The sequence below is a fragment of the Camellia sinensis genome, chromosome 7, assembly GCF_055761805.1.
Source record: "Camellia sinensis isolate YWXY chromosome 7, ASM5576180v1, whole genome shotgun sequence".
NCBI classification, from domain to species: domain Eukaryota; kingdom Viridiplantae; phylum Streptophyta; class Magnoliopsida; order Ericales; family Theaceae; genus Camellia; species Camellia sinensis.
This window is the reverse complement of record NC_138967.1, coordinates 102,009,120-102,153,298: the sequence shown is the minus strand read 5'-3', so window position 1 is coordinate 102,153,298 and position 144,179 is coordinate 102,009,120. Positions and strand designations below refer to the sequence as shown.

The following is a 144,179-nucleotide window of genomic DNA, read 5'->3' as shown; positions in this document are numbered from 1 at the left end:
TTTAAGAATCGCCGCTATATCTATCAAAAACGCCGCTAATTCCTTTTGCGATGTTTAGTACCAAACGTCGAAGATGCGGCCGTCGTTGTATCTTTGCAACGTTTTAAAAACGTAGCCATATTAGAATATACGGCGTTTTTAGAAATGCCGCGAAATGTCCCTACCATGGCGTCACTATGATTTTAGCGACGTTTTCAAAACGCCATCATATCTTTTTTTTAAAAATTGACCGTTAACTTTTTGGAGTTTAGATGGCGGTTTAAAAACGCCATGAAATCCTCTTTTTTAAAAAAAAAAAATTGTGCTAATTTTATGTGATTGAACTAAAAAATACCTATAATAATATTGAATAGCCTTAATATGAAATAATAACTCTCATTCAAATAATAAATGCAGCATTAATTCACTTTCCCATTCAATTTAATATCCAATCATTATTACCCACAAAATAACATATTAAAAATTAAATTCACAATTCTCAACCAAAAAATCAGCCTTGTTCTTATCAACTCTAGCAGTCCTATGGCAGCAAAAATCAACACCAGTCAAAAGTCACACACAGCCTTGTTCTTATCAACTAGACCAACTTGTATTACAAAAGCTTTTGTAAGATAATTTGCTCCCAAAAAAATGTAACTTAGAAGCACAGATGACAGCTGCAAACACACAAACCATTTAAGCATGTGTATTCCATAAGCAATGTTCTAAAAATAGTATTTCATTTTCAATATAACACCACAAAATAAAGCCTCCCAAAAAACTTGTTCAGGTCTCAAACAAGCAAGAGAAGACATCTGGTAGAATGTAATAAACTGTGAGGCATCAGTAATAACTGTGAGGCATCTAGTAGAATGAGCAAGAACTTGTAATAAACTGTTAGGCATCAGCAATAATCCAAAATCCGAATATCATGCACCAACAAGCCCTCCAAGCAAGGAAAAAAGAGGAACGATCAAAATCTATAAAATAAAGCCAACAAGCAAAGCAGTGATGAAAAAAAAAACAGAGAAAAATAACAGCCAAAGACTTGGACCAGAAAATGTAATTATTACAATATACTTGATATAACTGAAGTGATTCAACCAACTAGAATATTGGAAACTTATTTCCCACTTGTTGATCACATCAATGATTAAAATTAATACTGCTTTTGCCTAGGAGAAAAAACAATTATAACTAATTAATAGTGCATTTTGCCAATCATATGAGTATCAACAACCAAGTTACATCAAGAACAAATTAATCATGTGGAAAGGATACAGAAATTATGTCCAGACAACATCCATAATAAGATAAAGAAGGTTTAATGCACTCCTAAGAGGTAAAATGCTAATCTCACTCTATAATCAATTGCCGAGGTTTTCTAAAAACAGCTATCAAATATTTTGTCCTAACCTTTATCATCAAGAAAATTACGCTTTATAGGCCAAACATTTATGAGATCAAAGATTATAAAATCAGCAAGTAAAAATATGATAATATCCCAAAGATTAGGCATAAATTAACAGCATAGAAAATATACAAATGGACAATAAATGATATGTGAAGGAACCGGTGATGTCCATAAATGTAACGCCCTCTAAATTAACCCATTATATATCATTGACATGCATTATTTAAAGAAGACAATTTATTAATTCATTCATCAGAGTATTACTAAATAAGTATTTCATGTAACATCGAATAAAATGCCCTACAGGCTTACATCTTTCCAAGCCAACACTTGGATTCAAAAATATGAGTTCTAATCTCAATACAAGGAAAGCCCTAGGCTTGAATGTTTACATGTACTAATAAATAACAACTATTAACTAAAGGTAGTCTTCTTCAATCCAGATGCCAAACCCTCCCAAGCTAAGTCCTTGGAGGTAGTTTATCGCCTGAACCTGAAAATGATGTTCCCATAAAGGGTGAGCCACAGCCCAGTAGAAATATACTAAACCACATATAAGCAATGAATAAAGCAATAGCATTCAACAGATGGTCAACCAAAATAATCAATTACTTCATTTTACAGTCTCATGACACTATTGCCAAAGATACGTTTTACTTTCCAATTTTATCAACATGGCTCAGAACCTGGCCAAACTTACAACAGTGAATCACATATATCATATTCACATCCTTCCAATATCAACAACAAATGAGACTCAAGCTCAAATCAAACACTTCATACTTCCAGATTGATACACATTTTAGTGCTGTATCAATAAAACACTTCTATATAAATAAGCACACATAAAAGTGATGCTAATGGAGTCCATCCCCTATCTCCTCCCAAACAAAATCCGGTTTAGAGGTCCATCCCCTATCTTCCCCTAAACCGTGGAGTACATCCCCTATCTCCTCCCACACACAAAACAATGTATGCAAATGCAATGCTCAATCAATACACGTATTTTCTGTATCAATGCAATAGTAAAATTTAATGACTTAACCAATGTGATTAGTTTCAGTTATTCCTAGTCCACATGCAATGTCTACAACAATCACGACTATCCTCCACCGATAGCCCAAAACAGTTATTTCTAGAGTGGAAATAAATATTTCAACATTTCAATAGGCGAGTGGTTTAAATTATCCAACTACACCATTTAATCAATAATTTCCCCAATTTCATGAATTTAACCAAATTCCCCAATACCTTAAATTAATTATACAAATTAATTAATCAACACAACTAGGGTTTTTTTTCCAAAATTATCAAAGTAACCCCAACTTATCAAAATACCAAAACTTAGAACAAAACTTATAAAGCGGAGTAGGAAATCCCTACCTCAAAGACAACAACTCAAATGGTGAAGACAGAGATGAGTGCCCAAATACCAATGTGCTCCAAATCGCCAAATGTTCAGATTAAATGAAAGCCCTCAACTCACTCTATCTTTTTAATGAAGGATCTAGGGTAGAAACACACCCTAAGTGGATCAAATCTAAGAGAGAAGGTGAATAGGGAGAGAGAAAAGTCGGACCTAGGGTTTGGAATCAAAAGGAATATGAAAAAGACTGATCAAAACCCGCTGTTGCGTATATAAACTGGACAGGCTCGCTCGAGCGAAGACTTGGTCGCTCGAGCTACCAGACACAGAGAAACTACGCTCGAGCCAAGGAAGCCTTGCTCGAGCCAACAACTCAAAAGCTCGCTCGAGCGAAAGAAAGCTCGATCGAGCGAAGAACTCAAACCCACAGGTCTGTAACCAGACACACGCTCGAGCGAAGGAACTATTGCTCGAGCGAAGAACGAACTAACTCGCTCGAGCGAAGAAAATCTCGCTCGAGCCAAGAATGCAAAGCTACAGGTCCAAACCAGACGCAAACTCTCGCTCGAGCTACCAAACCCCGGCTCGAGCGAAGAACCAAAAACAACAGCTCGCTCGAGCGACAAACTCCTCGCTCGAGCGAAGATCCAAAATACTGGACAGCAACACTTGATTTCTAAACCCAACCAACCTGAAACAAACCTGCCCAACACATCCTATAATTCCAAATGAGAAAATAAGGGACAACAACAACCATTATACAATGACAGAATCTACGGAACCTATGTCCGGACACAATAGTCAAATGGGAAAAGACCGGGGTCGCTATAATAAAAGTCTAAGAATGACACCAATACCAACTTAACAAATAATTACACAGAAATGAACTAGAAAGTAACCATAAGTTGACCAACATTTAGCACCCTAAAATAATAGCTTCACACATAAAATGAGAAATGATTCATTGTATGCATAGAACTCAAATAGAAAATGAAGTGTAAAGAATCTAAGATGTTCTTCTACTTTAAGTTATAGATCAGCTCTCTCTCTCTCACAGTGTCCTGGAGAACAGTATTCGGTTTCAGCTTTAGGTACAAAGAAATGAGAAGGCACAAAGAGATGAGAAAGCAAGAAGGTCTAATTGTCATAATAAAATTTATAATTTAAGGCATAAAACTCTTATATTGACCCCATACCTCTTCACAACCTGATTCCATCATCATTTTAATAGATCTGGTCATAAGTTAGACAGACAAAATAACATTCAGAAAAAAAGGGAACATTGAATTATTTAAGTCATGTGCAGCAATTGGAATAAATAGGTATGGAATGAGTATGAAAATCATCACAAGTCCAGTTGTTCATGTTCAAGGCAATAATGACAACATTGCATGTTTTGAGGATGTTATTTAATGTCTTTTCTTCAATAAATTTTATATCATTGTCACAGCACAACTCACATGGGTTATATAGTTATATCAGGTCACTCTAATTCTATGTTTGGATGAAGAAGAATTTGTAACAAGAAAATAGAAAGCCTTATACTGCACCTTCTGCTCTCTTTCTTCTCTTCTCCTCCTTTCCATCGAGCATGTCTTCCCCTTCAACATTCACCTCTTCTTGCACAGGCCACATGCCAAACCTTACCACCAAAATCAGTGAATTCAGGCACCAAACAACCCTTGTTTGGTGACAAAATTGAAGCTTTTGTTGGCAGCATCACCACCAGCACACAAAATACACTGCACTACCACCAGCACAACCATCATAATACACCAGTATCTAACTCTAAGGAAACAAAAACATCAGACACCTAACTCAAATAATGGTTTCAACAGCAGATTCAACATAGCTGTCCAAAAAGAGCATCACTCAGCATGAAGATCATCAAAATTCATAACCCACCCAGGATAAGGCAAAAACATTAGCAAAATTCAACACTCAACTTGCCAAAACCAAAAGCAAAACCTTTCAGGACAGCAAAACATCAGCAAAATTCAGCAGCGGCAAAAAATCAGTAAGCAAACCTTTGCAATGCCAAAGCAATAAGAATATCCCAACAACATCAGAAAGGCATCTGGGGGTCAAACAAACAGTAAGTATGATTGGCTATGGAGGTGTCACCACATGACAAAACCCAATTCACCAAGAAACATGAAGACAAAGTTCCAGTGTCACATAATCAGCATCTAGCAGAACTCCACACTAGGCGTCTAACCAAACCATGAGCAACAGTCCCCAACATACAAATTCCGACCTTACACTTAATCCATTTCAGCGAAAATTACTTTTCGCATTTTCTTGTTCAGAACATTTTTCACATTTTTTAAAGCTTGGCATGATGAATAACAAAATTCAACAAAGAGACCAATATGCTTTCTATATTTTAAAGGCATAATTTTTTTTCCAAACCTAACCAGATATATCAAAATTTGTCTTACCAATATCACACTATCACCACCACCACTGACATAGGGTAGCAATCACACAGGAAAATATTTTTCAATAAAAGCTTTTCTCAAAAAACTATTTTTCCACTATAAAAAATGGGGGAACTTAAGCTTGTTCCATTGTCATATATACGGAAAGAACATTACGGTCAGGATTTCAAAGGCCATCCATTATTATTATCAGCTTAAATAGGCGGCATGTTTAGATTTAGTTGGTGTGAATGTTAGAATTGGTGAACACTTTGCAGGTTGAGGAGTTGCCATTAAATTGTTACACCTACGGCTACGTCAATGTCACAATTGAGTTAATTATTTGTAGATTATTAGAAAACTAGTGATGTTAGTACTTTTATCTTGTTAGTTCTTCTTCTTCTTCTTCTTCTTCTCTTTCTTTGAAAGGTGAACCTATATTTAATCAAAACAAGTATTTTAATTATTAAGATATTGTATTGTCAAAAAAAACTTTGATTAAATGATTGCTCACCTCTTGGGATGAAAATGCATGAGATTGTTGTTGATGTGACATTGGCCAAACAGTGGGATGACTACTAAGTGAATCAACAACCTATCATTCAATAAAAGGCTTAAGTTGTATAGTAGCTCTGGGCAATTTAAAGTAATAACTAGTAAAAATAATGAAAATACCTGCTGCCTAAGTAATGGGTTCGAGGGTGCAACAGCTGGTGCAACGGGCATGCCCGCAGCTTGCAATTGAGATTCCAAAATCTCAATTTGTGACTGAAAATCTGCGCGTATAGCTTGAATTTGTTTCTCCATTACGTCATTCTTCTTCGACTCTAACTGCATTTGATATCGTTGAAGTTGCTCTTTAACTTGTTCTTGAACTCGAGTTCGGAAGATATGATTCTGCTCTTGTGACTACCTATATCTACCTCCAAAAACATCGGTGGGTGATAGTCCCAATCCAAACGTCCAAACACGACCAGATCGCTCCGGCCCCATAACTTGTGTGAAAATCTGTTCATTTAATGCAGCAGGGTCCGAAAAAGATCCCTCCATATGCTTTGTTAGCTCATTCATTTGAGTCTGCAATTTTGAATTCAATAATTAGCATCCAATATAAATCATATTAAAAGTCCAATAAAGTAGTATCACATTCCATAACTTCATTAACTGAATCACTATTGGAAGTACCATCTTTCATGTATGTGGCCATCCACACCTGTGGCCGACTAGTAGGAACCCCATTGTTCTTTTTTGTCTCCTGTAAATAAAAGATAGATAAAACAAAACATGTAAGACAAAGATGAGAAGATGAATTTTAAAGATAATAAATTTCAATTTTCAATCTCATACATATTAAACTTGATTTAGTTTAGTTATAAGTTGAGCTAGCTAAGTTATAAGTTGTTTAACTTAAAAACTTAACAAATTTCAAAATATGTCCAAGATGTAATGTCTAATTATACCTCCACTCGAACTACCGAGAAAGGCTTTCGGCCTGTTCTATGATGCAGTGTCTTCTTCTTCCGAATTTTTCTATGCTTCTTACTTGATTTCTGTTAAATATGAAATTCATTTGAGATATTATCAAAAATTATCATATATAAACATTTTTTCACATAAATAAAATTGTACCAATGCACTCTGAGTGCCCTAATAGTAGACCAAAGCCCGCCACTGATCCTCATGTACTCTATCCGGTCGATGAGACAACCTTTCTGCATCATTCTTGAAGGGTGTGTGTCCCATATTTTTCACGCGACTTTTCCAATCTCTCCATTTCTTCCCAAATGAAGTCATTATTGTTCTCTTCATGGAATCATCTGCATTTGTATGAGCCTGCATTACAATTATACACACTTGTAATATGCAATGTCAACTACACTTGTAATATGCATCTCATATGGAATCCAATTGTAATATGCATTTCAACTTATTTCATATTAAATATCTGTATTACCTTTATCTCTCTCCATATGTTATCTTTATTTTGCTGTGGGACATAATGCCAAGTCATAAAAATGAGTGGTGCAAGACTCCCATCTCGTGCCAAAACGCCCAAATGTGAAGCAAGGGGTGTGTATCCTTCAACTACTTGATTCAACTCATTTGAAACAAATTTTAAAACGCCATCGTCTGAAGTACCCCATTGACCATGCACATATGTGGGACCCGTTGTCTGCTTTTGTGTGGCTTGACTTGAGCTAGGACCTATAAAAAAACAAAAACGGGGCCAAAGTATTGATTAGATATAAATATATATATATATATATACACTACTGCAACAGCAAAAAAAATGTAAATGTGCATGTGCATGTGTTACATATAATTGTTGCATAATTAAATTGCAATAATGTCATTGGTAACGGTACCAACTCCCCCTGAAACAATACCAGTAGCAATGTCAAACAATTATATTCACAAAAACACTATTTTAGAGTATACATTTGGTTCTGAAAAGTAAATAACAATACATAAATTTAATTCTAAAGCTCCGTTGAACAACAAAGAGAATTATGTTTAAAAACAAATGGTAAAGAAATGGATAGCGGTGGAAGACCTCCATGCATACTATGCATAAAAAAAAAAAATGCCATCTGCAGTGATCTTCATTGGCTCATTTTTAAATGTTTATATCAGGTATTGATAACAAGCATTGTATAGGAACATTGAAGGCAAACTAGACTCACTAGAATCATACTATTCATAGAGGAAACTGCATGAGATTCCACAACATCACGACTGAACCACTAATGAGCAATCAATTAAAGGGAAGAATCATACTATTCATAGAGGAATAAATCCCAATCAATTTGATAAAATAAAAAAATAAAATAGTTCAGTAAAATCTAAAAATAGTTATACATACCAGCTGAAACTGAGCTATGAGATGTACTACTGCTACGTGATGTGGTAGGAAGACTGCCTGGTGGATGCCATGATGCCGGTGGATCGGGTATGACTCTCATCTTAAGTGTGGCATGAGTCTCATCTGAACTAGAACTATTAGAGCTTGATTGCTCACTCTCACTAGAAGAACTCTCGGAGCTAGAACTCATAGATAATCTATAAAGAAACTACAAACATAAAAGTAAGGACATGATAATCTATAAAGCAACTGCATTCAAAACAGAATAAGAGTACACGAAAGGTAAAAATGGCCATTTAAAGAAAACTACAAAGGTATAAAAGCAAAGATTTTATTAACATGAATATTCGTACAGAAAACACAAATGTAAAAATGAATATGCAACCAATTACAATATCATATCATTTCTTCGCCATCTTCAAATGGTGCCTCTGTCGATGCTTCAAGAGGTCCAATAGTTTCATCAACAGTTGTTCCATCAATACCTTGCCTAACCCAATCCATGTCCTCCTTACAAGTGAAGAAAGCTACATCTAACTCTTGATCACCAAATCCTTCCACTTCGTTGTGATGTAGTCCTTCATCAATAGTTGGTTGATCTCCACACACCTCATACAAGTCTCTAGGTTTCATCTTGAGTACAACATTCTAATCTTCATCAACAGAATCATTAACGTAAAAGACTTGTTGTGCTTGAGATGCTAGGATGAATGGCTCATCACTGTCCTGTTTCTTCGCATATAACAAGTGATTGAAATTAACAAGTGTAAAACCAAAATCATCCCGCTTGAGTCCCTTATTGTTATCAATCAAGTTGCACATGAATAACATGTATCTATGGTCATGTGAGTAATACAATTCAATAATATCTGTCACATATCCATAGTATGCTACATCACCTTCCAGTGGATTAATGTCTTTCGCACTTGCATAGCTAGAAGTCTTTGCCTTCACCATAACCCCACTATTCTGAGTTTTTCTTCTCAACTCACGACTCCTAGTATGATACCTAGTACCATTAATTATATACCCATTAAATCTGCTGGCCTTTTGGCTGGGTCCCAAAGCCAAAATTTTAATCTCATCTGACAACGCTACATTTTCAGTAGCTAACAGCTCTGCAACCTATTTTTAAAAGAAAGTTATCAATATTAAACATTAATTAACAACTTCAAAAATATAGAAACACATGTATTACAAAAATATAAAAAGACTTGTTGTGCTTGACATGCACTTACATGAGAATTGAACCATTTCGGAAACTCATCATTGTGACGACGATCTACATCATAATCTCTGAGACGACGATGTGACCGCTTAATAAATTCACGATGTTCCCTACACAATTAAACAACTTGTAAAATGCAAGATAATTATAGTTGGTATAAATACATTCGCGATGAGACAAAGGTTGCATCTACTTTACTCTTGATATGGGACAACCGCAGCGATGTTAAATAACACATACCGATGAGCCTGTACCCATGTCGTGTTATCAAGCACAAACCCTTTTCCTTTTCCTAAAGGCCGCCCCATTAATATCTCAGGATTGTCGCTAACATCACAATTCCTTAACGGTCGATGCAATTTCGACTCAACATCATGCAAGTACCTTGAGCAAAATGTCATACATTCTTCGACTAAGTATCCCTGTGCAATTGAACCTTCAGGATGACTTCGATTATGCATGTATGATTTAAGCGTCATAAGGTACCTATAAACAAAAAGATGCATACATGACTTCCAAGTATTAATAAGAAAATATATACAAAATGGACATTAGAGTAGAATTACACACCTTTCTACAAAGTACATCCATCGATATTGCACCGGACCGGCAATCTTTGCTTCCTCTGCTAGGTGAATGGGTAAGTGCTCCATTATATCGAAAAATGATGGAGGAAAAATTCTTTCAAGATAGCAAAGTGTAACAGCAATTTGGGACTGAAGACTATTTAGACCATCCACCTCTAGGGTTTTGAAACACAACTGCCTGAAGAAATTGCTTAACTCAATTAATGGTTTAACCACTTTCTTCGGTAACAAATTTCTCACTACTATTGGAAGTATTTGTTGCATGAGTATATGGTTATCATGACTTTTCAGTCCAGATATGCTACACTGTTTGAGGTTAACCCGACGAGAGATATTAGATGCGTAACCATCTAGAACTTTGATATTCATTAAAAGTGTACAGAATAGACTTTTCTCTCTATTGTTTATGGCAAAACATACAGGAGGCAAATTATACTTGTTCCCAACCCTTTTCTGAGGATGTAGTGCCTTCTGAATTCCCATATCTTGCAAATCTCGACGAGTATTTAAATTGTCCTTCCCTTTCCCATCAACATTTAATATCGTCCACAATACATTATCACACACATTCTTTTCAATGTGCATCACATCAAGATTGCGGCGAATCAAATTATGCTCCTAATATAATAGCTCAAAGAAAATACTCTTCTTTTTCCAATTATGACCCGAGTCCTCATTTTCCTCGTTTTTTTTCCCCTTTCTATTCCGTTTGCTAGATTGTTGACGCTTAGAATTCAATTTGAACTTAGGGCCTAGTTGTTGTAGCACATTAGCCCCTGATAACCGAGTTGGACATGGTTCGAATTCACAAGTGCCATCAAAAGACGCACTAACTTTCCATAATTTGTGATCCCCATTCAACCAGCGACGATGCCCCATGTAACATAATTTCCTTCCGTTCTTCAAATATCGAGAACGAGTATGTGTGTTACAACAAGGACAAGCTAAAGCGCCTTTCGTGCTCCATCCAGACAAAATTGCATAGGCAGGAAAATCATTTATAGTCCACAATAACACAGCATGCATTCGGAACATCTGATTAGTTTCTACATCATACGTGTCAACACCGTTTTCCCACAATTCTTTCAATTCATCCACTACAAGGCGTATGTAGACATCAATGTTATTTCCAGGTGAAGAAGGACCATCGATGAGCAATGTCATCATCATATGAGGCTGCTTCATGCACAACCATGGTGGCAAATTGCATGGCATCATAATAACTGGCCAACTGCTATGAGAGACATCCATTGCCTTGAATGGATTGAATCCATCTGCTGCTAAACCTAGTCTAACATTGCGACGCTCACTCACAAATTTGGGATACAAATTATCAAAAATTTTCCAAACTGGAGAGTCAGCGGGATGTCTCATTTTGCCGCCATCAATTCGGCCCTCTGCATGCCATCTCATTAAAGAAGATGTTTTGGATGACATAAACAATCTTTGAAGCCTTGGAATCAATGGAAAGTATCTAACAATCTTCTGTGGAATTCTTTGTTGCTTCTTCTTAACATCATTCTTCTCCCCCTCAAACTGTTTGTATCTAGGCATATGACACACTATGCAATCATCCATACTAGTTGTTTCCTTCCAATATAGTGAACAATCCCTTGGGCATGCATGTACCTTATGATAATTGAGGCCCAAGTCCCTAAGGAGTTTCCTAGTTGCATAAAATGACTTTGGCAAAGTTTCACCCATTGGGAACGAATCCTTCAAAAGCTCAAGCAACATCGTGAAAGACTTGTCACTCCATCCACTAAGGCACTTGATGTGCTATAACCGAACAATAAATGAGAGCGTTGAAAACTTCTGACACTCAGGATTCAACTCTCTTTCGGCCTCTTTCAATAAATTGAAGAATTTTTCGGTTTTCTCATCTGGGCCTTGTTTAATACCAAAACTTGCTGCCTCGTAAATAAAGCTTGGTGGAGGAAGTCCAAATCCTTCGTATAGCATTTCATAAGTTTTATCACCATCATTTGAATCAGTTTGCCCGACATTCACATTGTGTGGTACAGGCGATGACAAATTCTCCCCATGAAAAATCCAACTAGTGTAACTTGGAAGAAACCCATTGATCATTAAATGTTCCCCTAACAGGCCTTTCTCCATCAATTTGACATTACGACACCGTTTACATGGGCATGCGACTTCATTCAACAATGGCTTATTTTCGCATGCAAATTTAATAAATTCCTTAACCCCTTGTATGTATTCCGGGTGCAACCTATGCTGATTTATCCAACTTTTATCCATCTGACTCTATCTTACACTACAAATGTCACTGCCAAATCAACAATGTTCAAAATTACCGTTCCATTCTAATTAATCTTAACCTCAATTAAGTACCTTATAATGCATGCGATATGATATCATTCACCTCTAACTGGTCTCTAATATGTTGGTTCATCCTACTTTTCCATTCAGGAATGCACAGTCTATATTGTAAAAAGCAGCTTATACCACTCTATTCATCTCTAACGAAATTTCGGCAGCATCTCCCCATGGTTCTCCAAATACACGACATAGACTAGGTGTACTGCTACACCTTGTCTAGTATGCACTCGGAGAACACAAGGAGTTACTACACGAAATCTCTACGAGATGGACTATAAGCAATAGAACTACTAATTACAATACAGACTTGTGCTCCTGAACTGTCCAAACTGGACAATCCAAGAAGAGCTTCATCAAATATGACTAGGTATCTCTAATGAAGATTCTTGGACGGGTCTAAGGCTATTTATGCATGCATTCACCATTAATGATTGCATCCCGGTGATGCAATCTGAATTAATACTATCAAGCATACTAGAAGCATATCTAGTATGAAGCATATTAATGAAGAAACCAAAAGTTTCTACAATGCTCTTGATGGATTATGATAGATTCAAGAAATACATTGCTCTCTCAAATTAATCAATAAAGACCAAACTATTATGCCTTCAAATGAAAGCAAGCACAAACAAAGTCAAATATTAATATACACCTCTGGTGTAGTTATCACTACTTTGATCATTGTTCCCAATTGGCCTTTCTTCAATCGCAACCCTCTCAAGTGGCTTGATCCGAGTGAAACCAAAAAGCATTCAAAGATGCAGATAGTTGATTCTAGTTCGAAGAAGAAGATATCTAAGAAGTAGGTCATTTCTCTGATCACAATCATCCTATTTGCTGTTTTTGATGAATTTGGATGTACAATTGACTTAAGGATTTAAATATCTTTATTTGCATTAGAATTGATCTTATCTTTGGTTCTCATATATTTTCTTGGCTATATAATTCTTTTTTTTAGTTGTTTTTATGATGTAAATTATTGTGATATGACTAGGCAAATAGATATAAGAAGAATTTTAGTGTTGTTGAGGTTGCAATTGCTCTTCCTATTTTACATTTTGAGTTTCAGTTGTATAGTTAGTGGTGATTACCCAATCAAATTGCCTCTTCATTCAATAGATATCAAGTACATTGTTGGTAGGATGTTTTGCAAACCAGACTCTCCAAATGGTTATTAGGGATGAAGTAGCCAACCATGCTCTCCAAATTGAGGCTTGTTAGGAAATCAGACTCTCCAAATGAGGCTTGTTAGGACAACCAACCAACTATTCCTGCCTTAATTTGCATTCACTCCTAATTGAGTAATGAACTTCACTCCTAGTTAACTGATTTGTTTGTCATGTTACATTTTTTTTGTCAAGATTGGAATGGCAAATTTAAGTCTATATACGTTACACTCTTAGGAGCATTAGAGTAACACTACTGATACTCTCTTGTAGAACCACTTTCAGAGAGAGAAATCACTTGATGGTTGTACCCCCCTTCATTTTAGATTCAAAGGGTGGGAGGAGCACCCCATAGTTGAGATTTGGAGTTGAATGTACTAGTTTTTTACAAGGTATAAAAAAAGTGGGAGTTTAACATTGGACAAACAATAAAGCTGGTTAAGAATTCAACACCAGACATCTAGTATAGTCATAGATGGCCCATGAGTGTAGGAATGTCACTTGTAGCTTGACATTTTTGTTTATCCATTCACTTAAGAATGGCAGTAGTAGTCATAGACACAAGAAGGTTTGAGGTTCAAGATGACCTATTATAAAAAATGAGTTGATTACAAAGTAGTTAAGTTTGAAATTAGGTAAAAATTTAGTAAAGATATAGTGCTAAAAGAGGTTTCCCAATTCCCAGTTTTCCTTTCACTTTCTTTCACTTTCCTTCTTTTTCTCACCAACCAAACACAAAACACAAAAATAAAATAGCAAAATATAACTCTAAATTAGCAAAATAGGCACCAGATTAGCAAAATGCACATAGATACAGAGGCACATATATAGCAGAACAGAGCAGCACACAGATACAGCAGAACAGAGCAGCACACAGAAACAAAGGCATAAAATATAACTCTAAATTTTCCATCATGTTTATATTAGCTTCATGTAGATGATTTCCATGCAATCTTGAAAATGAAACTTTCTATTTATGTAGCTTCATGTAGAGAGAGAGAGAGAGTACCGATTTACGCTTAAAATACGAGTAATCGAGGGGTCAGAGTTCAGATCTGAGCTTTTGGAAATTACTGAATCTCTAAATCTTTGATGGAGCTTCGAAATCGCTTCGATCTGGAGCTTCGAAATTGCTTCGATAGAGCTTCGAATATCTGAATCTTCGATGGAGCTTAGAGAGGGTTGAGAGAGAGAGAGGGCTCAGATTCAACATGATGTATGCGTATGGGTTGAGAGGGGGCCCAGATACAAAATAAGAATAGAAAAGGCGCGTGTGGTATACCGCATTCGGAGGCGTTTTTCAACACCTCTTATTATAAAATGGTGCCGTTTTGGTTAAAAGAATACGCGGCGTTTATAAAACGCCGTTAAATATTAATAATAGTGACGTTTAAAAAAACGTCGTTAAAAAAACGCCACCGTATCCCCTTTTTCCAGCAGTGACTCTAACAAAAATGTGTATAATATAAAGGTTGTGGTCTCTTTTCTTTGGCAAGGAGTGGGGAAGGCAAGCTGAGATTAACACTTGTACTAATAACCTCCTAGATTGTCTCACTATATCATTAAGACTACATCAATTTGGTTTATAAACTACATCATGAATTGAAATCGGTGGACCTAGCCAAAATTCTTGCAAGCCTTTGCAAAATGGAATCAAACAACTTTGTTTTTTTTAAGTGAAATCTCTTATTCTAGAAATTTTCCTTTTTTCAACTTTAGATTTTTACCCTCGCTAAAGAGAAAATTTATGTTTGCAGGAAGTCATGGAGATTATGGTTGCTTGCTCTACAATGGCTTTAGCAAAAAATGAACAATCAAAAATAGGAGATAACCAATCACCAGACAACTGTTGGGACAAATGGAATCGTAGAGGTATAATAGGTGCAGCTGCATTAACCAGAAGAACCTTAATGGCAATTACTAGTGGTATGACATCTTCAACTTAGGCTTTTGAACATTTTAAATGCCATTGGCCAATAAGCTTCTAATGACATGAGTGTTTTTTCCTGATGAATTCATATTTTATTGGCAACAAGGTTAGCTGCTCTAGCTATTGCCACAAGTTTAGGTGCCTTAGCACATACATTGGTTACCCTCATCCGTGTGATAAGAGCAAGCAGATTTGTTGCAGCTGCAACTGCTACAGGAACTATTACCGATAGTTTTGGATAATCTCTTAATAGTTTTGGATATGTTAAGAAACCTAGATATAGTTTTTGGATGGTTTAAACTTTTCGAACAGTTTAGAACTTAAGAATATTATTTTAGAATGCTTGGAATGTATAGACAATTCTTGAATGTTCATAATTTATGGATTTAGTTTCTTTTTTATGCTTGAAACAATATTTTGGTGGTTGATTGATGTTTTGTGAAGTTTGTTTGTAATGCTTGTTGGATTGTACAAAACTGGTCAAATAAAACCTGCTAAATTAAAAATAAAAATAAAAATAAAAATACTACATATTCTACGGCAGGTATGATAGGTCGTTATATTACATATTTTATGACATGCAATTAGAGTTATGATTTGTCCCAAGAATTAACGGTGTGCAACTGTAGTTGTAGAAAAATCAAACACAACACACAAGATCCGTTATTAAAGGGTTTTTAACGGTGTGAAAAAGTAGTTGTAGAAAAATTAAATACGACTCACAAGATTCATTGTTAAAGGGTTTTTAACGGCGTACTACGGCATGCCGTTGAAGTGAATGACTTTCCATGACTGGTCATAACACGGCTTTACATCACACGTCATAGAATCATATCAATAGCGTGCATTTGGTGCCGTGAAAACCCAAATTTGTTGTAGTGTACAGGGGGCTCAAGTATTTTCCCATATTGATCTTAGATCTGGGTACCATCAATTGAAAGTTAAAGGTGAGGATGTTGAGAAAACTGTCTTCCGAACAAGGTATGGACATTGTGAATTTCTTGTGATGCCTTTCGGAGTGACTAATGCACCAACTACTTTTATGGATCTAATGAATAGAATTTTCAAGCCGCTTCTCAATGAATTTAGTAGTGTTTATAGATGACATTTTGATATTTTCTAAGAACAAGGAAGAACATGAACAACACTTGAGAACTATTTTACTGACACTTAGAGAAAAAAAGTTGTATGCTAAACTGAAAAAGTGTGAGTTTAGGTTTGATAGTGTTATATTTCGGGGACAAGTGATCAATAAAGATGGAATTTCTTTTGACCCGCAAAAGATTGAAGCTGTTGTGAATTGGCCCAGACCGACCAGTGTAATTGAAGTCCGAAATTTCATGGGATTGGCAGGCTATTAAAGATTTGTAAAAGACTTTTCCAAGATTGCTTTGCCACTTACTCAATTAACACAAAAAGGACTACTATTTGAATGGAATGATGAAAGGGAGTTGGCTTTTCAAGAATTAAAGACACGACTAGTAACTACATCGATTCGTACTCTACCTTCAGGTACGGATGGTTTTGTGATTTACAGTGATACTTCCCATAAAAGTTTAGGGTGTGTATTAATGCAGAATGACAAGGTGATCGCCTATGCTTGCCGACAACTTAGACTACACGAGAAGAACTATCTGACACATGATTTGGAACTCACAACGGTGATATTTGCGTTGAAAATTTGGCATCACTACTTGTATGGGGCAACATGTGAAGTCTACACCGATCATAAAAGTTTAAAGTATTTCTTCACCCAAAAAAAGTTGAACATGAGGCAAAGAAGATGGTTGGAATTGATAAAAAGACTATGACTTGCAAATCTTGTACCATCCGGGAAAGCTAATACTGTTGTCGATGCACTTAGTAGAAAATCAATTGGAAACTTGGCATGTTTACTTACCGAGCAAAGAAAATTGTTACAAGACTTGGAAAGATTTGAAGTTGAAATTGTTTTACGTGAGCAAGGTGGGACTTTGGTTGCTATTTACGCATGACCGACAATACTTTAGGCAATCAAAGAAAAAAACAAGATGATGAGTTCTTGAAGAAGGTCATTGATGAAATTAAGTCCAAACCGAGACTGGATTTTGTGATTGGAAATGGTGTGCTAAAATTTCAAGGAAGGTTTTGTGTACCAAATAACTCTGAGTTAAAGAAGCAAGTCGTGGATGAAGCCCATAACTCTAAATTTTCTATGCATCTAGGAAACACGAAGATGTACCAAGACTTGAAGCAAAATTTTTAGTGGCCGGGAATGAAGAAGGATATTGCTAAATTTGTGGTGAAATGTCTACATTGCCAACAAGTCAAAGCTGAGCATCAAAGACTTACAGGATTGCTTCAACCAATTCCAATACCAGAGTGGAAATGAGAGCATATAACCATTTCATTGTGGGATTACCTCGCTCTTCTGGAGGTATGGATTCAATATGGGTTATTGTTGATCGATTATCTAAATCTACTCATTTCTTGCCTGTCAAAACATTTTACAATGTGAATAAATTGGCTACTATCTATATAAATGAGATTGTGAGATTGCATGGAGTACATGTATCAATTGTTTCTGATTTGCAAAAAGCCTTAGGGACCGAATTGAGGCTTAGCAGTGCTTATCACCCGCAAACCGATGGACAATCAGAAAGGATGATACAAACCTTGGAAGATATACTATGTATGTGTGTCTTGGACTTTCAAAGAAATGGGGAAACCTATCTACCTTTGGATGAATTTGCGTACAATAATAGTTTCCATTCAAGCATTAACATGGCATCGTACGATGTTTTATATGGAAGGAAATGCCGATCACCGATTTGTTAGGCTGAAGTTGGAGACAAACTTTTGCTTGGACCCAAAATCGTGTAAGAGATGACTGAAAAAGTAAAGTTAATCCAACAACAGTTGAAAACTGTGCAAAGTCATCAAAAAAGTTATGTAGATGTTCGAAGAAAAGATAGGGAATATGAAGTAGGTGATCATGTGTTTGTCAAAGTGACACCAATGAAAGGGTACACACAATTTGGAAATAAAGGTAAATTAGCGCCTCAATACATTGGGCCTTATGAGTTCATAGAAAGAATTAATCGGGGGTAGCATATCAGGTAGCTCTCCCGCCAAATTATGGAGCACATGCATAATGTATTTCATGCCTCAATGTTGGGAGACTATCTTCGGGACCCTTTTCATGTCATTAAGCCTTCTCATGTTTTCTTGAATGATGATTACACCTATGAGGAGTGACCAGTTCAAATTGTCAATCGTCAAATTAAACGATTAAGAAACAAGGACATTCCGTTAGTAAAGGTTGATTGGCAACAACATGGTGGGAATTATGCAACTTGGGAAAGAGAGGATGATATGATGAAGAGGTATTCCGAGCTATTTCCATTAGATCCTGTGTTTTTCTCGAAATAAGGTAACTAAGTTTGGAGGACCAAACATCCTAAGGGCGAGAGGATGTAAAAACCACCTCCTAGCATATTTAATTAATCATGTTTAATTATTTGACTTGCATTTAATTATGTGATTAGATGATACTATGTGGGGTGTCTCTATTTACACACCATATTTGGTCTCAAGGCACATCACTTACTTAATGCACGCCAAACATAATTTTAACTTTATTATTTTTGCTCAATACACACCATCCATTTTCAAATATACCTAAAATATCCTCATCTTCTTCAACCACCCCACCAACCCTAACCCTGACCTTAGCCGCCGCCACTCGCCGCAGGCCGTCGCTTCTCCTTCCTCCTTCTTCGGCGAATCTCTCCCTCACTCCTCCATCCATCACTCTCTCTACCTTACCACTTCCAACCACACTCTCAAACCCGTTTCCACCTCCTTCTTCCCTCCACCACCAGCTCAACCACCTCCCCACCATCGCTGCCACAACCTCTCATCCCATCCCATCTCATATCCTACTTTCCACCTCCCCACCCTCACCACCGTAGCCCTCCCTCTACAGAGATCTTTCCCAACCCATCGGAGAGGAGCTTTTCGCCAAAGACAACTGCAGTGGCAAAGCTTTGAATCAGAGCTTGAAATCCTAGATCGAAGCTTTGAATCAGGTTTGCATGATTGAACTCCTTCAAGCCCTAAATCTAGATCTGAAAACCCTAGGATTCTCTCTCTCTCTCTCTCTCTCTCTCTCTCTCTCTCTGCGATGGAGAAAAATGAGCCATGGCCAAAGTGGGAGACTGGGTTGTTCATTGATGGGGAGAGGGAGAAGGGTTTGCATAGGGGAAATGGGTCGCTGGTGAGGTAAGGAGGTAGTGGGGGTTGCAATGGTGGTTGGGTTTCGATGACGGTAGCCGGAGGTAGAATCAGGTGGCGGAGAGTGGTGGTGTGTGAGGGGTGTATTGATATTCTTTTGTGGTTATTTTGGTCATTTTATGTAAGATCATTATTGCAATAAAAAATAACTAATTAATGATGTACCCTGAGAATGTGGTGTGTAAATAGAGGCACCCTACTATGTGTCATGTGTGATTTGAGCTATGGAATTTATTATGTAAAGTGTGTAAATACATATATTCAAATACGTCTGAAATCAGTAAACCATAAGGTTAGAATTAAATATTTGGATAGGAGATTAGAGCCCAATCCACATTAGGATGGTTAATTTTAATTTAACTTAAATTAGACTTTGATGGCTTAATTAAGTGTACGATTAGATTTAATTGAATTTGATTTGGTGAGATTCATTAGCCTTAACCTAGAATTTATCAAAGCCTAATAAGGATTAGTGACTAATAGAACTCCTAATTCTAGTCATCAAGTTTGTAAGTTGAAGAAATGTTAAGAGAGAGAAACTGAGTGGGTTTTGTAGAGACTTCATTCTAGAGAGAGAGAGAGAGAGAGAGAGAAGCTCCTAGGAAGAAAGAGAGCTTGATCCTCCATAATTCATCATCTTAAGGTAGAATTTCCATCCTAATTTCTTGAATTAAAGACATCTGCACTCATGTTCCTCTAAGATTTAAGTTTAATTATGAAGAACTCAAGCTTGATTAAGAGTTTTGGGATGTAATATGAATTAGAGAACATGAACATGTTAAGGAAGAATTGAAGGAATTTAGCTCATAATCTTGACATGCATGGCATCAAATCATGAAATTCATGTTCATCAGATTGTTTCCTTGCATGGCTCATAAGTTTTGAAAGAATTTTTCCATGTGAAGTTCATGTTGGAGCTCTCAATACATGTTTTATGGTTTTAACATTAAACTCAAGATTTTACTTTTTAATAGAAAATTTGGGTTTTGTTTTAAGGCTATGATTTGATTATGATGTTAAGAGTTTTTGAGTTGTAATGCATGAATTTAAAGCTTATATTTGAAAAATTTGAGCTCTCAAGTTGAAGGAAATTTTGAACTGCTTTGAACCTAGAACTGCACGTGCGATGTGAAGCCCCACACGTGCGGAACAACCTCCTTTATTTTGCATTGCTACTATTTTAATTGAACGCGCGGCCTGCATTTGCGGTGGTGGCTTCTGCACGTGCATCCATGGCCCCTGCACTCGTGGTTTTCAGGGCAACTTGCCATTTTGTTTTCTCTACATTTTTAAGATGCATGGGCCTTCATTCGCATGATTTAAACTCATATTTTAGACTCATAAGAATATCATGATTAAGAAAGGATTAGGGAACAATTAGAAACGACTTAATGAACATGTGACAAACATTCCAAATAAGTCTAAAAATCGATTAACAAATCGAATATGTTTTGAGATGTTGTGTTTGGGTATGTTGTGTAGGTTATACGCCACGTTTTGATCGATCTATCTGATGAGCTATCTTTGACTAACAACTCTGTAAAGCTATGTTTGTTTAAAAGCATTTTCTTAATTACAGGTTATGCTATATTTCTGAACTGATAGTTTATGTAAATGAATGAATGATTGTCCTTGTATGAAATCTATTCGTGGCTTAGTGTGTATTTCTGTTATCAGAGATCTCTACCTATTCCAACCCGCGGGGTTGCCTGTTCAACCTTTGTGGTTACTTGTTCTAATCGTTTATGATTATTTGTTCTGTTTCGCTATTGGATGTACCACGTATGTTGTTTACAAATATGAATGTGACTCTGATATGTTATGAAACTTTGAATCAAGAATTCATGCTTATGATGCTTTTAAAATAATTCTTTCTCGCTATTGGACATCATTCATTACCCCTTTACGTTGTTGTTATTCACTGGGCTACAGCTCACCTTTTATATATATGTATGTAGGTGATTGTGTGCAAGAGCAAGCTTAGGGTTGATTGTTTGAGACTCTGTTTTGAGTAGCTAACCTTTGTGTCTCAAGTCGAGGTTCCGAATGTGTCAAGCTCTAAGGCTTCTTGTGTTTGGTGGAGTTAACTATTTTGTTATGTAAATAAGACGTTTATAAGTTGTTAAGGAGTTGTTGATGTTTTGTAGGATTAAACCCTTATTTCATGCTAATATTGTGTTTTGAGATGTTGTGATGTTTACTTATATATATGGGAGTTTCATCTGTTTTATATAAGTCTTCACAACTCAATGGACGTTATGTTGTAATAGGTATATTTCCGCAAGCCCCTATAGTTGTACTTCTATCTAAGTAGGCTTTCGGTAATCTTAGATTACTAGCCGATCACCTCACTAATCCCTTAGGGCGGGGGTTGGGCTGTGACACACGCCATCAACACTTGAAAAGATTTCAGTCATATAGGGTGAACACATAGTCTAGTAGAGAACATTTTAGAAACCAATACAACTTTACAAGTATATGTGATCATGATGCTAAACAAGTATAACATGCTCAAAAGTTTTGTTTAAATCAAACATTTTCTATCAACAATACTATGACCAGGTAAATCCTCTCAAGTACATGTATCTACCAGTGGTCATCACTAAGTACCACATAAACCAATGCACTATATGAAGCTACATTATGCCAATGACCATCGCCAAGCGTCACCTAACCCACCAAATTTATTGATTGCTAACTAGAAGGACCTTGGCACCTACACCACGTGAGTTTTCGGTATTTCACCATGGACTATCGAGCCAAATTAACTAATCTCATCATCAACTATACATGATCCAGATTCATCCTAAATATTCAATTAAAACCATGTTGTTTTAAGAAGACATGCAACAATACATAATTTTTCAAATTATATTCTAACACAACTTTCATCAATTTCAATATTCCAAAAATAATTTCCCAATTCCCACAACCACAAGTCTAGGATTTTTCCACAATTTGGGGCTTTCTCAAAATAGAGTTTCCTCGTGAAATTTAATATAGAAAAATAGATTTGATAAGAGATAATCGGGAAAACATACCCAAATCGCCAAACCTTAACCTCTCTATCATGCTTTTCCAAAATAAACAACGTGTTTGTTTTGTATTGAAACTAACACAAATACACAAAACGTTACCTCTTGAAGAGAAGAGGAGAATATATAACCCACAATGAATGCTCGAATCAACTTTTAGTCAAGATTAAAACGAACCCCTTGCGAAGCTCTACAATACCCGTGTTTAAGTCGAAGATCAAATTCAAGTCTAAATGCTCCAAAACCTAGGTTGAAGCCTAAGAAACCAAGGAAAACTTGTAATAGTAGAGTGAGAGAAAGAGAGAGAGAAGAATGAAGGTTCAAAACATATATTTCTTGCACTGAACTGTCTATTTATAGATTAGACCATCATGGGCGCAAACTCTCCATTGCAGGCACGATAGACACAATCGCGGGCATGACTATCTCTTTCGCGGACATGACCAAGCTAGTCGCAGGCCACTCTCGTGGATACAACCACTTTCCATAGGAAAAGTACTGGGTGATGGTTTTGGTCACAGGCGCCATTGCGGGCGCAAATGTTTTCGCAAACAAAGTACTACAGAGGCTTATTAGTCGCAACCGAATTGCGGGTGCGATTCACAACCATTGCAGGGCGCGGCCATGCAAGCATAAGGTGTTGACTCTGGTTTTTTGGGACAATTCTATAGCAACAAAAGGAGTCCCAACCAAGTGAAATGACTAAAAAGAAGTAAGTAATGTTAACAATAATACAATCCATTCATTCACAAGCCAGAAAGTGTGTTGAGCATCTGTACTAGTGGGTTCAAGTAAGTTTTTAGAACCAAGACATTACATAAGCATAGCCAATGAGTTCCCCATCATTAAGGCCAAAATCAATTATCATATCATACTGGTGAGAGTCTAGATGCACAAATATGACATTGAACGGTCAAGCTATTACCAGTGTATGAAGGCTAAATAGAGAAAGAATACAATAAGCCCCGGTTTGGTTTTGATTTTGGGCTAAATAATCACAAAAAGACAAAAAGACAAAAAAAATCAAAAAAACTAAAAAGCCAAAAAGCCAACAAAAAGATTGTCATTCCAAAACCAAAAAGCTAAAAAAGCCAAACAAGAAAATCAAACAAATAAAAAAGTCCTAAGCTAAAAAAATCAAAAATAATTAAAAAAAGGGTAAATTACATTTACCTCCCCTGAGGTTTCTGACAAATATAGGGACCTCCCCTGTGGTTTGAATAATTACAGTAACCTTCCCTACTTTACCTAACAATGTCAAGATTCCCCCATTTTTTGACTGTCGTTCATGTAACTAACAGAAGTTGCTGATGTCATCAAAAATAAAATTGAAATTCCTATAATGCCCTCAAGTTTTTGATTTGGGTCTCTCTTTCTCTCCTCAATCTATTTTTGCCTATGAGTTCTTTTTGGATACTGCTCATTTTAGCACATATATATAAGTATGTATATATATATATATATATATATACATATAATAATGGGAGAAGAAGAAACCAAGAAAGTTGAATCTGCAGCTACTCCGGCGGTCGTACCATTTGAGAGGCTTCCGAGTTCTTTCAAACATGGCGGCAGAAACTCCGAGGAGGCTTCTTCTCTATCGTCGTCATTGAGGCGTTGTTGCTCAACAGGGATGTCGCAGTTCTGGGCGACAACGGACTTGAAGGATCCAGTGGTGGAGTAGAGGTTGATTTGTACCGGAACTTTAGTCGTTAGAGCATCGGATGTGGACAGTCACGTTACCACCACCACTACTACCGTCGCTTTCGGCGGTGTTGTTGTTTGATTCGGTTGCCTTCGCTACACCACCGCCCATGCTCAGAAACAGAAAATAGTTGGATCAATGGAAATTGCAAAGATCAAAAGCCCATATTCTTTAATCCAACCCTCAAGTATTATCTAATTTGTATATATGCCACATATATATATATATATATATATGTGTGTGTGTGTGTGTGTGTGTGTGTGTACGTTATATTCGATTAAAATTATTTAATTTATCTCAAATTTACATATATATATATATATATATATATAACCATGAAGGTAATATTTAATTGTTAATTTTATGGCTATTTTTTGTAAAACATGGAATCTGTAAAGATTGTTATGGGTTTGCTAATTGTTAATTTTATGGCTATTTTTTGTAAAACATGGTATCTGTAAAGATTGTTATGGGTTTGCTAATTGTTAATTTTATGGCTATTTTTGTGAAATATGGTATATGTAAAGATTGTTATGTGTTTGCTACTATTGCCTGCTGTTGTAGCAAAGGTAAAAAAAAAATGGAGTAAAAAATCCTTTGTTTCAGCCATGAGAAATGGCAGATGATGAAACCAAATAAAAAATGAGAAAGGAAAAGAAAAGAACCCCTATTCTTTATTCCTTGGTCTCACATACTTACTGAACTCTTTGTTATAGATGTATAAATCTCTACTATATAAATCTATGCATCTATGTATATATATATATATATTACTATTTGTAAAAATCTATATATATATCTATATTACTATATATAAATCCCTACATCTATATATCTAAATTAGTGATTTTTATCATCTAGGTCTTGCTTATTTTGATTAAAATAATTAATTCCATCATGGCTTTCCCAAGTGGGACATCTTCAGGGTTATCTCTCACTCTCTGTTTCAGAACTCAAGCTCTGAGGAAGATGACCCTGATGGAACAAAGGGTATTTTCATATTTTTGACCTCAAATGAAGGGGTAATATGGTCATTTAATATATGCAAGTAACGTTGTTTGTTGCAATCTGACGGAAGGGGAGAATCTTGATATTGTCAGGTAAAGTAGGAGAGGTTACTGTAATTATTCAAACCATAAGAAAGGTCTCTGTATTTGTCAGAAACCTCAGGAGAGATAAATGTAATTTATCCTTAAAAAAATCATTGCCAAACGACCTCTAACTATAAAAACCTCGAATAAGTCATTTGATGTACACGGGGCCCATTACTCGGATGCTATATTCTTCATTGAGCTATCTATTGAAAAAAGACGAAACACATCAAAATCCAAAGGAGTGAATTACGTCGATGGAATGACATAAAAGATAGTGTTGAGAATGACAAGAGTGATAAAAGATAGTGTCGAGAATGACAAGAGTGATAGTCAAGCCACCAAAGCAAAGGAATCATATCAAATATCAAACGGAAGGAATTCAAAGCTAAAATCAACATTCCGTTCTAGTGTACCAAATATATTAAAAATTTTAATCCAAAAATGTATTTTTGGTGCCACTTCATGCAAATTGAAAAATAACAATAAAAGTTCAAAATTCAAAAGAGTTATGTTAAGAATTTCAAATAAATTACTAATTTTTTTACCAAATCTCTTACATGGGTGTGAGACCCACACACGTGTGATTTGTTTGAGTCTCACACCTATGTGAGAGGTTTAGTAGAAAATTTGGTAATTTATTTAGAATCCATAGCATTTTCCAATTCACAATATGCTATTCCCAAATTTTAATAATTAATTTTTGTCAACTTATTTAAGTTATTTTTATCTCATAAACTATAAAAAATTAAAATCACATAAAATATTCTAGCACAAATTATTTTAAAAAAATCATAGGGTTGGATCTAGAAGTAGCTTTTTTAGTCGTCTTTTAACTTTTTAGATAAAATATGTGGTGATAAAAATTAAAGTGTTTGGAAATTACTTTTGACTTCTTACCACAAAAAAAAAAAAAAAAAAAAAGAGAGAAAAAAAGAAAAAGAAAAAAGAAAAAACAAAGAAAGTATCTTTGACGTTTTTTACATGATTTTATTAATTATTTGACTTCTTAATTTTTTTAATGACTTTTGAACTTTCGACTAAAATGCATTTGGCTTAAACCCTAATAAATTAAGGGGAAATAAAAATTAGTATTAATTGAAAAAAAATTCAAATCAATAGTTAAATTTATATATTTTAATAATTTAAGTGTTAAATTATTTTTTAATTTATAATTATTTTAAAAAAATATCACTGAGATATAATTTCTCAATAAATTAACAAGACCAAATGGGGACCAAAATGGTGGATGTACAAGTGTACTTGGTAGAATTCGTACGGTCTGTTTTGAAAAGTAAATTGACGATCAATGATTGAGTTTTTTTAATTAAGTTTTTTAAAAATTGGATTTTTTAGTTTTCATATTTTTTTATTTTTAGTAAATATTTTTAAAATTTTAAACATTTTTTTTATTTTTTTAGATGTAACTTACTTAGATGCATCTAAAAAGTAAATAATTTGTGAAAAAATATTTTAAAAAATTAATAAATACATAAAAATGTAAAAAAATGTACTAAATTCTCGTATTTTTTTATATTTTTGGTATTTATTGAATTTTTTAAAAAAAAAAATTCACAAATTTTTTTAGTTTTTAAGTATATTTATGTTAAGTACGTCTAAAAATTTAAAAAATTACTTAAAATATTTTTAAAAATACTAAAAATAAGAAAGTAAAATTTTTTAAAAAGTACTTTTAAAAAATTCTAACCACACAATAGTTTTTTTTTATTTTTTTAAATCACATCAATTCTTTAATTTTTTTATATTTATAAAAAAAATCAAAAAACTAATTTTTAGCCCACCTCCCAAAATAAGCTAATGGTAACGCGTTGGACCAGACACTGCCATCCAAAGTCCCCACCACTACTTCATCTCCACAGAAGGAATCGTACTCGTGTAAAGGACGGAGACCAAACTTTTCCAGAGAATTTATCGCATATCACTCACCACCATATCCCCCTTAGAGTTAATTATCTAAAAATTTTATTTACAAATATTATGATAACTCAAATTCTATCTAAAATTTTTTGAACCAATAAGTCATATTTAGTAAAATTGAGAATATTATCAAATTTTCTTAATTTTTAAAAGTAAAAACATTATCAATTTTACATAGTAATATTCAAAATAATTATTTCACTAACTGATAAAAAAACAAAGCATGAGATAAAACGTTTTTGTCCTTCTACTTATTTGTTTGATTTAACTACCCAATAAAACTAAGAATATTGTAAGTTTTAAAACTGAAAATATTATTAGTTTTTTTATTTTTAAAGTTTTTTTTTTTAAATTTTGCATATCAATGTTCCATCATCATGCTCCTTTATAGATACAAAATTTTCAGTTTTGCACAAAAAAAATAATTCAAATTTTTCAAAAAAAAAAACGTTAGTTTTGATTTTTTTTTTGCACATAATTTTTTTTTTTAATTTTTGTCAATTTGAAAGTTGATATTTTAAATTTTTAAAAATCAAAATAAATATCAAATCATGATGCTCCTTTATATATAATTATAAATGATGAACAATCATTATTTAAATGACAATTTTGGATTATTAAAAATTTAATAGGATTTGAGGATTTAAAAAATCTTAGTTAAGTAATGGAGTATAAGTTCAAAAATTAGTATTTATATATAAATGTCCCTAATAATTAAAATGTAGAAGTCAAAAATACCATTCCTTAGCTCTAAAATAATTAAAAAAAAAATCAAGTTATTTAAATTATTTATGCCTAATAATTTGTAAGCAAAAATTATATTAAACAATCTAACACAAAACTCCTAAAATAAAAGTTTAACAAAAATTATAAACAATTCACATAAATTATACCAAACAATCTCAATATCTAATACATAAATCACATCTGGCCCAATATTGTTTGGTTCCAATTTTCTAAATTCAATTTTCTAATAATTAAAATTTTTATTTGTTTTTATTTTATTGTTTTCAACGATTTTTTTTTAATATTTTAAATATTTTTTTTACTTTTTAGATACACTTAATATAAATAAAATTAGAAAGTATAGTATTTGTGAAAAAAAAAATCTTTAAAAAAATCACTAAATACCAAAAATACAAAAATTCGGTACATCTTCGTACTCCTATGTATTTATTTATTTTTTTACATATTGTTTTTTACAAATATTTACTTTTTAGGTACATCTAGGTTAGGTGTATTTAAGAAGTGCAAAATTCCTTAAAATATTAAAAATATTCATAAAAAATACATGAAAAATAAAAAACTCAATTTTCAAATAATTGAGTTTAGAAAATTGAAACCAAACAAGGTCAATGACCAATATTATTTTTTTTGCGTTTTTTACTTTCTCATATTCAAATAAGATAGTCAGGAAAATAAAATGTGAATACCAAATTCATTTTGAGTGTGACCTACAATATATTAACATTCGGTTTAAATTGAAAATTTTGGTAAAAAATTAATAGAAATGAAGAAAATGAAATAACTTACCACTTATTTGAATAATTAAAAAGTTTAAAATAAATAAATAAAAATTGTGAGAAAGGGAAAACAAATTCTTATGGAAGATGATGCGTGAGTATTTGCGGCTGCGACCGTTAGCATTAAGAGGTGTTTTGAAAAGATAGTTAAAAATTGTTTTTTAACTTTTTTGTGAGAGAGGAAAGGGTAATTCTATTTTCACACACCTGATTACCTCAGGGCACATACTTAATGAAAAATTAATTTAATGGCAATTATATCCTAAATAGAAATTACTATAATAGACCTCCATCAACACCCATAATATGATATAGAAAAATTCTCTGTACACATCTTTTAGGAACAAAAATATCTCAATATACACCTTTGGAATGAAAACAATTAAACCCTATTTTTTTCTATTGTGGTCACTTTGCTTGTTACACACTCTACTCCTGTATTGCTTGCAAAGAGCAGTACTCTGGAAACATCTCTCATATTGCTTCAATATTTAGGTTTATACTCGATTGTTTACATCATTTAATTATTAGTTCCACAATTTTTACTTGATTTTGATATGAAAGAGTTGAAAACCTATAGAAGTTCAAACTCAAGCAATGGTGACAACAAAATCAGTGATAAAAAGGTAAAACCGTGTAGTAATTTTTTGTTTTTTTTGCATTTTTTAGTTGGAGATTCAGTGCTGAATTTTATGAATATATTCGGAAATCAACTTCCGAAATAACATTTATATTTCGATACAAAAGTTCCGAATTTTTTTTATATATATTTCGACACTTCAATTGTTAGTTTTTAATTTATTTCAGTACTCAAGTGTCGAAAATTATTAATTTTTTCGGTATATAATGCCGAATTTGTTTATTATTTTCATTTTTTTAGTGTCGAATTTTTTATTTTATTTTCAACTTTATAGTGCCGAAATTTTTTATTTTTTTAAGCTCTGTAAAACCGAATGAAATTTTGTTCCCTCCCTTTTCAAATGGCATGCACTGAAGAAACTAAGGTTCGATCGGATATTATGGTGGATTGTACTAGTCATTTTACAGCTAAACAGGTAACTTTTAACATGAAATTCATAAGTTCATAATTTTTATTAGTTTGTTTGTTTAGTTTGTACTTATGAAAGTTGTGTGACATTATATATAGGTTTTTGACAACAAAGATGAATTGCTCACTTGGATATGTGGCATTAGAAGGATAAATGGCTTTGTTATTATTATAAGAACATCGGACTATAGCGATTCCGATTTTTCCCTGTCATTTATTGTATTCCGGATTCGGGTTCCGTGATTGTATGTTGTTGTCTATACCTTATTCCATCCTTTATTCTTTGTATTTGAGTTTTGAGATGTGTTGGGTAAGTTTGGAACAGGTTGGTTACGAGATGGAACAAAAGGTTGCTACCTAGGATTTGGCTTATTCGCTCGAGCAAGGCTTTTGTGCTCGAGCGAGCCTTGGGTATTTGCTTCTTCGCTCGAGCGAAGGTTCTTGCACTCGAGCGACCTTTGTGTGGTGTGTCTCTTCGCTCGAGCGAGCACTCTTGCGCTCGAGCATGCGTCTGCGTCTCTGAAAAACCTGAAGGTTAGTATTCTTCGCTCGAGCAAGCTTTCTTGCGCTCGACCAAGCTTGGTGTTATTTGTTCCTTCGATCGATCGAGAGAGCACTCTTGCGCTCGAGTGTACGTATGCGTGAGTGGCAGACCTGAAGCTTCGCATTGTTCGCTCGAGCGACACTTCTTGCTCTCGAGCGAAGTGTTTGTTGTGTCTGGTCGCTCGAGCGACAAGTCCTTCGCTCGAGGGAGCCTCGCATATATCAGATCACAGCAGCGGTCTTTTTCTTCACTTTTTCATCACTTTTTCACACTAAACCCCAGATCCGACTCTCTCTTTCTCTCTACACACTCTTTCTCTCTACATATACACTTGACCTAGAGTGTCTCTACCCTACTTCCTTTGTAAAAAAGGTAGAGCATTGCGTGGGCTATCCTTTGATCAAAAAAAGTATGGATTTGGAGCATCTTGGGTTTTTCTCTTCATCTCATTTGAGCTTCTCCATTTGAGGTAGGGATAATCTACTCCTTAATATGAGTTTTGACATAAATGTTAGTCATTTTGTATAAATTGTGGGATTTGAGAATTTTGGGTAAAGTTAGGGTTTGAGTTTGAATGTTTAAAAGAGAGGTTTTCTTATTTGGGCTTCATGTGTGTGTGTGAGATCTTAACAATGGGTTAATTGTGTATAGAGGATGAAATTTGGCCTTAAGGGCAATATTTGTGAAATGGGGGAAAATGCCCTAATTTGAAATGAATAACTATTTGTACAGATAGTGAAATAAGTGTGGAAATATGAAATTAGTTTGAGAATCATGAAATTAGAGGACATTGTGATTAGACGGTGTAGTTGGATCAATGAATCACTCACCTATGAAAAATGTGATAATTTATTTGTTTGATAAATTTAATTATCTGTTTAGAAATATCTGATTTGGGCTATCGGTAGAGGATAACCATGATTGTTGTAGAAACTGCATGATGATTAGGTGAATTGAAACTAATCAATTGGGATATGTCATTGAATATGACGGTTGGATATTAACATTGAATATGTGATTTAACTGGTCATTGTATATGACGACGTGTTAAATACATTGCATATGTATATTGTTTGGGAGGAGATAGGGGATGGACTTCATTGAGAATTAAGTTGGCCGGAGTGTCTAGGTTGAAAGTCCCGAAATCATATATATATATTTAGGTGCCGGTTCCCTCGGACGGAGTTCCGTAAAATGGCAAGGAAATGAAGTGTTGAATGATGTTTCGTTATTGAAGTGTTGATACATGAGTTGTAGTCTCATTTTTAAACTGTTTGGACAATATTGAGCTATATCAATGAATTGATTGAATCGAATATAATGTAAGTGTTGATTGGTTATGGAAATGGTATAAGTTGGTTTATAAGTGTTAACCATTTATCGAATGCTAATGTTTTAGTTACTTCTCATATTTGGAGTAGCATATCTCTACTGGGCTTTGGCTCACCCTACTTAGGACACCATTTTTCAGGTACAGGTGAGATGCCGCCTCCAAGATCTTAGCTTGGGAGGTTTAGGAGTTGAAGGCTCCATTTTGATGATTTATTTTTGATGATAAATGTAATCTCAAGCTGAGGGCTTTATATGTAAAAGAGTTAGAACTCTTCTTTTGTTGCAACCAAGTGATAGCTTGGAAAAGATGTAAGCCCTTAGGGCATTAGCTCTGCTACTTGGAGTTAGAATTACATGCCATAGTTTCAAGATAAATATCAATGAAAATGTTATGCATGTGACATCTTTTGTAAAGGAAACTCTGATAAATGAAATGTAACTTTTCTATTATGTTTATGGATCTTATGCATGGTTGTCATATGCTGTATGTTGAGGGCGTTACAACTTGGTATCAGAGCGTACCGAGTTTAAATACTTTGGGTACATGGGAAGTGGCTAGTACCACAATGGGTTTGTCTCGCTTGTTAGAGACTGATGTATGATGTTAAGTACTTATGTGATAACATGTTTATGTGACTATATGGGTATGGAATTTAGTTTCTAGGATGTTGATCGGGTCTATGGGTTCCTGGGAGTCATGTTGGAAAGGCACTTGATCACTACCGTTTCTAACTGGAACTCTAGCAACGCCACGGGACGGTCATTATCCAGAAATGAAATTCGTATGTGTTTATGTGGTTATGTGCTTATGTGGAGTGAATTGCTGTTGTCCATCGTATTAGGACGCGAGTGAAATAGCTTCGGCACATTTGTGAATGTGCTAATGTCTTTGTTACCTTTAGTAGGATGTCAGGACGAGGCCGTGGTGGTAGGCGTGGTAGGCCTAGGAGGTAGGAGATGCCCATACCGGATGAAATCCCTAAACAGGAGGAAAGAGTTGGTCAAGCCAATGTGGCCGAACTAGTAGGTCAGTAGGCCATAGGCGCCTTAGCCCGTGAAATAGCCAGAGCATTGAGGGAATCTATGGACATTCTCAGGGCTGAGAATCAAGTCCAGGCCTAGGTAGCTGAGGCAAGGCCGTCTTTTCTAAGGAGGGAATTCTTCCGGTCGAATCCAAATGAGTTTTTGGGTGATCCTAAAGAGCCATTGAAGGCTGATGAGTGGTTAAAGCAGATGATAAAGACGTTTGAGATGCTTGGCATCGAAGACGGAGGCTTGAAGGTGACCTCGGCATCCTTTTAGTTGAAGGGAGACGCAGGTCTGTGGTGGAAGTTTGTGTGGGGACGTATTGGAGGAACTTGGGAGGCTTTTGTTGACGCCTTCTAGGAGAAGTTTTTGCCTCCCACTGTTAGGCCAAAGTTAAGGGACCAGTTTTGTCAGCTCAAACAGCTGAATACACCAGTGGCCGAGTTTGAGGCTACATTCACCAGTTTATCTAGGTTTGCACCTGAGTTAGTGGCGACTGAGGAATGCCGTTGTCTGGAGTTTGAAAAGAAATTAAGGACCGGACTCATGTTTTGAGTGGCCAGGTCCATGATTAGGGAGTATGGGCGCCTTATGGAGGCTGCAGCCCATCTTGAGACTATTATGCATGCAGAGAAGGAGAGGATGAGGAGCTCCAGGAAGAGTCAAGATGGTCAGGGGGACGATAAGAGGCAGAGGGGTTCTAACCCTCAGCAGTCCTAGGGAGTGCATTCGAGGTCTACCTTTCCAGTACCGAGTTCAGGTTCTGGGAAAGGCGGTCAGGGAGACATCACCTATTTTAAATGTGGACAGTTGGGCCATAAGTCTCCAGCTTGCCCACTGAGGGGAGGAGGGCAGCGTGCAGCATCATCTTCGGCTCGTTCTCAGGGCTAGAGTCAGGGCAGAGGCCAGCCGCTCGCTTGTTATCAGTGTAGGCAGGCGGGGCACCTGAAGAGGTTTTGCCCGCAGTTGGGTGGCACACCTAATGCGTCTGGTTCGAGACAAACACAGAGTCACCAGCCAACGTAGTCAGTACAGGCCTCAAAGGCCAATCAGGGAGCCTCTTCGGCTCAGTCTGTGCAACAGTCTTATGCTCTGAGGGGTGAGCAAGTAGATTAGAGGCCTATAGGGCGTGTGTACACTGTTACAGCGCCGGATCTTATACCGGCTCCATCTATTGTGAAAGGTACCTTCTTGTTTTGTAACTCGATTACTAATGCATTAATTGATACGGGTGCATCCCATTCCTTTATATCTTCTACATTTGCATCTATTTTGAGATTGGAGTTGGCGCAATTAGCATCTCCTATTTGTGTTGTATCACTTATTGGGGGGGCGAGATGGTTTTAAAACAAGGGTGCCGGGGCTGTGATATAGAGGTCGCCGAACTCCGGCGTCCATTTTCTTTTGTAGTGATGGATATGTTTGGGTTTGATGTGATTTTGGGTATGGACTGGTTATCGTCATACCGGGCTGTGATAGATTGCTACCATCAGAGGGTTACTGTATGTACCTTGAGCGGTGACTGTTTTCATTTCTTGGGGGATCGGGTTGGTAGAGTCTTACCACCGGTGTATGATTCGCGAGGGCAGAGTGAGTTTAGTTGTCTTCTCACTAGTTTTATGAGTAGTGAGTGTGATGAGACCCGAGCTGAGTTGCCAAGGGTGGTTTGTGAGTACTCGGACGTCTTTCCTGAGGATCTTGTTAGTTTACCACCCCATCAATCGAGTTCTCTATTGACTTAATGCCTGGCACGACACCGATTTCCATGGCACCGTATCGTTTTGCCCCAGCCGAATTGAGTGAGTTGAAGATTCAACTCCAAGAGTTGCTAGATAAGGGTTTTATTCGCCCTAGTACTTTGCCTTGGGGAGCACCGACCCTCTTTGCTAAGAAGAAAGATGGGGCTTTGAGACTTTGCATTGATTATCGAAAATTGAACCGGGCTATGGTTAAGAACAAGTACCATATGTCTCGTATAGATGACCTATTTGATCAGTTAAAAGGATCCCGTTGTTTCTCTACGATAGACTTGAGATTGGGTTACGATTTGTTGAGGGTCAGAGAGGAGGATATTCCGAAGATGGCATTCCGTACGCGGTATGGCCATTATGAGTTCCTGGTGATACCTTTTGGGCTTACCAATGCACCGGCTATGTTCATAGACTTGATGAACTGGCTTTTTCGATAGTTCTTAGACCGCTTCGTAGTTGTCTTTGTGGACGACATTTTGATTTATTCACTGTAACAACCCTCATACTGTTTACTGATTAGGGACTGATTGATTACCGATAATCACCGATTACTGTTAAACGAAACGGATAATGACTGATAACTGACTGATAATTGAACTGAGTAAAATACTGAACCGACTGACTGAAGTTGAAACTGAATTGACTGAGTATATGTTAGTTAATTGCATTCTATCTGTTTGATTGTCTGATTATCTGTTCATGTTTATATGTTTAAACTGCTAATTGAAGGCCTTATCGGCGGCCGAATTAGAAACCGATTGATGTTCCGTGACCCTCATAATTAATGTGATTTTATTTTATGGTATATTTATCTGAAAACTGATTAGGTATGATTAAATTAGATTAAAATAAGCCAATTAAAGAGTTTGCCATATTTACCATTTTGCCACTATCTCATATACACACACTTGAGCCTTATGTACACACTTGAAGAACATTTTGCTCAGCCATTTTGAGCACATCACCGACCTTGAGGGAGAAAGGGAGAGAATAGAATTGTTCTTGGGGGTTTGGCTTAGTCAACTTGAAGAATTGAAGGGTAATTACTAATTTGAGCTCCCTCACTCCTAATTCTACACCCAAGGTAGGACATCCATCTTCTTGTTGCTGTTCTTGAGTTCATTCTTGCATGATTCATGTTAATTTGTAGAGCTAAGTCATGATTTGGTCCATAAATGAGGGATTGAAGATCATTTCTTGCATGCATGTTGGTATTGTTGCATTTTGAGGTTGATTACATGGACATTGGTACATGCATGCTCATATTGTTGTTATAGACCGTGTTTCCATCTGATTTGAAAAGAAATGAGCTCTTTTGAAACAGCTTTGAAGCTTTAATTTGGTTTAAAACTCATGCATGACATGTTTGAATGTTGTTCTTGAAAATGGGTTTGAATATGGTTTTATTTGACTCACCTTTGGGGCTTGAATTCATAAATTGAGCTTTGAAACTTGTTATACATTGAATTTAGTTATGTTTTCCAGAATTTGGGCCCAAGAGGTCGAGTTTGGAGTGGTAGAATGCTTGGTTTGAGCTTGGGAGGCAGATCTGGAAATTCCAGATTTGGCTTCCTCGCTCGAGCGAAGGATTCCCCGCTCGAGCGAGCACCTTTGTCCAGGGCTCCGCTCGAGCGACCATCGAGCGACCATCGCGCGTAAAATTTCAGCATCCAGTACTTTTACTGTTTTGCAGACCGCTCGAGCGAAGGATTCCTCGCTCGAGCGAAGCCTTTGATTTTGGACTTACGCTCGAGCGTAGAAAGTCTCGCTCGAGCGAGGCTCCTATTTTCAGCAAACTTTGCGAAATGTTTTCTAAGTGTATCTTTGCATCCTCATCCCATTCTAGGCATTCTTAGGCCTAGTTTAAGACATCTAGATGAGGATATCGTTGTAGAACACACCAAGGCAATTAGGGATTAAGTTATGAGATTTCCCAACTGTGTAGCTTAGTGTGTTCAACCTGTTAACTGTGTAGGGTTGGCGACTGGGGAGACACGCTCTAGCATACTGTAGCCCAGAACTCTGTGAGTAACAATTGTGTAAAGATATGTTCAACTGATTATCTTCTGAATACTGAACTGAACTGTTTACTGAACTGGTATTATTTACTGAATGAATGTATGTCCTTTATTTCTGAACTGTACTGTGGCATCCTTAGTATCTACGGTTTACTGTTACTGTCACAGAGATCTCTGTCGGTTTCCTTGTGGAACCACTACTGTTTACTGACTGATGGCCATCATTACTGTTCGGTCTTTTAAGACCTACTGTTACTGTTATGCTAATGGATGTACCACATATGACTGTTTACTGTACTGAGCAACTGAATTACTGATTGAAATGAACTGTTTTCATTACTGTAAGGACATTCATTCTAAACCCCTTTACGCTTTATGTTATTCACTGGGCTTTAGCTCACTGCTCATATATATATGTAGGTGTACAGGCACCAGACCGCAGCTAGAGGCGTCAGGGTTACTCCAGTTTTGTCAAGCCAGCCTTTGTGCCTCACTGCGAGGTTCCGAGCCTACTGTTAAGGCTTAGGGGTGTTTTAGAATTTCCCCCTTTTTGTACTGTTTCACTGTTTTGTATAGACTGACTGTTTACTGTACTGTTATACAGGGATTAGGTCCCTGTACTGTGTGACTGTTAATTTTGTATGCTGTGTTGTACAGACGGAATGTTTTCTGTACTGTTCTGTAGGGTTGAGTCCCTAGTTTGAATGGATGTGAATATTGTACATACTGTTCTGTACTGTTTATGTGTGAATGCATGGAAAGCCTTTTTGCATACAGACTGTCACAGCTCAATGGACACTATTTATTTACTGTATTGGCTTCCGCCAGGCCCTGTACTCTGTTTTACTGTATTTCTGTTCAGCAGGCCTTCGGTAATCACGGATTACTGGCCGGTTACGGTGCTAAACCCATAGGGCCGGGTTTGGGTCGTGACATTCACCTTCTGAGGAGGAGCACGAAAAATACTTGCGAGTGGTGCTTGAGTTGCTTAGAGCCTATAAGCTATATGTTAAGTTTGGGAAGTGTGAGTTCTAGCTAAGAGAGGTTAAGTTCTTAGGCCATATGATATCTGGGGAAGGGGTGACTGTAGATTCATCCAAGATAGAGGCGGTGCAGGATTGGGTACAACCTAAGAATGCCTTTGAGATCCGTAGTTTCTTGGGGTTGGCCGGGTATTACCGTCGGTTTGTGAAGGATTTCTCCAGGCTGACTAGATTGACACGAAAAGGGGTCAAGTTTGTGTGGAGTAAGACTTGTGAAAAGTCATTCCAAGAGCTTAAAATTAGACTTACCACCGCTCCAGTCTTGATTATTCCGGAGAGGGGTTTGGGTTATGCAGTGTATTGTGATGCTTCACGAGAGGGTTTGGGTTGTGTATTGATGCAAAAAGGGAAAGTAGTAGCCTATGGCTCGTGTCAATTGAAAACACACGAGAGAAATTACCCTACTCACGACCTAGAGTTGGCAGTTGTGATATTTGCCTTGAAGATCTGGAGGCACTATCTGTATGGTGAGAGATTCGAGGTGTTCTCGAATCATAAGAGTCTGAAATATCTGTTTACATAGAAGGACTTGAATTTGAGGCAGAGAAGGTAAATGGAGTTCATAGAAGATTATGACTTCGAGTTGCATTATCATCCGAAAAAGGCCAATGTTGTGGCCGATGCCCTAAGTAGGAAGTCCATTAGTGATGTAGCTTGTATTGCTATTCGAGAATGGGAGATATTGGGTGCTCTTGGTGAGTTTGACTTGTATCTGGGCGAGTTTGTTGAATCTGCAGCCTTGTTTTCTGTAGTTGCACAACCTACACTTGTGAATGGAGTGTTAGAGGCACAAAAGGGTGACTTTGAGGTAGAATCCCTCTGGGAGAAGATCTCCAGTGGGAAGGTAGAGAAGGGTTTAGCTGTGTATCCCGACCTGAGTGTGAGGTACCGAGACCGATTAATTGTGACGGAGTCTTGCCGAGAGGAAGTACTCCGAGAGTTTCACCATTCACGCCTTGCGGTACATCCGGGGGGCACAAAGATGTATCATGATCTGAGTCGCCAGTTTTGGTGGAGGGATATGAAGAAAGATGTGGCGTTGCTTGTGTCAAAATGCCTTACTTGTCAGCAAGTGAAGGCCGAGCATAAGAAGCCAGCGGGTTTGTTGCAACCCTTGCCTATAGCCGAGTGAAAATGGGAGCACGTCATGATGGATTTTGTCGTGAGTCTTCTGAGGACTCAACGAGGTAACGATGCCATATGGGTGGTGGTTGACCGGTTGACTAAGTCAGCGCACTTTATTCCTATGCGCGTGAGAGACTCGGTAGATCATCTTACCGACTTGTATATTCGGGACATAGCGAGGTTGCATGGGGTCCCAGTGTCGATTGTCTCAGATAGAGATCTGCGTTTTACTGTTAGGTTGTGGCAGAGTTTGCAAAGTGCCTTGGGCACTAGATTGACTTTTAGCACGGCTTATCATCCTCAGACTGATGGGCAGTCCAAGCGCACTATTCAAATCCTTGAAGATATGCTTCGAGGTTGTGTTCTTGACTTTAAGGGGTCGTCGGAGAGACACCTACCCTTAGTGGGATTTGCCTACAATAACAGTTTCCAATCGAGTATTGGTATGGCACCGTTTGAGGCCTTGCATGGCCGACCGTGTAGATCTCTAGTGTGTTGGGCTGAGGTGGGTGATGCACCTTTGTTAGGTCCAGAGTTGGTTCGAGAAACGACAGAGAAAGTAGCACTTATCCGTAAGAGGTTGGTTACGGCCCAGAGTCGCCAAAAGAGTTATGCCGACCGTAGGAGGAGGCCTTTGTCATTCGAGATGGGTGATCACGTCTTTCTGAAAATATCACCTAGGCGGGGTTTGATGAGATTTGGGAAGAGCGGGAAGTTGTCCCCTCGGTTTATTGGCCATTTTGAGATCCTTGAGCGGATTGGGGAGGTTGCATACCGTTTGGCATTACCGCTGTAACTTTCTGGAGTGCATGACATGTTTCATGTTAGTATGCTTCGAAAATATGAGCCGGATCCATCGCATGTGTTGAATTGGACCGACCTAGAGGTAGATGAGGATGCCTCATATTAGGAGGGACCGGTGAGGGTCTTGGATAGACGGGACCAAGTCTTGCGAGGCAAGACGATTCCCTTGGTCAAAGTATTATGGAAACATCACGGAGTTGAGGAAGCCACTTGGGAACGTGAGTTAGAGGTCTGAGAGAAATATCTGGACATGTTTGTTAATGTTTAACCATGTATTGGAGATTTTGTTTTATTTACGAACTCTAAGAACATTGTATATGTTTTGGACTATGGAAGTATTGTAATTGTTGAATATGTCTCGGGAATGCAAGTTTAATTTAACATTGTATATGTTAAATGTGTTTTAGGAATGCAAATATGTTATTAACATTGAATATGTTATGGAGTTATGGAATATGTGTATTGAGATTAATTGAATTTCAAAAGAATGTATGTTGATAATGTATATTGAGCTATATATTGCAAATTGTTCTCTTGAGAAGAAATGGAATGACCAGTGGCGGGTCATGATGGTGAAAGTTGAATTATAATAGTATTGAGAATTGAATGATCACAATTTTGAAACTTGTATAAAATTTCGGGGACGAAATTCTTTAAGGGGGGGAGGTTATAGCGATTCTGGTTTTTTTCCCGTCATTTATTGTATTCCGGATTCGGGTTCTGTGGTTGTATATTGTTGTCTATACCTTATTTCCATCATTTATTCTTTGTATTTGAGTTTTGGGATATGTTGGGTAAGTTTGAAACAGGTTGGTTATGAGATGGAACAACAGGTTGCTGCCCAGGATTTGGCTTCTTAGCTCGAGTGAGCCTTGGGTATTTGCTTCTTCGCTCAAGCGAAGTTTCTTGCGCTCGAGCATGCGTCTGCGTCTCTGAAAGACCTGAAGGTTGGTATTCTTTGCTCGAGCAAGCTTTCTTGCGCTCGACCAAGCTTGGTGATATTTGTTCCTTCGATCGAGCGAGCACTCTTGCGCTCGAGCGTGCGTCTGCGTGAGTGGCAGACCTAAAGCTTTGCATTGTTCGCTCGAGCGACACTTCTTGCGCTTGAGCGAGGTGTTTGTTGTGTCTGGTCGCTCAAGCGACAAGTCCTTCGCTCGAGCGAGCCTCGCATATATCAAATTGCAGCAGCGGTCTTCTTCTTCACTTTTTCATCTTTTTTTCACTCTAAACCCTAGATCCGACTCTCTCTCTCTCTCTCTACACACTCCTTCTCTCTACATATACACTTGACCTAGAGTGTCTCTACCCTACTTCTTTTGTAAAAAAAGGTAGAGCATTGTGTGGGCTATCCTTTGATCTGAAAAAGTGTGGATTTGGAGCATCTTAGGTTTTTCTCTTCATCTCATTTGAGCTTCTCCATTTGAGGTAGGGATAATCTACTCCTTAATATGAGTTTTGACATAAATGTTAGTCATTTTGTATAAATGGTGGGATTTGAGAATTTTGGGTAAAGTTAGGGTTTGAGTTTGAATGTTTAAAAGAGGGGTTTTCTTATTTGGGCTTCATGTGTGTGTGTGAGATCTTAACAATGGGTTAATTGTGTATAGAGGATGAAATTTGGCCTTAGGGGCAATATTTGTGAAATGGGGGAAAATGCCCTAATTTGAAATGGATAACTATTTTGTACAAATAGTGAAATAAGTGTGGAAATATGAAATTAGTTTGAGAATCATGAAATTAGAGGAAATTGTGATTAGACGGTGTAGTTGGATCAATGAATCACTCACCTATGAAAAATGTGATAATTTATTTGTTTGATAAATTTAATTATCTGTTTAGAAATATCTGATTTGGGCTATCGGTAGAGGATAACCATGATTGTTGTAGAAACTGCATGATGATTAGGTGAATTGAAACTAATCAATTGGGATATGTCATTGAATATGACGGTTGGATATTAACATTGAATATGTGATTTAACTGGTCATTGTATATGACGACGTGTTAAATACATTGCATATGTATATTGTTTGGGAAGAGATAGAGGATGGACTTCATTGAGAATTAAGTTGGCCAGAGTGCCCAGGGTGAAAGTCCCAAAATCATATATATATATATTTGGGTGCTGGTTCCCTTAGACGTAGTTCCGTAAAATGGCAAGGAAATGAAGTGTTGAATGATGTTTCGTTATTGAAGTGTTGATACATGAGTTGTAGTCTCATTTTTAAACTGTTTGGACAATATTGAGCTATATCAATGAATTGATTGAATCGAATATGATGTAAGTGTTGATTGGTTATGGAAATGGTATAAGTTGGTTTATAAGTGTTAACCATTTATCGAATGCTAATGTTTTAGTTACTTCTCATATTTGGAGTAGCATATCTCTACAGGGCTTTGGCTCACCCTACTTGGGACACCCTTATTCAGGTACAGGTGAGATGCCGCCTCCAAGATCTTAGCTTGGGAGGTTTAGGAGTTGAAGTGCGAATGTCCATTTGATTTGAGGGCATACAAGTCGAAAACAAACGATAAATGGACATTGAATGTAGTTTGCGGGCTGCATAATCATCTAGCTGCGGAGCATCTCCAAGGACATTCATATGCAGAGAGATTGTCAGCTAATGAAAAATCACTGTTAGTAGATATGTCAAAGAGCTTAGTAAGACCAAAAGAGATACTCATTACACTCAAACAGAGGGATGCCCTTAATATGAGCACAATGAAGACGGTGTACAATGTACGACATCGATGTAAGGTTCTACAGAAAGCTAGTAGATCTCAGATACAACAACTGCTGGGTGAATTAGCGACACATAAATACATTGAGCGTCATCGATGTGAGGAAGGCTCTATGACTATCACGAACTTGTTTTGGGCGCATCTAGTGAGTTTAGATTTGTTTCGTACATTCCCTCATGTGTTGATTATGGATTGCACATATAAAACGAATAGATATTGGCTTTCTCTTCTTGAAATTGTGGGAGTGACATCAACTCATATGACATTCTCTGTGGCTATTGCATACTTGCAAACTGAGCGGGTTGATAATTATGCATGGGCATTACAAACATTGCGTGGTCTTATGGATGATAATGTTTTACCTGAAGTCATTGTCACAGATAGAGAGCTTGCTTTGATGAATTAATGCCATTGACAACACCTTTCCGAATGCTTGACATATGTTATGTCGTTGGCATATTAATAAGAATGTATTGACGAAATGCAATAAAATGTTTGTGACAAAAGAAAAATGGGACAAGTTTAACACCGCATGGAACTATTTGGTATTGTCATCAACTGAAGAGGAATTTAATGAGCACCTTGCAATATTGTATAAGGATTTCAGTAACTATTCGGAGGCAATCAAGTATGTTACTCTGAGTTGGTTGAATCCGTATAAAGAAAAATTCATTGCGGTACATACAGACATGTGTATGCATTTTGGCAATGTTACAACCAATCGGTGAGATTTGTATTTGTTTTTATTAATTTATTATAAATCATATTGTTATTTTTAATTATTATGCTTGACTATTTTTGTTTACATCCATATGAACAAGGTTAAGAGTGCTCATGCTAGATTGAAGAAGCAATTAGGTTCAAGTCAAATGACATTTGAGATTTCATTTGAAAAAATACATTGTCTATTTGAATTACAGCACATTCAAGTTAAAGCATCATTTGAGAAGAGTTTGACAACTATGCAACATCAATTCAAACCTTCTCAATTTAGAGAGCTCCGGGGTAATGTGTATATTTGTGCATTGGAATACGTGTTGACAGAGAGTAAGAAAGCAAATTCAATTGGAATTGATGTTGCAACATGTGGATGTGTTCTTAGGCGAACTCATGGTTTACCTTATGCTCGCGAGATTGCAGATTACATAAGACAAGGTCGTCCTATTCCACTCAGTAGCATACATATACATTGGACGCAACTTACTATATGTGTGCATAATCTGAAGGTTGAGAAATTGGAATTGACTTGTATCCCAGAACTTGAGATGATTTTGAAGTGGTTCAATAAGTCTGATATTGCCACACAATCGAATATGTTGAAGTAGTTAAGGGAAATTGCAAATCCAACGAGCACTTTTCTTATTGAGCCTGATGTGAAACCTAATCCATGTCGAGGACATAAGAAATTGATATATCTTGTCGTCGTGACCTGTGTGCATTTGAGTTGGTTGACAATAGCCATGATAGCCAGAGCACATTAGCTTCCAGTTAGTCAAAGAAAAAGAGAGCTTCGAAAGTGCATAAGAAGAAGCGGATGTGAAGACAAAGACATATCATACAAGAACAAGTTTACCGAGTGCATATGCTGGTGACTTCTCGCGTATGTTAATACCACTCATAAAGTTGATGAAGGATGTAGATGGTGATGGGAATTGTGGTTTTAGAGCTATTGCGGGTTTACTTGATCTTGGAGAGAATGACTGGGTGCAAGTTAGGCGTGATCTGCTACTTGAATTAAATAATCATAGAGATAAATACGTACACTATACGGGTCGCATGAGAGGGTTGAGGAGCTGACACACATCATTTCATATTTTGAAGATAGCCCAGACTTTGATTGTTGGATGACTATGTCTGACGTGGGGTATCTTATTGCATCATTTTATAATATAGTCTTGTACCACTTGTCATTGCAACAGTGTCTCACATTCTTACCTTTAAAATCACCGCCAGTAACCCTAACTGATCGTCGCGAGATTACCATTGGATTTGTCAATGAAAATCATTTTGTGGTATAAATTATGAAAATAACCGAACATTGTTGTTTAATATTTGTGTAATTGCAAATTTGATGGATTTGGTAAAGATGTGTAATGTTTTGGAACTACAAAACTGAAAAAATAGAATAGATTCGGCAAACAAAGTATGAAATTTTGTGTTTTGTTCGGACCTAATTGGTCGAAATTATACATATTATTCGGTGACTAAGTTCCGAATTAAACAAACGATTTCGGACACTCAGTGACGAGAGAGCCATGGCATGCCTAGCAAGGGAAAAACCGATGCTTTTATGCCAATGGAGTGAAGAGATATCAAAAAAATAATAAATGTAATAACAAAATGATAAATGTAATAATAAAATAGAAAGATTTCTTACCTTAAACAAGGGTTTCCAATAGTTTTTAGTAGAGATTCAATGGAGCTCTTTGAATTCTTCAATGGAGGTGAAGAAAGTTCAAAGTTTTTTTTTTATTATTTTTTTTTTAAATGTTTGAACGAAGTGAGTTTGGTCTTCACCAAAGTGGGTAGAACTAGAAATGTGAATTAGGATCAATTAAAGTGTGTGTATTTGAGTGTAAAGTGTGTGTACCATAGTTATGAGTGAATAATGTAATTGTAATTTTAAGGATGTGAATTGAGAAAATTAGTTAATAATCAAATTAATAGAGGTATGTATTGAGAAAAAAATTGTCTTGAGTTAATTAAGTATGTGAAAATATAATTTTTCAAAAGAAAAGGAAAGTAACTTTTAATCTATTTATCAAAATAGGCCTAAGTTATCATTATTATTATTTTTTTTTGTGAGGAGTGCACAAAACAAGGTCGTTTTGTGCATTGCACCAACACCCCCATAAAGAAATCCCTCCATAGGATCCGAACTACAGAATAACTACCCAACAACAGATTCGTGGCAACAAAGAGGTGTACGCTCTGAATAGTGCAACAACCTAACACCTCTCGATCTCGATAGGTCCTCTTCTCTTGCTTTATTTCAACAGCGGAGGGTCCACCACTCACGAGAACTAACCCACCCACCCTCTCTCTCTCAGTTAATTACTTCCCCTTTTTTCACTTCTCTCTCTAAAAGGTTCCCCGCATAAACACATGCACACTCTTTTGTTTTTTTAGCACTGTTTCACCTATCTCAAATGACAAAAGTTAGGAATGATGAAATTTTTTTTTATGAAAATGATCATGGAAGAGTTATGATATTTAAATTACTTTAATTAGTGTGTGGTGTTTTATTCTAAGTATAATCCAAGAGTTAGAAAGCTTTCATGATTATTTTCATAAAAGATTTTTCATGATACCTAACATTACTGATATCAAATTGCATACGAACACACACACACAAAATAAAATAAAATAAAATGGAGGTTGTGGTCCTCACACATCCCTCTCTAGCTTTTCAATTTTTATTTATTTATTTATTTATTTTCCCTCAAAATTCTCATCCTCCCAAGTTCCACCACCACCCTTTCTACCTAATTATATCTTCCATCCTTCACAACAACACTCTTTGTTGTGTTGCTAATTTCACTCTTTCTTTTTATTTTGATCCATGGAATTTGGCAAGCAAAGGGGGGGCATGAATATGATGAAGGACAAGGTGAAGATGGAGGCTGCTGCTGATGGGGATGATTTTGACAAAGATGACAACAACGATGATTTTGTTAATGCTTCCAAGGATGATAAGAAGAAGAGAGCTAGTGGAGGAGGAGGAGGAGGAGGGAGCTCGATGAGGATTTGTCAAGCGGAGAATTGCACGACTGATCTGGCTGATGCCAAGCAGTATCATAGGCGGCATAAGGTCTGTGAGCACCATGCCAAGGCCCAGGTTGTCATGGTTGCCGGAATTCGCCAGAGGTTTTGTCAACAATGTAGCAGGTACGTTTGTTTGTTTGTTTGTTTTCATGCGCTTGTATTGTGTGTTTATTATTGTTGTTTTGTAGTTGGTTGGATTGATCTACTTTCCTAGTGTTGTTGTCTAGTACAGTAGTTATAGTTTAACTGAGTGGCATGGTCCATTGTGACTTCAAAGGTTGAACCACAGTTGGTATTATAGACTTTTTATTTAGGTGACCACAAATTTATTTTATTGATTTTTTGTTTTTTGTATTTTTATATTGGAAGTAGTATAGTAACATTTTGAGGGTAAATTTTGCATGTAACAATAAAAGGTTTAGGGAGGGATTTTGGTTTACTGGGATAAAATCATTCATCAAATGTAATGTTAATGCAATTATTGCACAAACTAAAAAATCTGCCCATCAGTTTGGGACTCAAGTTTACTTAATTGATCCAGTTGTTTGAATGTTTGTTCTTCATATTTTCCAAGAAGAGCACTTTTACAGCTACTACTTCTATTGTATATAAAAGAATTGTTGTAAAACAATTTGATTCTATGTGTGTATAGATATACTTATCTCAGTAGCAATATACAAGACTAAGAAGTTCACCTCTGAATTTCTAGGATGTGTTCAAATTCCGGTTGTTGATGATACGATGGCTTGGATTTTAGTTGTATGTATTTGATGTTCTTCCTCAGGGCATTATCTTATATATGCTTGTTTATAAATTATGGTTAGCTACTTCAGTCTTCTGAAGAACTGGCAAGGAAAATCGCTGCAATTTTTGAAAAATGGGGGAAATTAGAAGTAGTTTTGGGGATGTGACTTAGTTCACGGCAAACAGTTTTGTTTGGTTTGGTTTGGTTCTTTGGCCGGATTCATTTATTTTGAGATACAAATGCTTAGAATCAATGCGAGGCCTCTCTTTGTTCTTGGTTGGAGGCCAGGCCTGCTGAGCTGACTCAATATAGAGAATTTGATCCTTAAAACATATCCTTGAAATTGAAATTGATGAGATGTGAAATTGATTTTCATGTTTCTTGAAAATCATTACTCAGTTTAGTTTTAATTTGTAGAGTTGATGGTGATTTCAGGAATTTTAGGATGTGAATTTTATTTTTTTTGGGTGCTTGTTCAATTATTTTGGACACTCTCTCTCATGCCCAGAACGAGCTATGTCTATTATAATGTTCTAATCCTCTCATGTGATAGTTTATTATATCAGATTGCCTCTTTTATGTTGTATTTGGTTTGGAGATTTGAGAAGAGATTTAGAAAGGGAAATAGAAAAAGTATGTGAAATATGAATAAAACATACCTATATTTCTCCTATTTTCACACACATTTTCTCTTTCTCTTTCCAAATCCCTCCCCAAATCCCCCAACCAAACACAACATTAGTGTTTAAAATCAACAGGCAAGTGGTGGGGCTTCTTTATTTTTCTCTAATCATTCTTATTTGTTGTTGTTACAATACAATTGTGATGAAGATTCCATGAGCTATCAGAATTTGATGAAGCTAAAAGAAGCTGCCGCAGGCGACTGGCAGGACACAATGAGCGTCGTAGGAAGAACACATCCGATTCTCATGCAGAAGGCTCAAGCCACAAAGGGACCGGCACTGGCATTGGCACTCATCAGTTGAATGAAACTGTTTCAGGGCAGGTTGATGAGAGGGGAAGGATTCAAATATCCATGCAAGAAAATGCCACTTACAAACATTTCCACATCAGATAAGATCAAAAAGAGTTTGCTCTGAATCTGAAGCAATGCATGCTCTCTCTCTTCTGTCATCCAAATGCTTTTCTCTTGGTGTTTGGTGGAGGTAACATATATATGGTTCTATTACTATATCATGTAATGTTGAAAAATTAACTTATATATATATGAACAAAAGCCCCAATATCCCCATAACATCCACTCCATTCCATTCCATTGTCTGAGGATGCTAGTTGTGGCAATATGGCTTACATATAGAATAAGATCATGATTGATAAATATATATGTATTGTTTATCAACACTTATGGAGCTAGTATGATTTTGCAATGTTATATGCATACTCTTTACTACTTATTAAGCAGTGCCATCTCATCATCATCTTCTATGAATTGATGCAAAATGAATGAACTGTGATCGGAATTGTGGATTGTCATGCATTCCTTCATTGAACAGATTGGTTCACTTATTGATTTTTGGCTCAAAATCCATTTGTTTGAGGGGAAACACTTTTCAATAAAAATATTTTCTACATAAAACTTTTTTCAGAAAATGTTTTTAAGAGAAAACGTTTTCTTACATTTAATTGTATGACCTTCAAATTAATATAGTACTGGCTTGACCATTAAGCAAGTTAGGCAGTCACACCTATAATGGAGCTGCTAAAGCTATAATTTGGCAAGAGTGACAAAAAAATGGTCTCCAATGAATTGCTATGCTTTTGTCAACCCATTTCTATTGTCAAATTTTGCAGGAAGAATAGTAAGTGCCAAACATCAAATACTAATGGATTTTTTGCTCTAAATCAGTTGAAAAAACCTCACTCCGAACAAAATAGATAAATTTTGTGTTCGGCCGGTCATCCCGAACACACAATTTCTGTGCTTAGTTTTGCCAAAATGGCGTCTAACTGTTGGAGCACCATTACTATAATTCTACTATATGCATTACCAAATTATAGCAATGACAATACTATTATAACATTTGTCATTAGAGATGATTAAGGCCTCTAAAGAATGAAGGTCCCATTTATATATATATACATATTTATTTAATGCTGTGTATATGCTTATAAATATAAATATCCCATCAAACTATATATATACATAAAAATAAAAGTGACGGTGAAAGAAAAGAAAAAAAAAGAGCAAAAGTAGACCCAAAAAAAAAAAGATCTCTTATTAAATTTTCCTTTATACATATAAAAATAAACTTCTCATTTAAGGTTGAGCTGCCTCACTTACTAACGTATTAATGTTTGTATTAATAGTTGTGGGAAGTTGGTGGTGGAAGTGATGGCGGCAGAGGTAGTGATGGTGGTGGACGTAGATGTGGACATGATGGTGTTGGTAATAATGTGGTGGTATTAGTAAGATTTTAGTTTTCAAAATATTTTCTATATGTTAAAAGTGAAAAATATTTTCTATCTAAATAAGTTTGTTTTCTATCATCGAAATATTTTCTATTAATTGTCATTTTTCATTGTATTAAACACTAGAAAATACGAAAAATATTTTTCAAAAAATATTTTCTATACAAACAAATGGATAAAAAGAGAATGAAACATGCATGTGGAAGCTTAATAAAGCCAATTGGCTTGGTTTGCTATTGTAAGATTTCAGAATTTCTCTTTCCTGACTTTGTTCAATCAAATTGTAGCAGAGGGATATTTGCCATTTGTGATCTGCAGTGCTGTAATTGGAAACCTGTTTTTGATCCTCCGCTAAATTGCAAATTGTAATTTTCATCGTGGTTGCTATTGTGTAAACAAAATGGACATCAATTTCAATATGTTTCATCCTAGGGATGAAAAACTGGGCTGCCATTGAGATACATTGCACAAATTTGATTTTATCACAATAAATATCAAAAGGGGGAGATAGAAATACATCAAAATCCTATCAACGTTCATTTTGTGCACGACAAAGTCACTTCTAGTGTGATTTAGGCCACATTTAAGAACATATTATTTTAGTAATTTTTTGACTTTTTACGAAAAGATGAAAAATAGAGAGTGATGTGACAATTTATAGTAATTTTTTTACTCTTTGGCTAAAATGTATAGTTGACAACGAGGCCTTAGCAGTAAAAAACAAAAAGTACAAATTCCAAAAGATGCACAGCTTGCTGATGATGTTTTTACCAAATGCTTGTATGTCCTCTTCTTGTTATCATCTTTATTCGCTTGAATGTGAATGTTGTCCAGAAAACATTTTCATGCACAAACAACCCACACACATAAGGAGAAACAAAATTTAATGGGGTTCGGCCCAATGCCTACATCCACAGAAGAGTAACCAAATTTCACTATAAATGGAGAGAATACAGAAAGATTAAAATGGAGGAGGAGGGAACACTCATCCTTACTCAACTCACACTAAGCTCCCCCTCTCACACTGAAGGAGCACCCTCTCTCACACACAGGGCCAATCTCTCTTACTCTCTCATTTGGCTCTCTTGATTTCTTCTACTCAACGTAAAACTCTTGGTTCTCATTTTACTCTCTCATCTTGCTCTCTTGGTTCTCATTTTGCTCTCTTATAAATAGATAGGTAAACCTCTGCAGAGAAGGAGGAGATTATTAGGGTTATAAAATAGGTATAACAAAGTGTAAATTAAAGGTATAAAATATGCACTATAATGGACATATCAACTCACATTCTCTGTTATATCTTCCTCTATTTATACACAAATTGGAGAGCCTAAACTCAAGCTTGCTTACCGACAAGCCACTGATGAGCCACTGACAACATTAATGGTAGCCACTCTACACAACCAATCTACAAAGGATAGCTTAGCTGAATCTTCAGCCCAAATTTGCAAATTGCATTTCTTTTCTTTATTTTGCAGGTTTCTTTAACTTTTATGGCTTCCATTTGCACAACTCCTCACATGGAGATGAAACCCAACAGTTAGTGACCATCATGTTTAGCCAATTGGCACAGCTTGCAATACTCTACAGTGATGATATGTTCTCTTGTTCAAATTTATTATTTATTATTTATTTTTTTGGTGATCAATGTAATTCATTTGACAAAAGCAAAACACTATGGAGCAGATCAAATGGTAGACAGAAAAGAAAACCTTGAGGAATACAGAAAGACCATCCCATGGGGCATATATAAATAAATGGTACAACATACCAGTAGCCTATGTTTGGCTAGTGCTATGCAACAATTCTTTTAGCTCGTATGGTGCAAATTAGGCACACCTAATTTATGTAATACATCTATTATGTTAGTTTAGTCTTTAAAGTTATAAATGCATAATTTTTACCTATAATTTTTTCCTTTTATGTTAATCTAGTCATGTGACGCCCTAAAAATCAAAAATATCATAAAATATAATAATAAATAAACACAGAATTTTTTTAAGGTTACAAGTGTGATGCCCAAAATCGACTCTAAGATTGAAGTTTAGGAAACGTCATTAATGAGTTCTTTGGTCAATAACCAAGCAAGATCCTAGGAAAGATCGGATAAGTCAAAATAGCCTCCATTCTAAGTCCACTCTCCTTAGATAGCAAAACTACATTTTTTATAGATCTTAACAAGCTATTAACACAATATCTATACAAGTTGACGGAGAAAATAAAAGATAAGTTTACACAAAGGATATATAGGTATATATATAACAAAAATAATCATTACAAAATCATGTCTTAAATAAGAGTTTTAACATTTACAATCCCAAAACATGGTTACAAATGGACTTGACAAAACTAGTTTCTAATTCTTCTAGGGGTAGTCATATGTCTTCAAATACTTCAGCTTCATCTTCGACCGGCTAATAGTCTTCAATATATGGCACGAAATGCCATGAGTTTAGAATGCCCAGTAAACGCACACACACCTCGTCCTTTTTCCCAATCCAATACACAATCATAATCATAACAAACAAGTAATGGAGCATGATATTCAAGTCAATAAACAAAGGGATCATAAAATTAGGTATTAGTAAACTAAAAATCCCCCAAAGAGATTTTATCCTCCGTATCACAAGAATTGGATTCGGATTATTCGGTATGCCCCATCTTTTCACTACAAAAAATTACGGTTTTAGAGACTAAAATTTAGGGACAAAATTATTTTTTAGGAACCAAATATTTTCGTTGCGAAAAGTATCGTTGTTATATTTTTAGCAAAGAAAATTAGACATTAGTGATGAATTATTATCTTTTTGGGACTAAATTTTTTGTCTCAAAAAATAAACCATTTTGTAACTAAATTATTTTGTCCCTAAAAGTATATTTATTAGTGACACATTCAAAATTTTGTCTCTAAAAGTCTTATTTTTTACTTTTCGAAACAACCTTTTAGCGAGTATCCTCACGACGATAGAAATTGGTCCCTAAATGTTTTTTGTAACGAGATTTCCACATTTAGAGACCAAAAAAATTAGCCTCTAAAACTCTTATATTTTGTAGTATTTGCTGCTTTGCAGACCTTACCCCAGATGCCTACAACGATTACATATTGCGTAGTACTAACCGAGTGTTAGAAATGGGTTTTGAAAAAATCTAGAAAAACAGAATTTTTTCTTAACTTTGGTCTATTTTTTAGGTGGGACCCATGCGCCAAAGTTGGCAGGTCTAAGTAGTAACGCGTTCTATGCTGCATTATGATTCACGTGGTATATTTGGTTGCTCAAAACTATTATCGGGTGAATGAAAAATTGAAGCCAAAGAGAGTTCCATAAAAATGGTATTTTTGGTGAAATTTTCTAAAGATTTGAATAATAGCTTGTCCCACATTGATTTGGTGAGAAATTTTAAGTGGGTTTATAAGACTTGGAATTGGAACTTGGGATAGGCCTAAAGGGGCACCCAAGTTTTGTAGAGAGGGAGATTATGGGAAAAATGGGCTAGACCCATTGAACTCAAAAATTACCACACGTGCGCCGCCGTCCGTCTGGGCGGGCTGGGCCTGGGCGCTGGTGCGTGGTGTGTGGTTGGATTGGGCTTGTTTGGCCCAATACTAATCTATTTTGGGCCAAAAACATTTGAATTTATTTTTTATCTTTGGAAAATAAATTCTGACCGTTTGAATTCAAATTCAATTTTTGCACCTCATCATGGTTGATGTACAAACAGATCCGAAATTTTGTACATATTTGAAACTGTTCAAATACAATTTTTATATGTCCGAATTTAAATTTGAACCCAAACAATCCAAATTCAAACTCAAAAGGTTCAGTACCTGTTCAAACAGGTATGCTACCTGTTCAATTCAAAATAAAAGGGTGCCACTACATCTATAAATAAGACAAGTCCCTCACTTGATTTTAACTCTAATTTTTCATCCTTAAATCTGCTACTGCTCTCTGCATTTTTGCTGCATCTAATTTTCTGTGAGAAAGAGTGTAAACACAAAGCGTGTTCATTGTGTGAATAAATTGCAGTGCTGCATCTATTCGTTATTGATTATTTTATCTTGGGAGATAGACGTCTGAAAATCTGAAAATACCGTGGAGAGAACGAATCTGTCTTAAGGACACAGTGTTAAACACGAATCTGTCTTTTGGAAAATAAATTCAAAAGTTTGTTCAAGAAATTAATCAAGTAAGTTGTTAATTTATTTTTTGGTTTATTTATTTATTTAAATCAGATTTTGATTTTGTTTTTGTGACAAAATAAAAATCTGTTTTTATTTATTTTATTTTATTTTTCTGGTTTGATTTTTGTAATCAAACAAATTTTCTCATTTTCTTTTATTTCTTCTGTACTCTGTTTGTTGTTAAGTACACAAACAGAATTTATTTTTCAAATACAGTAAAGATTGTCCAACAATCTTAAGATAGATTATTTTTTGGTGTCTTCATTGCATTTAATTTTCTATGATTTCACAAAGTGATATTTTGGTTGGAAAATACAAAAAGTAGTAATATATTGTTTATTTCCTTTGACAACTAGCAGTAATATACTAGTGTCATTAACAATTGTAAAATATTAATTTGTGTTACAGAAAATTATTGTAGTATTTTATTTTTCTAGTTTTAGTAACAAGGAAAAATAAAATTATTTTGTGTTATAATTTATTTTCTGGTTTTAGTAACTAGAAAATTAATTTGTGTTTTGTTTTTTTTTTATTTTTGTAATCAGATATTATGGCTGCGGAAAATAGTACTCTAAATCCGATCGTTATAACAACTCCAGTCCCTATCCAGAACCGTGTTCAAGTTTCGATCAATCATGGAGAAAAACCGGAAAAATCTAATGGCACTGAGTTTAAGAGATGGCAGTAGAAAATGCGGTTCTATCTTATAACTCTAAATTTGGCCCGGTTTCTCCGTAAAGAGGCTCCAGTATTTAGAGAGGACGAAAGTGATCGACAAGTTGTTGTCGCTATAGACACTTGGAAGCATTCTGATTTCCTGTGCAAAAACTACATCCTCAATGGCCTTGACAGCATGTTGTATAATGTTTACAGACCTCTGAAAATAGCAAAAGAATTATGGGATTCTTTGGAGAAAAAATATAAGACAGAGGATGTCGGCACAAAGAAATTTGTTTTTGGTAAATTTCTAGACTTTGTTATGATAGTCTCCCAAACGGTAATTTCTCAAGTTCAAAATTTTCAAATAATTTTGCATGACATTCATTTTGAAGGTATGTCTCTTAGTGCGTCTTTCCAAATCGCTGCTTTAGTGGAAAAGTTACCACCGGCTTGGAAAGATTTCAAAAATTATTTAAAACATAAACAAAAGGAGATGACCATAGATGAATTGATTGTAAGATTAAGAATTGAGGAAGATAACCAAAAGGCTGAAAAGATGAATGGTAAAAATCCCATTGAGTCTAAGGCTGATGTGGTTAAACAAGTGCACAAACCACATAACAAAAAAAAAAAGTTTACTGGAGATGGTCCTAAACAAGGCAACAACAATGGCAATAAAAAGTTCAAAGGTAAATGCTATAATTGTGGCAAGACCAGACATCGAGCTTCTGATTGCCGCCGCCCTAAGAAGGATCGCGAAAGTACAAGTAAGAAAACCACCAATCAAGCTAATGTGACAGAATTAGATTACATTTCTGACTGGGTAAATGACATCAATCTCTCTGCTATGGTGTCTGAGGCTAATTTGATTGGAAATCCCAAGGAATGGTGGGTTGACACTAGAGCAACTTGTCACATCTGTGCAGATAAGAAAATGTTCACAACTTACAATGAGGCTGCAAATGGTGAACAACTTTTCATGGAAAATACTTCTACTTCTACTGTGGTTGGACAAGGAAAGGTGGTTTTGAAGATGACATCAGGGAAGGAACTGACCCTTAACAACGTACTGCATGTACCAGATATCCGGAAGAATTTAGTTTCTGGTTCTTTGTTAAGTAAAAATGGTTTTAGGCTTATTTTTTAGTCTGATAAATTTGTATTAACAAAGAGTGGTATGTATGTTGGTAAGGGATACATGAGTGATGGTCTCTTCAAATTGAATGTAATTACGGTTGTACCAAAAGTTGCTATTAATAAGAATAACACATCTTTTACTTATATTATTGAGTTAAATTTATGGCATGGTAGATTAGGACATGTGAATTTTGATGCTTTGCGTAGATTAATTAGTTTGGATTATATACCAAAGTTTGAAATTGATCCTAATCACAAATGTGAGATTTGTGTAGAAGCGAAACTAACTAAGGCTCCATTTAAATCGGTTAAAAGAAAAACCGAACCTCTAGAATTAATTTATACTGATGTATGTGATCTTAAATTTGTTCAAACTAGAGGAGGCAAAAAGTATTTCATGACATATATCGATGATTGCACAAGATATTGTTATGTTTATTTACTTAGAAATAAAGATGAAGCCTTAGAAATGTTTAAACTCTACAAAACTGAAGTTGAAAATCAACTTGGTAAAACCATTAAAATGGTTAGAAGTGATAGGGATGGTGAATATGATGCATCTTTAAATGAATTTTGTGCACAACATGGCATTATTCACCAAATTACAACACCCTATTCTCCATAGCAAAATGGAATTGCTGAAAGAAAGAATAGAACCCTTAAAGAAATGATGAATGCCATATTACTAAGTTCAGGCTTACCGCAGAACTTGTGAAGGGAAGTAATATTGTTTGCTAATTATGTTCTTAACAGAATACCTCACAAGAAAACCAACAGCACTCCTTACGAATTATGGAAAGGTCGACCACCTTCCTACAAATACTTCAAAGTGTGGGGGTGTTTGGCAAAAGTTGAAGTTCATGTTCCTAAAAAGACTAAGATTAGACCAAAAACAGTGGATTGTGTGTTTATTGGTTATGCTCAGAATAGTAGTGCATATCGGTTTCTGACTTATAAATCAGAAATACCTGATATAAATGTGAACACTATTATAGAGTCAAGGAATGCTGTGTTTTTTAAACATGTCTTTCCTTACGAGAAAGGACAGGAATCAAGTTCACAGAAAAGAACTTATGATTGTACACAAAGTCAAAAGACTAATGACAATCAAACACAAGAGACTAGTAATAGTATCGACCAACAAGATTTAACTGATGATGAACCAAGACAAAGTAAGAGAGCAAGAAAATCAAAATCCTTTGATCCAGATTTTCTGACATACCTGTTAGAAAATGAACCTTAAAGCTTCAAGGAAGCAATGACAGGTCCTGAAGCACCTTTGTGGAAAGAGGCTGTTAATAATGAAATTGAATCCATTATGCAAAATCATACTTGGGAATTGGTGGATCTTCCACCTGGTTCTAAACCTCTTGGATATAAGTGGATATTCAAGAGAAAAATGAAAGCAGATGGTTCAATAGACAAGTATAAAGCAAGATTTGTAACAAAAGGTTACTGACAAAAGGAAGGTTTGAATTATTTTGACACATATTCTCCTGTGACAAGAATAACATCTATCTGCATGCTTATTGCCATAGCAGTGTTGTATAATTTAGAAATACATTAAATGGATGTTAAGACAGCTTTCTTAAACGGTGATCTAAATGAAAAGATTTATATGGAGCAACCCGAAGGGTTTGTAGTACCGGGGCAAGAAAAGAAAGTTTGTCGGCTTGTAAAATCTCTTTATGGATTAAAACAAGCACCTAAGCAATGGTATGAAAAATTTGATCATGCTATGCTTACTAATTGGTTTAAGATAAACGAATGTGACAAGTGCGTCTATGTTAAAAACACTAACCAAGGATATGTCATAGTTTGTCTTTATGTGGATGGCATGTTTATTATTAGAAGCAGTCAAAATATGATCAAATCAACTAAGCAAATACTTAATAGAAGATTTGATATAAAAGATATGGGGGTCGCAGATGTTATATTAGGAATGAAAATTACTAAAACATCTGACAGATATGCATTATCTCAATCACATTATATTGAGAAAATTCTTGGTAAATTTATCAAGGCTGATATGAATGTAGCTAGAACACCTGTAGACATCAGTCTTTATTTATCAAAAAATAAAGGTGGTGTGGTGTCTCAGTTAAAATATTCTCAAATCATTGGAAGCATAATGTACCTAATGAATTGTACTCGTCCTAACATAGCTTATGCAATCAATAAATTGAGTAGGTACACTAATAACCCCGGAAAAGACCATTGAAAAGCAATCATTCAGGTTCTTAGATATCTAAGATTTACCTGTGATCATGGTTTGAACTTTACTCGATATCCAGTAGTACTCGATGTTTATTGTGATGCCAATTGGATATCGGATACTAAAGATTCAAAATCCACTAGTGGATATGTCTTTACTCTGGAAGGCGCTGCTATTTCTTAGAAGTCCACGAAACAAACATGCATCGCACGATCCACAATGAAATCTGAGTTCATTGCTTTAGACAAAGCAGAAGAAGAAGCAAAATGGCATCGTCGCTTCTTAGAAGACATTCCAATGTGGCCAAAACCTGTGCCAGCTATTTGTATTCATTATGATAGTCAATCTGCAATAGGCAGGGCACAAAATCATATGTATAATGGTAAGTCACGACATATTAGTCATCGACATAATACCATAAGGCAATTGCTCTCAAATGGAATAATCTCAATAGATTATATAAAATCTAAAGAGAATATTACAGATCCGTTAACAAAATGTTTGACAAAAGAGCAAGTGTATAGGTCATCGAAGGGGATAGGATTAAAGTCTATTATATAAGGGTCATCATAATGGTAACCCTACTTATATGACTGGAGATCCCAAGAACTAAGTTCAAAGGGACAACTAAGTTATGTGTGACTCGCCAGAAATCACTAAGGGATTAAAATTTCCTACCCATTCCTATGGTGAAAGTGATATCTGCAACATATGTTGTATGCAGGGGTCTAAGGATAAGCTTAGCTTTTAATGATTACTTACATCATGATTTAGGCAAAAAATCAAGACGAGTATAAGAGATACTTACAATAAGAATCACCTATATGAGTGTCAAACTGGGATCGGTTCTATGAGAATGAAGATGCTAACTTCTCTAGAAGCACTCACGGAAACCAAGAGCGTTCAAGGCCAAAATGAACACAATCGTGAGAACCACGATGTGTCAGAAGATATTTTGTGTGAAATCCATTGTCTTGGCTTACACAAACGACTGAATAATTCAAGGCATCACGTCCATTGGTTAGTTAGTAAGTCTGATAGGTTATCACCAGGGAAGGTTCAAGGCCGAAAGCTACCTATCCTAATGCAAGATATTTTTTATTTATACTCTTTTGACAAATTCTGCATATTGTTGCATTTCCATTGTCATCAAATTTCATTCATGTGGGGGATTGTTTGAAATGGGTTTTGAAAAAAATTGGAAAAACAAATTTTTTTCTTAACTTTGGTCTCTTTTTTAGGTGGGACCCATGCGCCAAAGTTGGCGGGTCTAAGTGATAACGCGTTCTATGCCACGTTGTGATTCACGTGGTATATTTGGTTGCTCAAAACCATTATCGGGTGAATGGAAAATTGAAGCCAAAAAGAGTTCCATGAAAATCGTGTTTTTGGTGAAATTTCCTAAAGATTTGACTTGTCCCACATTGATTTGGTGAGAAATTTTGAGTGGATTTATAAGGCTTGGAATTGAACTTGAGGTAGGCCCAAAGGGGCACCCAAGTTTTGTAAAGAGGGAGGTTATGGGCCAAATGGGCTAGACCCATTGGACCCAAAAATTACCACACACGTACGCTGCCGTCCGTCTGGGCAGGCTGGGCTGGGCCTGGGCGCAGGTACGTGGTGTGTGGTTGGGTTAGGCTTGTCATACTAATCTTTTTTGGGCCAAAAACATTTGAATTTATTTTTTATCTTTGGAAAATAAATTCTGACCGTTTGAATTCAAATTCAATTTTTGCACCTCTTCATGGTTTCTGTACAAACGGATCTGAAATTCTGTACAGATTCAAAACTGTTCAAATACAGTTTTTATCTGTCCGAATTTAAATTTAAACCCAACAAGTTCAGTACCTGTTCAAACAAGTATGTTACTTGTTCAATTCAAAATAAAAGGGTGCCACTACATCTATAAATAAGACAAGTCCCTCATTTGATTTTAACTCTAATTTTTCGTCCTTAAATCTGCTACTGCTCTCTGTATTTTTGTTACATCTAATTTTCTGTGAGAAAGAGTGTAAACACAAAGTGTGTTTGTTGTACGAATAATGCTGCATTTATTCGTTGTTGATCATTTTATCTTGGGAGATAGACGTCCGAAAATCTGAAAGTACCGTGGAGAGGACGAATCTGTCTTAAAGACACAGTGTTAAACATTGGACTTGATCAAAAGTTTGTTCAAGAAATTAATCAAGTAAGTTATTAATTTATTTTCTGGTTTATTTATTTATTTATTTAAATCAGATTTTGATTTTGTTTTTGTTTTTGTAACAAAATAAAAAACTGCTTTTTATTTATTTTATTTTATTTTTCTGGTTTGATTTTTGTAATCAAACAAATTCTCTCATTTTCTTTTATTTTTTCTGTACTCTGTTTGTTGTTAAGTATACAAACAGAATTTATTTTTCAAATACAACGAAGATTGTCCAACACCGAGGACGTCAAAAGAAACGGTAAAATAAGGGTCAACACTCATAACGTCCTCCAACCTTATCCACCATTAACCACCTAGGGTCCGAATACAGTCAATCCATTCAAGGGTTCCGAAACAACCACTTGCGTAAGTCTTAACCTTCAATTACGGAACACATCACATTAATCAATACTTGAAATCAACACAATTATTATTTCATAAAATTATTCAAGTGATCGAAAACCCAATACCACCTCTATTAAGCTTCTCATCAAGTGTTTTAAGTCAAGGTTAGAGCAAGTTATTGAAATAACAATTTCTATACAAGTATGAATATTTCATGGCATAAATTTAAGGTAGTACAGCCACAAACATATGTAGATGTCATACTAGAGTTTGAACAAACAATAAGAAGCATATCCAATAAATTAGGAACATGAAAGTATTAACAAAAACAAATTTCAAGATTCGTTTTACCTTAGAGATAACTATCAAAATGGTATTTTTAGATTTTTTCTAAACTTGACCTCTTTGGAGTTTGTAGAGAATTTTTTCTAGTATTAAAATCAATTTATGGAAGTAGGATAGTTTTTCTAGATTTTTAGTTATTAATAAAATACTCCAACTCTGCCTAGATTTGTTGGTTGTTGCGAAAACTAGTTTTTCTCTCAAACCATTCATTCATTTTCAATAAAACTATTTTTTCTTGAAATTTAACACTTCCATGAAGGTTTTTATGTAAAATTTAGTTCAAGGAGATTTTTATGCATTTTTCTATAATTTTTGGAAGTTATCTGAAAATACCGATCATTGATGCACAAAACTTAAAATAGAAAGAGTTGTAAGAAAATGGGGCAACCATGGGAAATTTTACACTGATTTTGTTATGAAAACACGCCAAATAATATATCAATAACTCATATTTTTAGTTTAAAGGTGTGTCTTTAAAAATAATGTAAGACATAGGTAGAAATAGGTGAGTTCACTTCAACAAAAAGAGAATACAAGCAAGGAAGCAATCAAAACTCAACCTTTTTTATTCAAGCACAAGAACACCGTACATAAACATCCGAAAACAATATTCTAAGCATCTAATACCATGTATTTAGTAGAGAAAAGATAAGGATAGGTTGTGAAAACGATATTCTAAGCATCTAATATCATGTATTTGGTAGAGAAAAGAGAAGGATATGTTGTGTTGTGGCTTACTTTCTTGCTTAGGATTGGTGTTGTGCAAGCTTGCTCTCTTTTTCTTCCTTCTCATCCCAAAGCTCACACTTTCTCTTATCTCCCTCTCTCTAGCCAAAATGTGTGTGGGTGTATGTGTTAGAGTGTGTAAAAGTGTTGAGGGAGGTGGCCTATTTATAGAAAAATTGTGGTGAAATGTCCAAGGTGTCCTTTGCTTGGAATTGAATAGAATGGACTTGTATTTAGTTGAAATGTGATGGAATGGAGTTTGATTAAGATATTTTAAGTATTTTTAAGTCATAATCTAGTTGTTGCTTAGTTAGAATGAAACTATATTGGCATAGGGTATAAGACAAATCTCCTAAATTTTTGGGTCCAAGTCGAAAGTTTTCCATGAATTCATGGACTATGCTTCAAAAATACTCATCAATTTCTTCCAAAGGGGTGGCCAGCCATGTGCATGCTTAGACCTAGGATTTTATCTTTTTTTGTACATGTACTTACATATATACATGTGTAGATATTTTGTGGAAAAAGAATATTATAATGGATTGTACTTTATATATATATATATATAAAGAATAATTTGGGGCTAAAGTGAAATTTTAATAAAGTGTGAGGGTATGGGCTCAATTAAAATATCCTTTTCAAATGTAGAATTAATAAAAATAGTGTTAGGGGAAAAAAATTGGCTTGAGTTGCTTTGTGTTGAATTAAAATGCAAGTAATCGAACGAAAATGGTGACATTGGAAACTAGGGTTTCGAACTATCAATATAAAATTAGAGAGTTAAATAATTAATTTTTAGGGTGTTAGAAATGCTAATTAAGCTACCGGGGTTGATTAGAGTTTGCGCAGTTTCGCCCACAATGCGTTTTCGATTCTAGGGTTAAAATTGCGAATAAACGAGGAAATGAGGGCTTTTATTATAATAATCCAAAATTAAGAGTCTTAATAAAATTTACAAAAGTCAGGGACCTCACAAGTCCAATAAATAATGACCATTTAAATTTTGACTAAAATCAAAGGATAAAACAATACATTCACTCTCTTCAAACTAATTGAGATTGAAGTCTAATTTAAAAAGAAAGGTTCTGTCTACACATCATCTTTTAAGTTCACACCACAAATTTTGGATTTTTTTAATCAATTCACACCATCAATTAATTTTTAAATAATCCTAAAATACTTCATCTTCTTCAATTTTCAACCCCTAACCCTATCCCATTTGCCAACCTATCACCATCTCTCATTCCTTGCTTCATTGCCCCTTCTCTACCCCCACGTCCACCATTTGCAATCATCTTCGCTCCCTTCCCCACCTCTTGTCCCTACCTGCCCACCCTATCCTACCCATACAACCCCTTTCCTCTTCTTTTCTCTTCTTCTTTTTCTTCTTCTTCTTCTTCTTTAAACCCCTAGATTTGGAAACCTAAAACCTTAGATCTCTCTCTCTCTCTCTCTCTCTCTCTCTCTGTGTGCGTCGTAGAGGTGAGGGTTGCCAAGGTGGTAGTCGTAAGGAGTATAATGGTCAATCATCAGGGTGGGGGTTTATAGGAGGCTATAATGGTTTGGCTGGAAAGAGGGGGCTCGCAATGGTGGGGCTTGGGGGTCACACTAGTGGAGCTATTGACGACAGATAAGGGTGCAAAGTGGGTGGCAGAGAAAGGAGGAGCTTCACAGCAGTGTCGATGGCTGGTGGTAGTGGTTCGTGGTATGTACATATATATATTGAGAGATTATGCTATGTTATCAATTAGACAAAATTGACATAATGTAAAAATTTAAAAGACTGAATTCATAAAATTGGAACAAATATAACCATCAAATTAGTACAAGATATAAATTACAATGACCACAAATATAATTTGCTTGTTGGTATATATATTTTGATGAAATTACAATGACCACAAATTCTCAGAAGGTCATTACAGTTTAATTCTGCCTCGCGTTAGTTCTCAATCCTAAAAAGTCCTCAAATCCATGATGAGGCAAAAAGACATGGTTGATGATTTCCATTGACACAAACACTTCTTTTTCATGGATGGTAATCATATATACTATACATAAATAGATTATTTTATTTATTTTATTATTAGATATAAAAGGAATGATACTCACATTAATAAATATGCATAAAATTTATTATTTTATGCCTAGTTATAAAAACAAGAGATTAATTATACTAAGAGCCCCTCAATTAAGAGCGAACATCAATTTACCTTATTATCTATGAACTCGTATATTTTGACTCATTCAACTATAAAAGTCTATCACTTACACCTTTTTAGACTATCTTCAAAGGAGAAGTTTTGTATGATTTTAATTTTTCTTTTTAGACTAGGAAGAAAATTTTCATTGCAAAATCGAAAAAAGATCTGATTAATTTGGTACAGCGGTATCATAAGATTTGAAAAAGAGATGAACAATCTCCATAAAAGAAATGATCCAAGCTTCCATAGAGGAGGAGAAAAGGCCCCCACAAGGGAGGGAAACAAACCTCCATACATGAAGGATTATTATACCAACAAATTAAAAATTAAAACTCCAAATAAAAAAAATAAAAAAAAATCCAAGTCATCACCGAACTCAAACTCCACTGCTTTGTAGCCAACAACTTCGACGCTCATTGTTCGGGTCGCGACCCTCATTGTTACATATTGTTTGGGTGTCTTGACATAGTCTTCACCAATCTTTTTTAGGTTTCCAACTGTAGACCCCCCATTTTTGACCACCTTTAAGACTTAGGCACCTCTGATTGATCATTCGATGGTGAAGGCTATGTTGTGCAAAGGTTCGATTTCTTCGGCAAAGAGAGCTCCAAATCCCAACCTTACAACCCCTTTTTGGACCAAAACCTTTTGACCAAAATGATTTTTAGACCTTAAAACCCTCTCTTTCAAAACATTTTTGAAAAAGTTTCTACGATGTTCCGAGGCTCATATTTCGTTAAATGTTACGCTTTTCAATAAACCGAGTAAGAACAAAGTGGAAATCAATGAAAGGGATATGAAATCCTCGAAAAATATTTTAAAGCACCTTATTTAGAGGTTTGGATTTGAAGAAAATAGGAGGGGAGAGAAGAAAACTGGTTGGTTGAAGTTAGGCATCAATCTAGTTAAGCCAAATCTGAGCAACCTTCAGGCCCCGTTTGTTTGGGGTTATAGAGAGGGGATTGGGATTATCAATCCCTTGGTATTACTAATGGGGTGTTTGTTTTGAGAGATGGGGAGGGGACTATTAGTCCCTTGGTATTAGTAGTCCCCTTGGAAGGGGGATTGCTAAGGAGGAGGTAGAGATAGTATTAGAAAAATAGTGAAGGAATTAGAAATTTTTTTATTTTTTTTATTTTTTATATATTGGGAATTTTTTTTAAAATATAATGTTTAATTTTTTATATTTTTTTATTTGTTTTATTATTTTATATAAAAATAATTTAACAATTCCTCACTAACAATTCCTCACTATCAATCCTTTCACTATTAATCCCCTCACTATCAATCCCCTCCATTCAATCTCCCAAAACAAATGGGGCCTCACTAAAATAGGAATATCTCTTAGCACACCTGTAATTTTGATATAAGGCTGCCACCATTGGAAAGAAGACTTCTGAGGCTTCAATTTAGACTCAAGAATGACCTGCAAAGGAGTCCGAACGAAGGAGATATGCCCATTAGAAGTTGGACCTGGAGAGCAGATTTTTCTGGCTGGCCACTAGTGGAGTTTGTTAGCCATAGATGGGCTTTGACGGCCATGTGTCGGCCATGAATGGGCTTTGTCAGCCATGTGTCATCCAAGGGTGACTCTTTTCGGCCACCAATGGTGGCTATCAGCCACTAGTGGTGGCCGGTCGGCCACTGGTGTCAAAAGGCAGTTTTTGTGCAGATATTTTTCCTCTAGAGGTTTTCACAATGTTCCAACTGTCCATTTTGAGATATTTTCGACCAAGGCTCATATATTTCTATTTATAGAAAACCTTCTCTATTATGTTCAAGGTTTGAAAAATTTTGGGAGCCTCTCTCCCTATAATCCTCTCTCTCTAGATTTCTCTCTCTCTTGAACTTTTGTGCATACAAATAGAGATATACTTCTAGTTTGCCTATCAAACCTTAACCAAAGTTGCTTATCTTTGGGCTGAGGTTACTTGGGACCCTCTTTGAGCTCTAGAAGGTGGTCTTGGCTTGATTTAGTGCCTCATTTGTGCCTAGAATTGTCCTTTGCTTCAAGAGGTATAACACTTGTCCTTTAAGCTTGTTTTGTACACTTGTTTTGCCATCTTTTCAAACTGTTTTTAGGCTGATTTTGAACTGTAAAAAAATCTATTTTTTTTGTCTAAAAGTGTTGGTTTGAGGCCATTTTCAATTAAGGGGTGGTTCACCCTCCTTGCTTTTTTGCTTGTAAAGCTTTTGTACTATTTTTTCATCACTTTCAAACCAACTTTTTTGGGCCTTTTAACCACTAAATTTTAGAGGTTTTTCAGTGGCAAAAACCTTATTTTGAAGTCCAAAATTGGAGGGGTTAGCCTCCCCTCCTTGTGTCTTGTTTGTATGCCTAGTTAGCGTCATTTATTAGCTTATTATTTTTGCTTTTTGTGGCTCAAGTTCAGCATGTTTTAGACTATATTTAGCAGGGGTGGTCAACGGATGCACCGACCCGCCTGACCCGACGCCATATTGATGGATGCGTGACACGTGGCGGGCGGGTGTTGGCCCATTTTTTGGCTTTTTTGGGTTCGGGTCGGGTGGTGGTTGACCCGCCTCTTTACCCAATAAACCCGACCCGCCCGCTTTTGTTCTTTTTTTATTTTATTTTTTATTTTCCCCCCATTTTTTCCTGATCTCATCTTACCACACTAACCTAACCTATTTCATTCAGCTTCTTCGATACTCTCTCTCTCTCTCTCTCTCTCTCTCCCCAGAACCCTACCCATACCGACGGCGACGACGATCGAGCGACAATCTACACTGAAAAAGCCATCGCCGATCGACGATCCGCGTTTTTTTTGATATTTGTACGCCCTCAGCCAGCCCTTTTTTGAGAATCTCATATTAAAACCCTAACCCATTGGCACTCTTTGACCTGAAAGAGGATCGACGATCGTGGTATGGTGGTGAGATATTGTCTTGTCTTCTTCTCTTATTCTCCTCATTCTCTATCTCTAATTTGTTTGTTCTGTATTTTTTTTTTTCCGGACTTCGACGACCTCTAAAGTTCTTATTTTCTGCAATCTGTTTGTAATGTATTCTATAATTTTTATTTTTATTTTTAGTTCTGTAATCTGTTTGTTCTTATTTTCCTTTTTTTTCTTTTTTGGTTCCAGTTTGTTGTAAGAGAAACCAATGGAAGAGAAGAGAGGTTCTACAGTGTGAAGAAGCTTACACACAGGAAAAATAAGTGTAAGTTTCCTATTTTCTTTCCCTCTCCATACACCAATTTTTTGTATTCTGAAACCTTGACTTGAATCTGTTTACAATGTGAAGAAGCTCACAGAGAGGGAAAAATGATGTAACTGAATCTGTTTTTTGATTTTTTTTTTTTAACAATGTCAAGTGGATAAACAGGAAAAAAAATGGTGTAACTTTCCATTATGGACAAGTGTCAAATTTGTAGGCAAAGTGGTGTAACAATGTCAAGTGGATAAATTGGATAAACTGAATCTGTTTTTGGATATTGAATTTGTAGGCAAATTTGTGAATGAAAAATGGAAAAACTGAATGAACTTATACAATTTTTAGGCAAATAAGTCTTATAGTAATTTATTTTTCTAAAATCCCCTGTTTGGTTTTAGTTTTAGTTTTTTTTTTTTTTTGGTTGGAGGATGTATGTCTTTATTTATTTACAAATTCTTCACAGAAACATTTTGAAGCATTAGTTCTTTAGAACATTAGAAACATTTGAAGCATTAGCTCTTTTTTAACAACTTAAATTCTTTAGAGAATTGGTGATTAAACATGGTCTCATAGCCTTACTTCAAGGGGTCTTGGGTTTAATTTATGTCATTTAGTGCCCAAGATATGTTTAGGACTAAGGTTTAGCGTGAAAATGAGGTTTTATTGTACTAGTATTTGAAAAATTAGAGCCTTTGGAGATATTCTTAGTGACTAAAAGAAAATCTGAAGTCTGAATAAATCTGAAGCCTTTGGAGATATTCATATGTGTAAGATAGTCTTAAGTAACTAATTAAGTGACCAGTAATTTATTTATATTTAACCTATGATCAATTTGTAAATAACCTAGTAACAGATGACCTATTCATATTTAAGTGACCAGTGACTAATCTATTTACTAATCTATTATTTAGAATATGATCAATGTAACAGATTAGTGAATTTATTCAATTGTAAATAATTTATGAATAGTTTAGAATATGATCAATCTATTTACTATTCATAAACAATTAAGTGACCACTAACTAATCTATTCATAAACAATTTAGAATATGATCAATATACAATTGAATAATTTATTCACAGATTAGTTACTTCAATCTATTTACCGATCTGTTATTTAGAATATGATCATATGAATATGATCATATGAAAGAGAAGTTTGACAAGTATTGGGGAAATGGGGATAAAATCAATCTCCTTTTGTATGTTGCGGTTGTGCTTGATCCTAGAAGGAAAATGACATACTTGCAATTTTGTTTTTCAACAATTTTTGGTGGGGATGTGGTGAAAGTGAAAGAAATGTTAGACAAGGTGAAACATTGTTTGACTCAATTGTATGATCATTATGCCACACTTGATTCAACAAATGTGCATGTCTCCAATGTAAATAAAATAATAGATATGGTGATAGATGAAAATGATCCACATTCTATTGTGAACTCTCAATTTAACTCATTCTTGGAGGGGCAATTTTGTAGTAGTGGGAGTATATCGGAATTGGACAAGTATTTGGGTGATATTGAGAAAGGTGGGAAAAATGCTGAATTTGATATCTTTGAGTGGTGGAAGGTTAATGCAACAAAGTATAGAGTATTATCACTTATAGCAAGAGATGTGTTGGCAATGCCTATCTCCACTATTGCTTCTGAGTCGGCTTTAGTACGGGAGGTCGTATACTTGATCCATTCCGTAGTTCACTTGCTCCCAAGATGGTGGAGGTTCTTGTTTGTACACAAAATTGGCTTCGAAGTAACATTCGAATATGCTTTCGACAATCAATGGATAATGTTGAAGAATTTGAACAACAATATGATTCGGGTAATATATACATACAATGATTTATTTTCTTTTAAATTTTATTTATTATCTTCACTTCACATATTTTTGTTGTATTATGTTTTATGTGTAGTTGTTTCGGAATCAAGTTCATGTTCAAGTCCAAGCCCAAGTCCGGAGAGTACTTATATTGAAGTTTAATATCATTGGTAAAATACTTTCCCTTTGTTATATTATGTTTACTTCAGATGTTTTTGTTATATTATATTTACTTATTTTAAGTTTAAGACTTTTTAGTGTTTTCCTTGTTAAATAATTTCATTTTTTCGTTATGCAGGTTTGGCTCATGGTTCATGGTTTGGCTCAAAGAAATCAATGGCTTTATTGTTTTTTTTTTAAGTTGTTTTGAAAATATGACTATTAGTTGGTACTTTCTTTAGATGACCGTAATACTTTATTTTGGATGATTGTATTAAGAAGTTTTAAATTTTTTGGATGATTGTAATATTATATTTTGGATGATTGTAATATTTTATTTTGGATGGTTGTATGTTAAAAATTTGTGTTGCATTGTTTGTTTGTTTGTATTATAGTGGGTGTCCAAGTTGCTCATATACAAAAACAACCTATTTGTTTGTTTTACAATAGTAGGTTGTTTATAAATGAGCAAGTTATTTGATTCTCAAATCTCATTTAATCTTACAGTGGATGATTCTCAAATCTCATTTAATTCTCAAATTTGTGTTGTGTTGTTTGTTTGTTTGTATTACAGTGGGTGTCCAAGTTGCTCATATACAAAAACAAACTGTTTGTTTGTTTTACAATAACAGTTTGTTTATAAATGAGCATGAGCAGTTTATTATTTGATTAACAGATTGTTATTTGATTAATAGGTTGTTAAATGAGCATAAGCAGGTTACAATAACAGGTTGTTATTTGATTCTCATTAATTTAGTTTTGCTCACTGCTGTAGTGTTTATGTATGTATACAATGCACATAGGTGGTGGTTGAGGAATTAAGTGCACATTAATTTAGTTATTTTTTTGAAAGTGTACATGTTAAATTATGTCAAAAATTTGTAAAATTTTAAGCCGCCAAACCGATCGCATCAATCCGCCAATCTGCTCAATCCGCATCCGCCGGATTGGCGGACGGATGGCGGATTAGAGGTTCCGTGGCCGCAACTAACCCGCGACCACCCCTAATATTTAGGGCTGTTTTGCCTCTATTTTTGGCCGGTTAATTCATTTGAGCCTTGTATGGCATAGTTGTAGTGTTAATTCCTTCACAAGCTTAGTGTTTTAAGGCTTTAAACACCATTGGTTTGAGTTGATAGCATGTTTTAGTGGTTTTTTATCATTCATTTCCAGCACTATAATCTCTGCAATCTCCCTCAACTCTTCACTATTTTGTTTTGCTTTGAAAGTGGTTTCAAACCACTTTTTTGCCTAAGTGTGAAATAGAGGTGCTACACCTAATGGTTTAATCCCTTAGAGGGTTCATTACCAACAGTATAATGCCTCTTTCATGCCCAAAGCAACTTGCGATTTGAGCCATCTTTCCATTAGAGGACACTCACCAATGGACAAATTGACTAATGTATAGTTTGGTAATTTAAATGAGTAAACAAAATTGGCAAGTAAAAGTGTGCAAGATAAGCATTCTTTGTATTGCATTACATGTGTTCAAATTAGATGTTAATTTGAACACAAGGCAAACGGGACATTTCATACTTAAAGTGATGAAATGTGTCATTTTCCTTAGTCACCATTGCCCTTGATCATGCATGATAGGGTGGTGGTCTTTTTTGGTCTTATTTGTGCATTTATTGAACTTGTACAAACTTGGTCCCTTAGCCATCATGTATGGAAATTGCTTGATTGATGGTTTGAGGACCAAGAGTTTCTTTCCTTTGAGCTTGTGTGATGATAAAGAGGGTAAACAGTACAGACAACCTATGAGAATACACTGTTTTGCTCTTTGTTGCAGCATGGAGGTATGGACCAGCAGTGGCCGACCGACCACCATTGGTAGCCGACCAGCCCCTTGTTCCCCTTGTTGGTTATCAATGATTTTTGCACAGTGTGTTGCTAAGGTAGAGCAGAGGTGTTCTGGAGGTTGGCAGAATTTTCAGTGATCAAATGTGCAAACAGAACCTTGCAACAGCAAGGCAGTGGCTTTTTTGGGTGAAAGATCAAGCATGCATGCATTCCTTATTGCCTGAGATTAGCTAGTTAGTTTAATTAGCATTGGATCAAGCATGTGTTGTAATTAATTAGTTGTAGCTAATTAAAGTATTGTAAATAATTAGTTAGTTTAACTAGTTATTCAATTTCAGTTTGTAATAATTAGTTAGCTAGAATAGTTAGTTAATTCTTTTTGTAATAATTAGTTAGCTTTAATTAGCGTAGCTAGTTGGTTAGCTTATTCATTCGGACCTTCCTTCGCAAGAGTGTAATGTTGTAATAAGTGTGTGTGCGTGTGTGTATATCTTCCAACCCCACGTCTTTCTCCCTTTTATTTAATCACTTTTGATGGCTAGATTAGGGACATTTTCAATTAGTATACCTTATGCTTGCATGTTTGCATCCATTCATTTGTCTTGCATGCACCAAGGCTCGACGCATCATTCAAACTGCATTGCAATTTTAATAATTCTTTGAATACGTGTTTAAATCGCATGTTGTTCAAATCAATTCATATGCCGTATTAGCAACCGAGCCTATTAATTGCATTATTGCATGTGTTGCATTAGACACTTAACATAGTTAGGATCATGCATCTTTCTAACTAGTTTCTGTTTTGGCTTGGAGTACTCGGTGAGTTTTTACGCTTTAGCATACTTACATAAGTGTGAATGCTGTCATGATTAGCATGCTTGCCATGAGGCTATATGCTTACTTGCTAAACTACTTGAATGCCTGTGGATGAAGGCTTATTATTTGAATTAGAATGATTCAACAAATGTGTGTTTTAAGTCCACTTTGTTAAGTGGCAAATCATGTTTTAAGCCCACTATGTTTGGTGGCAAATCCGCATCTTTAAGCCCACTTAAGGTGGCAATTTCAAACCATTTTCGAAAACAAACATGAGTTGAATTGTTCCAATTCTTGCAACTAGTCTATACTTGTTTGTGCGCGTCACATAGTAAAGCTAGTCTAATAACCGGAATAAGAGCACATAATGTTTATAAAAACTCATATCATGATTAGTAGAGGCCGATCTTTGATCGGGCTAGCAAGGGTGCTCAATTCATGACCTTTCCCCTTTCGCACCTAAGTTCCCGAGCTAAGGCAACTTTGGTGACGACAGACACGTGGCCTTCGGCATGAGTCAGGGTTTTCTAAATTTTTTCAAAAATAAAATATTTAGATGGCGACTCTGTATCTCTCAAAGTAGTCTAATTTTGGCATTATTTGATTTAAAATCAATTTTCCAAAAAGGTTTTCCAGATTTGGACTCTTTGGTGATTATCAGTTTCACATTGCCCTTGTGAGACTAGATTCAAAACCGCGGGAGTCCGAACTGTGAGGCCTTCTATTCAAATCCTTTTCGAAAGGCAGGGCGTGGAAAAATGCGAGTCCACACCAGCTTTTTGGAGAAGAGTGACCTCTGTGACACAAGTCACCTTTGGGATGGGCGAGAGCACTCTCTCCGAAGCCCCTTAGACAACAACAATAACAACAAGTGAAGAAGAGGAACAAGACTCTGAAGATGAGGGTAGCGTATCCTATCTTGTTTGTTTATCTCTTCTCGTTTGATATATATATATATATGAATTTGTTTTTGTTTGACGATCATTTATGGTTTCGATAGTTACTTCTCAAATTCCGATGGAAGTCGTTCATCTGACGACCTTGCTAAGCTATCCGAGTATTCTCTCTCTCTCTCTCTCTCTCTCTCTCTCTATATATATATATATATATATATGTTCGTCTTTGTTTTGATTTTTGCTTTACTTTCTTTCTATGCGTATCCATTTGACTAGTGGTCAGATTAAATGTATTTGTTTCATTGTCTTTCTATATGCTGAATGTCTCTGATATTTTAATTACTACTGCTAGATTTTACTTTTCTTACGATCATTTCTGAGCACTGATGTGTAAGTATGGAGTATTGCAATAAATTGAATTGATCGATGAATGTGTTTGGATAATTTTGGTTTATTGGTTGAATGAAGTTGATTTCAGCCTTGCTTTGCCCTTTCGATTTTGCTTGATTTAATGCATGAGAGGTTGTTGCATGCCGCAATTTAAGTTATCTCTTCTATGTTTGTATGGCTGTAATTTTAAAGGGAAATTACTATTCAACGGGAAGTGGGGCAAATATTTACTATATTATGAGAATCTTCTCGGGGTGCAACTTTTGCTGTGTTTTTTACACAGAAAGAGGGCAACCCTATGTGTTTTTGTAATTATTTTTGGTCATGTATTCTGATTTATAATTTCCCCTCATTTTAAAATGCAGTTGTTGGGGCCAATTTGTAAGATTCTGTTAAATGTAACTTTATGATCTCCTATCTTCTTGTGATATTTGAACAAGTTTTTAATAGTTGTAATGAACTCTTTTGAAATGTTGCCATGCAATATATTGGCTTCATGTAAAGAATCCCACTTGGATTACTCCATTTCTAGGCCTTTTAACATGTTCTATCTGCTTAATAATAACTACTAAAACCCTTCATGTGTGTGCACGTGCATGCTTTTATATGTGCTTGTCTATGGTTCCTTTTGTCATTCCTTCTGTCTTAGGCAAAAGGACCCTGCTTTATTCACCCTTTACTTAATTGCCCTGCTTTGATTATCTCAGTTTTTCTTCTTTCTTTTTTCCTTTTGTACTTTTTTTTCCCTCTCTGTATTTTACTTTTACAAGGATTTTGTGGAGTTTGTGTTGATTGACTATTGCTTATCAAAAGAAAAGAACACTTGTTGACTAACTTAATATTGCTGGTTCTACTTTTTTACTGAATTGGTATTGATATCCTTTGGCATCTTTCATGGAATACCAGAAAATCGCTATGTGCTAACTTTCCATTTGACGACAAAAGAGCAATCTGACTTGTGAAAGTCACATCTTTCCTTTTGGCGAGTTAATGCATAAAAGGTCCTTGCCTGTTGCACTAGGCTTGGTTTTTGCCTGCTTGGTGATACAAGATTTTTCATATAGATGAGAGAATCTTGTAAATGATCCCTAATGGTTAGGACAAGGCCACATTTTGTTGAGTTCAATGACATCTAATGACGTGTTTGTTAAATTGTTCGTAATCCCTATTTGTTATTTTTCCTTTAATGACATTTTTAGATTATGTACATTATGCTCACTCGTAAACTCTTATTGTTTGCATATTGTGTATCTGGTCAAACAAATTCCACACATGCCTATTCCAACACATTAAGCTTCATGTTTGTACGTACAACATTAATTCCTACCATTTACCTTCTTGGGATAAATTATGAATGCCAAGTATTTTATAGCGATTCTGGTTTAAACCAGACTCATTTGATGTTTTGAATTTGGGTTTTATTGCCTTATATGAGTGCACACCATTAATAAATTAAATTTATATTATAATAATATCCTTAAATGAAAAGAGCATTAAAGACAACATGGGTCTATATTCTACACATTCAAAGAATTCATATATGAAAACCCAAATCACTCCACACACAATCACCTATAAATGTTGTATTTCTTCATCATCTTCTAACACTCATCATTTTTACCATTATAATCTAACACAATACAGTCATCTTTTTATTCATTATAAATTTGCTCACTTCATTCTCTTCTCCATTATACTTATTTCCCAAACTCAAAATATTATTGCTTTTGAAGATTTAGGGTTTAAGAACATGAAAATCAATTGGTTTTGAAGATTGGCATACCATGGATGACACTCAGATTGGTTTCAAATAATGCAACAATGAAAATGTCAGTTTACTACTTAGCTTTTTGGGTTTTTGTTTATTTTGTTCGTGTAGTTGTTGGGAAGATAACTTTGTTCGTCATGTGTTCGGATAACTAGAGTTGAACTTTTACATAATGTTCGATTATTTATATTTAAACAAATCTATTTTGTTCAAATTATTAAAATTGACCAAATATAATATGTTCATACATAAAAAAAGTGAACATTTTAAGTTTGTTCGGTGAATTTTTTTTAATTCTTTATTTAGATATAAATTTTTGAAATTATTAAGTTTGTTTAACTTTGTATTCATGAACATGACTAAGAAAAAAAATTTGGTTGAATTCTTTACAAAATTCTATATTTGTCCAATGTAGCAATGTTGTAACTGATTGTGTTGTTGACTACACAAGTGAAACAACAACGATGTAATGGCAAAGATGGAGATCTGAAACAATGACAATGCACTAGTGAGACAGCTGCGGCGATGGAGATTTGAAATGAAGAGAATGCACCAAAATGAAACCCTCTGCCGGCAATAGAGATTTTCAACGCCGACCATGGAGGTCTTTGGTGTTCCAAAGATGGAGATCTTTAAGTGTGGATTGTGGTGTGAATTGAAACAGTGTGTTGCCTTAGGTTTAGTAAGGTTTGTAATGGAAAGAAAATATATGAACTAAGATATTTTCAAATTCTAAAAATTATTATGTGTGTGAACTAAGTAATGGTGTGCACTAAAAGGATTGGTGGTGTGTAAATAGAATTTAACCTATTTTTTATTTATAGACTATTTTAGCCCAAATCCAACTTCCTAAACACTCTCAATGTCTTTCTCCCAATTGCCACTACCCTTATGTCCCATTTAAAAAGAAGGCTGCCATTTACCCTTACCTTTTTTTTATTATTATTCTAATTTGTCTAAACATAAAATTTCATTTTTGTCCTCATCCCTAACCTTCTAACCCTAATTTTCCAAACCCTAACCCTAATCCCTACCCAGCCTCACCTCACTAACTATTCCTATCACCTCCAGCCATTACCATCCTTCTTTCTTCACCTCCAGCCACCCCTCTCCAACTTCCCCTTGTTAGTCATAGAATGAATAACATGATTTTGATAATTTTGTTGTGATTATGTTTTGATTTATTTTGAGGAATTGATTATAATTGAAAACCTTACTGTTTGATTAAATCTTTATAATCTACATTCTCTCTATGTTAACAAAGCTTTTGGAGGCCAAAATGAGCTTAAACAGGTTAAAGGGTCGACACCAAATTTTAGTATACAATGCTTAAGTGTTGCAGTAACCAAGGGTCGACACCAAGCCTTACAAGGGTCGACACCAGATTTCGGTATACAATGCTTAAGTGTTGCAGCAACCAAGGGTCGACACCAAGCCTTACAAGGGTCGACACCAAATTTCAGAATGTTAAGGGTCGACACCAAGACAAGAAAGGATTGACACCAAAAGATAGCAAGCAAAGTTTAAGCACTTCCAACAGCAAAGGGTCACCAAGTATTACAAGGATCGATACCAAATTTCAGTGTACCATGGGTCGACACCCATCTACGTAAGGGTCAACACTAGGAACACCTGGAAATTATACAGAGAAGAAAATAGAGCAAAAGGTCGACACCCAATCTACAAGGGTCGACACCCTTATGTCTGGGTTACAAAAACCCTAGCCACCATTCTAGATCTATAAGTGGGATTTTGTGACATTATCAAGAGACAAATTTTATTCAAATCAAAAGGGATTTTGGGGCAACAACTTCTGACTTAGTAGAGAAAGAATTTTCCACCCACACCATTCCCAAAACATGGAAAAGCAAAAAGCATGGAGACAACTTTATCTCCACCCATCAAGATTTGAATCTCAAGCATGAGCATCACATCTTTTGAGGAGGCTCCACCTCCAACAGCTAGATAACAGCCTGTACATACCCATGCTCTACTCTAACAGCTAGAAGTCTTCTCCTATGCCTAGCTCTAACGACTAGAAGACCCACTTGTGCTTCTTCTCCAACGGACAAAACATTGAAGGCTATAAAGGGAGAACTTCTCCAGATCTAAAGAAAAAGAGAACACCACTGCAATATTCTGAGCATTCAAGTATTATTCTCAATCTCTGATATTCTATTGTACTTTCACTTTCATATCTGAATGTATCTCAAAACTCTCTATGCTCTTACACTTTCATATCTATCTTTTGAGAGAGAAACCTTGTAAAAAAGGACAGTTGTGCCTCTTGTTCTAATTTCTTGTTTTCTAAGTGAAACACTTGTAAAGTAAGGCATTTAGTTGAGAGGTCCTCAACAGATAAGAGTAAGTCCTTTGTAAAAATCCACAAGCTAGGTAAAGCTTGGTGGTGTATTGATTCGATTCATAGTGAAGAAAATCTCAAAGAGGTACCTTGAGGAGTGGACATAGGCCAGTGAGCCGAACCACTATAAAGCCTTGTGTTTGAGCTCTTCTTCCCTTCTCCTTTATTTTCTGTTTTATTGATTGCTTGCTGAAATTATTTACTTAATTAATTGCAATCAATTTTCTGTCCATATTTTTTTAATAACCTAATTTACCCCCCTCTTGGGTTGCCTACCTGGGAACACCCCTAACCCTTCCCATGCTCCAGCAGGAGAGACGAATAGAGAGATCACCAGATAGACATAGAAAGATATCACGAGAGAAATCTGGTTGATAATGGAGATCTCTAGCCATTGGTCGCTACTATCGTGCCCAACCCGCCACTACAATCGCAATCGCGCGCAAGAGAGAAATGAGGCTGAATAGAAATGGTAATGAGTGACGATGGTGGTTAGGGATAGAAAAGCGAAGTCGCTGCTGTGATCATGCCCTAGCCACTTTGAAATCGCGATCACGTGTAAGAGAAACAAAAAGTATGGTTTGCAATGGAAAGGTTGCTGGAAGGTAGGTCACCGATGGTGGGTAAGGCTGGCGGCAGTGGGAAGAGATTACTTGAATATGAGTTGGGGATCCAAAAAAGAAGGGTGTAATTGGGATTAAGATGGGGGTTCAAAGAGAAAATAAAAGGGCCTCAATTAAGTAGGTAGGGGTTCAAAAAAGTGAAAGGTCTAAAGAAAGAAAGATAGGAGTAAAAATCAGCCCTTTTTAAAAATTGTTAAAACTATGAGGGATTATTAGGAGTGGACATCCGCCCATTGGCTCACTTGGCCCAACCTGGCCCTGTCTTATTTTACTAGGGCTTGGAAAAATTGTTTTAGCCTATAAGGCCGGGCTATACTAACATTTTCAGCAAGAAATATTAATGGGCTGAGCATGATTTATATTTTCAACCTGGCCCGACCAAGCCAGTATTAAATGAATTAATTATTTATAATACTTTAAAATATATACATTTTATTGAGATCTAGATTTTATCTTTGTTAATTGGGCAAATTACAACAACAACAAAACCAAGGTTTAGTGTGTTTTTCACATTAAACCCCTAATATTTTAATTTTAACAATCTAAACCCTGAATTTTAACCGTGTCCCAATGTTGACCTTTCATCTGTCTTCGTTTGTCTCTGTTAACTTTTTACACTTATTTGAAACACGTGTCACTTTTTTATTCGTCCATAATTATTATAGTTATTTTATTTCTAAATTACTTTTCTTTTCTTTTTTCTATCAGCTCTCTCTCTCTCTCTCTCTCTCTCTCTCTCTGTGCAAATCCATTTCTAACCTATACATACACACACATTACATATATATATATATATATTCACTCTTCATTTTCTCCATTTTTGTCCAACAATGCCTTCACGCCCACCACCACCACCAATCCCAGATTTTTTGGCGCCGCAACCGTCGAAACCACCCACTGACCTTCCTCCACATAACCCATAGCCCCATTTCAACTTCATCCCACCCATCCTCGCCAAAGCCTTCACCATCGCCTGTCTTTTCTTCCTTATCATTCTCTATCGGAAACTCTCTCGGAAATGCACAACTCTGGTAGATAAAAAAGAGAGACCCAACAGTGAATGGATATACACACATATATGTAATGTGTGTGTATGTATAGATTAAAAATGGATTTGCAGAGAGAGAGAGAGAGTATAAGGACAAATCAAATAAGTGAGAGAGAGAGAGCTTATAGAAAAAAGTAATTTAGAAATAAAATAATTATAATAATTATGAACGAATCAAAAAGTAACACGTGTATCAAATAAATATAAAAAGTTAACAGAAACAAACAAAAACAGACAGAGGGTCAACATTGGAACACGGTTAAAAATTTAGGGTTTAAATTGTTCAAATTAAAATGTTAGGATTTAATGTGAAAAACACGCTAAATCCTGGGTTGGTTTTTTTTTTTTTTTTTGTAATTTGCCCTTGTTAATTTTATTAAAACTCACATTTGTAGTGATGTGTTATTAAATTTATTTAAGAGAATTTTCAATTTATAAATAAAATCTTTCAATTTATAATGGTACCAATATATTTATTTAAGAAATATGATATGTGATTGAATTTAATTATATAATCATTTAATTTTTATAATATATAACTCGATGGGTAAACTTAAGATTTATAATTATTTTTTATACAAAAATTGAACGGAATGTTAAAATCAAATCAAACTTAAATAAATGTACAATTTCTTAGGAAAGTGTTAGGAATACTAAATTTTCTATCAAATAAATAATTAAATGTCTTATATAAAGGTAGGGTCCACAAAATTAGGTGTGGGGCCATACAATTGGTCCACAAAATTGCGAACCCCATTCTTATGTGAGATATTTAATCATTTATTTAATAAAACATTTGATATCTCCAACATTATCCAATTTCTTATTATGTAGTATCGATCTAATCCGGTTTGAAACCCTAGGGACCATTGTGAAAATGAAAGAACACAAGTCCCATGTTCTCAAAAAAAAAAAAAAATCATGTCCTGTTGTAACGTTTATTTATATACACGTGCTTCTCTTCTCTTCTCGCCCTCTTTCTCTCTCTCTCTCTCTCTCTAGTCTCTCTTTCGCTCTGCACGGTGAGCCTAGAAGTCGAAGAATCATCAATGCCTTCACCGAAGCGGAAGTCGTCTTCTGATAATAATCTTCTACACCACCATGACTCCTCTCTGGAACAGCCCTCTCGCTGCAAGGAATCGCGACGCCAACGAGGAGGAGCTGAAAATGATGATGATAATGAAGATGAGCGAGACTACGAACAAGATGAAGGAGAAGAAGAGCAACAACAAGAAGAAGTGAAAGAAGAGGAACAAGACTCTGAAGATGAGGGTAACGTATCGTATCTTGTTTGTTTATCTCTTCTAGCTCGATATATATGAATTTGTTTTTGTTTGATGATCGTTTATGGTTTCGATTGTTACTTCTCAGATTCCGATGGAAGTCGTTCGTCTGATGACCCTGCTAACCTACCCGAGTATTCTCTCTCTCTCTCTCTCTATATATATATATATGTTCGTCTTCGTTTTGATTTTTGCTTTGCTTTCTTTCTATGCGTATCCATTTGATTAGTGGTTAGATCGAATGTTTCTGTTTCATTGTCTTTCTAGATGTTCAATGTATCTGATATTTTAATTGCTACTGCTAGATTTTGCATTTTTTACGATCATTTCTGAGCACTGATATGTATATATGGAGTATCGCAATAAATTGAGTTGATCGATGAATGTGTTTGGATAATTTTGGTTTATTGGTTGAATGAAGATGATTTCGGCCTTGCTTTGCCTTTTCTATTCTGCTTGATTTAATGCATGAGAGGTTGTTGCATGCCCCAATTTAAGTTATCTTTTCTATGTTTGTATGGCTGTAATTTTAAGGTGAAATTACTATTCAGTGGGAAGTGGGGCAAATATTTTACTACATGAGAATCTTCTTGGGGTGCAACTTTTGCTGCGTTTTTTACGCAGAAAGAGGGCAACCACATGTGTTTTTGTAATTATTTTTGGTCATGGGCACTGATTTACAATTTCCCCTAATTTTAAAATATAGTTGTTAGGGCCAGTTTGTAAGATTCTGTTAAATGTAACTTTATCATTTCCCATCTTCATGTGGTATTTGAACAAGTTTTTAATAGTCGTAATGAACTCTTTTGAAGCATTGCCATGCAATATATTGGCTTCATGGAAAGAATCCCACTTGGATTATGCCATTTCTGGGCCTTTTATACATCATGTTTTATCTGCTTAGTAACAACAGCTAAAACCCTTCATGTGTGTGCACGTGCATGCTTTTATATATGCTTTACTATGGTTCCTTTTGTCATTCCTTTTGTCTTAGGTGAAAGAACTCTGCTGTATTCACCCTTTACTTAATTGCCCGGCTTTGATTATCTCAGTTTTTCTTCTTTCTTTTTTTTGCCTTTTTGTACTTTTCTCTCTATGTATTTTACTCTTACAAGGATTTTGTGGAGTTTGTGTTAATTGACTATTGCTTATCAAAAGAAAAGAACACTTGTTGACTAACTTAATCTTGCTGGTTCTACTTTTTTGCTGAAATGGAATGGATATCATTTGGCATTCTTTCACAGAATACCAGAAAATCCCTATCTGCTAAATTTCCATTCGACGACAAAAGAGCAATCTGACTTGTGAAAGTCACATCTTTCCTTCTGGTGAAATAATGAATAAAAGGTCCGTGCCTGTTGCACTGGGCTTGGTTTTTTGCCTGCTTGGTGTTACAAGATTTTTCATGTAGATGAGAGAATCTTGTAGATGATCCCTAATGGTTGGGACAAGGCCACATTTTGTTGAGTTCAATGATTTCTGATGACGTGTTTGTTAAATTGTTCGTAATCCCTATTTGTTATTTTTCATTTAATGACATTTTTAGATTATGTGCATTATGATCACCCGCAAACTCTTATTGTTTGCCTATTGTATATCTGGTCAAACAAATTCCACACATGCCTATTCCAACACATTAAGCTTCCTGTTTGCACATACAACATTAATTCCTATCATTTACCTTCTTTGGATAAATTATTAATGGCAAGAATCTGACCATGGGCTACACACAAGCAAAAAATGCCACATTTGGGATAGCCTTGGATTCCTAAATCACTCTACATGGAAATGAAGAAATGTGTCACCAAAACACAACCTCATAAAAGGGTTTCACCTGAAAGCAACTTGATCTAGAAAGATTCTATATTAGCAAGTCTTGCCCGTCCCCAATGTTGGATACCTTGTACAACCTATCCATGAGTGTCATCAACTTTACCAATTCCCAATAGAGCACATCTCTACATAACACAGGGACAGCGCCATAGCTTGGCCTAGGTTGGCCATGGCCCCTCCCACATTCTGGCGAACCCATGTATATATAACTTGCCAAAGAGTTTGGCTTTCACAGTTATAATAGTTAAGGTTCTTGATGGTAAATACATTAATATTAGTATTAGAAAAAGTCTTTATTTTTATTTTTTTTTTGTTATTAAAAGTTTTAATTTGTGGCTAGGAAACTTTCAGCACATGTAAACCTCCCTCACTCTCCTCTATCCAACATATATAATAACCTCCCTCCCTCTCCTTTCTCACTCTCTTAGGGGAAAAAAATAGCATCTCTTGTTCTCTCTCTTGTGAACAAATGAAGGAATAAACAATATCTAAAATTGTTCCACGCCTTTGAGCCTTTTCCAAAATTGCATTGCCACTTTATTCTCAATTCGCAATTATTATTCTCTATGGCTTGAACTAATTCCGAGCAATTTCAACACGTCTCAACTTTCCACATTCTCTCTCTACGTTTCTTTCCACTATCTAGCACATATAATAACCTTCCAGCACCCTGTCCTTTTCTCACTTTCTCGGGAAAAAAGATTATACTCTCTCTCTCTTGCGTGCGCGCGTGGAAGCAAATGAAGGAACAAAAAATATCTAAAATTGTTCCACGCTCTAGTCCTTTCCCGAAATTGCACTGCCCCTTTATTCTCAATTCCCAATTATCATTCTTTATGGCATGAACTAATTCCAATCATTGCTCCTCTTTAATTTATGGTCATTAATTTTTGTGGGTTATATTTTTTGAGAGGGAGGTAATGGGTTTTGATTAATTGAGATATGTTTTAAATTAGGACTACTATTTTGTTGTTTCTCCTTTTATTATTATGGTTTGTTTTGCATTTGTTCTAGATAAAAATGTCGAGTATCACTTTGATGGATGACTAAGTAGATATGTACTTAAAAACTATTCATTTTATTGGGTCCATGGGAATATTTGTTTATAATGATTATTTTTTGTTTTATACATTTTAATGGATTGCAAATTAGGGTTTGAAATTATATATGTAATGCATTTTATTTGTTAAAAAAAAAATTGACATAATGTTTGGCATAAAATGGGATGGTTAAATGTTTGTCGCAAAAGTGAGAGAGTTACTATGTATATTTTGTAAAGGAAATTAACTTTAAACTTGAAAATCTCTCAAAATGGATCACAAAGAAGTCCTATTTTCTTGATTTGAAATCCTATATTTTGAAAGTGATACGTTTGAATGGATTTAATGAGATTACAAAAAAAAATTGTAAAATGAGAAAAATGTAAAGGGAGGATAACTATTGATTTTATAAGAGTTAAATGCGCAATAATATAATGCATACCTAGCCTGATGACCCATGCATATGCGATATTTTGAGACTCCATGTTGACTATGTAGAGACCTTAGATACTTGGCTCTTGTCCGTTTTGATGATTTGTAATATGCTATACGACCTTGGTCTGTAGACGTAACTCTAAATATGGTAGTTAAATTTGCAGCTCTTTATGTTTGTATGCCATGCATGAGTTGATTAAACATTTGATGTGGAAGTGAGAGAGTAACTATGTGATATTTTTGTGAAGGAAAATAGGAGCAATCTTAGCTTTAAACTTGTAAATCTCTCAAAATGGATCACAAAGGAATTTTCAGCAATTTTTTTATTTATTATTTCTCTCAAATTGAATTATTCACTTCATTTTCAACAGGAAAATCATCTAATCTCCGGAACCATCAATCAACTCTCTCTCTCTCTCTCTCTCTCTCTCTCTCTCACACACACACACACAGGGACACACTTTTGCTAGCTCCACAACCACTTCTTCAACAAAGTTTTGTTAGAAACATTTAACTTCCTAACACTCAACCCATCTCCATAAACAAACTGTGTCCCATTCTTCCAAATGATATTTGAATTCTTCTGTTATTCCCTACAACAAATCCCTCTGAAGTCTTTCCAGCTTTTTAACAACAAAGGAAAGAATGACAAATGTAATTTGTAGGCAAGCTAGGTAAAGTACTCTTTAACTAGAGTAAGTCTACCCCTTTTGTTAATAGGTATTAACATTTGCATTTTGCCAATATCCTTTACAATCTCTTTACAGCAAGATCCTACACTGCCCAGGTTTTGAGGGATCCAACAGCAGGCCAACTATGATGATGGGAAAGATCAAGTTTGTGCCATTCTGCTTAAACTTTGTAAGATGAAATCCTATAGAATCTTCTTCCTCTCCTTGGAAACTAAGCCAATTGCAACCCTTTCCCATCAAGCAAGCTTATAACATTCCTCATGCATTGCTAAAACCTAAATCTGTAATCTAGATTGATGTAAACCACCACATGATCAGTTGTAGGTGGGATCATCCTAGTATCCTAAAGCTGCATGACATCAGTGGTGGCTGGTGTGGTATGTTCATGCCAAGAACTCTTTATCTTTTGTTATATGGTGACAATAGCTATAAAACAAGAGTAACTGGTAGTTTCATAACAAGCACTACAATTATTGACTTAAGGCTATATTGTCCTAGTAAAAATCTGAAACGTGGTCAAATTACTACCAAATTAATGTGTATAACATGTACGAACTCGGTATCTTGTTTTCTCTTTTCTTCCAAGATCTAGTGTGTCCAATTAAACAATTTTGACAAAGAGGTGCAACTGCACCTCACCTTTTGTTTTGCTTTTCTCCCAAGAGCTTGAATGATGGCTGATCTTGTTGATCAATGTAAATTTTATTGTTGATTGGGTATTATTTATTAACTTTGTCTTTTTACAAATGGGCTTGAATGATGGCTGATCCTGTTGACCAATGTGAATTTTGTTGTTGATTGGGTATTATTTATTAACTGTCTTTTTACAGATGGCTTCTTGTGAAACTACCAGCACTTCGTACATACGTGCAATGCCCAATATGTCTAGGTATAGTTATTATGCTTTTCTATTGTTTCAATCCTTTTTCAATGATGCTGTTTGCAAATCTTTTTCTGCATCTTAATTTAAACATCAGTATTTATGTCCAAAATGTCTAGATACTTGTTTTGAAACTTTTGCTAGGATGTGAGAACTGAAAATGTTTTTGCATGTTGTAATGTAACGCTTTTGGTTCCATAAATATGATTTGTAAAGTTATACACCAAGAAGCACGGACACTTTTGAGAAGGAAGCGTGTCATGTCCGACACCCGTGTTGGACTCCGACACTCTTCAAACACTCTAAAAGGTGTGCCCGACATTTCTTCAATGTGTCTTAATTTAAAAATCAAATTTATAATATCGGACACTTTACCGACACTTCGTGGACACTTAGGCAACACTTCGTGAACTCTCTGAACACGTCCCGTGTGACGAATTCCTTCATAATAACCATGTCTTGTATTATTCAAAACATAAGTTACGCACTTTAATGTGAACTCTCTGAACACATCCCATGTGACAAATTCCTTCATAATAACAACGTCTTGCATTATTCAAAAGATTACTTATGCACTTTGATTATGTTTTAAAACATTTATAAGGTGAATACATCATGTGCATTACAATGCTCTATAATCATTCTGCATTATTTATAATGTAATTGTTACGTGAATGATATCTTGATGTTTAAGATATGAATTATATAGCCTTTTAATATAATTAGTGTTATGTTATATATTTTTAAAATTTTGTAAAAATATAAAATTTTAACATGTCTCCCGCGTGTCATGTTTTGCACTTTTTTAAAATCGATGTATCAACGTGTCTATGTTGTGTCTGTGTTTGTGCTACTTAGGTTATAGATTGTATAGTTGACCAAAAAAAAATGGGAGAAACGAATAATAAAGTAGTTAACCACATGATTAACATGCTCCAATGGATAAAGTTCATGGTATCAATTACCCAAAGATAATTAGTAAGTTCATGGTCACACCCTCAAAAATTTTAAAAACTCTATATTATACTAGTAATTAGTAAGATAATTTCAAATTAGTGTACTTCGCATCCCTATAATTTCAGTAGTTTGCATTATCAAAATTATAAAGGTCTGCACTCCCAAATTATTTACATAACAAAATTTTAAAAATAGTTTCTAAGTCTAGTTTTATCAAATATTAATCCATTCTGTTTGTTATTTGTGTCATTTGTTATATTTTTCATTGTTTTAGAGTTATTTATATTCTTCTATTTGTTCTTGTTTGTTACTATTCTTGTTTATGTTCGTATGTTATTCATGTTTTCTTTTCTATAAATCACACTTTAATTTGCTTATGCACCTTATTTTGCATTCATTCTTGTTTGTTTATTCTCTAGAAATGGAATGTTCTTTGGAAATTAAAATATTTTTACATTCAACATTGCATTCTTAAAAATGAGTTCATAAAATTTAATCTCACTTATTGAAAAGAATTATTATTTTATTCATAGAAACATACATTTTCAACTATGAATTTTTTTAAACTAAACCGCGTAATAGGATAGAAGATGATTTTGTAACAAATTATTTGATCGCATTTATTTAGAAATATATTACTTGAGGTTTTGATGTCAAGCATATCATATATGTTTTTATATATATTAAATGGAATGTTCTTTGGAAATTAAAATATTTTTACATTCAACATTGCATTCTTAAAAATGAGTTCATAAAATTTAATCTCACTTATTGAAAAGAATTATTATTTTATTCATAGAAACATACATTTTCAAATATGAATTTTTTTAAACTAAACCGCGTAATAGGATAGAAGATGATTTTGTAACAAATTATTTGATCGCATTTATTTAGAAATATATTACTTGAGGTTTTGATGTCAAGCGTATCATATATGTTTTTATATATATTATAAAAAAGTGACGATCACAATATTTTCAAATAGCTAACTTTAATAGATGGAGACTTATAATATAGTTATTATTTTTGTCAAGTTAATGTAGACAAAAAATATGTTCAATTATAGTTTTGTACTCAATTATTATGTTGACAAAGAATGTCTGGTTAAAAGTAATATTATTCACTTTTGTATTGATAAAAATCGAAATTTATTTTCTTACAATAATTTTTTTAGTTACTTGTATTTTTTTCCCTCCCAAAGCTCGAATCCTGGATCCATCCCTGCAAATACCTGTTATATGGTGATACTTGACTATTGTTTCTTCATTTAAAACTTAGATGTTGTACTCAAACAAATATTTAATAAAGGTTTTTTTGATGAGATTATATGAGTTCGTTCACCAAGTATACTAGAGGTTCCTCAACACCTTAATGCAGCGGGGCAAAGCAACTTAATGCAGTGCAGTTGAGGCATGTAAGATGCACTAAGGCGAATGCTGGAGAGAGGCACACCTCTTTGAATTGTGCTTGATTTGTTGAAGATATGATTTGCAATCTAATGAAGCCCTCTTTGTCCTTTTATTTATTTATTTTATTATTATTAGTTTTTAAATCTAATAAAGCCCATATTTTATGTGTTGGCACATTCTATCTATTTTATAAAATAACATAAAATAATAAATAAATAAAGAACCCTAGCCAACAAATTGAAGATATATTACAAGGCTTTTCTATTTGTTAAGCAACAATTTGTAGCCCAACTGTTTATTATTGGGAAAATATCATATAACCTCACGTGCACTCCATTGATTTGCAATAAGTTTCTTCATATGAGTTGATTTGTTAAAATATTAATTGCTTGATTGTATAATTGCCTAACTATTTTTAATTGTTTAATGGCTTGGTTTAAATTTTTTTCATTTCAAATTATTGATACAATGTACTGTACTGGGAGTTAATAATCGTATGTAAAAATACATGTCATTGATTAGGTTGGAGATATTGTTTATTTTTTTGTTCGATCTACATTGTATTTCTTTAGTTGGTGTATTTCTTGTGGGGTCAATTTAAGGAAACTGGGACTCCGGCAGCTCACTCCCCCTCAACGTCCATGATACATAGGTAACTTTGCTTTTGCCTTTTGCAGGGATCATTAAGAAAACAAGAACTGTGACAGAATGCTTGCACCGCTATTGCAGGGAGTGCATTGACAAGTGGATGCGTATGGGGTATGTAACAAAACTACTCCAATATTATCATCATCTAAGAAGCATAGAGACTTCTAAGAGGATAACATGTCTTACAAGTTTAAATAAAATAACTTAGAATCTAATGATAAAACAAAATAATGTAAATTTATACTTGTTCTCCTTCTTTAGACTTTAAAAATTATTATCTTTGAGTTAAATATTCATGTACATGGCATATAATAATTATTTTTTCTTTTAAATATATAAAATTATATCCTTTGCACGTGTCCCATGCGTCGTGTCCTACATTTTTGTGGAAATTCTCGTCTTGGCGTGTCCATGTTGTGTTCATATCGTGTCATGTGTCTATGTCCGTGCTTCTTAGATTATCATTTGATTCAAGACACAATTGGACATATTGGCTTATAGTTAATTTAAATCCTACAACAATTAGATTTCATCTCTTAGGTTGATAATTAACCTTATGTTACAGGAACAAAGAGTGTCCTGCTTGCCGCACACACTGTGCCAGTCAACATTCTTTGAGAGATGATCCACGATTTGATGCCCTGATTCACTTTTTATATGATGATATTGAGAAATATGAAGAGAAGGTAGAATTATATTCATGATGCGGTCTGGGTACTTTGCTATTCACATTTCATTGTGTAATGAGAGTTGTTAAGTCGTTTTCTGAATATCTGATTTCAGGAACTGGCTTTTCATGAAGAGGAAAAGACTCGCGATAAGCAGGTAAGATGTGAGGATAAGTGCTTTATATTAGCAAATGTGCATCTGCCATGCTTGCTTGTCTTTTTTTGCACCATTTGGATTTTGAGTACTGAGCAGCAGTCACTTATGAACTTGTGATGGTTCCTCATCTTAGATGCCGTAACCATCATGATGAGTTTGAATGTCTTCTTCCATATGCCACCCATCTTTGACCTTGTTTGTTTATCCAAATTTTAGATGATAAAAGTTTCTGTGACCATCGTCAAAGACATATGAGCTGCTAACTCCATGTTGTAAAATTCCATTTTCACACTCTAAAGGCAACTAGTGTTGTAAAACAGGTGCTGCATCCACAGCACACCACATTTTAGATTGTAAATTGTCACTGTTTGAATTTTTCTCTAATCAACTTTGCTGCTAAATTAAGTACCTTGTTAGAGAGGCCATCCTAGCTTGTGGAACTTAGTAGGCAATTGTTTATTTATTTATTTTCAGGCATCAACATCTATGAAGCATGGACATCTCTCTGGAGGTCACATACCCGTGTCGGACACACTGGAGAGACTCGGACATGTTGGGACTAAGGCTGTGTAAAATACTGCTCAATCCGTTAAAACTGCACCGATCTGCACCGATCCATCCGCACCGATCCATCTGCTAACAGCGGATTAAACTTATAATCAGCCTTCGAAACTATTTTGCTCCGCTATAATTAATGCATATATATTTTTTTAAATATAATGAAATAGCAAAGTAAAAATAAGTGTGAGAGATTAAGATGTGAAACTTGTTGCAAATTACTAGTTATATATATATATAAAGTATTATGTAAAGTTAGTTTGTGTTGTATATATGAAAAATATTATGCAAATTAGTGTTAATATTATGCATATGCTTGATAATTATTTAAGAATATTTTTCAATCATCTAGCAAATTGGAACTGTCTCAAATTGCAGTTTGGTTATTTGTCAATCCGCCATTCATATGTTGGTTTATAATTTTACTGTCAAACCGTCCGAACCACATCGAGTACACCCCTAGCTAGGACACGCTACGGACTTCTTGCAGACACAATGGGGACACGCTAACGACATGCTAGGACCATTATGAAAATATGACATATAATAATAAATATATAAAGATATATGTTTTGCACGTGTACCCAACGTGTCATGTCCTGCATTTTTAAAAAAAAAAATTGTGTCTGTGTCGTATCACGTGTCCATACTTCTTTGATCAACATCATTGGTGTTTGAATTGTGAACTTGATTTATATTAATGGTTACATTGTCCTAGGCCTTGAGGGCCATCTGGTCATAGACTTAAATGGAATTAACGAGCTACTGCTGCCCTCTAGAGCATTTGAATGTGTCCATCACATCTGGGTTGTATATTTCTTTATTTCCACCAACTTTCAAAAATGAAAAAGTACAGTATGCTACTTCAATAAAATATTGACACGTTCTATATTTTCATTTTTGTTCCTGGGTCGTTACTTCAATATATTTTTGTACAGATTCAGGCATCAATTGCCCAGTTCTTTCGTTGATAATCTGAAGCACTGGTAACTAGGCGCAAAACAGGTAAAGATACGGAATCTACATCAGGTTCTAGATTACCACGCAAATATTCTAGAAAAAGAAGAAACACTAGGTTAACTGAGCATGAAGGATCTGATGACAATGAGGATGAAAATAATCATGATGCGAACAAAGATTCATCTTCGACTGATGAGCGGTCAACAGAAATTAAGCATAGGAGGTACAAGAGAAAGGCAGGAGCACAGTCCTCCCAGCCTTCTCCATCAGCTGCAAATTCAGATGGTGGAGGCAATGAGAAAGACTTAGAAGCAAGCAGAAAAAGCAAAGGTACCTATTCTGGGCCTGTGCAGAGCACAGACATGCTTTCTTGGGGCGGAGGCGGTGCTCAATGCAAGAGTGTCTGGAACACCCGCATAATGAAGCTGACTAAATATCTCGAAAACGCAAAGGGGAATGATGAGGTATGGCTGGATTGTTGAATCATTCGCTTTAGTTAGAGTTTAGGTTACCTGAGAGTGAACAGTACGTCATCCAGGAAGGTTTCTTCAATACTTCAGTTTTGATGCCATAACATCTTTGTGTAGTTCATGTGTTTCAATAACTTTGTGTAGATTATATTTGTGATTTCTGTTTGTGGCTTTACACTTGCAAATTTTCTTTTTATCTGCAGTTAGATGTCCATCTCACACTTATTTCTTTGGACGAACAAAGCACGGCAAGTTCGAAGCAGCTGTACCTCTGTTGCCCACATGCTTTTCTGTTGAAAGCCTCAAAGAAGTGAGTATTGTCTATCATCTTTCTCCATGACTTGGTAAATATGGAATATTGTTCCAGGATACTACTATTCAATTATGAGCATAAAAAAAAAATTCCTAAAATAATGGGGGATGACTTATTTTTTGCAATGGTTTTCTCAAGCTGGCTGGTGATGCACTCATCCCACCCTTATTTTAAACTATGCATTAACACAATCATAATATCACGCCATCATTTGCAAAGTAATGATTACACAGCTGGCTGAACCTTGACCCTAATCTTAATAAATCCTATGAAGCACGGACACCTCTCCGGAGGTCATGTACAAGTGTCGGACACGAACACATGCTGGACATGCTCCAGACCGGCATGGGGATGGAGACACATTAAAATTTTTTTACTAAATAGTATATCTAAAGGTTGATGAATTAAATATTTAACATAAAATAAATATAAAATATTTAAAAATACGACATATAATAAATATATAAAATTAAATCTTTTATACGTGTCCTCAAGTTGTCACTTCATGGATTTGTTTTTGGAAATTTGCGTGCCCGTGTCGTATCACCTGTTTGTGTCTGTAATTCTTAAAATAAAACTTTTTAAAATATATATATTTTTGCAGTTGTAAATTGTAATGCATGTCTAACTTTCTATTGCATGTGTGATGCTTATGTTATGCACAGCATGTTTCTCGTGAGACACAATTACAGTATGAAGATATTGAAATACGGATGAAGGACCTGAGTATCAATGGTCTGCAGTCCACCCTTGACCCTTAAACCTCAACGGAAAACAAAGATGTACTGCAAAATTTGGAAGGCCATGAAACTTTGGCAGGGCTGGGAGCCAATTGCGCTCAAGATAAGAACCATCTGGTGCGTATACATTCACATATATGGGTGTGTATATATATATATGGTTGTGTGCATAGTGTTTATCATCTACCAAGCATGGGTATTTTGATAAACATGCCATATCTGTACCCGTACTCGTACCCGTATTGGGTACTTACCGAGTACCGGTACTTTGTATAGTACTTCTGCATATGTACCGGGTATACAAAACACAAAACACATACTGAGTTTTTCCATCTTAATTTTTGTCGTATCCCAAACGTACCTAGTTTATACCTAAGCCATACCATATCTCAATTGAAACAATATTTTCTTCTAATACCTAGGTAAAATTAGTTTCATTTTAAATTATATGTATTTATTTTAATGCTTAGCATGATTTAAAAATTAAACTATCGTTTGTAAATTATTTAATACAATGACATTTGATTTTGATTTATATCTTTACAGTTTGGCATTAAATGTGAATTGTAGGTTGGATCTCAACAATTAGAGAGAAGCTTCTCTCGCAAACATAACACCCACAATTTTTCTGGGTAGTGAGTTGTGTGGAGGAGATTAAATTTAAGTATTATGGGGTTCATGTGTAGAATAATTCTGAATGACAAGATGATAATTCTAGGTAATTTTTTGGGTTGACAAGTTTGGGTTCGTAATATTATTCCAACAACTAGACCATTTAACTAATTTTTGCGTTACTTCAAATCAAAAATAAATATTTTTTGCAAACGCACCCAATCATACCCATACTATACTTCTTTTAGATTTTATCTATCAACTTACCCGTATCAGTACCCCTACCTATAGATGTACACGTGCTTCATAGTTCATCATCAAGAAAGAGATAACTCTTCTTCCTATTTAAAGATTTCAAGAAAGATATATACATGATGGGTTGGAAAAATCTTGTACCCTGACTAGGCTAGAGCTTCCCATTGTAATTAAATTAATTAATTAAAAATGTCATTTTCTATACATTTTATCATACTTACTCCATATTTGAGGAACTCCATTCCGCAAGATGTATTTTGCCCTAATTGCTTTCAAGAAGAAAATAAATCTCCTCAATATTTATTTCTGATTAAAACTAATTTTTTCCGTGGTGTTTCAGATTCTGGCGTATAGGCTGAAGGAGAGAGATTAGGAAGTTCATCACAAACATACTGCAGGACACAAGCTGAGGAATGGGCCATATCAGTCTGTTTGAGAAAAAAAGGTTGATTTAAATTATATGCAGGGTGGCAGTACATTACTGAGGGTCCTACTTCATAAATCTTTTCAGTAAATTATATTCTATGTTTTTCGAAGGAACATTTGGTGGTTAGTACAAGAGGAGATTAAGAGAAAGTTGTTAGATTGTAGAGGGTGATGGTGTCTAGTGTGGTTATTGGTAGTTGTTGCAGGATTTTTATATATAAATATGCAATATGTTTTCATTTGTGTATTTTACTTTCTGATTGTTATTTTCCATGTGAGTATGTGTATTAGCCCCGCGGTTCCTCTCTTCCTATTCTGCATTTTTACTAAAGCAATTCATGAGCTGTTCCCTTTCTCTCCTCTTTTTTCTTCTGTTTTTTTTTTAGGGGCAAACTTCACTTTACTTTCATGTGATTTGAATCATGTGCGGTTTAGCCCTTAACGTTTGAAAATGGCCATATAATCCTGTGTGGTTTGTGGACTAAAATGTACCGTTAAACATTTTGTTTAATTTAACAGCAAGTGTGAAATCTATGACAGATATGAGATTTGTATACTCATTTTTAAATTTTAAGAGGGTAAATTGCATATATAATAAAGTATAAAGGTTAAAAGTGCATTTTGCCTCCCAAGCAAATGACAAAAATATCTATAGTTAACACGTTTAAGTTTATTTATATATAGGGATATTTTAGTCTTTTAATTAAATTATTAACGGATTTAACGGTGAACTTCAATTCACAAATTACATGAGGATTATGTGATAATTTTTAAACTTTAGGGGCATAAATCACACATAACGCAGACCACAAAGGATAAAATGAAGTTTGCCACTTTTCTTTTTCTTTTTATTGGATTTTATTTTATCTCGTTTGAAAAATTTATAGGTGCACCACGTGGCATTACTCCACACTGATCAATTATCATTTTGATAATACACCACTTAAAAATAATGGAAACACCAATCTGTTTCGAGATAAGCACCACATGAAAATATTTTGCATCAATTATCATTTTGATAAAACACCACTTAAAAATAATGGAAACACCAATCTGTTTCGAGATAAGCACCACATGAAAATATTTTGCATCTAAGTACTTTCTTGTTCTCGCTCTTTCTCATGTGACGCGTAGAATCACCCAACAAAATAGGAGTGGAAAAATCTTGTATGTATTTTTCGGATGGTTATTCAGTATTCTCGAAGTATGGACACGTAGTACTCCATAAGATTTTGATTCGTGGAGAGGGGTAGAGATCCACAATTTATGTTGGGATGGAAAAACAACATGGGACTAAATAATTGGTGATTGGCTTAAAGTATGGTCACGTGATATTCTAAAAGCATTATGTAATTTCCCGGTTGGGATATGCGATATGTGAGGGAACGTGGGTGTGGGCGGATGTGGATGTATTTATTTTATTTATTTATTTATTTATTTTTATTATCTAATTACAGGTGACAAAAGTTGGGCCTCACTTAAATAGATAGTATAGATATTTTAATTTTATTGTATGTAAGTTGTTCATAATGATAATGATATGTTCTTAAAAGTGTAAAAATCTTATTTTTTAAAACATACAATTAAATATGCTACACAAAAATGATCGAATTAATCTTCAAAACTGACAAAACGACATGGGTGGGAAGTAGAAGTCCAAGCCAGACTGGTACACTATTATAAGACCATAAATATGATTAAAGTCCACCCCTGTTTTGTAATTCTCTTCACTTGTTCCAAGTTGGTAGAGAGGCAATGACTGATCCCAATGAAGCTTCCTCCTATCAATTGTCTGGTGAAGGCGACGAAGGCTCAACGCTAGCTAACAATGGGAGGGAGGAAGGTGGTTAATTCATTCTAAATCCTGCCCCCGCCGAAAAGTCCGAAACCCTGCTGTTTATTCCCTGAGGAACCATGGGCGGCTATGTTCCTCCTCCTCTTGCCGCCGCCTCCAACACTGCTTCAGCAGTTGGCGTCACCAACCTTCTGCAAGGGCTGGTTCGTTGTTTTGTGTGTTCGAGGAGTGAATTTTCCTCACAGGCCACCATCACCTCCACCACCGGTTTTTAGCAGTCATGAGGTTGATTCAGATTTGCTAGCCCAGGCATTAGCGGTGACGATGGTGATAGTGGGGAAGAAACAGGTGGTGTCCAAGATACGGTAAGTGCGAGGAGAGAATGGCTATGCAGGATGTAGCTCACTAGGGGGAGGAGGCTGCATTTCAGAGGATGATGGCTTGGAAGACAATGCATGCAAGATGGGATTGTGTAACAACCTGATTAAATCAAATAGTCATAAGAGCACTATTATATTATCAAAAAATTTAACGGCTTTATATTGTTGGGATCAGGATACATGAGAAGATATTATTTGTTTTAATTATTTCCTTAAATAACGATCTATGCATGGACAATTCTAATTTATATAAGGAGTACATGGTTAATATTATCCACACCAATCATCAAATAATTGTCTCAATGCAGTCACATCATTTTGTATACAAACTTGAAATATTTTTTCTACTTGTATATCACTTGCACGGATCTAGATCGTGTCTTTGAATAAAATGGAATGTCGAAAGTCACAAGTCACAGTGATTGCTAGAAACAATTACAGTTCCCATTTCATTAAACAACAAAAAATATTAGAAAAATCTTAGTTAAGTTTACAACAAAATCATTGGATGTAAAATACAAGTGGCAACTGCCAGTACAAAAAATTGTGATGAAAAGAATTCCAAGAATTGATAAAACAATGAATTGACAATAATTTTTATGCCAAAAAAAAAAAACAATTTGCATTAAGATACACTTGCGTCGATCCAAATTATCAGCTTACCTCACTCAATTTGATTGCTTGCTGGCTCATATGATGCCATGGTGGCTCGGGTGAAGCCAAGAATGATGATGATGATGATGATGATGATGATGAATAGGTCGATGTCCATGATGATGAGCTGTAGAATGTGCAGAGATGGTTTGAGATTCTTTTGGTTTTTGCTTCATGGCTTCGATCCGTTCAAAGATATCTACAACTTCTTTCATGGGGGGACGTTTTCTAGGTTCTGATTCCAGGCACTGTAGAGTGAGTTGACAGCAATCGATGCTGCCTTTGAAGAATATTGCCCTTCTATCTGCACATCCATGATTGATTTCAGCTTCCTTTAGTTGGAGAGAAACGGCTTTGCCCAATCAATGACCTGAGGCATTTGGAATCAAGTGCCCGCAAACCTGTCAGCATTTCCAGCAGCACAACACAGAAACCATACAAGTTGCTCCTCACGTATAAATGACCTGTTGAAAATTTGAACTAATTCATTTTACCACAAGGGATGGGTTTTTTTTTTATTTTTCAATCTAGATCTTATGAACTATCGACCAAATAAAACATATAAGCAGGAACCTTTGCCTCTCATGCACTTGCTCATAGATGTCTTTTGGGAATCATTTCTATGGTTCAATGCTCTAAACATTTTAACAAAAAAGGATTCATATTTACCTGTTGCAACGAATTCTGGAGCAACATAACTTGTGTTGTCACATGCAATTCTTCACCTGAGGGCCCCAATTTCGCCAAGTCAAAATCTGAGATTTTTGCATTCTGTAAAAAGAAAACAAAACACACAAAAGCTTTCAGAATAATTGTTTTCCATGTTTCCCCATTTTATCTTAGGTCATGTCTGTTTCAATGGAAAATGCAAAAGGATGAATCTCATTACATGAATGCCGTTAAACGAAATATCTATCTACATGATTGTGATGATACGTCACTTGTTTTATTGAATGATTTAAAAAGATAAAATGGCAGTCCCCGTATTCTAGAAAAGTGCTCAAGTCACTCTCTTAAGTCTCAAGAACTTAGACCTTGTCATTAAGAAAACACAAATAACAACCACTGGCCAGAATTCGTGACTCGTTCCTCACTAGGAGGTCATGAGTTTGACTTCCCTCCCCCTAACTGATACAATTTTTTGTATTAAAAAAAAAAAAATGATACAAAATTTTGCAACATTTTCTCAATTTTATCTCAAAACCCAGGTTCGAGCCCCATGATCCCCTTCCCCTCCCTTTCCCCCGACCCACAAAAAATGTACTCAACTCTTTTCTTACGTTCGCTTGTCAATCAAACAGAGGGCACGCATTCCATTCCAAGATAGCCACCATATTCCAATTACCTTTTCCTACTTATTCTTATTGTCAGTGCCTTTTCAGAACACTAGTATAAAATCTAACTCATTAACTTACGAGGCACGATCATATAAATTCTCACCCCATCAAGCAGTATATTAGATGCTTTGAAGTCCCTGTAAATGACTTTCTTGTCTGATGTGTGCAAGAAAGCAAGGCCCCGTGCTGCACCAACGGCTATTTTGAGCCGTATGTCCCAAGAAAGCGGCTTGACAGCAGAACTCCCTGCACAACCAAAAAAATATGAGAAAAATCAGTGTCATTCAGTTTTCTTCACTTAGCCTCAATTATAAGTAGAATTAATGAAGCTTGTAAAGCATTTGTTGAAGGAATGAAGTTCTGACATGTTTCGGCGTGCCAAGTAAAGAATCTTGGAAGTTGCTTTATTTTGTAGAAATTGCCCAATCAACTTTATTGCCATCATAATATTTTTTGTGCACTTATATAATGATTACATTACCATTCCACCTTAGGACAATACGGAAACGGAAGATCAATTCATTTAAAAATTTCATGATGTGTAGTTGTGCATTGAAATGGTCTAGCACAACTCCTCTTTTGTAGGCCTAGCTCTCAATGCTCCAACTCTGTTCATTTTGCTAAATATTAGGTTTGAAATTGATTAAAATATATCAACATGATGAATGAAAATTTAAATCCTCATCAAGAGCATGCTACGGACAAACTTACCAAAAAAGAAAGTGTATGCAATGGGTAAAATATCTTTTTTATTATTATTATTTCTTCAGAGAACTCCAGCCGACCAACCGCATCATCCAGTATTAAAGTGTTTTATTTCATTTTACCAAAATAACCTTACGTATTAATAAGTTCTGTTTTTTCATAAGGGTAATTTTGGTATTTTAAACACGTTTCATTAAATCCAATTCTTTTCTCACCAAATCTCACCACTTTTGGTGAGAAACAAAATACAGGTTTGGTGAGAGTCCATTTCTCACCATCTCTCATCATTTTTCACCTTACTTAACCATCCAAACAAGTGAAGGATTTCCAATTCTCACCATTTCTTTCTTTTCTCACCAAACCCCTCCATCCAAACAAAGCGTTAAGCTTACAACGTAGTAAATCTTATATATGTCTTTCATTTCTTTGTAATTCAATGAGTTTGCATTTAAGAGGGAGACAGAATAACTGCTTATAAAAGAGATTCCATCAAAAACTTCAAGAATTCAGCAGCAATAAAACAAAGGTATACAAGTCCCAGAAAGTACTTGCATTTTCAAAACAAAATCAGGGGCTAGGAAAAGAAAAGGGTTCAACAATTATGATAAGATGATGATGATGATATGGTGCTATAACTTTTCTGAAAAGTACTCCGTCATTAGTTTCTATGAGTTAAGTGTAACATCACAAATGTAAAAAACTTGAAAAAAGATGAAAATGTAAAACAGAAAATGAAACCAAGTTAAAGCGAAAAGTAAAAAAGCAAAAATGTGGGATAAAATTAAAGAAATTAGGACTGTATAAAAGTCATTATTGTTTTAGAAATGCATCACGAATGATAAAGACAAAGATGCAATATGAAAGGAGAACTATAGTTGGCCAATCAAAAGCAGTCGAAATCATACTGGACAGAACTTACATATAGACAACCTTTTACTACAGCATGGTGGCAAAAGGCCTGAGGCAGTTCCCCTTGACCATAAATAGGGTAAATCAAAGGCCCAAGTGCAATAGAAAACCTGACAAGGATGAGGAAAGCAATAATTAAGATTATCAGAGATTATTAAAACTCTTTGTTAGAGGCAAAAAAAGGACAAGATTGGGAGGAGAGGGAGAGAGAATAAATGTGGAGTCGTCCATCAAGAATGGTTCACCTGATGACCTCATTACAGCCTCACAGTCTCCGGAAAGAATTCTTCATCTGGAAACATCATGTAAAATAGCTGCCACACAGCAAAAGCACCAAATCCCAATTAAAAATTCCCCACATAATTTATATATATAAGAGCATAACAAATTTCATGGGATTGAGCAGAAATAAAGAAGCATGTGTGGTGAAAAAGAAAAAAGAAAATCCTTTTCAAAAATTATGCAAAGTTGGAAAGACAATACCTTCTTAGTTGCATCTAGAAGATCATTGTAGTTTAGATTCCCATCTGGCATAGGGGTAGAGAAAATGGAACCAAATGAACACTGGAATCAACAAAGGCAACTATCAAAATGCCATTCTCAAGGTCAAAGATGTCAAACCAAAGACTTACATACATAACACACCTTCCTCAGTTCAATATTTCAGATTGTAAGAAAATATGGTAATAATAGAAAGGTCCATGTGAACTTTAACTCACCCTATCATTTCTTTTTCTATTCACTTTCCGTAACCATCCCCATTCACTCTTCTACCATATCCTGCTCCTCACAAGGTATCCAACTGTCTCCCAAAAATAAATTATTGAAATTCTCATTGTACCTCCAAGTGAAGAAAATTGTTTTAAGTAACCATTGCACAAAAAACTTGAGGAGGGGACTACAGAATGGTATTAAGACTAATTGAGTTCTACTGAATAGATATATTCTTGTGCCTTTTCTATATCCAATTTTCATACTAATCCTTCCTCATTACTCCTTAACCTAAAACATAGACTCCTAAATACCCAAGGATCTGCCTGTCCCCCAAAAAGCGTTCCGGAACTCAATTACAATTGCTAGACAGTAATCTTGGACTATTACAACTATCAGAATAAAACCACTTCCTGCTGGGCTAATTGACCAGAGTGCACAGGCAACTAGAAGACCTGACATGCTTGTGGCAGCACAATAAAACCTCCAATTCTCAAATAAAAGACTCAAATACATAGCACCCCCAAAAATCAACAAACAGCAGGAAAAGGAAAGGGACAAAGGATAAAAACTAAGATGAGAAACAACCGTAGCCATTTCCTGTATATATAGAGCACTCCAAAGTAAAGTGGGCTTCACGTCTGCATTCTCACTTTCATCTGTGTTACTATTTTCAGGTGTTCCAGAAATAGGAACTGAAAAAATAGCATTTACAGCAGCATGCAGTGATTTTTTCCCTTGAATGGCATCACCACACAAAGTTGAAAGATACAAAACATACCTGAACCAAAAAAAAAAAAAAGGAACAGTATAAATCAACTGATGCAAATTCTTCCCAACATATATCAACAATTAGCAACATACTTGCAACAAATCCAAAAGCCAATAATCATAACTCCATATTACAATAACAGTGAATATTTTCATTCACTGACTAAAACTTGAAACAAAAATATAAAACTTTACCAGTGCGAGTTCAAAAAATACGAACTTAAATAACTTGCTTGGGGAGCCACCAAAGGGTCAGTCAACGTATGGGGCATACCTTATTGCTATGATCAACAAACATTCTATCAATAGATACTACCCTATTTAATCGTTAATTGATGGCAAATGCAGCCACCACTAAAAGTATATAAAGGCGCGGACCGGATGGTTCTAGGGCACGAGACTTGATTTAGCATATGCTGGATGACGAGGGACCTACTTGGGATATTTGATTCAGTGTTTTAAAAAGCTCTAGGCGCATCGAGGCGCCAAGGTCACCTGGAGCCTAAGCGCCGAGGCGCGAGGTGAGGCGCAAGTTATACAAGTTAAACAAAATATCAATATGGCACAATTTTCAACATAAGCAAATATTTAATATGTATATGATTAATTTTTTTAATAAGACGAAAAGAGAAGAAAAAAAAAATTAATTTTTTTGATATATATATATTATTTTGTTTATTTATTATATTTTTTAAATAATGTTTTTTAATTAATTTTTATTTTATTTTATTTTACATACATGTGTTTATTTTTTTTATTACTATGTATAAGTATATATTATATTTTATATATTATATATTATCTATATTATATATTATATAATAGGTATTATAGGTATTATATATAATAGGTATTATCTATATTATATTAAAGGTATTTTATATATTATCTATAAGTACATTATATAATAGGTATTACATAATATTATATATATATGAATCAAGATAAGTGAGAAAGACAGAAGCGAGAGAGAGAGAGAGAGAGAGAGAGATCGCGATCGAGAGAGAGAGCCATCCTGAGCAAGACAGAAACAAGAGAGAAGACAACGAAAGAAGAGAAGAGAAGAGAAGACGAAGCAGAAGAAGAAGAGAAGAGAGAAGAAGAGGAAACGAAAGAGAGGAACCTGAAGACAACGTCGATGTCGAAGCTCAAATTTTGGTCGCAACAAATTTAGGGCTTCGTCAAATTCGAAAAAGCTCACCAAGAGATTTGTATTGTATAAGAGTTTTAATCCTATGTGGCTGGTACACAAACACAAAACAGGTCAGTCCTAGCCGAAGCGTGAGCTTTGAGCCTAGGCGAAAGGTGCACGCCTCAGTGCCTTCCGTGCGCTTCTCGCAATGCGCCTCGCTTCGTCTACTTCGAGCGCCAACCCTGCGCCTCGCCTCGCTTAGCGCCTAGTCGCGCTTTTAAAACATTGATGAACATATATGGCTTTGTGGGCCTCCTAGTTAAAAGAAGCAACATTTAGAGATATTTAACCACATGTTTTTATTCAATGTATGCAACCATTAATAGGTTCATTTCATTACAACAAATTCATTCCGCCTATACCTCTAGGAAATAGGAATAGACTTCTGCACTAAACACATGCTTTATGAAGTTTATAAATAGATGTAACTTCAAGAATTTGAAGCATGACAAATGAATGAGAATACAAAATTTCCAAGTAGCTTTCAAGATAGTTGTGTGATACAATCTTATTCTTTGGTGTGTGATAGTAAAAGAGGTCCTAGGTGTGATCCCTAAGGTAATCTTGGCGCGAGGCCTAGTTCCTCTTAGTACATAAAAGTTAAAATGATCTTTTTTTCTTTTGGGGGGTAGACAGAGAGGACACTCCCTAGTTCCTTATTTGAGAAATCTCTCCTAAAACAACAAACTTAGGAAAATATCAATAAACCCTATAAAGCACAGACACCGACACGGGACACGACACCGACACACAAAAACGCAAATTTCCAAAAAATAAGAGATACGACACGCTGGGCACACGTTCAATATATATAATTAATTTTATTTATTATATGTCATAAAATTATTTTAAAAAATCAAATAATAGAAAATATTAAAATCAGAATAAAAAAAAATTAATAGAAAAGATACATTATTAAAATTAATTAAATAAATAAACATACATTATTAAAATTATACACTCAAATAATAGAAAAGAAAAAATAAAATTTGAATATAAAAAAAAATAAAAGAAAAGAAAAAATTAAATTAAAATCAGAATAAAAGAAAAAAAATAAAAGAAAAGAAAAAATTAAAATCAGAATAAAAGAAAAAAATAAAATCAGAAGAAGGGCGAGAGAAAAAAAAATAAAATCAGAAGAAGGGCGAAGAATGCAGATCGACTGAGGAAAGAAGAGGCTCTGAGAGAGAGAGAGAGAGCGACTAAGGGAAATCGAAGAGCGACGATCGCAGATCGAAGAGAGACGAAGAAGAAGAGGTGTACCTTAACAACGAAGGGTGAGACACAACTGACGACCGAGGAGCGATGACCAACAAGGAGCGACGACCAACGAGGAGAGAAGACGAACGACGAACGACGAACGACGAAGTCAGGTCCTCTCTTTCTCACCCTTTCTCTGCTGTTTCTCTTCTATTCGAAGTAGATTAGGGCACATTTTGATCTGTTTTTGTTTATTTACAAATCGACCCCAAAAAAATTTAGTAAATTGTGAAATTGCCCCTGAACGTGTCCCAAACGTGTTTATAACGTGTCCTGAACGTGCCCGGATGTAAAAAAAATTTTAAAAAAAATGGGACACTCTCTGCTGCGTGTCGGACACGTGTCCACCGCGTGTCCGACGCGTGTCCGTGTCCGACACTGGTACGGAGCCCTCGGAGAGGTGTCCGTGCTTCATAAAAATGCAGGTCCCTATTAGCATAAAACAATTAGGAAGTGTTTTTAGGTACAAAAAGCAAAGAAGATCCTATTCAAATTCCATTTTGCTATGCAATTCTTATTGAAGAAATAGGACAGATTTAAGCTGGCAGTCAATCAGACACTCCTGCAATCCAAATCAACTCAAAAGCATACAAATTTTTTGTGCACTTATGTATTGATTACATTACCATTCCACCTTAGGACAATATGGAAACAGAAGATCAATTCATTTAAAAATTTCATGCGATGTATAGTTGTGCATTGAAATGGTCTAGCATAAGTCCTCTTTTGTAGGCCTAGCTCTCAATGCTCCTACTCTGTTCATTTCGCTAAATATTAGGTTCAGCATAATTGTCAAAATTTTGAAATTGATTAAAATATATCAGCATGATGAATGAAAATTCAAATCCTCATCAAGAGCATAACTTACCAAAAAAGAAAGTGTTTGCAATGCAATGGGTAAAATATCTTTTTTTCATTATTATTATTTCTTCAGAGAACTCCAGCCGACCGACCGCATCATCCAGTTTAAGCCCTCATGAATAAACTTTCGCTACACGCAATCACCCGCAAACTAGAGTTAAGCCCAAGTGTTTTGCGCCCCGTGGGAATCGAACATGAAACCTCTGGAAATGACCCTGTAGTGGAGCTCCCATATGCAAGATTGGTGTGCTATTTAAGTTAAAAGAAGCGTTAAAAATAAGATGTACCATCCAGTTGAAAACAGGTTGAGCATCTCAACTGTGTACACATCAGAAAACAGACCCCTTATTGATCTTCTCTCTCTTCGAAAAGAAAAATAATCCAATATGCAGCCCATTATGAAAGCAAGATGGTAGAAGAACAGCTCACGGCTAATAATAGGTTCTTTTACTTACCTTTATCCAATTACAGAATTGGATTGGCAGGCATGATCCAACCAAAACCTGTACCTATATTTCTAATCAGACTTGCACACCTAGATATTTTTTAGATGTATATAACATCTCATCTCTCAAGAACATTCTTAGGTTTGACAAGAAAATTTAACTATATTTGAAAATTGCACCTTCATAAACAGAACTTCAAAATAATTGCCCCCAATTTTGATACACTCCTATTACATCCCAATTCACAGACAAACTCACCGTTAACAAATTGGAGATGCTAGATCGAACGTGTTAGCAGCTGATATTGTACAGTAAATTGGGCCATTACTGAGAGACAACAGGCTAATCAAAATATTTTTTCAGTCATGATGGCATGACCAATCTAATTCAAAACAAGTACAGGGTTATCAAGGGCCAAAAAAAATTATTAATTTATTTATTTAGTATGTTCTTGTTGGTATAATAAGCCCAAGCACAATTACAAACTAAACGAAAGATCAGGTTCAGTACAAGGTACACAACACAGAATTTGAATAACAACGCATATAATAACACATTCCATTGATAAAAACAAAAAAAATACCTGCAACAGAAAATAACAAGAGCTATGAAAGGAAGAAATAAACATCTAATTCAAAAAACAAGTGAAAGAGAGAAAGGAAAATAGTAACTTACATGCCAGAAGGACAAACAGCTAAACTGCTACCTATCTGGAGAACTCTGATTGACGCAACCTGCTCAGGGTACAAAGCTGGAGAGAAAGAGTAGTCAATAGTATGTTGTATTTCACTCATACAAATTTACAATAGTAATTGGTGCATTGAACTCACATTTAGGAGGATATACCGCCAGAAAAGTTGAAACATCTGGCTTTAAGGAACTCTTTGTTATGCATATTCCCCTAGCCACCTTACCCCTAAAATCTTGTAGGCCAAAATCTTTTAATTTAGCTTGCAAGATATATGGGGAAGATTTAAGTAATGGTGATGGAACAATAAATGATGGACCCAAGACTATCCGATGGCTGAATAATTCCTGACCAGAACCCACCTTAACACCTTTGTAACTCCCACTATCCTACAAAATTTTCACAAGAACATAACAAAGGAATCCATTTCACTTTAAAAATACTAAAGCTCAATTTACGACAATCGCCATTACAGAAAATGAACACAAAGCAAAAGTATATATCCAAACCTTGTCCATTAGTAGAGCATTTACTGGCATTCGAAGAACCTACACAACAGAATTTTTAAATTTAAACAACAATTGTAGCTGGTTAAAGCAAATACAACATTTCCATATCAAATGAATATTAATTTAATCCAATCAGCAAAAACTGTATTAAAAATCAGAGAAGCCACAAGTAAAATGCAATATCAGTAGTAGTGCTCCATGAAACAACAAATGAAATTAAAAACAATTACCATTTTTTGAGAAAAAAAAAATTACTATTTGCTGGAATACATCACAATCACCGTTACTTTCAGCATTCATATCTAGCACAAAAGTAAGTGCGAGATGAATGAATGAGAACATGACGAGCAAGATGGTTCAAGAAATTCACATCATGCAGTCTTAACACGAAATATTGAAGTATAGTGTTAGAAACTGACTACACCCTATGAAGCACGGATACTCCAAAATAACCCCCGTACGCGTGTCGGATACGTATCGGATATGGATACGCGTCCGATACGGCGGGATACGTATCAGATACGGCAAAAAAGTACCCATATTTTTTTTTAATTTTTTGAATTTCCGATACGTTTGTGATACGCAAGGATACTTCAAGATACGTTTGGGATACTTTCGGGATACGGCGGGGTGAAAAAATAATTTCAAAAACTTCTAATGGGGTTAAACTGTAAAATAACAAAATAATGTAAAATAAAACCAAAAAAAATCAACCAACCTCCAAGCCCTAGGTTCACGAACAGCAGCAGCAAGAGAAGGAGTCGTCGTCTCTATCGCAAGGAAGGTTCGCGAACAACAGGCAGCAGCAAGGAGGACGAGGAGTCATCGTTGATCAATTTTGTCCTCTCTCCCTCTCCCTTCCGTTTCCTCTCTCTCTCCTCCTCGCTCGATCTCTTGGTCTCTCTCTCTCTCCCTCTCGCTCGATCTCTCTATCCCTCTCTTGCTCGATCTCTCAATCCCTCTCGCTCGATCTCACTTAGTCCCTCTTGTTCGATCTCACTGTTTCTCTCTCTCCCAATTCCTATTTTGATTTTTATTTTATTTTATTTTTTGTTTTTCTTATGTTTTGAGATATTAGGATAATAGTTCTGGCTTTTTTTTCTTTTTTCTTTTTTTTAACTCTTTTTTATTTAAAATTTAAATTTTTAAAATTTGTGTTATTAGATGAATTTTGACTCCTTTTTTAAAAAAAATTAAATTTTCAAAATTTGTGTTATTAGGTGAATTTTGACTATTCTTTTTTTATTTTTTATTTTTATACATGCTATATTATTAAAAATTATAAAAATAATACTTTTTTACGAACGTATCCCCGCCGTACCCGTATCCTAGTTTTTCAAATTTTGTCGTATCGCCGTATCCGTATCATATCGTACCCGTATTGGTATCCGTGCTTCCTAGACTACACCTGGTACAATCGCAGAGAAAGGATTTAGGATATGTTTAACAGAAATTTCTATTGGAGGTTGCAAAGGGATTTTTTTTAATTTGATGATTTTGTTGTTAGGCACTGTTAAACTAAATATGAAAACAATTAATTGCGTGAGCTAACAGAAAGGGTTATCAGAGAGGCAAAGGCTCCAAAAAGGGGAACAACCCTACCTAGAAACTAGGGCTTTGCAGCAGATCGACCGGCCCGCCAAATCTACCCAACCCAACCCGACCACTATTGGATGGATGCATTGCACGTGGCGGGCCGGCCGACCACTATTGGATGGATCCGCCAATATACCTAGCAAACCTACCCCGACCATGACTGCCCCCCTCTCTTTTTTTCTTATACATTTTTTTACGCCTTAACAAGAAATTGACATCATGCAGTCTTAACAGAAATACTGAAGTATAGTGTTAGAAACTGACTACACCTAGTACGATCGCAGAGAAGGGATTTAGGACATGTTTAACAGAAATTTCTATTGGAGGTTGCAAAGGGATATTTTTTAATTTAATGATTTTGTTGTTAGGCACTGTTAAACTAAATATGAAAACAATTAATTGATTGAGCTAACAGAAAGGGTTATCAGAGAGGCAAAGGCTCCAAAAAAGGAGAATAACCCTACCTAGAAACTAGGGCTGTGCAGCAGATCGACCGGCCCTCCAAATCCGCCCAACCCGACCCCACCACTATTGGGTGGGTGCGTGGCACGTGGCGGGCGGATGCTGGCCTAGATTTCATGTTTTGCGGGTTTGGGGTGATTTGCCAATATACCCAGCAAACCTGACCCGACCATGGCTGCCCCCCCTCTTTTTTTTATATATTTTTTTAAGCCTCAACTCAGCCCTTTTCATTCTGAGATTGAGTTTACTTTACCCTAAATTTGTTCGACAAACACAAGACAACACACACACACACACACTCTTTCTCTCTCTCTCTTCCTCTCTCTCCCCCCAAAACCCTACCCATTGTCCGACGGTCTACACTAAACGACCGACTGACGATCTACACTGAACAGTGAGCGATCTACACTAAACGGCATCAACGATCGATATACACTGAACAGCAATCGACACTGAGGTATTCTCTTCTCTTCCTCTCTTTTTCTCTTCTTTTCTCCTCTTCTCTTTTTCTCTTCTTCTTTCCTCTTCTTCTCTTCTTCTCTTCTTCTGACAAACAATGGTGTCTGTTTGAGGTCTCTGAGAAATTTAGAATACCTCACTTCAATTTTAGATTTATGAACTTATGTTTGAGGTCTCTACTAATTCTATACACTTTTATTTTTGGAATACCTCATTTTAATTGCTGGCGATTAATGGTTTTTGATGGTCTGATTTATGCTTTTTGCATGTGTTTTTTTTAAGCTTGAATGATTGTTGAGGTCTTGTTTGAAATGGAACTGATTATGATCTGTAATTGAATATGAGAGAGAGGAGCTCTATGTATTAAAATGTGTTTTGTGACAATCAAGTGGGATCGTTTAAGGGTTTATGATTTTTTATTTTATTTTATGATGATGTTTGCAATTGGGTAACGTGGATCATTATGATAAAACAAGTAGTTGGAAAATTGTTTCCGAAAGTAGTGTAACATGATTCGGATAATATATACAATGATTTATTTATTTTTATCCATTTCATTTATTTTGTATTATTCAAAGTGCATTATCTTCACTTCACATGTTTTTGTTGTGTTATGTTTTATGTGTAGTTTTGGAATCAAGTTCGTGTTCAAGCCCAAGTACGGAGAGTAGTTTTATTGAAGTTTAATATCATTGGTAAAATACTTCCCATTTGTTAAATGTTGTTAACATATATTTACTTCTTTTAAGTTTAAAACTTTTTTAATATTGTCCTTGTTAAATAATTTCAATTTTTTGTTATGCAGGTTTAGATGGCTCACGGTTTGGCTCAAGGAAATGAATGACTTTTTTGCTTCTTTTCGGATGACTGTAATACTATTGCTTTGATGCACAATGTTTGTTGAATGCACAATGTTTTGGATGACTGTAACTTTTTTTTCTTTTTTCTTTTTTTTTGAGAAAAGTAACTTGTTTTTTTGAACTTCGGATGACTGTAACTTGGATGCACAATGTTTTCCTTATGTTTTATGTGTAACTTAGATGACTAATGCCCACTGGATACACAATGTTTTGGGTGATATTGAATAATACCCACTGGAACCAATAAAAACCAATTGAATTACGCAGGTTGTTTTTGCATTGCCCAAGTTGTTTAAGAAATGCTAAGAGGAATATAGATGTGAATATTGCATTGCATGAGTTGCATTGCCCAGGTCGTTCACTTGCATTGCCCAGGTTATGCAGGTTTATTGAACCACTGGATGAATATAGATGTGAATATTGTATTACCCAGGTTGTTTTTTTAGGAAGTGCACACTTAAATTATGCCCACGTTTTTTTGAGGAAGTACACAATTGAATTATGTTGAAAATTTATAAACTTTTAAACTGCCAAACCGATTCGTATCCATCCGCCACCGCCGGATTGGCGGACGGACGCGGATTGATTTTCTCCAATCCACCAATCTGGCGCCATCCATAGATGTGAATATTGCATTGCATGAGTTGCATTGCCCTAGTTGTTCACTTGCATTGCCCAGGTTATGCAAGTTTATTGAACCACTGGATGAACATAGATGTGAATATTACATTGCCCAGGTTGTTTTTTTAGGAAGTGCACACTTGAATTATGCCCATGTTGTTCTTTTGGGGAAGTGCACAATTGAATTATGTTGAAAATTTGTAAACTTTTAAACCGCCAAACCGATTCGTATCCATTCGCTAATCCGCTCAATCCGCATCCGCCGGATTGACAGATGGATGCATATTGATTTTCTCCAATCTGGCGGCCGGATTGACAGATGGATGCATATTGATTTTCTCCAATCTGGCGGACGAATAGCGGATTGGAGGTTCCGTGGCCACAACTCATCCACGCCCACCCCTACTAGAAACTTCTTGTAATAACATCATCAAATAGCTCAAATCTTTTTCTAAATGAAATACTATAACCAAATTTCCCCTCATGAGAGAGACCGTGTTTCTAGGTTTTCCACTTCGTTTGGATCGTGAGAGGAGGTGAGAAAAGAAATGATTGTGGTTTCTCACGTAGATGAGTAAAGAAAAGAAATGATTAGACTTTCTCACTATTATGTTTGAATGAATAAAAGAGAAAAGAAAGTGGTTTCTCACCTATCTTGTTTGGATAAAGTAAGTAAGAGGAAGGAAAAGAAAGTGTTTTATTTCATTTTACCAAAATAACCTTCCGTATTAATAAGTTTTGTTTTTTCATAAGGGTAGTTTTGGTGTTTTAAACACGTTTCATTAAACCCAATTCTTTTCTCACCAAATCCCACCACTTTTGGTGAGAAACAAAATACAGGTTTGGTGAGAGTCCATTTCTCACCTTACTTAACCATCCAAACAAATGAAGGGTTTCCAATTCTCACCATTTCTTTTCTTTTCTCACCAAACCCCTCCATCCAAACAGTGTTAAGCTTACAACGCAGTAAATCTTATATATGTCTTTCATTTCTTTGCAATTCAATGAGTTTGCATTCAAGAGGGAGACATAATAACTGCTTATAAAAGAGATTAAATCAACAACTCCAAGAATTCAGCAGCAATAAAACAAAGGTATACAAGTCCCAGCAAGTACTTGCATTTTCAAAACAAAATCAGGGGCTAGGAAAAGAAAAGGATTCAACAATTATGATAAGATGATGATGATGATATGGTGCTATAACTTTTCTGAAAAGTACTCTGTCAGTAGTTTCTATGACTTAAGTGTAACATCACAAATGTAAAAAACTTGGAAAAAGATGAAAATGTAAAACAGAAAATGAAACAAAGTTAAAGCCAAATGTAAAAAAGCAAAAATGTTGGATAAAATTAAAGAAATTAAGACTGCACATAAGTCATTATTGTTTTAGAAGTGCATCACAAATGATAAAGACAAAGATGCAATATGAAAGGAGAGCAATAGTTGGCCAATCAAAAGCAGTTGAAACCAGACGGGACAAAACTTACATATAGACAACCTTTTACTGCAGCATGGCGGCAAAAGGCCTGAGGCAGTTCCCCTTGACCATAAATAGGGTAAATCAAAGGCCCAAGTGCATTAGAAAACCTGACAAGGATGAGGAGAGCAATAATTAAGATTATCAGAGATTATTATAACTCTTTGTTAGAGACAAAAAAAAAAAAAGGACGAGATTGGGAGGAGAGGGAGAGAGAGAATAAATGTGGAGTCGTCCATCAAGAATGGTTCACATGATGACCTCATTATAGCCTCACAGGTATAGGACATATTCATAGAAAAGCACTAAACTTTTGTCATTATGCATCCAAGCTCATCAAACACTAATACTAAAAAGATGTAGCACTAGTAAGCTTTTTACTGCAGTATCTAGCCATTTTATAGAAGTATTGCTGATTTCACCTTTGAAAGATAACGCTTATATGGAAAAATCTGTGCTTTCAGTACGGTCATTATTACATCATTTAATAATCATTAAATTACAAAAAATCACAAAATTACAATGTTCCAAAAGCTTGTTAAAAAGGACACTACAACTTCTTGTCCCCCAATATAGGGTGCTGGCATAGATGCTCCAGGTACCGACCTAACCTTTCGCATTATTTCCACAAAGTGGCTAACCTCATACTCAAATGCACATTCAGCTCCCAAGCTGTTAATTTTCCACCAAGCAATGGCCCATCTATGAAATTTTGTTGATGCAATTTTATTTTGTTTCTTTTGAAGGGGTAAAGGGGATCCAAGCCACTTTTTATTTATTAAATAAATAGAATGTTCCCTGAATCTTATTTAGTCTTTATAAACTTTTGTGGATTGTGGACAGAATAAAAGGAGATGAATGAAAGTTGTGTGGTTACTCAGAAGGTCATATCTTAATGTACTCTTTATCATTTTTTTATCTTTATTCTACACATCTAGGGGCAAGTCTAGGGTCCTTTAATCATTTATAAGTCTGAAGTGCCACTCATCTTCTCCACGTTTTCCCATTAGTTTTTAAATTTGTGGTTTTAATGACAAGGGGGCAGTTTAGAATTGGTTGAAGTTCTGGTAAAAGAAAAAAAAAAAAAAAAATTCATCAAATTGTCTTCAACCTTTAGGTTCTCTATTTTCAAGAACATTACAACATTATCTTCATTTTCTTTCTTTAAAACAAATATATATATATATATATACTAAGTACCACGGACACGGACACGATACGGACACGACACGGACACGCGGACACGCAATTTTTCAAAAAATGCGGGACACGACACGTTGGAGACACGTTTAATATATATAATTTTATTTATATATTATATGTAAAATTAAAAAATATATACTATTTGTATTTATTTTTATTTATTTATTTTATTTATTATATGCAAAATTAAAAAATATATACTAATTTTATTTATTATATGTAAAATTAAAAAATAAATATATTATTTTTATTTATTTATATTATTTAAGACCAAAAGAAAGGTTAGGGGTTATATTATTTATTTATTTATATTATTTATTATTAGTATATAATTTATTATTAGTATATAAATATATATATATATATGTATATATATTGTTAGTATATAACGTATATAACTATCGATGGTTGCGACGAAAATTTTAGCGAGAGAGAGCAGAGAGGGTCAAACGATGCGCAGAGAGGGAGACGAGGTCGATGGTCGATCGATGGTCAAACGAGGGTCAAACGAGGGCGATCAATGGTCGATCGAGGGGCAAAGAGGGAGACAAGGAAGACGAGGAAGACGAACAGGTTAGGGTTTCTTCTCTCTGTCCTCAATCTGTCTCTCTCTTCCCTCGACCTATCTCCCTCTCTCTCTCTTCCCTCGATCTGTCTCTGTCTCTGGCTCTCTCTCTTTCTCCTCTCCAACAGTTCTAGGGCTTCTTCGATCCACCCACCTGCGTGTCTGAATCGTGTCCTCGCGTGTCCAACCTCGTGTCCGACTCTAAAAAATTCTGAAAAAAGGGGGACACGCAGGGGAGAGTGTCGGACACGTGTCAACAGCGTGTTGCGTGTCCGTGTCCGACACGTGTCTGACACTAATACGCAAGCCTCAGGGACGTGTCCGTGCTTCATAGTATATATATCATTAGTTGTTCTACCATCATACACTTAAGATGCAGAACATTGTTAAAGTAATAGTGGTCATGGTTACAGAATAAATGTTTAACCATAAACAGAAAGAAGAACCTGCCAACGGATGAGTGGTAAAGTGCTAAACGATTTATTCCATCTTTCGTCTTCAGAAAATCTTTACAAACTTCCATGCTGTCTTGATCATAATCTGCCATTGCTATTGCATACGGAATAGTCCTACACGGAGAAAGGTTATTTAAGTTGCTCAATTCATAATACAAAGTACACCATATACAAGGACAAATGTGAAACAATAGAGGGAAAAAAATAACTTTAGCAAGGAATCCTTCCTAAATGACCATCTGAACATATGATTGCATTGAATAGGTATGAACTCCATTAGAAGAGAATATGTCTTCCACTAAAAAGCCAGCCATTGCATAGTTTACATGGAAGCATCTATCAAAAAAAGCCCTAGCTTTTTCAAATTCTCTTCAAATCAAAGAAAATCTCCAAGCAAAGAGAAGACAAGGCTTGATGTAGATGTGTGGTACAGAGTTGTAACTGGCATTACTACCGCAAAAAGAACATCTAAATAATATCTTTTAAAAATGGCCATTGCATGGATGGAGAACCAATATCCCCCAAGTATATCGTTAACACAGTGCTTAGGTTAGTTGCACAAATGAAGAACCTCCCTATCCACCTATTAAGATATTAAATTAAAAAAAGATATATTATCATGTGAACAAAATCTTGAATCTCCCTTCATGCAGATATAATGTTAAAAAATATCATTAATTTTGCAAAGGAATAAGAAAGTTTACACTGTTGAAAAGTGAAGGCTCAATTTGGTTCCGGATAAATGAGGGAGAAAATAAAAGGAAATTGCTAATAAATGGCTACCTTTCTCAACATTTCCCTTTCCTTCGTTCTTTCCAAGATTCAGACACGGGATTTAATTTTCCTTTTTCTTCACAAACCAACTAACCAAAAGAGCCTATCAGACAATGGAACCGAGAAGAGACGTACAGTTATTAGTGGTGTTTGGGAACTTGGGTTTGGGATTTTTTTTTTTTTTTTTTTTACTAAAAGACAAACTTTTTGCGAAATCAAAAAAAACACATCCAACCAAAATATCACATCTAATCCCATAATCATTTCACTTTTTCTCTCACAAACACCACATCCAACCACAAAAAAAACCCAACTATCTTCCCAAACACCAAAAACTTTTTATCCAATAATATCTTACGACTAAAAAAAACCTACATAAAAACCCACTTCCCAAACACCCACATTATATTTCTTCCCAAATCCATTTTCACTATGGAACCATTTGATTAACAAGATAGTGGTGGAAAATGTAGGGAAGAGAAGGGGGAAAAAAATCAAATTATTTTGGCTTCGAAACTTAGGTTTTTGCTTCTTACCAAAAAAGCAGGGAATTTTTTAACACAAAATTTTCATCAAAATAAATTTTCATTTCTTTAACTTGACTTTCTAGCATTTTCACTTTACATCACACCATTTTCTTTCTAATCGAAAGGGGCCCAAAGCCAAAAGCAACCCCCTCTATGCCAAATTAAAAAGTTTAACCCAGTAACCTGAAATTTGCAAAGTAATCACTAAACCGACCATGTCAAGCATTCTTAGGAGAAAACAACACCAATATGCTTACTGAATTACTACTACTTATTGTATACTGAATTGTATGCATCCACTTGTATATATGTATTAATTTTCACATAACCAGAAATTTTTTTTTTTTTTTTAAAAAAAAAAAAAATCTTACTTTGACACAAATAACATAACAATGAAATAGAGCAATTAACAAGGGCATAGAAACAGAACAAGAACTCTCACTAACAAATAGAGAAAGGCGAAACAATACGTACGAGTTAATCTTTGGTGGCAATCGCAATTTGTTCAAGAAATCAACGAACGGACTCTCCAAATCCTCATCCGAAATCCTCCTACCACTATCATCACCACCATCAGAACCAACAACAGCAGCTTTCAAATGCCCGTCAACAAGCTTAAAAAAAATCCCCAACCTGGTCTTCTCAGCTAGGCCTAAACTCGTATCCGAAAATATCGCCGATCGCGAATCGGGCACACTCAACAATTTCCCATCGCCATCGCACACAAAGTTGGCATCAACACTCTTGAACTCCATGTAGTGACTCGCTCCCGATTTGAGCATGAGATCAACGGCCGAGTCGGCGCAGAAGAAAACCCTAGGTCCGGCCAAATCGAGGTTAAATGTTCTGGAATGTTGGAGGGGTTCGGGGGAGTGGGAGGAGATGTCGAGGTCGGAGTACATGGGGCTAGAGGAAAGATCGATGGCGATGTGACCCGCGGAGCAGGAGGAGGAGGAGGGAGGAGGTGAGTGGTGGGAGGATTGGGAATGGAGGAAGGAGGTGAGGTCGGAGAGAGGGAGAGAGAAGTGGGAGCCGTAGAAGGAGTTGGGGTCAAGGTGGAGGACGGTTTTTCCAGCAGCGGAGGCGGCGGCGGCGGCGAGGATGGATTCCGGGAGGACGGTGCCGACGATGATGAGGTCGAAATTGGTGGGATCGATGGGTGGGTAGGACAACGTGTCGTCCATTGCAGCAAAATAGGGTTTAGGGTTTGAGATCGCCGATGCTGGAGCAAGGATCCTCTAAACTGATTTTTTTCTAAAGTTTTCTAGAGCGTTACATTGTATCTCAACTATACAATATAACACTCCAGGAAACTTTAGAATAATTTCACTCTAGAATCCTTAGTGACGATGCTGGAGTGAGAAGATGAGAGAGAGTGAGACTTTGATATGCTTAGCCTCACACTGTGAGAGTGAGAATGAGAACCTAGGTCTAAATACAACCTATGGGAGAAGTGGGGCCTTTTCCCATATTAACGTCAAGTTTGGCTATAAAGAAAAAAGTGCACTTATTTTATCTTTTTATTTTTTTTGGGTTACATCAATCAACATTTCCTCTCTACTTTTTTTATACATAATACAAAAAAAATCAAAAAGTACACTTATTTAGTCTTCCCAAACTAGGCCTAAGGCCCCGTTTGGGGCTTACTTTTTTAATCAATTAGTCAAAAAGTTATTAAATTAGTCAAAAAATCAATAATTCATACCAAAAAGTCATCTCAAACATACAAGTTTTTTTTACCTATCTTTTTAGCCAAATAGCTAAAAAGTTACTAAATTAGTCTGTTTCCAAACGAGGCCTAAGTCTTTTTTGTATGTTATTTCTCAAATTAGGCCTAGTTTGGGGGACTTTTCCCATATTAAACCTCTTTTACATCTTATTTCTCAAATTAGGCCTAATTTGTAAGCGCTATTACAAATCGCGCTTTCACTGTTTAGAGCCCAAAATTTGATAAATAGTGAAAACACTATTACAAAACGCACTTTTAATTAAGAAATCGCTATTTCAAATTGCACTTTTAGCATAAAATTTTTTTTTGAAGAAAACGCTATTTGAAATCGCGCTTTCACTGTGCATATAATTTTTTTTTCTTTTTTAGAAAACGTTATTCCAAATAAACGTTTCTACTGTCAACACAAACCAAAACCAACCCACACTCTAACACACTCACACACCGACACCCACACACGCCCACAACACTGTAGAATTGAAATAATATAATTTTTATATATAATAATCAATTATATAACTTTTATAATTTTTATAAATATAAATCATTTTTAGGTTATAGATGGTTTGATTTATAATACGTATGTATGTAAGGGTAAAAAATTTTATAATCAAAAATAATTTTTGCAATTTTTATAATCAAAAATAATTTATAAATTATCAAAAATAATTTATAATATGTATGTATTTACTTTAAATAAATTATATATAATACGTATGTATTATATATATATATAATTTTTATATATTTACTTTAAATAAATTAGTTTTGATACGTATGTATTTTATATTTACTTTAAATAAATTATTAATAAATATATAATAATTATTTTATAAAATAAATTATTAATAAAATTTTATAATACGTATGTATTATAAATTTTTTTATAATAATTTATAATACGTATGTATTATTTAAATCTTTACATTTTTGATTTAAAATTTTTTACAGTAAACCCATCTTCACATTTTATAATACGTATGTATTATTCAAAAATAATTTATAAAAATTTATAATTAATACGTATGTAAATAATTTAATACGTATCTTCACATTTATATTTACAGTAAACCCATCTTCACATTTACATACGTATGGTTTAAGGGTAAAAATTTTGATAAATGATAAATCAAACCATCAATAACCTAAAATTTTTTACCCTTACATACGTATGGTTTAAATAATTTATAAAAATTATACGTATCTAAAAATTGATTATAAAAATTGCAAAAATTATTTATAAATTGATTATAATCTTTATAAACTATTTAAAAATATACAATAAATAATTATTAATAAAAATTATAATCAATTTATTTTATAAAGTAATCAATCTATTTTACAATCAATAATTTTTATTAATAATTTATTTTATAAAATAATTATTATATATTTATTAATAATTTATTTAAAGTAAATATATAAATATATAAAAATTATATATATAATACATACGTATTATATATAAAATACATACGTATCAAAAATAATTTATCTAAAGTAAATATATAAAAATTATATATATAATACATACGTATTATATATAAAATACATACGTATCAAAAATAATTTATCTAAAGTAAATATATAAAAATTATATATATAATACATATGTATTATATATAATTTATTTAAAGTAAATACATACGTATTATAAATTATTATAAAAATTTTTATAATACATACATATTATAAATTATTTTTGATAATTTATAAATTATTTTTTATTATAAAAATTGTAAAAATTATTTTTGATTATAAAAGTTTTTACCCTTACATACGTATTATAAATCAAATCATCTATAACTTAAAAATGATTTATATTTACGAAAATTATAAAAATTATATAATTGATTATTATAAATTATTATTATATATAAAAATTATATTATTTAAATGTTGCAGTGTTGTGGGTGTGTGTGGGTGTGGGTGTGGGTGTGGGTGTGTGAGTGTGTCAGAGTGTGGCTTGGTTTTGGCTTGTGTTGACAGTAGAAACGTTATTTGAAATAACGTTTTCTAAAAAAAAAAAAAAATTATACGCACAGTGAAAGCGCGATTTCAAATAGCGTTTTCTTCAAAAAAAAAATTTATACTAAAAGCGCAATTTGAAATATCGATTTCTTAATTAAAAGCGCGTTTTGTAATAGCGCTTTCAGTATTCATCAAATTTTTTTCTCCAAACAGTGAAAACGCGATTTGTAATAGCGCTTTAGCTTAGTTTGGAAAATCCGTCCAAACTAGGCCTAGTTTGGGAAATAAGATACAAAAAAGGCTTAATATGGGAAAAGCCCCCTAGTTTGGACGGACTTCCCAAACTAGGCCAAAGCGCTATTATAAATCGCATTTTCACTGTTTGGAGCCCAAAATTTGATGAATAGTGAAAGCGCTATTACAAAACGCACTTTTAATTAAGAAATTGCTATTTCAAATCGCGCTTTTAGCATAAAAAAATGTTTCTGAAGAAAACGCTATTTGAAATCGCGCTTTCACTATGCGTATAAAAAAATTTTTTTTTTTTAGAAAACGTTATTTCAAATAACGTTTCTACTGTCAACACAAGCCAAAACCAAGCCACACTCTGACACACTCACACACCCACACCCACACACACCCACAACACTGTAGCATTGAAATAATATAATTTTTATATATAATAATCAATTATATAATTTTTATAATTTTCGTAAATATAAATCATTTTTAGGTTATAGATGGTTTGATTTATAATACGTATGTAAGGGTAAAAAAATTTATAATCAAAAATAATTTTTGCAATTTTTATAATCAAAAATAATTTATAAATTATCAAAAATAATTTATAATATGTATGTATTATAAAAAATTTTATAATAATTTATAAGACGTATGTGTTTACTTTAAATAAATTATATATAATACGTATGTATTATATATATATATAATTTTTATATATTTACTTTAAATAAATTATTTTTGATACGTATGCATTTTATATATAATACGTATGTATTATATATATAATTTTTATTGATTGTAAAATAAATTGATTACTTTATAAAATAAATTGATTATAATTTTTATTAATAATTATTTATTGTATATTTTTAAATAATTTATAAAGATTATAATCAATTTATAAATAATTTTTGCAATTTTTATAATCAATTTTTACATACGTATGGCAATAATTTTTATAAATTATTTAAACCATACGTATGTAAGGGTAAAAAATTTTAGGTTATTGATGGTTTGATTTATCATTTATCAAAAATTTTACCCTTAAACCATACGTATGTAAATGTGAAAATGGGTTTATTGTAAATGTAAATGTGAAGATACGTATTAAATTATTTACATACGTATTAATTATAAATTTTAATAAATTATTTTTGAATAATACATACGTATTATAAAATGTGAAGATGGATTTACTGTAAAAAATTTTAAATCAAAAATCTAAAGATTTAAATAATACATACGTATTATAAATTATTATAAAAAAATTTATAATACATACGTATTATAAAATTTTATTAGTAAATTATTATATATTTATTAATAATACATACGTATTATAAAATTTTATTAGTAAATTATTATATATTTATTAATAATTTATTTAAAGTAAATATAAAATACATACGTATCAAAAATAATTTATTTAAAGTAAATATATAAAAATTATATATATATAATACATACGTATTATATATAATTTATTTAAAGTAAATACATACGTATTATAAATTATTATAAAAAATTTTATAATACATACGTATTATATATAATTTATTTAAAGTAAATACATACGTATTATAAATTATTATAAAAAATTTTATAATACATACGTATTATAAATTATTTTTGATAATTTATAAATTATTTTTTATTATAAAAATTGCAAAAATTATTTTTGATTATAAAAATTTTTACCCTTACATACGTATTATAAATCAAACCATCTATAACCTAAAAATGATTTATATTTACGAAAATTATAAAAATTATATAATTGATTATTATAAATTATTATTATATATAAAAATTATATTATTTCAATGCTACAGTGTTGTGGGTGTACGTGGGTGTGGGTGTGGGTGTGTCAGAGTGTGGGTTGGTTTTAGTTTGTGTTGACAGTAGAAACGTTATTTGAAATAATGTTTTATAAAAAAAAAAAAAATTATATGCACAGTGAAAGCGCGATTTCAAATAGCGTTTTCTTTAGAAAAAAAATTTTATGCTAAAAGTGCGATTTGAAATAGCGATTTCTTAATTAAAAGCGCGTTTTGTAATAGCGCTTTCACTATTCATCAAATTTTGGGCTCCAAACAGTAAAAGCGCGATTTGTAATAGCGCTTTAACCTAGTTTGGGAAATCCGTCCAAACTAGGCCTAGTTTGGGAAATAAGATGCAAAAGAGACTTAATATACAAAAAGCCCCGGAGAAATGGGCGGGTACCATCCAGCCCATACCTATGAATATTTGAAAAACATCACTTAGCTGGCCTGGCCTGAGGGAAAAAAAATGGGCTTGGCTTCTGTCCAGTTCTTAATCGGATTGGACCGTGCTGTTGAGCCTGTGGAGGTTCATCACGGGTCCCGTTTTGATAATCTGAATCATTTAATATGTAGAACTCATCGAGTATTATAAGCCTATAAAAAATCACGTTAATCGGATATCGGTAGCTATGCTATCAAATCAGTTTTGTATAAAAATAAATAAACGGTGAATAAATTAACGGTTGACAAAAATCTGATTTGATCACATAGCTACCGATATCGGATTAAAGTGATTTTTTATGGACTTATAGTACTCGACCAGTTCTACACATTGAACAGTTCAGATTATCAAAACGGGACCCGTGGTGGGCCCCCACGGGCCCAACAACACGGTCCAGTCCGATGAAGGATCGGACTGGACAAAAGCCAACGCCAAAAAAATAAGAAATTGTTTGGTTCGTATGTGAAGATATAATTTTTTTAAAAAAAAATAAAATTTTGTTTGGTTTAAATTTTTTTTGAAAGGAATTCAAAATTATTTTTTTTTCCTATGCATTAATTCATCACTTTCTCAATCACTTTTTCTCTTATACACATCTATTCAACAATAACATAATATCAAATCATCACTGTACGAGGGCGAAATATCCTCTGCTTTCCGTACTCCTTGGATTCAAGCTTCACGTGACGGCGTCTAACTTGGCAACACAGAAACGGTGAGCTGCCCGGCGGTGGGTTGCCGGATAGACCCTCCGACGATTAAGTTAGATCACTTGAGGAAGAAGAATACTGTTAGAGAGAGAGAGTCCCTCAAAGTTGCATACCTCTAACGTTCATCTTCCATTCCTTTTTCTAGGCTGGCCATGCAGCCTCAGGATTGTGCGCGCACTACTTCTGCTGTCCTTCCCTGGACAGGTGCCAGTGTTTGCCTCTCACCACCTTACGCGTGTAAAGGCCAAATCCTCCAACCAGTACATGCAGAACTGCCAAACGGTATTGACGCATGCCTGGAGCAGATTTCCTCTCCCTCACGCCATTGGCCCAAGGGGCACACTTCACCGGAGTACCACGATCGACCCACCCCTCGTGGAGAATCGCCAACACAAGCAACACAACCGAGCTGTGTCTCGCCAGCCTATCCCTTGGAAAGAAGTAAAAGTACGATGCTCATGGTCGAGCTGCGTGGGATCGATCCATCCTGGCTGACCGGCCGCGAGGCATGTCGGCCTTCCCCCACTTTACCTTCACTCTAGGTTATATGAAGTCAGGCCATCTCGGCTAACCGGTCGGAGGCATGCCGGCCCTCGCCCCGTCCTCAATCTAGTCTGGGCTGTCCTTAGCTCGATTGCGTCATACCACTGCGTGCCCAACCGAATGTTCAGCCATGGCGCGGCCCGACGAGGCCCTGGACCACACCTGGTCGGTCAAACTACCCCGGTCGTGCAGATTAGGCCGGAGAACCACACCAATTGAGAAAACAGGTCTGCTCCCGCGAGATCCGTCCCAACCGGCGTTACCGTGGGTCAGTCGTACCAATTCGGAGCAAATCTCCCTCTCAATTGCCCCTTAATCCCATCCGAGCTAATCGTGATTGAGGTTACCACCATGACCGAGCTAACGGTCCCCGAGTTGCGCCAGTACCAAGCCGAGCGTGATTGGCTTCAAAGCCATTGCCGAGCGTGATTGGCTTCAAAGCCATTACCGAGCTATCCTATTTGGTCGGTCATTGCTTCAGTAGTCTTGTCAAGGGTCGTACAGCCGTACTAACAGAGCCGCCCTTGCGGTGCCACGTAGCCTCACGCCATCGGTGACGTACGGCCCTACAGCTGTCTTTTCACGCGCGAAATTCAAACGACTGCTGCCCATTGGCTTTCCCATTACTTTTATACACAAACGAGGGGTCAAACACCCCCTACTGTTCATCTCCAACCACGAGCCCTAAAACCCTAGCTCTCAAAACCTCTCAATTTCTGTCATTGCTGCCGTTATTGCCCATTTGCCTCCTCTACATTCGTTTTTGCTCCCTCAGAAGCTGCAATCGAGCTCGTGATCGATTGATCCCCTCTTGGCATCCATCGTCGGTAAGCTCCTTCACCCTTGTTCTTCGTGTTCTTCACATTTTCAAGCCTATGTTCTTCGTGTTCTTCATGCACTTTGTTTAGGGCAATAGTTGTGCACCCTAGAAAGAACTGGAACTGGAATCGGAAAAGCAGATGGGGCTCCCATGCCCCTTGTTTCTTCGAGTAAAACGTACAAACTTTGAATTTAGGATGAACAACTTGAATCTGGGTAGGACCGAGCTAAATAGGTAACTTAGATCCATAAATAAAACTTCAGCCGAACAAAAATTAGTTTGTGGCTTCTCGTTGAGGCCGCGACCGTGCTGGATAAAGGGAGTCAGAATCGAACTATGAAGGCCAAATCGGCCAAATAGTCGAGCTGAGATAGGGGGCCGGCCAGTCAAATGGCCCAAAAACCCTTGACCGAGCCAGGGACTCCACGTAGAAGTCGTGCAATTTATGCCGCGCTAACCCATGGACTTATTTCTTAATAATGCAAAACAAACTAGGACCGACCAAGCCCGTCCAACATTACTTCTGTTGGAGCTCAAAGTCCGAACAAACACACAAAATTTTCCACCGAGATACAGGCTAAATTACCCAATAAATAAAACCAAGATAGATGGGGAAGTACCGGTTCATGGTGAGCTCGCCCGGTGCACTAGCCGAGTTTCGTAGGGAGTACAACATTCCAGACGATGTCCATTTAGAGCTGGCCAATAAGGGAGATACCCCATGGGGTGACCTAGATCGGTGTCCCTTCATAGTCGTATCCATCGTGGAAGGAGGGCTTCACTTCCCAATCCAACCCTTGATCTGCGAATTTTTGAGACAGACAAGGCTTTGTCCGACCCAAGTCTCAAACAACACGTACAAGATAATAAACGGCGTGACCGAGCTAAATCGGAGGCTCGGTCTCAATCTCAGTCTCGCCGAGATATTATATCAATACAACCTTAGCAAAAATAAGGGTGGGTTTTGCTGGTACCTGAAGGTCAAGAAGGGCCGAGCAAAATTCATTGAGGGTAACCCTGATAAGGAAACAAATGACGATGACTTCTTATGGGTGTCCGGTCGTTATGAGGACACCGAGGCGCCCATACCGGGCTAGTACATTAGGAAAGATTTTGGCAGTGCTGGTGAGTAGCTTGGCAGACTACACTACTTTCTTTTTGCAATGATTTTCTTCTTGCCGATCTAACACTTGTCATCTTTTTTGCAGATTACAAGCTCTTGGGCAACGACTACTCCCGAGCTAATCAAGAGGCCATCAGAGTTCTGCTTCGTCATCTGGCCGAGGAAAGGGGGTCTCCAAAACTCCTCGGCTTCGAACCGACCTACCACTACACAGCACCGCGCAAGAGCAGGGTGACTGACTTTCTTCGTGCGCCCTCTTTACAACCAGGTCCAAATCTTCCACCGATCAGACTTGTTCCCCTCACCGTCGAACAAGAAATGGCAAAAATCCGGGCAATCAAATCAATGATCACTGGAGAACCAAGCGACTCCCAGCCACCAGAGGTATCTGGAGAGACTTCCTCTACTCCAGCCGGGCAAAAAGAGGGAGCTGTGCTGGCTCTTGCAAGCGAACCAACAGGCCAGTCGAAGAAGCGACCGAGAAAAGACCAAACCGAGCAGCATCTAGTCGACGAAGATTCAACCGAGCACACATCTACCGAGTTGGGTGACCAGACCGAACAACTACTCAGTGGGCTATCCAAAACCCCAACTCCCTCCTCGAGATCAAGTACAAAGGCCGGGCTATCTCTGAGGCCGATTCAGTGTACGCGGACAAGGATTACTCCCTCGGTTTCAACATGACCAAGGGGCTAATCCTTCCCGCCGACATGAAGAAGCACGACGAGCTGTCCGACCTGAAGGTGCTTCGCTCGGCGGCAAAATCAATCTTTTTGGTAAGTTCTCCACTCTTTTTTCTTCAAGTTATTGACCGGTTTTTGCTCAGTTTTCTAAATTCTTACAACCTTTCATTTGTGTTCAAGCCGCGCAAAAGAACTATTTCGCACACGATCGAATGATCGCAGTGCGACAGAGCCTACGGGACGTCATTGCGAAAACAAGGCCAAAACGGCCAAAATAGTCAAGTTGAAGGCCGCGCAAGAGGCGACCGAGGCCGAGCGCGATACGCTAAACCAGAAGTTGGGCCGGGCTGAAGAGGATAAACAGCGGGCCGTGAAGTCGACAAAGGCTCGGTACCTCGCCGAGTTGCGCAAACTTCGCGATGCCCATAAGGAGGAGAAGGACAAGACGGTTGACGACGCCGAAGACCGGGGGTATGTGCAGGGCAAGAAGACTTATGAACGGCAGGTTCAGGCGACGAATGACATCTTTTTCCAGTACGGCTGGAAAACTGCCGTGCAAAAAGTTAGCCTTGGACAAGACGCCGAGATGTTCCAGCATCCGCCCGTTACCTATATCCCGGTCTACATGCAGGCGTATGCCACCGTCGCTCAAAAAAGGCTCATTGAAGAGGTGAAGAAAGCCGTCGAAGAAGAAGCTGCTGCTGCACAGCCCGCCGACCAAACCCCTCATGAAACTTCTGAGACAGCCGAAGATGGCGAGGCCGAGCAGGAAGTTGTTGCTGCGGAAGATAAGACCGAAGAGGGCTTGACCGAGCAGACAATGACAACTGTCGAACAAACCATTGAGATTGATCTTGACTGAAGACCCATTGTTTCCTGTCCTTGTTGCTTTTTATTTTTCTCTCTTTTTTTTTTTGAATGTAACCAGGCTAGGCCCCTCCTTTGTAATGTAATTTCCTTAATCAATAAAAATTTGAACTTTTTGCTCATGGATCTTCTATTTCTGTTCGGTTGCTACGTGCAAAATTTCTTCATTCAAATGTTCATGAATCATAACTGGTAGGTCGGCTATGCCAAGCCAAAATCAGAATTCCTTCAATTTTTGAGCGAACGTCACCATTTAATTTGGCCGAGCTAAAGTCTGCTCGGCTTCATGAATTGGGCAAAACGCGAACGCTCAGATTTGGGCGAGCGAGAATCAGCTCGGACCTTGTAGATGAAAAACACTAATATTTTGACGGACCGAGAAAAAATCAGCTCGGCCCTATAGGAGGTTGGATGTATCGCCAAAATTTCATTTTGGCCGAGAAAAATCGACTCGGCCCCTTTCATTTTGATAAAACGCCAAGCATCATGGCCCTTTCGCCAAGCGAAAATCATCTCGGCCTTCTTAGATTGGCAGAACACCAATATGTCCATGTGGCCGAGCAAAATTAGCTCGGCCTGTTTGAGTTGCGTAAAACGCCAACATTTCATTTGTCCGAGCAAAGTCAGCATGGCGCTTGTAAGTTGGACAAGACACCAACATTTCGTTGGGCCGAGCAAAGTCAGATCGGCTCTTTTCAGTTGAACAAAACACCAACATTTCGATTTGGCCGAGCAAAATCAGCTCGGCTTGTGGATTGGTCAGAACACCAATATTTCATTTAAGTTGGTCATGACGCCAACATCCCAATTGGGCGAGCAAAAAGCAGCTCGGGCCTTATGCAAATTGGACAATACACCAATTATTTCACTGGACAATACACCAACTGTTTGTGCGGTCTGTTTCTATACCAGCGAGAGGAGATCAGTTCGGCCTCTTTTAGGTTGGTCTCCCTGCCCCTGGCATCCTCAGAGGCCCAATATCCTTGCAAATCACATAGTATAAACAAAAAGTAGAGACATTTTTCATTACAAAGAGCAGTGCTATCCTTACATCGAATGCCAGAAGGCTAAAGGTCTAGAAGCTAAGCAACAAAAGCGATTACATTTCAAAAGTAAAAGATCTTGAGGTTGGCTGCGTTCTACGATCTGGGGATAGCTTTACCATCTAAATCTTCCAGATGGTATGCCCCTTTGCCTGCCAGGCCAGTCACCTTATATGGTCCTTCCCAATTTGCACCAAGTTTTCCTTCGCCAGGGACCACCGTGTTGCCCATTACCTTTCTCAAGACCTAGTCCCCGATTTTGAACAGTCTGGGGTGCACAGCCTTGTTGTATTTCTTAGAAAGTTCCTGCTGATAGGCCGCTATGTGGATCAGAGCCCGTTCTCTTCTTTCCTCAGCTAGGTCAAGCTCCAATGCGACTGCTTCATTGTTCAAATCTAGCTGGAGACTCTCAAATCAGATAGTTGGCATACCAATTTCCAGCGGGATAACGGCTTCCATGCCATAGGCCAAGGCGAATGGTGTCTCTTCGGTCGATTGCCTCGGCGTAGTGCGGTATGCCCAGAGCACATTAGGGAGTTCTTCAGCCCACTTCCATTTGGCTTTTTCAAGACGCTTCTTCAGCCCATCTAGGATGATCTTGTTGGAGGCCTCCGCTTGCCCATTTGACTGAGGATAGGCCGGTGTCGAATTGTAGAACTCAATCTTCAGTTCTTCGCAAAATCTGCGAAAGAGTTTCCTATCGAACTGAGTACCATTATCTGAGATGAGGGCCTTTGGTATATCAAAGCGAGTGATAACATTTTGCCAAACAAACTTTTTCACATCTTTTTCCTTTATGGTTGCCAATGGCTCGGCCTCAACCCACTTGGTGAAGTAGTCGGTAGCAGCGATGAAGAACTTGTGGTTGCCCGAGGCAGCTGGGAGTGGCCCCACAATGTCCAATCCCCAAAGCGCGAACGGCCAAGGACTTGTAAGGGGGAGCAACTGTCTGGCTGGCTGGTGGATTTGGTGAGCGAATTTCTGACATTTTTCACACCGGCGAACATATTTCTGCACATCTGCCTGTATACATGGCCACCAGTAACCTTGGGAGATTGCTTGGTAAGCCAAAGATCTGCCCCCTGTATGGCTCCCGCAGATGCCCTCATGAATCTCATAGAGGAAAGCTTCCACTTTGGCGAGATGGACACACTTTAGGAGCGGCCCGGTAAAAGACTTCTTGTACAAGGCTCTGAACAGCGAGAGCCAAAACCGCTCTGACTTAGCCCAAATTTTGTTAGCTGCCTTCTTTTCTTCGGGCAGAACTCTATCTTTTAGAAAGGTAATGATGGGGTCCATCCAGAAAGGTCCCAAGTCGGTGCAGAGTACCTTGGGCACTTTTGGCTCCTCAATGCTTGGCCGAGGCAAGAATTCTATCATCAAGGGATTAAGGAAGACTGATTGCATAGATGCAAGGCCGGCCAGTTCGTCTGCTGCGTTGTTTTCTTCACGGTTGATTTGCTCCACTCGTATGGCGGCGAACTTCTTGATCTCTGCGCACACCAGTGCCTGATACTTGGCCATTCTTTCATCCCTGGCCTCATACTCCCCGGAGACCTGATTGACCACCAGTTTGGAGTCGTTGAACACCATGAGAGCCGACGCTTTCATCCTCAATGCACTCTTTAGTCCGCACGAAGAGGGCTTCATACTCCGCCTCATTGTTGGACGCCAGAAAGCCGAGCGTAATTGCTTGTTCGATGACCAGCCCGTCCGGGGAAGTCAACACGATACCCAGCCTGGCGCCATGCCTGTTAGATGCCCCGTCGACGAAGAGCTTCCACATCTCTCCAATAAACAACTTCCAGCAGTCAGAGGGTTTTTGTGAGCTTCTCAACTCCAAGGCTCTGGCCGGCTCATTCTGGTCTCTTTCCTTGCCTTGGCTGGGTTCACACCCCAATGAGTTATACGGGTTCTCAAGTTCGGCTGCCATTTGCTCTTCTTCCACTTGCGAGCCGACATTTGTCACCGTTGCCTGAACCACGGGCTGTGCCAAATCCGCTCTAGCCAAGTTAACCGGGCAAACCGGATGCATTCCAGGGGCAAATTCCGCCATAAAGTTTGCAAGGGCTGGAGCCTTGATTGCGGTGCACAGTCGGAACTTGATGTCGTACTGCCCCAATTCCACGGCCTATTTCAAAATTCTCCCGGTAAAGTCTGCCTTTTCAAAGAGCACCTTAAGTGGAAACTCAGTCAGCACAACTATTGCATGGGAATGAAAATAGTGCGCCAGGTCTCTCGAAGCCATCATCAGGGCCAACGCTAATTTTTCCAGTGGAAGATATCTCGTCTTAGCCGGGAGCAGAGTCTTGCTTACATAGAAGATGGGCATATGCTAGATGCCTTCAGCACGGACTAGGACGGCGCTCACTGCATATTGAGAGACCGCCAAGTAAAGATACAATTCTTCACCCAGTTTTGGCGTGACCAAGATTGGGGCTGAGGAAAGGTACACTTTTAGATCCGCCAGTGCACGGTCACATTCGTCATCCCAGAAAAACTTGGCCTTCAAAGTTTTGAAGAAGGGCTTGCAACGATCTGAAGACCGACTAATAAATCTATTCAGCGCGGCTGCCATCCTGGCAAGATGTTGCACGTCCTTTGTGGAGTTTGGGTGCTCCAGCTCCTGTACAGCCTTGATTTGGGATAGGTCGGCTTTAATCCCTCGGTTTGTGACGAGAAAACCCAGAAATTTCCGGAGCCGACTCCGAAGGCGCATTTGGAGGCATTCAAACGAAGCTTGTGGTGTTTAAGTATGGCAAACATCTCCGTTAGGTCGGTGAGGTGTTAAGACTTCTCCTTACTCTTTACCACCATATCGTCAATGTAAGCCTTCATGGTGCGGCACAGCAGTGAAGCGAACATCTTTGTCACCATCATTTGAAAAGTTACCCCGACGTTTTTCAGTCCGAACGGCATGACTTTATAGCAATACAAGCCCCTGGGAGTAGTGAACGATGTAATCTCTCGGTTCGGTTCATACATGGCTATCTGGTGGTAGCCGCAATATGCAACCAGGAAGCTAAACCTCTGATGGCCAGCGGTCAGGTCCACCAGCTGGTCAATAAGAGGGAGGAGGAAGCTATCCTTTGGGCATGCACGGTTGACCGTCTAGTAGTCGACGCAGACTCGCCACTTGCCATTCTTTTTTGGAACAACTACCGTGTTGGATATCCACCGAGGGTATTACACTTCTTCTATAGACCCAGCTTCCAGTAAGTTTTTCACTTCTTCTGCCACTACCTCGGCATGGTGCAAGGCTGAGCGGCGTGTCCTTTGGATGACCGGCCGTGCATTGGGGAAGACATTCAACTGGTGGCAAATAAAGCTGGGGTCGACGCCAGGCATATCGTAAGGCGTCCACGCTAAAGCCTCTAAATTAGAAACCAAAAAGTTGACATAATCTAACCGCTTGGCGCTAGACAAAGATAATCCTAAGAGGAAGAACTTAGTTGGGTCGTTCTCGTCGATGCGCACTTCCACCAAATCCTCAACTGATTTTTCCTTGGCCTTTCATCCTATGTCTTCAAGGACCTCCTTTCTCTCAGGTCCCTCAATCATTTGGACAAATCCTTTGGCTGCTCGGCTGCCATTTACCGCAACGAAACATTGTTTTCCCATCACCTGGTCTCCCCAAACTTCCTCTATTTGTCCGCTTGGCGCCGGGAAGTGCAAAACCTGATGGTAAGTCGACGTTACTGCTTGTATGGCGTGCAACCAGCCCCTGCCCAAAATTAAGTTGTAGGTGGATGGAACTTTGAGCACCCAGAACTCTACTTGCTTTGTGACTGAACCCGCTTTGACTGGCAATATGATCTTCTCTACCGGCCATTCTGGCTGAGAGTTGAAACCAACCAAAGGGGACGTCGTAGGGGCCAAGTCCTTGTCCTCCAACTTTATTTGTTTGAACGCGTCATAATACATAATTTTAACCGAACTTCCCTGGTCGATCAAGATCCTCTTGATGTCAAAGTCTTTGACGCGAAGAGTTACTACTAGGGTATCATTGTGGGGCATCTGGATCCGCTCCAAGTCCCTACTCGAAAAGGTAAGGATGTCCTTCTCCTCGGTCTTCCCTTTCTTCACAACGGGTTGAACGGAGAGCACTTCCCTCATGTGCTCGGCTTTTTTAATCATCTATCTGAGCTCGCAGACCCTTGCTGGTTTAATGATGCCATGGATGACGTTGATTATGCCTTGGGGTGCTGCCTCTAGGGCGGCTAGGCCGTTTGGCTCGGTTTGCCCCAATGGCGCGGCTTTCATACCCCCATCTATGTATTGGTCAATATATCCCACAACCACTAGCTCCTCCAAATGTTGTTTGAGCGGTAAGCAATCCTCCGTTTAGTGTCCTCGTTCCTCATGGAAGGTGCAACGATATCTTGAATTGAAGCCTCTCTGTGCATTCCCCAACTTGGTCGGCCAGCGGACAAAAGGCTCATCTCGGATCTCACTTAAGATACGGTAGATAGGGATTTTAAAGACCGTGGTGATTCCAGTCCATGCTTCAATTTTCTCTTGGCATCCTCCTCTGCATCATGCGGAGCGTCAGCTCGGTCGTTTCTGCGACCTTTGTTTCTATTATCGCGATTTGGGCCACAACGTTGATCTTTTGACTGGTCGTTTGGGGAGTTATCCTCCTGCCCGACCGAGTGAACCTTCCCCGCCACCCTTCTGTCCGCCGTGACCAGATTAACCTTCTCGGTCGCGGAGACGGCATCATCCTCCACACGAATGTGCTCATTGATCCGCTACATCAAGGACTCTATGGTTGTGGGTTGGTGCATTGTGAGCGAATCTCGCAGCCTATGTCCGACTGGGAGACCCCGCTTGTATTGAGTGATCGCCAGATTAGTAGGGCAGTCGAGGATTTCGTTGTAAGTTTCCCAGTATCTTGCATTGTATGCCTTCAACGAACCTCCAGATTCCATCTTGATGCCTAGGAGATGGTCGACCTCCTTAGGTGTTCGCGTGTTGGTCTTGAATCTGGTGACGAAGGCTTCCGCTAGCTGCCACCACCCCTCGATACTCCCCTCTGGAAGCCTTTCGAACCATTTCAGGCCCAGTTCTCCTAAGCTTGCTGGGAATATGAGGCACATCAAGGCGTCATTGCGCTGGTGGCCAGCCATTACTTGCCGGTAATGACTCACGTGCATGTACGGATCCGTCTTGCCGTCGTACAAGGTGAACTTAGGCTGGTGGAATCCGGCAGGGAGCGGTGTACTCTCGATTTCTGGAGACAGCGGCGTGGCTGTAAGTCTCGCCAGCTCTTTGTCCACTAGTGCAGGGGCCATCACCCGGGGCATTGGCATTGCCACTTCTTCGCTACAACGAACTTGGGTGCTCAACCTCTGCAACGCCGATACTCTCTGAGCCTCTCGACGGCGCGCCCTCTCCTCCAACACATCCCTCAGGTCTATGGAACGGGTGGAGAAAGAGTATCGCGACGTCGACGACGGGCGCGAGGAGCGGTAGGTGCTGTCGCGTGTGAGGGACCTTCCCTCCCTTGGGTCGAAATTCCCAACCCCGTAGTTTCTGGTGATAAAGAGAGAGCGTGTCCTTTCCTGGCGGCGGCTGCTAAAACGGGAAGACGAGGTGCGTTCACTGAGGTTACCCTCTCCAGCAATACCCTTCCCCTTAATCTGGTGTTTCAGCATCTCCATCTCAGCCGCCATCTTGAGGATGAGGGCGTCCTGGTCTTTGAGTTTATGTTCTAGGTGCTGCGCGCGAGACTCCCCCCGCCGTCGACAGCCCTCTGGACTCTTCGAGCGATCAGTGCTCCTCCCGCGTTTGTCTCGCGTACCTCGTGAAGAAGTTTCTAGACCCACCATGGCTGGAACATTTGGGGGGCCTTCTCTCCGTCGGACAGACTCTGGTGTGATACCATCGACGACGGACAATGGAGTTTCGTCATTGTTGGCCATGGAAATGGTCGAAGAAGCTTAAAGAGCAAGGTTTGAGTATCAAAGACTTCCCACAGACGGCGCCAATTGTACAGGGGTGAAATATCCTCTGCTTTCCGTACTTCTTGGATTCAAGCTTCACGTGACGGCGTCTAACCTGGCAACGCAGAAACGGTGAGCTGCCCGGCGGTGGGTTGCCGGATAAACCCTCCGACGATCAAGTCAGATCACTTGAGGAAAAAGAATACTGTTAGAGAGAGAGAGTCGCTCAAAGTTGCATACCTCTAATGTTCATCTTACATTCCTTTTTCTAGGCTGGCCATGCAGCCTCAGGATTGTGCGCGCGCTACTTCTGCTGTCTTTCCCTGGACAGGTGGTAGTGCTTGCCTCTCACCACATTACGCGTGTAAAGGCCAAATCCTCCAACCAGTACATGCAGAACTGCCAAATGGTATTGACGCATGCCTGGAGCAGATTTTCTCTCCCTTACGCCATTGGCCCAGGTGGCACACTTCACCAGAGTACCACGACCGACCTACCCCTCGTGGAGAATCGCCAACACAAGCAACACAACCGAGCTGTGTCTCGCCAACCTATCCCTTGGAAAGAAGCAAAAGTACGATGCTCATGGCCGAGCTGCGTGGGACCGGTCTATCCTGGCTGACCGGCCGCAAGGCATGCCGGCATTTCCCCGCTCTACCTTCACTCTAGGTTATATGAAGTCGGGCCATCCCGGCTAATCGGTCGGAGGCATGCTGGCCCTCGCCCCGTCCTCAGTCTAGTCCGGGCTGTCCTTAGCTCGGTTGTGTCATACCACTGCGTGCCCAGCCGAATGTTCAGCCATGGCACGGCCCAACAAGGCCCTGGACCATGCCTGGTCGGTTAAACTACCCCGGTCGTACAGATCAAGCCGGAGAACTGCACCAGTTGAGAAAACAGGTCTGCTCCCGCGAGATCCGCCCCAACCGGCGTTACCGTAGGTCGGTCGTACCAATTCGGAGCAAATCTCCCTCTCAATCACAAACTCCCAAACTCTAAAATTATTTTTAAAATATATAACCAAACAAATCAAAAAAAATTATAAACTCTCTCTCCAAAAATTTTTAAAAAAATTTATCTCAAAACACAAACCGAACACACCCTATATATTTAGGTCGGGTTTCCATGGGTACTTATAGAGTAGGTTCTCCATTGTCATCCCTTGCTCATCCGAGTTCGACCGATTCATTGTCAAAAATGTAAAATTGTCTTCAATTTAAACTATTTACCTATTTTTATTAAGTAAAATTGTCAAAAAAAATATATTTTAGTCATTAAACTCAACTTAGGGGTACATAAAATATATAAACATTCTTTTTTTCATTAAGTTTATTGAATAAAATATTCTTTTAGTTGATTTTGCTTAACGAAATGGACAAATAGTTTAGATTGAAACCAAATTTAAAGTTTAAGGGTCAAACTTTGAGAGTTTGTTTTGTAATTTTTCTTTTTTTTAAATATATTATAAAAAATGGTTCCAAACAGATTTACAGCTTATAAGAGGCCAAAATGAATGTATGTTGTATGAAGACTCAATAGAGACGAATTCAGGATTATCACTATAGGGGGCGAAAGTATGTTTAAGGGTACAAATCCTTATAATTTTAAATTATTTTAAAATTTTCAATAAAATATTTGATATTTTTCAAATTTTTTGGGGTGCGGTCGCCCTTGTCTGCAACCCCTAGAGCCATCCTTGGGCACAACGATGCACAATCTAAAATATATATTTCAATATAAAAGATATGACAATATTTTTATTTTTTTTTATTCATACTATTAACGAATTTCTGATGAAAAGAGACAAGTATTGTATAAATTAAAATCTTAAGAGGACTTAGTGTAATTATACAAATTTATAGATTGTATTGTGTTTTCTCCAAATTTTAAGGTAGTATAATTTATCCTAAATATTATACAAGTGCAGGAAGGAAAAGTCTAGAGACCCACCTTTATCTATCCAAAAAATTTTGGATGAGTGATTGTGTGGTATAAATTAATTTGTATGGTGTAAGATCTATATAAAGTGTAATGAAAATTAATTCTGAATAATTTTTTAATTGATAAGGTTGAATTTGTAATATTCCTAATATGGGAACATTGTTGATTGTGCAAGGATAGATTGTTCAAGTGCACAACATCATGAGGGCATGGCTACTCAAACCGTGGAAAGCATAATACAAGACACCAAGAGAAACAGTCAAAGCCTCAACAAAACGTGGTCGTTTGAGGGGGCAATAGTATCCCCATACCCGTGTAAGAGACGATTAAGAATTCTCTAGTAGATGAGAGTGAGAGTGAGAGTAAGAGAGAGAGATATGTTTTCACCAACTAAACTTTTTTTTGTTACAGGAAAATCCTCCCTACCCTCCCACAGGTCCAAGGCAGTGCCCCTTGCAAAAATCACCAAAGTGTCCTGTTAGCCGTTCCGAGCGAGGAAACTATAACTTAGGAACTTGTTCTAACTAAACTTAGTATTGAAAGAGACGTGAAAAATGAAAGTTAAAATTTGTAATGATGAAGTTCAGCTAAAAAGTTGAATAAGTCAATTGTATAACTATGAAAGTCTAGTCTATCTATACTATCTATATACTATATACTATATACTATATATATATAAGTAAATGTAATGGAGTATCTAAACTCTTAATACTAAATTCTTATGGATTATCTCTCCTACGTGTCACCTCTCAAGTCTCCCCTCCCACTTTTCCTAATTTTTTAATCATTGTCAATTATCTAAATCTCAAAAGTTAAAAGGATTATATATATTTAAATAAAATGATAAATTTTTAGATATGAACAACAAAGAGGTAGAGGAAAAATAAAATAAAATAAAAAGATAACTATTCAAATTTCAATCACAAAGTAATATAAAGAGTCAAATAAAAGATTAAAAAATAACTAAATAAAAAATATTATGAGTCAATTAATTTTAAAAATAAAAAGTTAACTATATATATATGAACAACTACAAAATATTTAAATAAAAATATTACAAGTCAAATAAATTTTAAAATAAAAAGATAATTATTTATATATGATAAAAAAATAGAAATAAAATATATAATTTTATAATCAATGTTTCAAATGACTAATTTATGGAAAAGAATGAATGTATGACCTTAGGTATGAGATAGTTATCCTATTCAAAATATTTGTTAGTTATAACTCCCTATTATATTCTAAATTTATAAGAATTTTTTATTTTATAATACAAAAATGACTATAATAAATTATTTAAATTATGTATTTTCGTGCATAGTATGAGTTGTTGCTAGTTAATTATATATATATATATATATATATATATATGTTTATTGATTTGTTTAATAGACAAGTGTTAATGGACATGTGTCACTCATCCACAAGACCAAGGAGCTCCACTATCCAAGACACCAACGGTCACAATTCAAACACCTAAACAGTTGTATTATTTATGGGATTTCTTTGACTAATGTGGGACACTTGTTATTCATCGAAAGCCCATCCCTTTCACCAACAACTCAGATCATAAAGTTGTTACAATCAAACTCAAGTCTTGAGGAGCACACAACCAACATCCTAAAAAGAAGTGTAGTGTCCCGAGTAAAAAACCCAACCCATTTTATTCTTTCTGGTTAGGACACGTGGTTGTCTGAGTGATTTTGGCCTTGTCTGGGCAGTTTAGGGCCTTGGTGTCATGACCCAACCCCAAGTGCTTAGGGCTGGATTCGCATCTAGCTAATTAATTCTAATTTTAACAAATTAAGTAGTACAAGTGGAGACAAAATAAAGTAATAAAGGAATTAAATAGGTACATAAATAATCGAACTACTTAATAATTTTATTAAAAAAAAACATTCCTCATGACTTTTACGTATTTTATTGATGATCAGACAATTATTACAAAATGTCTGCATTAAATCCTGTGCTAGTCCCATTACACGAGGTTACCACTTTTCCTTACATTTCATCACCTAAAAAGCTATAAGTGCATAGCAGAGTGAAAAATATTATATTAAGAGTATATGGTACAAAATCATCATGGATAATTATTTAAGCTAAAACATTGTATATTATTTAATTGGAGTTAATCAATAATTTACATAGCATAAATGAATTTCAGAATATAAATAAAATAGTCATAACCATAGTACAGAATGACAATCAAAATGGAGGTCACCGAAGTGAAATCAGAACAAAGGTCAATGGATCTATGACAAACAAAAGGCTAAATTGACCAGTCAGAGGCCAATGGTTATTTAAGTCCCCCAAGGCATGAGACTCCTGTGATGGTTCTCACAATAATAAATATTTATATACTCATTGTCCAATAATTTTTAAAATTTAAACAATTATATCCATGGATTTTGATTTAAGCAAATAGGGTTCATAAAATAATTAACGTAATTGAAACATTAATATAATTTAGAAGACATGAATTGCATAAAATAATTCGTGGTAATTCAAGATATACGTAAAATATTTTATGGTGACTCAATGTATAATACTACTCACCTTAATATCAATTCCTAATTTTCTTATGTCTACTCCACCACGCTCCCTCCCTACACTTCCTTTACTACACCTCGTTGGGTTTCCTTTTGTGTTTCCCCTCTTCCAACTTCAGCACAAGTTCAGTATTTATACTAAACCAAGCCATGTTCAGCAAGGCACTTAGATGCCCAAAGTTGCTAATACCTTGCCTTACCTTAATCCATTAAAACTTATCTCATATGACACCTGTCCTTATCCTAATCCATTAGCAATCCTTCATCCACTCAACAAGCTAATCACGACACACTGGTACTTATTTATTACTTTAGCCTAATTATACTTTGGTCCAAATAATATAATAATTATACGCCATCTTTTTTATAGGACACAATGACCCCCTAGTTAAATTACATTTTAACACAAATAACTATTAAATTAAATATATCATTACATATTTATACATATATATTTTGTTGATATTAACGCGGTGTTGAAATTAACTAAACATTTGGGGTGTCACACTTAGGGTGCTTCGGGTTGGCTGTGGAACAGCAAACCAGGTTATGCTGTCTTGGGTAGTAGTGCACGTGTCTTTTGTGTTTGCGGCTACAATTTATAGAAGGTGGGTTGTGTCTGTGAGGAGCCGCAATCGAATGTGTCTTTTAGGTTTTGGGCCTAGGGGGAGGTACGTTGCATGTGATGGGCCACAGTGAAAGGCTATGACAAGCATGGTTGCACCCGCGATGTGCTTAGTCACGGCCATGACCAGGAATGTTGCTGCAACCTCACTAACATTCCTGGTCATGGCCGTGACTAAGCACATCACGGGTGCAACCATGTCAGTCGTAGCCTCTCACTGTGGCCCATCACAGGCAACGTAATCGCGGCTGTAATGGTGAGTCTTTATATGCCATGACCCGAACCGGCCCCTATATGTTAGGATCATAATTGGCTAGTAATTATGAGATTACCTATAGCTTCAAACGGAAATCAATCATATTTACCAATAATAGGGGCCAAAAACGGAAGCAGAATTACAAATTTTGTCTAATGAGCTGTGCATATATGATATTACAAAAACTTTACACACTGTATTAATAATTCACACCATTCAGTCATTAAAGACAGACATATATCCAAGATCATTCAAAAAGAGTCATATACAGACTTGGTTCTACAGGACCTCAAAAGTAAACAAAAGAAAATTTATAAACAAAGCCTCATACATGAGGCGTTCATAGCAAACTTCATGGTATCTAGTATCCTTAATAGTTCACTAGGGCTGAGGCTGGTCATCCCACTACTCACCTACATATATATAAATAAATAGTGAGCTAACGCCCAATGAATAATACTAGAGTAAATAGGTTAATGAATGAGATTCACATATACACAAATCATACTTGTACTTAATACATATGAAGCACAATTCACATTCATAACAGACTTAAGCAAATCATAATAGAACAACCTCGGGTCCAATCCATTATACTCAGAATATATTGAAAGGACGAAATGACCTTGAGTCCAACATATTATATACAAAACAACCTTCGGTCCAATACATTCATATTCAAAACGACCTTCGGTCCAATACATTCATAATCGAACTGACCTTCAGTCCAAAACATTCATTCATAATTGCAATGAACTTCGGTCAACATATTAATACGCGCGTTGATAATCATGATCATGTTCACATTCATATTTACATTCAAAACGACTTTTGGTCCACTCAATTCCTTATTCAAAATGACCTTTGGTCCATTTAACAAACATACAAAATGACCTTTGGTCCAATTCCTATATAAGATGACCTTAGGTTTATCTTGTCAGACATTCTAAATGGCCTTAAGCCCATCCCGTGCCCTTATCAAATATGCTACACAGCCTTGGGCCTATTTCATATTCGTACAACATGACCTTTGGTCCAATCTTATAATTTTGTGCTTATCAATCATGTTTCAAGTCTTTTACGAATCAGACAGGTAGAATACTCATTCATAATACAAATTCATGAGTTTGGAAAACTTACCACATCGGTAGTAGTTAGAAAATAACATACATGAAAATATCTTTACTAAGATATTACTCACAGTGTTCAGATAGTTGATTCGTCCTCGCGATTGACCCTACACAATTCATAGCACATACAGAAATTGGGTCACAATACAATTCAATCCGTTCTTTAATTCATTTTGTAGGCTTCTTCCTACCTATTTAGTTCATTTAGGGTACTTAATGTATGCCTAAGAACGCTCAGAAATGAAAAAGAATGGAAATTGAAACATAATACGTCTTTTCAAAGTTTCTTAAAACATGGCATTTCGCTCGAGCGCAATATTGGTTGCTCGAGCGAACCCCTTGGTCTGTAAAAGTATTGGATGCTCTTATTTTATGCTCGAGCCAACTTCTTGGTCGCTCAAGCCAAGACTAAAAATAAAGGGTGGTCGCTCAAGCGGTCTTTTGGCTGCTCGAGCCAACCTTCAATGCCTGCAAAAGTACTGGGAGCTCAAAATGTACGCTCGAGCGACAACTCCATCGCTCGAGTGAACTACTCAAATTCTGGAATTTATAGAATTCTGTTTGAGTTTCAAAACACAATTCCAAGGCTTCAAATTCAAACATGACATACTCTTGACTTCATATACTCGTTTATAAGCATAATTATTAGCTCAATTTACAAAACCAAAACCCAAACTTGGAAAATTCACCATGCATGTCCCAAATCATTTCAAATTTTTTTTCATAACTTTAAAACTCATGCAATCAAGTTCCATAACTTCATGAATTTTGTATGCATGTGAAATGTAGTCTCTAATTTCATCTCAAATGGTATAAATGATACTCATATTCATGAGACTCACCAAAATTATACATGCGTGTGTGATTCAATACTAATTCTTCATGTTAAGTTCATAACTTGCAGTAAGTCACCAATTCTTCTTGAATTCTCGCATTATATGATTTCAATTTACAATTTGAGGTTCAATTACTTACCTAGAGTCTTCAACTCTTCCAAATTTAGCTAGAACTTGAGTGAATCTTCCTAATCTCCAAGCTTTGAGTTCAATCCCTCAAGTTTTCCCCTTCTCTCCCTTGATTTCTCACACTCTCTCTCTCTCTATAGCGTATAATCTCAGCCAAGACTTGAAGATGAGCTCAAATATATAAGCTTAAACATTAATTAGTCCTATATATAGTGAGTGATTAGCTTAGACTAATCAATCTTGATTAAGGTTAAGTAATTACACTAATTTTAATCACTTTAATCTAATTATTTTGATCCGAATAAATTATTAATTAAATTTTGTCATAGGCTCAAAAAATTATGCTAATCACAATGGTACAGTCAATTTTGGTTTTTGTCACCTCTACGACCCTCAATTTCAGTTTATTACAAAATAACGAACGGATTTTCCTATGATGAACAGATATGAATTCAAAAGTGCATCTAATCACATGCTTAACATCCGAAATCATATTAAGCACTTAATCACAAGTATAATTAAGAATTAGCAACATAACATAGAATGGGGTCATCACATTATAATTCGTTTGTGCACTGAAAAAGTCATTTTTTTGTATTTTTTCTCTTTTGTCTCTCTCTCTCTCTTTCCGCCATAGCTGAGCTCCCAAGCTTTTATACCTAGGATTTCATCATTTTTTAACCATTTTCTACCTTCCATATACCAAAATGTAGAGCTTGTCGAGGTGTGATAACCCTGCGCCGTATTATGCTAATTAATCTTAATTACGAATGTGATTATGTGTTTGATATGATTTTGAGTGCTATTTATATGAATATATGTGGTTTTGAATTTCTATCTGTTCACCGTAGGAAAATCTGTTTGATTATCTGCTTTAGAATTTAAATTGAAGGCCTTATTGGCCATAAAAACCAAAATTGACTACGCCATTATGATTAGCGTAATTTTTAGAGCCTACGGTGAAATTTAATTGAAAAATGATTCGAATAAAATTAAATAGATTAAATTGATGATATAGTGCTCAATTAATTAGTGTTAATGGAATTTGATTAAGAGGGGCTATAAAAGGGCCATTATACACCCATATCCCTTTAGTTTTGAGCTCAAAATCAGATTTTACATTCTAGAGAGGGAGAGGGCCGCTCTAGAGAGAGAAAGAGGGAGAATTGTGCAATTTTGGCTCAAGGCTTAAGAATTAGAAGTTGAACTCAAAGAACTTGAGTGTTTGAAGCTCCTAGGTAAGTAATCAACTCTTAATTTATGAGTTGAGTATGTAATTTTGTGAATTCAAGTGGTATGGTAGCTCATGGCAAAGATTGAGTTGAATATGAAGTTATAATACACATGCATGCATGAAATTACTATGAATCACCACGAATTGCCATGAAATTGCATAAACTAGCATGAATAATGTTGAACATAGAGAACTGGGCACCAATCTTCACATGCATGCATAATTTTCATGGGTTTCATAATAATAAGTGTCATTTGTAAGATTTGAAATAGAAATGAAGTCAAAAATTGACATGCATGTTTGATTATTGAAGATATGGAGCTTATATGAGGTTTGAATACATGACTTTTGATTACACAAAGGCAATGTTGAATAATTTGAGAATGTGACCATGATTTTGAGCAATCGGCGTCATATTGCTTGTATACTCATGATATATAATGTGTTTTCCTATTTTTTGTACCTTAATTCGAGCTTTAAAGCCCTTGAATATCGAATTTGAGCCTTAAGAATAGTTCTGGGAAACCCAGAATTTGGCATATCCGCTCGAGTGGGTGCCACTCGAGCGTGAAATACGAGCTCCCAGAATTTTTGCAGACGTTGATGTCCACTCGAGCGGGGACATCCATGCTCGAGCGGGGAGCCATGTAGTGTGACTTTTAGCTCAAGCGTCCAAATTCACGCTCGAGCGTAAAAATGAGGCAACCAGTATTTTTGCAGACCCACGGGGTCCGCTCGAGCGGCGGAACCCACGCTCGAGCGGGGACCCTTGTTTCATAAATTTTTTAAAGGTCTTTTGTGTCTCATTTTCCGTTCTCTTTCATTTCTAAGAACTCTTAGGCTGCATTGAGCATCATAAATGAGTTAAAAGAATAAGAAAGAAGCCTAAGAGGGATGCATGAATTATCAACGGATTGAATTGTTTGTGACCCATTGTGTTCATAAAATGTGCAGGGTTGAGTTCCAGGGCAAATCCGCCAACAGAACACTGTGAGTAATATCTTAGTTAAGATATTTTAAAGTATGTTATTTGTCTAATTGCTTATTCCCATATAAGTCCTATAAGTTGTTAATTTGAATTGTGGACAAATGTTTGTTATGTCATATGGTTGGGCCAAAGGCCATTGGGTACAATTGATTGGGCCAAAGGCCGTTTGATATGAAAGATTGAGCCGAAGGCTGTTTGACATGAATGAATGGGCTAAAGGCCGTTAGACATGAATGATTGGGCCGAATGTCATTTGACATGAAAGATTGGCTCGAAGGTCGTTAGATATGAATGAATAAATGGGCCGAAGGCCGTTTGACATAAATGAATGGGCCAAAGGCCGTTAGACATGAATGATTGGGCCGAATGCCGTTTGACATGAAAGATTGGCTCAAAGGCCGTTAGACATGAATGAATAAATGGGCCGAAGGCCGTTTGACATGAATGAATGAGCCAAAGGCCGTTTGACACAAATGATTGGGCCAAAGGCCGTCGGATATGAATGAATTGGGCCTGAGGCTGTTTGATGTGTTTGGAACCACAGTCACTTGACCTATATATATATATATACTAGATAGAAATATGAATTAGCCCAAGGCCGTCTAATGTATGTTGTTCTAAATACCATTCGTGTGCCTTCTTTATTTGGTATTATTCACTGGGCTTTCGCTCACGCTCATTCATGTGTCTGTAGGTGAGCTAAGGGAGGTCCAAACCCAGCCTCAGTGAAGTTTGTGTGAAACAATCAAGGTTTTGAAGAGTCAGCCCATACGTCTCACGCACGAGACTTGTTTTCGCCCTTTTGCTATTTTGTTATATTTTGTCATGTTGGCGAGAACTTTGAATTACGGTTGTATATAGTTTTGATTGGCTGACCATGACTTGAATTATCCTGTTGTGTAAAGCTTATATGTTAACTTTCCTTGATGTGAGTTATTAATGTATGTTTGTGAAATGTTATGACGTGCCATGTAAGCACAACTCTTTGGACAAAAGTTTGAAATTGCTTCCGTTTGGCCCCCTTAACTCTGTTAAAATATATCTGATTTGGTTTAAGGCCGTAAGTAATCTTGTGATTACTGGCCGGTTATGTCCTTAACCCATGGGGGAGGGTTCGGATCATAACAGAGTGGTATCAGAGCACGAGTTAATAACTCACACACTTGTCCAAAAGAGCAATAAGCATCTAGAAAATATCTAGGATGCATTCATGTAATAAGTAGGAATTTGTAAACATTGAGACTATGTTTAAATGCTTTAAAATAAATGATTATGTGCTATATGTTTATGATTACTTGCATTGCGAATTATATGAATATGTATGCTTTTTAGTATATGCATACTTGTGAAACTTTTGTATAGAGAATAATGCAAGTTTAATCAGATGATAAGAACACGAGGTGATGAAATAGAGGAGTCTTCTACTGCCAGAATGTATAGGATGGAAAGATTGATTCAGGAAATGGCAGAAACATTGAGGCAACAACAATAGTGGCAACAACAGTGGCAGCAAGCACAACCTCCACCTCCGGCACCACCCATGCCAGACTTACAGAATGATGACCGAATAATAGCTCTCACCAAAGAGTTTAAGAAAATGAAACCACCACAGTTCCATGGGAGATTATATCCATTAAAGGCCGAGGCGTGGGTTCTCGGCATTGAAAAGTTGTTTGAGGTGTTTCCTTGTTCAGAGACACAGAAAGTACTTTTGGCCACTTTTATGCTAGAAGACGAAGCAAGAAGATAGTGGATGTTAATGCGTGAAAATCATAAAGACATTGGCTGGGCGAAATTCCTGGAAGTTCTCTATGATAAGTACTTCCCTCAATGTGTCCGTGACAGGAAAGTATCGGAGTTCATGAAACTTAAACAAGACAGCATGACCGTAGCTGAGCATGAGGCCAAACTCACTGAGTTAGCCAAGTTTGCACCACATGTGATCGATACCGACTACAAGAAAGCAAGAAATTTTGAAGGTGGGCTTCGAAGTGATATTTTAGAAAGGGTAAATGTCCTGAAGCTGGAAACCTATATTGAGGTACTAGACCGGGCCATAATATCAGAAGCTAACATAGTTAGACAAACTAAACCAACAACTAACTGGAAAGGTAGCAAAAGACAAAGCTTTTTTTCAAAGAAGAAATTTTCGAAAAAGCAAAATACAAGCTCCTCGAGTACTTCTAATTCTTCCCGAGATACATCTCCTATGTGTAATATCTGTAGTAAAAGGCATCGTGGAGTTTGTACCGTGTGTCAAGAGCCTGTTTTAAACAAAGGTACATGGCCAGAGATTGTAACCAGAACAGTGGAAAATTAGCTACTAGCTCAACAGCATCTATCCCAAAATCGGGAAATACTATGAGATGTACTACCACTGGGGATACCGTGAGGCAAAGAAGAGTGTTTGCGCTTGTTCCGGGTGATACACGGAATACTAATGCCGTCGTCTCAGGTACTATTTCTATATGTGATCAGGATGTTTTTGTGTTAATTGACTCCGGATCAACACACTCTTTCGTAACATGTGCATTTGCATCTAGTTTGAGTAGACCTTTAGAATTTTTGCCATATCTGCCATGTGTATCTGCTCCATCCGGGGAATCTGTATTGTGTGAATCTATATATCGCTTTTGTGACATGCGAATTGGGAATGCTATTCTGTATGTGGATTTGTTGCCTTTGAATTTTAGGCACTTTGATATAATTCTGGGCATGGATTGGTTAACTAAATATTGTGCCACTATTGATTGTGTAACAAAACGGGTTGTGTTTAAACCACCGGAACAGGAAGAAATGGTGTTTGTGGGTAACGGGGTAGTGTCTATGTAAATTAATCAGGAAAGGGTGCCAGGGTTATTTATGATGTATGCTATCTGAACAATCTATGAATGTTGAAT

General features: G+C 36.1%; 4 protein-coding genes across 25 annotated transcripts; 2 read left to right on the top strand and 2 right to left on the bottom strand.

The window, feature by feature from the left end:
- The first annotated feature begins 45,525 nt into the window (after positions 1–45,525).
- On the top strand, positions 45,526–48,225 carry LOC114310492 (squamosa promoter-binding-like protein 4). Its single transcript, XM_028256489.2, has 3 exons — positions 45,526–46,184; positions 47,638–48,004; positions 48,057–48,225. Exons 1-2 carry the CDS (start codon positions 45,859–45,861, stop codon positions 47,882–47,884), a joined length of 573 nt encoding a protein of 190 aa, XP_028112290.2. The 5' UTR covers positions 45,526–45,858; the 3' UTR covers positions 47,885–48,004; positions 48,057–48,225.
- A 30,677-nt stretch (positions 48,226–78,902) lies between these two features.
- On the top strand, positions 78,903–92,679 carry LOC114310491 (putative E3 ubiquitin-protein ligase RING1a). Its single transcript, XM_082878925.1, is given in 10 exon segments — positions 78,903–79,368; positions 79,468–79,513; positions 84,210–84,268; positions 87,303–87,384; positions 87,839–87,959; positions 88,057–88,098; positions 89,595–90,080; positions 90,290–90,396; positions 91,065–91,256; positions 92,347–92,679. Coding segments are annotated over 9 exon segments (1,218 nt in total). The 5' UTR covers positions 78,903–79,145; the 3' UTR covers positions 91,117–91,256; positions 92,347–92,679.
- Positions 92,680–93,928: 1,249 nt separating this feature from the next.
- On the bottom strand, positions 93,929–114,897 carry LOC114310489 (rab escort protein 1-like). Of its 22 annotated transcripts, XM_082878920.1 has the most exons (15): positions 114,283–114,897; positions 114,124–114,207; positions 112,340–112,462; positions 110,136–110,235; positions 104,651–104,689; positions 104,284–104,530; positions 104,129–104,204; positions 99,512–99,704; positions 98,696–98,776; positions 98,466–98,526; positions 98,223–98,322; positions 96,964–97,206; positions 96,702–96,844; positions 95,931–96,032; positions 95,030–95,725 (listed from the first exon to the last, which is right to left on the bottom strand). In XM_082878920.1, exons 1-10 carry the CDS (start codon positions 114,831–114,833, stop codon positions 98,470–98,472), a joined length of 1,551 nt encoding a protein of 516 aa, XP_082735046.1. In that variant the 5' UTR covers positions 114,834–114,897; the 3' UTR covers positions 95,030–95,725; positions 95,931–96,032; positions 96,702–96,844; positions 96,964–97,206; positions 98,223–98,322; positions 98,466–98,469. The 22 variants fall into 22 exon arrangements, with proteins under 22 accessions (XP_082735029.1, XP_082735033.1, XP_082735038.1 ...); XM_082878903.1 differs by lacking the exon at positions 96,964–97,206 and adding an exon at positions 93,929–94,707 and having other exon boundaries at positions 95,271–95,725; positions 98,458–98,526; positions 98,932–99,704; positions 114,124–114,897; XM_082878907.1 differs by lacking the exon at positions 96,964–97,206 and adding an exon at positions 93,929–94,707 and having other exon boundaries at positions 95,271–95,725; positions 98,458–98,526; positions 114,124–114,897.
- A 14,262-nt stretch (positions 114,898–129,159) lies between these two features.
- On the bottom strand, positions 129,160–129,762 carry LOC145795991 (uncharacterized). Its single transcript, XM_082880950.1, has one exon. The coding sequence runs from the start codon at positions 129,760–129,762 to the stop codon at positions 129,160–129,162; it is 603 nt and encodes a 200-aa protein (XP_082737076.1).
- Positions 129,763–144,179: the final 14,417 nt, after the last annotated feature.

What these genes read in the sequence shown, in the direction of transcription:
- LOC114310492 (XM_028256489.2), top strand. Translation starts at nt 45,859, where the DNA reads ATGGAATTTGGCAAGCAAAGGGGGGGCATGAATATGATGAAGGACAAG. An exon ending in TTTTGTCAACAATGTAGCAG is followed by an intron (nt 46,185 to 47,637) that starts GTACGTTTGTTT and finishes ATTGTGATGAAG; the next exon opens with ATTCCATGAGCTATCAGAAT.
- LOC114310489 (XM_082878903.1), bottom strand. Translation starts at nt 114,833, where the DNA reads ATGGACGACACGTTGTCCTACCCACCCATCGATCCCACCAATTTCGAC. An exon ending in TTGCCACCAAAGATTAACTC is followed by an intron (nt 112,463 to 114,123) that starts GTACGTATTGTT and finishes TTCTCCGTGTAG; the next exon opens with GACTATTCCGTATGCAATAG. An exon ending in CAGTAAAAGGTTGTCTATAT is followed by an intron (nt 104,690 to 110,135) that starts GTAAGTTTTGTC and finishes TCTGTTGTGTAG; the next exon opens with GTTCTTCGAATGCCAGTAAA.
- LOC145795991 (XM_082880950.1), bottom strand. Translation starts at nt 129,762, where the DNA reads ATGAGGGAAGTGCTCTCCGTTCAACCCGTTGTGAAGAAAGGGAAGACC.